Raw genomic sequence first — 144179 nt, 5'->3', positions numbered from 1 at the left:
AATTTGAACTTTGCATTAATATTCTTAAGAGTTAACATTAATTGAAACAAAATAAATTGTTCTTTCAAATAGAGAGCATAAACTCTTGGTGGTAGTCTACAAGCAAGGGCCTGATCAGCTAACTTGAGGGCATAATCCATTCATTGCTTTTGGCTTGCTAATTGTTCCTTTAAATCTGCAATTTCTTCACCTTGAGATGCTATGATTTTATTCATCTTTTTCTTCTCTTCTTTCCACAAAGCCTTAGCAAATAGATATCCATACAACCAAAAAAAGAGTTTCTACAATGTGATAGAACTAATGTCTTCTTCATGATTTATTTTCCTCTTTCTTTGCTCCTCCATAAATGTTCTACAAAACTAGTAATCCATGTTGATTTATGGGGAATGAGGGTAGTATTTGGATCAACATATTTAAGAATTGTTTAATCCCTATAGCTAGAAGTACCGGGTTGGTCTACTGGGGTATCATTTGGATTTTCTTTGATTTCATCCCTACATTCCTCAATAGGATTTTTGGGAATGCTTGTAATCTTAGGATGGGGAGGAGAGTGATTAGAGAAAATTTGCACAAGGGATTCCTTAGTAGATTTTTTGGACAAAGTAAAATCCATAGAAACTTGCCCTCTCATCCCAGGGCTTCTCCTTACGGGGGTTTCTTCTTGCATCACAACCTTTTGCCTACTTTCCCTTTGGGTGTCTTTGCTATAGGAGTAGTTATTGCAAGACTTTTCTTTGTTGTCTTTTGTCTCACAATTGTAGGGTTCAACTCTTCCTTTTTCTAAACAGAGATTTCTCCTTATAGTTAAATTTGTTTCCTCTTGGCTCTACTAGAAGTATATTTTAGGGTCTCTTACACAAGTGAAGGTACAATATCTTGAACATGAATGGTTTCTTGCACATTCCCTTGGGTATTTTCAGCTTCAACCTCTTGGGTATTTTGTTCAGTAGGCTCATTGGTGGGGACATTTTCCTCACTAGGTTGTTCACTAGGGGTAGCTTGGGGTTGCAGAGTTTTGGCTTGTACAAATTCATCCCATGTCATGGGGAAAACATCCCTAAGTGACCTCTCTATCAGTAACTTGATTAAGGCATGATGAGTAGTAGAATTATCTTTTCCTTTCTGAGTTTCTTCCACACTAATACATAGCATATTATACAAGAAATTTGGAATGTTTACTGCAAGATTATGCCTTACATAGCTAATTAATTTGAAATGATGTGCATGCAAGTATGTGAATCTTCCTTCACATGTAAAATACTTGATAATATGCAACAGCTTCTATGTCTAAGAGCAACAGAATATGTTCCACTAGTTCTCTCCTCTACAACTATCCACCCATTTTTCTTAATAGTTTCTCTGCTTTCTCTGTTTTCCCCCTTTTGAATTCAAGCTACTTTGTTGTTTTACAGACTCAACTCACATTTATTTTTTTTAATAGGCAATTAATTTCATAAAAAATTATTATGCCATTGGATATTAGTGACCTTCCCTGCCTCCTGCTAAATATGGACAAGTGTCCACACTTGTCAAACCTAGTATGGGGAAGGGACTGACATAACACTACCATCATATAAATTATGTAGTATTAAATATAATTAACAAAATTTATGAACTATAAGTGAATAATAATTTGAAAATTTTATACCTATCAATTTGATTATCGCATGTACCAAAAAGAAAGGTGGTGGAAGTGATATTAGCTGCAGCATCTGTTAGCATCTTGCAAAGTTTATTGAAAACATAAGAGATTGATGACATGGAAAGTGGTTGGATGGAAGATAAAGAAATGAGATGAGGTGGATGCGTGGAAGGTAAAGAGATGAGATGGAAGGAGAAAGTGAATAAAAAGTGAACTTTATGTGAACATAAAGTCTTTATTATGAACATGCACAAAGGAATTATTATTGAAGAGTGACAGTCAAAAGGTTGACACCTTTAGCTATAGGAAGAGTTACCTGATGTATATTTGAATTTGGCCACTAAAACTACTACAAGAAGTCCTCTTTGTTTTGGGGCCATTTATATAATTTGAGTCTATGACCATTGACTAATAATTTGGAAGGTATTAGATCAATGGTAGTTAATTGAACAACTCCATTATCAAAGACATGACTAATTTCATATGGTCCCAGCCATCTTGTCTATAGCTTTCCTGGCATTTCTTTAAATTTGGAATCATATAGTAGTGCCCAGTCAATAGCTTGATATTTTTTACTGATAATATGAGAGTTGTTCCATTCTTTCCTTTGTTTCTGTATCAGTTTAGTGTGCTCCAAAGCAGCTTTATACATTTCATCTAGAGAATTGAGATGTAGAAGACATTCTCTTTATGCTACAAGAAGTTCAATATCCAATGCCAATATTGTCCTTAGAGTTTTATGTTCAAATTGAATTGGAAGCATTGCTACCTTTCCATACAAGAGCTCAAATGGTGTAAATCCTGTAGTAGTCTTTTAGGTTGTTCTGTAAGCCCAAACAACTTCTTGTAATCTGCTGGTCCAATCCCTACAATGTAGATGAACTATTTTTGTTAGGATGTTCTCCAGTTCATGGTTTGTGACCTCTACTTGTCCATTAGCTTGAAGATGATAAGGACTAGATTTTTGGTGCTTGATGTTATACTATTTCATCAACTCTGAGATTAGATTAGAGGTAAATTGTATACTTTGGTTAGTGACTAGCTCTTTGAGCACACCATAGTAAGTAAAAACATCTTCATACATAAATTCAGCAACTTTTTCATCACGAGCATGCTTCATGGCCTTTACTTCAACCCATTTTGTCAAGTAATTAGTGCACACAAGAATATAGGATTTCCCATTAGATGGACAATCAATTGGACCAATGAATTCCATGCCCCATTTGTCAAATGGTGTTAATGCCATCTGAGGATTAAGAGGCATTTCATCTATTCTTGTTGGTCGGCCTATCCTTTGACACTTGTCACACTTTGTTGTATAGTTGGTTGCATCTTTGTGAAGTGTAGGCCAATAATACCAGTTGCCAAGATTTTCAAGGCTGTTCTTTTTGTTGCAAAGTGTCCTCTGCATGGTTTATTATGACATGCATGTAGAATATCATATGTCTCATCTTCTCTCACACACCTTCTCATAACTTGATCAAGTCCAGTGTAGAACAATAGATTATCCATCTAGGAGAAACAAAAACTTTTCTCTACAAGTAGCTTCTTTTCCTTGTAAGAAAAATGTTATGGTATTTTATTGGCAGCAATGTAGTTAACTATGTTTGCATACCATGGAGTTTGAATAGCAATATGAAATAAATGCTCATTCAGAAATGCATCACCTACCAAAGTAGTGTCAGTATCATCATGATAGATTCTTGATAAATAATTACCTACACCATTGGCTTTTCTAGGCTTATCAACAATAGTTATATCAAATTCTTGCAACAACAGTAACCATCTTGCTAATCTACCTATTATAGTAGGTTTACTCATGATATATTTAATTGCTACGTGATCAATATGAACAAATATGGAATAGCCAGTTATGTAATGTCGAAATCTATTTAGGGCATAAACTACTACTAGAAATTCTTTTTCTGCCACTATGTAGCTTAATTCTGGTCCATGAAGGCTCTTACTAATATAATAGATTGCATTTTCAAGATTTTTGGATTGTTGTGCTAGGACTACACCTATGGCATAATTAGAGGCATCTATATATATGTGAAAAGGTAAATTCCAATCAGGGCCTTGTAAAACTGGGGCTATAGTCAGAAGTTTCTTAGGCTGTACGAAAGCTTCATCACATTCAGAGGTCCAACTAAATTCAACTTCTTTTGTGAGTAACTTATACAAGGAACTAGCTATTTTGCTGAAATCTTTTATGAAATGTCTATAATATCTAGCATGGCCTAGAAAAGATCTTACATCTTTTTACTTTGTAGGTATGGACAATGTTTGAATTACCTCTATCTTAGTTGGATCCACTTGTATTCTTGCAGCTGATATGAAATGACCAAGTATCACGCCTTCCTACATGAGCATGAAACATTTTTCACTATTAAGTGCCAAATTATGTTCTTGAAATCTTACCAAAACCTTTTCAAGATTCACCATTGCTTCCTCAAAAGTGACTCCAAATGTTGTGAAGTCATCTATGTATATTTCCATACAATCATGTGATATATCAACAAAATACTAACAACTACTCATTAGAATGTTGTAGGAGCATCACATAGACCAAATGGTAAAATAGAGTATGCAAAAGTACCCCATGGACATATAAATGTGGTTTTTTCTTGATCTTTAGGAGCAATACTGATTTGGTTATAACCACTATACCCATCTAGAAAAGAGAAATACTTCTTTCTAGCTAGAGTGTCCAGAACTTGGCCTATGAATGGTAAAGGAAAGTGATCCTTTTTGGTGGCCTTGTTCAATTCTCTGTAATCTACACAACTTCTTCATTTTCCTCCTTTTTTAGGTAATATGATCAGGGGTAACACCCATCTACTATTAGATATAGGATAAATAAAACTAGCATCAAGTAATTTTTGCAATTTAGTTTTAACTATTTCTCTAAGGCTTGGATTTATCCTTCTCTAGGGTTGATGAAGTGGTAGATAGCCTTCATTGATGTATATCCTATGGGTGCACAGTGTAGGACTTTGTTGGCGCTAGAAATTGTGTGGTCAATTTTGAGCACCATTGAAAAATTGACCCCTATAAATGCTTTGTGAAGCCTATGTACCCCGTTGTTGAGTTAATGCATAAATGGTGTTTAATGTTTCTAACACCCTTCATTTAGCCCGTTCACATATTTTGTAATGATAAATTGATATTCTGAGCTATTTGGCGAAGTCTTATTTTTAGTTGCTGCCATTTCTACATTTTCACCTAAGTGTCAAAAAGCGACAGGAAGCCATGTTTGCAAGTGAATATCTCACGTCCAGAAATGTTTTGTGACTTGCCACTTTGAAAATTTCTAATGTCCATACCCAAGAACCTATGTTTTAGATTTCAAGATGTTTCAAGTTCATTTGACTAGGTTTTGAATCCCTCAAAGTTGGTCAGTTACCGTTTTCATGCTTTTGCAATTAAATCAAAATGTTGGGAAGTCCCATTTGACGTGCTATAATTTGGACCCAGTTGACCAAAATGCTAAAATTATTTTTGTGTTGCATTGTAGATGTTAGAGACTTGTTAAGTTTCAAGTTTCGGCTCACGAAAAATCTATTTGCTCAGTTTTCAAACGTGATTCAAAATGGATTTTTTAACTTTTTACTGGTGTCATAAAATGCAGATTGATTGGAACCCCTATTCGTGATGTTATAATTTGAGATCTGTGATTGGTGAGATCGAATGGATTGTACCCCTGTGTTGTCCTCTAAAAATACTCCAAGTCTGTTAGTTTTTAAGTCATGATGAATCCATATACACACTTTTCTAGGACCATTCCATTTGCAAAAATCACTTTTTTGCCATTATTTCCAGTCTACAAATCCAAGTAACCTACTTTGAACACTCGCCATTTGCGTCTTGTGATTATTCATGAGCCCAGATCACAGATTCATACTCTCCTCATGATAGAGATTTAACGCCCCAAGTTTCATCTGCCCAAGTGTCCATTTGCCTAGTTTTCCGAGCCAAATCCAAACCCAGTTTATGGTATTCTGATATGTTTTGGTGCAGGTAATTCTGAAGGGGCGACTTTGATGGTCAATATATTTTTACCTTGAATTCGTCATGAGATGAGATTCGAAAGGGTGGAAGACTGTGGAACAAAGAATCAGTGTGCCAAGTTTCAGGACCTGATCAGAGGTTTGAGTCAGTTTTCAAAGGTAGTCAATGGGCCTTCTGACATGAAAGTTAACAGTTTGCAAATTAGTGGTAAAGTAAGTTTTAATGATCAATCTGTGGTCAAAATTGTTTCAAATCAATTCGAATGTTCAATGTATCAATTTGAGGACTCAGTTGTCTAAAAACGAAAAAAAATTTAGCCAGACCCACTTCAGGCCCTACTAATTCGATCAGATTGATAAGGTTAAATGAGGGTTATCATGGAGGGAATTGGATTCAAGAGTGTTTTTTTGATAACAAAATGGCCTTATATTTCTAGCAATGAATACAAATTTTGATTCAATTAAATCCCTCCACCTGAAGTCACAATTGGGTATATGGTTCTAGTTGTGATCGAGATACCAAGTATTGAATATCTCAAATGAATGCATACTAGGCAATGTGGAGGTGAGCTTCCCAATACTGTTGTATTTCTCCTTTTATGGCCAGAGAATGTGAAAGGGGTGGGCAAGTTTGTCATATATTTTCTAAGGGAAGTGAAGTATATTTTTCACTGGGAGATAAGATATAACATAATTGATGCTATGGGATAAAATCTTGGGTAATGCTCCACATTACAAATTTATGTCAGATGCAACATAGATGGTCATAAGAAGTTTGAGTTCTTTTGAACAATCAAGATTGAGGATATAGCTAGATCGATATGCAAAGAACCTTGAACTCTTTGTTTCAAGTTAGAGAAAGTAGGACTCATTGATAATGCTCATGTCTTTGTTCAAAGAAAAACTTGAAATCCACTGGTGGGCTTAATGTTAAACAAAAAAAAAGAGGGTGAGAACGGATGAAAAGATTTTGGGTAAGGGAAAAGGCGATCATGAAGTTGTTTATGGTAAAACAAAAAAAGGATGAATTTGGTCAGGGGAATTCTTCCTCATGCAATCACATCTAGTAAGACCAGAAGCTCCATTTATCATGGTGTGACAAGGCACAAATGGACTTGATGCTTTGAAGCTCATCTCTAGGACAAGACCGCCTGGAGATCCACCCAGCAAACAAAAATGAAGCAATCACAAGCAAACAAAGGGAGTTTGACGAAGTCAGAGTTTCTAAAATTTGCAATGACCCACACCATCATTAAGGGAGACACACACATTGGAAATGAGATTTAAAGAAAGCCCAGCTACTGAGCAACAACATTCATCCAAATAAAAAGAACACTTACGCTTTGCTGCACTCCATGCATGATAAAAACAAATTTGTAGCAAAGAATAGTTCAAAGAAACCCATGGTTATGTATAACAGGCAATAGCTTGCAGAGTTGGTTTGAAGAAGGAGGATTCACATGTTTGAAGCATCAAACAAAGAAATAAGCAGCCGTAGGTCAAAGATAACACTAACAAATTGAAAGGGAACTCACTAGTCAATGAGAAGAAGCCGCTTAGCAGACCATAAAAGGAACTAGTAGGGGATGCATGGAAAATAGAGGTAATTTTCAACCATGAAGCTCCACACATAAAATGAGACACTGCAACCCACAATTTGACAAGGAAATCCATGTCCAGTCCATTGCAAGGAAGATCCAAGAATAGTCAATGCTGAGAAGGGTCCCACGTGAGTCAAAAGCATAAGCCGCAGGAAGAAGCCATTGAAACTCGAGCACTGAAAATGGCAGGCATGTCTCAGGTGCCAAAGTAAGGGAAGGAAACCTAAGCATTAGAGTGAGGGAAGTGGCAGATTAAAAGATAAGAGCATAGGCAGTGGAGAACAGTCAATGGTATATATCCCACATTGCCCGTGGGATGTCTTTCTAAAGTTTTTTAATGCAATTTTAAACAAATTACATTGTGTCTTAAGACAAAGAGCTTTTAAAAGCTCACGCGTACATGGGACCCCTAAATCCAATGATGTATGATGACCTCAGCATGATATCATTCATAATTTTAATCGAAGCTGCCCCTGTGATGATGTGGCACCCAAAATGGAGGTTGAAAGAGATCGTGCCACATGGCACATCAGACGATAGGCACATTCTCGCATTATCAAGTTGTGCAAAAGATAAATAATACGAGGAAGCAGGCAGTTGACAAGTGGCAAGCAGGGCCCAAATCGGTGGTGAAGTGGTGCTGACATGACGGGTGGATAAGCAATTAGGCGACCACTAGAATAGTGCTACGTGGTAGCTCATGTGGTGATGGATCCCAATTGGCAATCAGGGGCAAGTTGAGACAAGAGGTGCTCAGATCATGACACGTGTCACGATCTGACGAATGGTGCACACCCTCAAAAAGAAGATGCAAGTTGGTTAAAAAATGCAGGAAAGCAAAATTTCAACACGTGGCAGGGGTCCTAGTCGATGCTGATGTGGTAGTCCAGTGTTTCATGAGCAGTAATCCAACCAATAAATGAATGCCACATGGCATAAGTCAAACCTTGTTGACCGGATGGAAGCATCGGAGAAAAAATAAAATATTTTAGTGTTTTCCAAGTATATGGACATGCAAATCAAAAAATGGGTCAAAAAGGGGTTTTTCTAAAGTTTAAACTTTAGGATGTTTTGAATTTTTTTTAAAATTTAAAAATTTCAAAGTACAGATATGAGTTTCTACCAGAGAGGGATGTTTCTTCAAATTGACTTTGGAGGGGTTTTTGGTAGGCGAATATAGCCTTATCGTATATCCCTGAAATCATGAGAAACTGAGTTTTTCGATTCTAGAGTTAGTTTCTACATAGGAAGCAGTTAGTTCAAGCTACACAAGGTTTTCTATCAGGTACCTGAATTGTAATTGTATTCAGACCAGGAGGTTCAGATTTGATTTTTAAACATGGTGATGACCTGAATATGGCTAGAGGGTAGTAGAAATACAGTTTGGGTCAAAAAATTGAACACATTCGCTCAGTAAAACTCAAATTTTACCAAGCCTTTCAATGAAGTTTTCAAGATATCTTGGTGACTCAGAAGTTTTCATCATTCTAAAAAAAGATATTTTCAAATTTTTTTCAAAGAATGATGAAACCAAATCAAATCAAAGAGGTAGAAAAATGAAAGAGGTGATTCAATTGTGAGAGATGGAATTCTAAGTGGACACTTGTCATTTTCAGAATAGATCCGGGAATTCTTTCTTGTCTATATCTTTCTTTCTTTCTATCATTTGAGGGGTTCCAATTGTTGTTACTGAGAAACCAGTTGGTTCCAGTCTTTGGAGAAAAAACCACTCACTACTATGATAGCAAGTTTTGGATCCATTTTTGATGTGTTCCCATACTATGAAACCACATTCTTTCAAAAAAATTCTCTTTTTTAAACAACAGTAGGAAGGTTAATATAGTAAGTTCTAATAAGTTAGGTTTCTTTGTGTTTTCATTTCATGCATATGGTTGTATTGTTTTCAAAGAAATTAATACAAGGAATAGCAGGATTTCATTAGTTTCATCTTGAATCCTGTCTCCTTTCTTAGTAAGCTTCAATGTCTTACGATCTTTGAACAAATAGCCTAGGTTATAGTTGCGGTCCCTTAAGGCTGTATGATGTTTTATTGTTGCTTATAACTCAAGGGGTTGTGTAAATGCTTCAGTAAATCAATAGGGTTGCAAGTTTATGAAGGGGGATATCAGGTAAGAATGAGGTTTAGATTGAGCATAAATGTCTATTTAGAAGTTGAATAGATAGATCAGATATTTTAAGATATGCATATGTCTCTGATATTCATATGTATGTTTGTGATTCATGGATTTGCCCAATGGTTAAGGCACTGATCAATTACAGGATCATTAAGTCTTACTGCTGCATATCTCAAGGTTTGTTGAATTCAACATTATAAATCAAATATTCTTTCCCTTTCATGTTGAAGGACCTAAATAGAATGGCCTCACTCAACTTGTGAATATTCTAGATTTGCATTTAGCTACTGCAAATCTGTGTCATTTCATGAGTTACTAAGAGAAATAAGGGCTTGTATCTGCTTAATAGATTCAGGGATATGTTTTTTCACTGGTACGATATCATTGGAATCTAAGGTCTACCTGCCTAGGTTTAGCAGAGCCTAAAGTAGAAGAAGGGTCATGCCTTATAGTTGGCTTGTTATCAAAAATGGCATGTTGAAAATGAGAGTTAGCTACCCCTAGATGTGTCACTTTCTTAGTGGGATAATTGAAAACCCTCCAGCGTTTTCAAATACCAACAGACTTAACCCTTTCATATCACTATAGTCCCATGCAAAGGCCTTTCCATGCCTTTGAAGTATTTCTTTTAACTCTTCCATTTGTGTGGGTGTTAATTTGGGATTAACATGGAGATTATGACCTTTAGTCAGTTCAACAGTAGTGGTGGACTCTATCATAGCAACTTTAGAGATTGGACTTGCTTCTAATTCACATAGTAAGAGTGGATAAAGAATTTTAGGTTCTTTGAGAAAATTACAATTCTTATCACATTCTTCATATGTGATTAATTTCAACACAAAACTTTCAAATACATATTTTTCTACCACACAACTATTAGTGAGGATACTCTGAAGTACCTGAATCTTCCTCTTGTAGTTTTATAAAATATGATCTATGTAACATCATGAGTTGTACTATAGAGTTTAACTATTCTTCTTCATCCCCTAAATTTGGCCAAACAGATGTGCTCAAATCTAGTAATGGTTGAGCTAGAGGATATAAATCAAATTTCTTTGTTGCTTGGCCATTTGATATGGTCATATTCCCTAATTTGAAAATAATATTTGCATTAGCTATGGCTAACCATGGTCAACCTAGGATGACAAGGTAACCAGATAGATTAACTTTAGGGGATAAAATCATGAAGTCTATAGGATACTCTATAGAATCTAAGGTTACAACTATGTTTTCTATCATCCCATTAGGGGTGATAGTAGAACTATCTACAAGTTATAGAATTGTTGGTGTAGCCCTTCTATTTTCAACTTCTTCATAGTATCCCTTGTCATGATATTTATAGTAGCTCCAAGATCTATTAAAGCATTTTTAACAAACTAACCATTTATACTGACATTCACTACTAGACTTCATAGATCAAAACATTTTGGTGTGATCAATTTCCCTAACATGGACTATGGTGAGGTCCTTTTTCTTCCTTCCAAGCTTCTTCAAGTAGGCTTCTCTAATAGCTTTTCCATAAACTAGAACATCCTCAATGGCTTGAAATAGGAGTATTTGGACATGTATGTTTTTCAGTTGATCAACAATATTAAAAGGTTATTCCTCTGTTTGTTTAGGTTCTTTTGTATTAGCTTTTCTAGAAAAGGAGGTTCCACTGCCAGTTGAACTTGACATAGTAAAATTGGTTGAGTTAATTGTTTTAGCAACTAAGGGTTTTGATGCTATAGGAGGTTCTAGTATTTTAGTTATAAGAGGTGGTTTAGGCATTGGTAAAATCATACCAGATCTTAGATGTATATCTGCAACACCTAAAGCATAAGTAGGATACTGCTGAGCATCAACACTATACATGGGTTGTTGTGGCTATTGGCTATTTGGGTTTGGCTAAGGTCATGTAGGTAATTGTGTTTGCTTTTGAGGTCTAGGATTTGTAGGTGGTGGCATTAGAGTAGGTTTCTAAATTGGAGGTGGTAATTGTGGAGTACCAGTATTTTAGGCCATTGTTGAGATCCCCTCCATTAGATTGCCAATTCCCTTGAGGTGGTTGCCATTAGTTATGCTAGTTCTTCCAATATTTTTCTTGGTTCTACCATTGGTTACTCTATTGGTTAAGCTAGGGTGGTTGGGAATTGTGAGGCCATTGGGATTGTTGTGGGTTATTTTGCCTAGCATTGTTCCAATTAGGTTGATTTTGTGGAGAACCTTGGGGATTATGGTTTTGCCATTGATTACCATATGAATTTGAATTTTGCAAAGGGTCTTGAGGCATACCTTGATGTTGGGCCCATGGTCGGCATTAAGAAAAAAAGAATACTTGCTCATCATCTCTATCTATCTTGATGTACTCAGTTGGAAGATGTTGGTTCTCCATGCTTGCAACCAATTTACATTGGCAATCCTTCTTTTTCTTTCAGCCATGAGGATAATATTCAGCTAGTTGTAGCTCAGCTTCTACATACTTCTTCTTTGCAGTTATTGTGTCAAGATGTGTAGCGACATCATTGATGATGTCTTGTTTGAAATCTAAGAATAGGTTAGATATCTCAAGCTTTGAAATGCCTTGACTGATTCCTTTAGTCATTGTGGAATGAGGTCCTTGGCCTTTCTTCATGGTTGACCTTGAATAGTTTTGATAGATCTTCTTGAGGTCTTCCCAAGAAGCTTGATATACATCACCACTAGCCATTAGGTCTAGTTCTTCTAAACAGTCATCATTCACACCTCTTAGAAAGACTAGCTTTTGTGAATCCTCAAACAACACATGCTGAGGGTTCTTTTTTAGTGTATATAGAAAATGTGAAACATAGTCTTCGAATTTTTCTTCCTCCTTCTAGGATATCCTAAAGACATCATCTCCTCTTAAACTAGATGCTTTGCAATACTCTTTGTACTTATCCATAAGCAGAGTTTGCATTTTGTCCCAACTTTCTATTGTATTGGCTCCTAAGCCCATGAACCATCGTACACCTGATTCTTTCAATGTTGTTGGAAACAATTTAAGCTTATGAGCATTAGTGTTGTAGTCAAAACTACAATAAAGTATATCAAACTCAAACAAGAAAGTATCAAGGTCTTTGGTTGCAAGGCCATAGAACTTTGGAAGGGAAGTTGCAGGTATATTCTTGAGATTATCAATATTTACAAGGCTTGGGAGAGGACATGGGAAAGTAGTTTGTGCCATGACTGGAGGTATTAGATTATGAGGTTGCTACTAAACAGAGACATTGGATACTGGATGATTGACAACGGGTGGATTAAGAGTAGTGTTATCAAGAAAACTGGCCAATACTTTAGTCAAAGGTTGAAGACCACTTATATCAATTGGTGCAGATCTTGATGATGATGTTGTACGAAAAACAAGGCTCACATCTTCAAAAGGTAACTCAACTTCTTCTTCTTCAATTTTTTCATTCAAATTAATAGACTCTCGTGGAAGAAATCTGCCATATTCATCTCATTATCTTCCTCTTTGATGCATGCAATTAAACTTTTCACGCTGGTGAAAGAAACTTCAAACTAGAGATTTCTAAAAAAACTTTATCTAAGAACTATGACTCAAAAGTGATCCTAGCTTGACACCATCCCTGGTAACATCACCAAAAAATGATCTGCCTCACAATAGGTGTATCATAGTCATGCTCTAGGCCATGCTAGGAATAATATATTCAAACTAAGGACTATAATTCTCACTATGAGGTGCATTTAATCTTGTCAACCAAGGGACATATACTTGAAGTGGTTAGCATAGTATGTGCACTAGGTCTCTTAATGAGTCACTAAGCTTATGCTACAAGAAAGTAAAATGCAAGGAAAATAACTTACACTATTGCTACAAGAAACTAACACGCTTAACTCTATGAATACTAGAAATACAATGAAAGGATAACAAATATTCCAACTTGGTTCATCCACTATAACTAATCTCACATATGCTGCAGAAACATTCACAAAGTGCAATGCTACAAGAAGGAACTTACAACTTCTACTCACAATATTAAGAATGCTTGGAAATAAATATATTCCATCCTAATCTAATCCATCTTCCAAGTGGGCCCCCTTGGTTAGCTTCACTAAGCTACTAACACAAGATGGAAGCCAAAAACTATTTCATTAGATTTTAGAAATTCATTACGTAACACAGAACTGTAAAAACACAACTGTAAAAGTTAACATTCTATTCTCATAAACTCTTTCTTCTAACTGGCTAAACTAACACACTTGGGTCAATTCCTATGTATATGAGATCAACCCTTGTTCCATAACAGAAAAGTAAATATCCTAGCTTTAAATTTGTAGGAGAGAAAGAAGGAAAATAACAACTCAAGGCGGGAAGAAGAAATAATGGCTTAAGGCTAGAATAATAAAGTCTGAACATCCACTCACCATGGAATAAATGTAGAGAAGGCAATGGGTGACCGCAAGAAGTTGGGTCACAATTTCGCGGAAGTCAGATCCGCAAAATTATACTTCTCAAAAATGGGTACCCAATTTTTTAAAAATCAAGTACTTGTTTCTAAAATTAAGCTTCGGGCACCTGAGCCAAATTTTAAAAATCAGGTACTAGATATTGAAAACCGAATCGGGTGCTTGAGCTACTCAAATATCAGGCGCCTGCCCTTTTACAAATTGGGTACCCAAGTTTTAAAAAATTGGGTACCTGATTTCTTACAAATCGGGTACTTGATTTGTAAAAGTTTATATAAATGACCTCAAAAATGGGAGCTCGATGAGAGACGCATATGGGAGCTCAATTTTCAGCCCTACCGACTACCCCCTTGCTCCTAGTTTTTGATACACCAGGTATTTTAATATGTTTTATACTATTTTACTTTATTTTTTTTAATTTTCAATTTAATATCTATGTTAATTTATTGTTTTATCACTTTTAATATGTACATAAAATTGTAAATTTACATTGTTAATGAACTTAGATGTTTAAATTTTTGTATTTGTTAATTAAAATATATTTTTGTAAATGTTTATTTAAAAAATTATTATTTTAGATGTTTTGAAATGTATTTAATTTATGTATTTATTACAATGTTGAATGATTAGATTAGATGTAAATTCATTGTTTAAAAATGTAATTTTACAAATAAATATAACCTCGGCCTTGTTTTAACTATAACCTTGACCTAAATTCATTGTTTAAACTATAATCTCAACCTAACCATATAAATAAAACCCTAAACATATATAAAGTACTTAATCACATAATAGCCCACCAAGGGATCCAAACAAAAAACTTATAGTATTTAAAATGATTTTGCTTAAATTGTATTGTACTTTATTTCATGGATCGAAGATGGATGATGTAAACTATTTTATAAATGTATATTCTTTCAGCCTTTCATACCCTACGACATGTACAGTGGATGATTGTGCATTCTGAATTAATTTGTCAAGTGGCATTCAGAACAAATGTATATAAATTATTTAAATGGATTCAACTGAAGTAGTTAATATTCTTTCATGTGGATGTGTTATTTATTTTACTTTTAGTATTTCATAATTATTTTAAAATGAAATGCAAATGTGCTCATTAAGGAATGCAATCTCTTATGTTTTTCATAAATGTAAATTATTGTATGTATGTTATTGCTTGCTTAGTAAAACTTTTGATTAGTTCTTTGGATCCCTTGGCTAGGTGTCATTTAGGATTAACTATAATGTCAATTTGTATTGAATTTAACTCTAATCATAACCTTTACTATCATCTTAACCTTAATCTTAATTTTTTGAAACCTACACCAGGTAATGTATAAATAATTAAATAACTTTCTTATCTTACCTTGAGTACTAATTTTATAAATGTCAAACCCTAAGATTGAAAGGTAACCCTAACCCTTAACTAATTAATATTATACTTATAAACCAAATTGAATTAAACCATGATCATAAACCTAAATATATATCTCAACTTAAGAGTAGAAACCTTGAATTTAACCTTAAAAATCCTTTCCCCAACCATTAACCAAATTGAACCATTACCCTAGAAGATTGAACCAAGTTAAACATTGACCTTAAGACTAAACCAAATCACCCTAAACTAGAACTCAATAATATAATGAACACTTTAAAACAAAATTCAAACCTAACTTTTTTGAATTAATTTTGGTTTTTAATCTAAAAGCTCTAACTATAATCATATATCTAAAACCAAATTTAGCACTTTAAAACTTAATTCAATTTATTAACTCTTGTCCTAATTGAAACCTAAGCATGTAAACCTAATCAAACGATACAAACCAAATTGAACCCTAATCCTAAAACTAATTAAGCATTGATATCAAGGTCTCAATCTGATACATCATAAAAAAATTAGAAGAGACTTGAACGAATCAGGCATCTAATTAACCCTCCCTGACCATCAAGAGGTGGAGGTGTCCACATCAGTGCGAGTAGGAGCCCGGACTAGACCCTTGGATGCCTAAGAATATATCTAAAGAAGTGAAGAACTTGTCTTTCCACGGGATGCCTAAACCTTTATATCCTAAGTGAGTATTCATCATGTAATATCTAATTAGGAGGGTATTGAAGCACGCTAACACCCCAATCCCTAACTAGATAATTATGTTAGGGTGGAATAATTTCTATTTATCTTGGGTTGGATGTGCCTAAAATTTTTTTCAGAGATTGGAGATTCCCCTATTTGTTTCCTATTTTCTTGTATGGGTAGCCTAAATGTTTATTACCTTCACAGAATGGAAGGCCACATAACAAAATATTGCCTTATTCTATAAAAAGAAATACCCACCCCCTAGTGATATATATATATAGTAATATCTTTTTCCTAATTTTACTATCAATTTTTTTGGTTAGAAGATGATGATAGTTCAAAATTGTTTAGAAGATCGGGATAAAATGAGAACCATCATTCCTAGAATGAAGATGCATTATTCCAAGTGACAAACCCATTTCTATCATAAATCAACTCCTACGTCCAAAAAATTAGTAATGAGAAATCCCTACATCAAGTAATCAATGGAGGGGTCATAAAATTGATCAAGTGATCAATGAAGGGCTAATAAAATCCCTAGGTCAAGTAATCAATTGATCCCCAAGGGGAGATAAGAATCTCATTAAAAATCAGAGACAAGAAACTCCTAAATACATATCATACAAAAAAATTAATTCCAAGGTCTTAGCCTCTAGACTAGAAGAAATCCTACCCAAGATCATTAACCCTACACAAAAGTGTTTTCTTAAGGATATTTATGTATATTGGAAAACTTGATAACCTATTGGAAGACTTTGGATTGAGAAACATTTCTAGGATAGAGTGTAGGCATGCTCAAGTAATTGATTATGAAAATGTCTACAGAAGGGTGGAATGGAGTTTCACTATGATGATGTTGCAAGCCCTCCATCTAATATTAAATGTCAAATGGTGTCCTCTCTTATGATTGGTTTCAAGGTTTTGGTAAAGAAATTAATGGGGTTAGATCATAATTTTTAGGACTCTCTAGATCAATTATGAAAGGGTGTCCTCTTGCATCCTCTTTATTTTTTATTGTTGAACATTGACTCATTACATTATCTCCTTAGAGATAACCATTTTTCTCTAAAAGTTAGAGGATCTACTCTCCAAATAATTAATATGTATCTAACATACATAGTTTTTTGATAATATATTTGTATTCATTTTAAGCTAGAAGAGTGCAACACGAGTCATTTAATGATCAAATTGGACCTCTTTTCTTTGTATCGGGTAGTAAGATTTATGTCTCTACATCTATCTTATTGGGGCTAAATATTGAGTCCCCTACCCTGTGTAGTAAATATGGTATTGGATAGAGATTTCATAATTAAGTGTTTAGGTACCTAGGGATTCCATTTGTAGTAAACCCTAACATATAAATGAAATGTGTCTTTATATCAACAAGAAAATCTTTGGAAAACTCAACAACTAGAACTCTAATTATCTCACTTTGGTTGGTAGAATTCAAGTATGTTAAAAGATTCTTTCCTTGAATATTGGGTGTAAGTTTCTCTTCTTCCTTCTCATTTTATTTAAATTAATTTGGTCTTCTATATAAATCTATTAGGAACATTTTGTGGATAGCCAAGGGATTACTCTGGCAATAAAATGGATAGCCAAAGTTTCATAAGGTAATGAATTATGGATTATGATTAGAATTAGGATTATTATATGGTTAGGGATAAGGTTCACATGTATTATTTCATTACTTGACATGATCTACACTTATAGTTTGCTTTAAAAAGCGGATAATAGTTAGGATTCAAACTACAATCATAAATATTTTTTAATCAAATCATAATTCTATCTCTAAGCTTTCATTAGATAATTTAACCTTAACTCTCATCTTAACGCCATCTATTATATATCCTATAAACAATAGGACCATAATAAATATCTGAAACATGCAAATATAATTTTAACTAAAACCATAATCCTAGGTAAGTTCCCTAACATTAAAGGATCCCAATCATTATAATAATCTTAAGCTTAGCCATCATGAAAACTATTAACATAACAAAATTGTAAACCATAACCTTGTCATAATCTTAACTTTGTTTCATCCTGAGACATGAACATGTATAATCCATAATGAGTTCATAAAATCCCCTAGTGTCACAAAATAAGTGTACATGAAAGTAAAATTAGCTTGGTGGCTCCTATTTTAAGAAAAGAAACCTTGAACTAACCTAGACATATTTTTTTGGGCTATTATTTTATGATTAGACTTAAAAATTTAGTATTTAATGTTTAATTTGACTTAAGTGTTTAACTTTATTTATTTAATTGATGTGATTTTAATAAAGATATGCACATTTATATAGATCTAGTTGATAAATTTTAGATTTAAATTTTATTAATTAGCAATTTTGTCATGTATTATGTTGTGATGTATATTTGTCATGTTTTATGTTTTATGTTGTTTAAATATATATGTAGATTATATTTGATGGACCCACTGCCACCCCCTCCCCCTCCCATGCCCCCACCTCTGCCCCCTCCATCTCCACCTCCACCTCCACCTCCACCCACACCTCCACCACCCACCACAGATGAGCTCCGTGAGACCATGAGGCATAACCTCAATGACCTCATGAGTGATATAGAGGCTATCCAACATGAGAGGCACCCCCCCTCACCTACTATGTCTTGCAGATAGCATGCAAGGTGTGGTTGACTCCATCCATCATTTTGATTTAGACATCGATTCATTTAGATCATGGAGGGAAAGCATGCATGCTTTTTACTCTGATGGATTATCATACAGAGAGGTTTATAACCTGCATATAGGTAAAGGGAATTTTCAACATTATTTTGTAAACCCTAAGATGGGTGAACCAATTAGTGATAAGAAGCCTCACATTTCTATTAGGTGGTGTACACATCCGTGCATAGCAGCACATTTTTGGGAGCAGTGGTGGATGGTATTTGACCATCCACCACACACTAACCATGAGGTTCCCATGTACTTCCTTAGGAATTTATGAGCTGAGTTTGAGTTGGGTTTGAAACCCAACTATTTTGATATGAAAGAATTTTAGGGGGTTGGTAGAGGGATGCCTCAGGATAGGCCTGGGGCAAAGCTGAGTGACATAATGAGAAATTGCAGGCGAGTTGAGCCCCTTGTACCTCTTTTGCAATGCATCTATGATTGTCTCATGCTCGTCCATTGAAATTGTCCATAATACCTTATTGGAAGGTCTCCCTTTGTATCTTTCTAATTTGATAATTGTTGCCACAACCAAATGAGAATAGTGCAAAATCTTCTTTTCGGTTTGGTAATCTTCAAATGCTGGCAAACCATTTCTTCTTGTTAGGTATCTACGTAGCCAGGTGCCAGCTACAACAACAAACCTGATTGGATACTCAAAACCATCATCGTCTACTTGATGACATGTCAATTTTTTCTTAGGTTCCACACATCTAGCTAGCCAATACTCAATCTATTCATCATTATCACGAGGTGCAATAATAGCATAAACATGTCCTACAAGATAAGATAAAGTATAGAAACACTTTAATCACATGAGTGTACATATGCAAATTATATAAATTGAAGCATGAGATCGAAAAAAAATCTAATTAAATTGTGCATACCAAGTTCTATGAGGTCTAAAATATGATCATAGTCTTTTGATGCAAAAGTAACATTTTGGCCTTCATTTACTATATCATCTTCAAAATGCATGTCAGTAGGTGCTAATGATCTTTGTTGCCAATCTTCAACCCATTCTATATTCTCACATTCTTTCCATTCACCTACAAGAAAAAATTGACAAAAACAAGCAAGCTCCCTAATCCATATAGTCCAAGTGTTAGAATATGAACTCCTAAATGAATGCCATTTAGCTAAACCACTAATTGTATCACAATCATATCTTGAAGGGATATTATTTTCTTTAACTAGGTAGAAGAAACGTTTGATTGTAGAGTTTTCACTTGATCCCGTGTATAAATATTTGTTACACCATTCGACAATCTCCTGTGCATTTTTGAATTTATCTTTTTTCCTCAAATTTTAATTGCTCTCTACTAAGGGCTTTCTTCACACATGCACCAGCACCATCATGTTCTCCTTTACCATGTCCAGCCTCAAAAAAACTCCACACATATTAGATGTTAGTTTTCTTATGTGTCCTACTCAACCAATAGAACATTCTAGCATTCTTGAATTGTCCTGTACAATTATCTGACCATATCCAATGTTGTGTCATTTGAATTTGTCTCTCTTTTAAATTATCATAAAAGACCTTGAAACAATATTGGACAAACTCAAATGAATGGAGTTTATTATCACTTAAATAAAAATGGTACTCTCTTAATATTTTCCAATCCTCCTCTTTACTATCAGGTGCATGCCTATAAACTATATGAACATAAATTGTTACTTGCATTGAATTGTAATATTGTGGTTGTACCTCTTCTTGTGGTGCAAGCATGTAGTTCTCTACAAAGTCAACAACTGAAAGTATAGTACCACTTGGAAATGTATTCTTACATATGCAAAATTGTCCATCAAGCCATCTAGAATATTGAGAGTGTTTAACATATTTTGGTATGATCACACTCTTAAAATCATCCATAAATGCATGACAACCAACTTTATCTGTAACTAGATCACACCTTCTTCTAATCTTCCCATCATTCAATGGATATTCAATAGTTTTGAATCTTTTTACCTCAACTAATTGTTGTCCAAGAGTAGTCAAAGCATTTTCATGCAAACATTCATCTAACAAAGAAAGATTGCCACACATATCACATGTACTAGAAAGACATGCATTGAAAAGAAAGTATTGATCATTAGGTGGCTTACAAAACAAACCTAATATGAAATATTTTATAGTTTGAGGTGGTATTTTTATACCACATTCTTGCAACATTTCTTTACTATGCATGGTACCACGTATAGATTGAAATACATCATAATGGTAACGAAATTGAATATGAGTTTTACAACAACATGTGATTCTTTCCTTGTTAATCCTTACATACCATGGTTTACACTTTTCAAAAGATCTTTGAATAATGGTAATATTTAATACCTTACCATCTACAAATTTTTTAAACAATTTAGTTTGAGTCATGTCCAAAAGGTGTTTAGGATGTGGATCATGTATTTTTTACCCAATTCTCAATTTAAGAACATCTCTTGAATTAGGCAATACTCATGTATTATCATGCCAAAAATTTTCAATCAAACTTTTGATTTCACTAGTAAGTTTCATATCGCATCTCGGGAGTCTACCACTAGAAGTCCATAAAATATTTGTTGGATCACATTCAAAGTTAACCCTTCTCTTTACAGCTGTTTCTAAAATCTTATGATTCACATTAAGATATCCACTTATGTTGGTAATCAATCTTTTGTCAGATGGTTATTTGTTAACTAAAGTTGTTGTTATTGCTCATCGTGTTGCATTCTTATCTTTAGATCGACTTCTCTTTCTGATAACATCAAAAGCACTAGCAACAGTGGATACAACTTGTTTTAAAGACTCATTTTTATTCTTAGGTTTTGCATACATTCCCAACCTTCTCATTACTTTTTGCATTTTAGACATTTTAATTAGTTGCAAAATTAGCTGACATTGAAACCCAAATTTTTTATTGTAAAAAAAATGCCTATACAATCTATTAGCATGTGTCCTAATTTGTCTCCATGAAACCAATCCCTCAAGATTATCTAACACATCATTAGGAATATGAAAATTATGTTCAGACACTTTACTATCATCCTGACATGTTTTTTCAATAGTTGGTGTTTCTATGTCTACATTCATGCAATTTTTATTTTCAGACACTTTACTATTTTCACTGTTATTTGGGACTTGAATATCATTTTCAAATTTTCTTGGTATTTCTTTTGGGGCAGGCATTTCAATTGGAGTGTTTTGTGCATGATCGTTTGACAATTGCTTCTCATGAAGAAAATCTAAATTGTTTGAATCATAACCTGCTTCTAAAAAATCACCAATTTCATCACGAGAGAAAATTTGAGGGTTTGGAGACACACCTGTATTGAATGCATGATTAGAATGTGCACCTGAATTTTCTTGTATTGGGTTCTCTTCTTTGACCTCTTCATCCATCGTGGTATCCTCAATGTCTTTCTCCTTTGAAACATTGTTCAAGTTTCTAATTCTTTGTCTTCTCTCTTGTTGAAATTGTGCTTCATTCTCTTTATTTTCTGCAATCTCCTCATCTATCAGAACTCTTGCTTTCTTCTTTCTTCATTATTTTGATCCCATGCTTGCACCAATTTTAAATTTGAATCAGTAGCCTGAAAATTGTATAAGAGGACAAGAAAATAGAATAAGTGTGATGAAATTCAGTGTTGCAAGTTGAAACTATTGTTCAATCATTTCAATCATTGAAATTGGGTCAGTGGGGCAGCTTTTGGGGCCCAACGGGTACATTAGAAATGGGTACCTGATTTCTTAAAAATCGAGCACCCGATTCTTTAAAAATTGGCTACCTGTTTATAAATCAAGTACCCAATTTTTAAAAGAATCAGGTGCCCAAATTTTTAAGAAATCGGGTACAACAGTTCAAAGCAATCGGGCACCCAATTTTTGAATTACAAATCGGGTGCCTGGTTTGTGAGACGTGAGTGGGAATTTGGTATGGCTCCCAAATTTTGCATGGGTTTTTCCTTGGGGAAAGGCATGGCATAGGCTTGGTCCCACCAAGCCATGCCTTTGTGATCCTTTTTTTTTTCTAAGGCATTTAATCAACAATTTCTGGTATTGTCATAATTTTTTTATTAGGTCTTACTGTTCCAATTTCAAAAATGTAAATTTTATAGTGTTATTAGTTTATTTTCTATTTTTCCATTATTTATTAATCAAAACTATCTCCTAAATGTTAAAAAGTGACATTCACTAAAACTTTAATAACTTTTTTATTTTATAATTTTTCTTAAATTAATTTATATGTCATCAATCTACATACAATTCTTTTGATGTTAAAAAAAAATGAAAAAAGTGAGATTTTGATCAAATTATGTGGTTCGTACACGAGAGGTTTTAAAATTTACATTTATAGCCAATTAATAATTAATAATAAAAAAATTATTTCATAAAAAATTAAGGAAAAATATTGCCATCAATCTTAGGTGTATTAGGTAACTCCCTTTAAAAGGATTTGCAAAAATTCTTTTATTTGTGTCAAATTATGGTGTCCGTACACGAGCATGGTATGGTCCTGAGACAGGCATTTTGAAAAAGTAGTTTTTAAAGATCCATACCAAAAAAATAATATATCATATGGGTACACAAATAAATTACATATTCAAAAACTATATTCCGAACACTAAAAATTGTATTGTTGGAGTTTTTTAATATTCAATCTCTAAATACCTCAAATTTTGACATCAATTGACAAAAAAATTCAAAAACAGGAAAAACACTTCCACTTTTTGGCCAAAAGTGAGACCCAACTTCTTGCACTGACCCCAATAAGTCTTCATAGCTCCTCATTACTTGTTGTTGTGTCTTCTAGAACCATTACAACTTTGATCCACCGTGGCTGCTTAGCATTCTCTTCTCCTTGAATGTTGTTGGCGCTCATCATATTCTTCTAATCATCTTTCGGTCTTCATTAATAGGTTAGTTACAATATAGAGACATGTTTGTAAATAAACATTTATCAAATTAAATTCAAATATAAGAACAAAAATTTTGATAACTATATGAAATAGTGCATAATATATATAATACTAGCAAAAGATTTCATAGTTTCTACCATAGGTTTATCATAGGTTCAGTAAACATAGGTCCACAAATGTTTTGACAAAGATAATACAGAGTATCAACAAAGTGTCTTAAAATTATCATGAAATAAAGGCAATATTTGGCCTCATCATCAAATGTCATCCTTGTATAGTCGACATATCCTATTTAATTGTTTAAATTAAACCCACCAATGATTTATTAAATCGAGACTCATTTGCAATATGTGATTAGATTGGTTAGCATGTATGTGCATTTAGAGGCTCACATTTATCATGAAATTTATTAAAGTATTCTATGATTTTGGTTTCAGGGAATTTTGGGCTTTATTTTATTTTGTTTAGTTCTCAATAGCTTTGTCACAGTTGAATTCTAATTACTTGGAATAGCCTATTTTTGGTTGGGTCAATTTAGGGATCAACTAGGTGATCTTGTTAATAACCCTAATCCTTTATTCACTTGAAAAGTGAATATATATCCAAAAAGGAATTTTATTCCTCACTTCTCACTTTTTGAAATAAGAAATTTGAAAGAAAATTCCAAATCGTCTTCAAGAGAAAATATTTTTCTTTTCACTATAGGACCAATGGGCATGGGATCATCATGAGATTAGTCTCATTAAATCCAGCTCTGGGAGACCTTGGATTGTGTTGATTTTTAATAGTTTCTATGGCATTTTTATTTTACTATTCATATTCCCATATTTTCCCTTTTGGTTATTAGGTAGGGCTCTCTTGTTTTTTTGTTTCAGTTTTGTTTCTAGTTCTAGTTTTGGTAGCCATTTATTAGGAGGGTGAGAACTAGTGTTCCCCCTATTTTTGATTACTAGCTTTGTTTAGTTAGGTAGGTATGAGCATTTCCCTATTTTTTAGGATGGGGGTTTTGGGTTTTGCACTATTATGCCAGTCATTTTTGCATATGGCGTTCAAACCTATTTTTTATTTTATTTATATGGCTCATTTAGTTGAGGGTAGAATGGGTTTTATTTTTGTTGATTTTTGTCAATGTTGTGTTTTTGAGATTTTTTCCTCAGTTTGTATGCCACCCAGTTTTCTTGGGTTTTCTTGGCATGGTGTTGATCATGGATTTTGATTATTCATAGGATTTCAATCCAACCACTGTTGCATCATTTTGGTTGCATTAGGATGCATGCCACATCCATACTCTTGATCTTGTATTTGGTCAATTGTTGTTATGTTTGTGTTCTCATCCAACCCTTGTTTGTTATGATCTTTGTGTATTTGGTGTGCCACACACAAGAACGTGTGTGCACATTTTTCATTTCTTGTGAGACTTGAAATACTAGGTGATTCTAGTAGAGTTATGTTGATTGGTGTTGGGTTGGGAATATGCATTTCCTATGGGCACTCATCATTTGATGAGCATGGGTATGTAGGGTAGACAGTGGAGGGGTTTCTCTCATAACCTTGGTGTCCTTTTCCCAATGGGTTGGAATGAAGAATTTTCTAAGTAAGTGATAACAAAATAAATAAAATAAGTAATAAAATTAAGATAATTAAAATATGATAGCCTGTATGATTTATCCAAGGGCGAGTGTCTTGTGATTTGACTCTAAGGAGACTTAGTGATGGCCTCCAATGAAGTACCTTGAGAGTGCACTAGTGTGATGGCCTCCAAGGGTGTACCTTGAGAGAGTTTCCACACTAGGTTTAGCTTGGGAGTACCAAACATATTACTCTCCACTATAGTCCCTCCATAATCGACCCATAGAGTGTTTAACCAGGACCTATTGTATTGCATTGTCTCATGGTCTTAGTTTCAATCCTCTTTACTATTTGGGATGAGTGTTAGCCACGGATGCTTGTTTTATGTTTTTTTTTGGTTGGATCATTCTCTCCATCAATAAAATGGGAGTGAGCCTACAAGTTCCATGTGTTTGGGAGGTATAGCTACCTATACCACTATTAGGGACTAGTATATAGAGACAGTGTGTTTCTAGTTGAGACCAATGCTTGATGCTTCACTTGGTATATTCAAACTTTCAGAGTATGTTTCCTTTTTATTTATGCTTTAATTGAAATGTTAAGATATCATTTTTAGATGATGTTAGTTTTTAATTGATACATTTCTTTATTATGATGTTATAACATATGGTTAAATGATGTGATTCACTTCTAGTTGGAGTATCCATGCTTTGATGAATTAACATGATAGATCTTCTTTTTCTTATGATTCTATTATGTTGATAGTAGTAAAAACCTCATAAGACAGTTCTAACTATCTAGTTGGTAGGTTGTGATATTATGCTCAAGGGATGGCTAGGGCCCTTGAGGTTCCATGATGCAATTATAGTAGGGAGGTACCGAGCATGAGTTGTAGTTGTTTGATGCTTAGTTGTTTATGTTTTCCTTGATATGATGTTTGGTTTATGAAAAATTAGCATGCTTTGATGAATTAGCATGTTAGATCTTCTTTTTCTTATGAAGCTATTACATTGGTAGTAGTAAAACCCTCATAAGATAGCTCTAATTATCTAGTTCATAGTTTTTGATATTATGCTTGGGGGCTAGCTAGGTCCCTTGAGGTCCCATGATGCTATTATAGTAGGGAGGAACTTATCATGAGTTGTAGTTGTTTGGTGCTTAGTTTTTTATACTTTCCTTGATATGATGTTTGGTTTATGAACCACATATGTCTAGTGTGATGTTGCTTTCTGCATGTTCTATCATATGCTATTATGGATTAGATGGGTAGATTTTTCTCTTTACTATTGCATGGTGTCTTGCATTTCATGTGTTTGAGTGTCCAAGCCTCATTTTTTTTGATCCATTACTCCCTGATGTGGAGGTTTCATATTTTTTAATACTTTTTCTTTTACTTTTTGGTCATGTTGTTGGTTGTTTTTTTGCATGGGAAGGACAATTCCTCAGGCAAGAATGTATTGCCTTGTGTAGAGAAATGAAGTCTTGTGTGACGTGTGCACTTCCTCATGCAACATGCATACTTCCTTGTGTAGCATGTGTACTTCCTCACATGACATGGTATGAAGTCTTACATAGAGTAATACAATTCCTTGTGTAGACTAACACACTTCCTCATGTAGAGTTATCCACTTTCTCATGCATAATGATGCAAAGTCTCGTGTGAGACTATAAGGGCGAGTTTCCTCTCATAAGAAATATTTGGTATTTAGGCTTGGCCGAGGAAAGTTTGGAAGTTGGTTTTGGATAGCCTATTGTGTTCTACACCTTCCTAGTTGAAAATAGATTTTCTATGGGGTTTAAAATATAAAGTATAAGCTGACATATATGAGTGGTGGTTGTAATCACCCAAAATTGGCCCCACAATATCAAATTGCTAAAATCATTTCTTCTATTGATCAACTCAAGCAAAATCAAATAGTGATCAAATTTCATCTAGCTCATGCTCCTTAATCATTCATTCATTTCTATAAGATGGTAGACATTTGAATTTTTTCAAATTTTAAACATTCTTATTCAAATTTGAATTTGAACCCATTTTGAGAAAAACACATGATTATTCATTTCTAGAAATAAAAAATGGACCTTATTCTCAATCAATTTAATATTTAAAAGTGGAACAAGGGATCTTAATTTGAAATTTATTTCATCTTAAGTAGAATGAAGGATCTTTATTTGATATTCATTCTATCTTAAGTTGAATGAAGGATCTTTATTTGAAATTCATTCTATCTTGAATGGGATGAGGTGTTTTTATTTGATATTCATAATGGGTTATTAGGTGTAGCTCACCTACCTACTTTCTATTTAAGTGGAGCTCTTACCCCTCTTTTAATATCCTAAGTGAATTTTCCACTCAAATTAAATAATGTTCACTCATTCTAAGTCCATCTCCACCCTTTATTTGGATTTTCATGACTTTTGATCTACACCATTTGTTTTTCCTTAAAAGAGGAGGGTTTCTCTTCATTATAAAAGGCATTTTTTGGATATAGAGTTATGCTGAAAAATTGCAGAGTCTTCATCTTATCATATTAGTTATAATTTGCATACATTTAGTTCATATTCCTATGCATGTTTAATATAGTTTCTTTATATGCATTTTCTTAATCTCATATAGTTTGCATTTCATCTCAAGAATATTACATTTCATGATTTATTCACAAAGGATTCTATTAGTAAGACTTGACTGAGAGCTTTCATATATGTTTCCATCCTTTCCACTCCATGACTAGGGAGCTCTAGATCGACATTTGAGGCTTTTAATTCATGAGATGAGCTTGGATATAATGACTTAGAGAACTACACCTTTTTTAGTACACATTCATTGGTGCCCACTATGGGGCAACTCACAACCACAAGGTCAGCACCCACAAGCACCACCATTGGGCCACCTCAAACCTTCTCTTCCTCCTTCACTTGTGGCCCTACATCTCATTTCTCCTAGGACCATGGCCTGTACTCCCTAAAATCCCCTTGGCTACTCCCTACTACCACAACCTCCACCTCCACTACCTATGACCCTCAACAACCCTTCCTCCACCTAGCTACAACTCTCGCTGCCTCTACTCATATCCCTCCCACCGCAATGATCACCTTTGTCATTGTTGTCTTGCCTCCCGTGATCCTCCCTCTCCCACGCCCTTTCCCCTCAGTCTCTGTCACTACTTCCACTCCACCTCCCTGCTGCCTCTATTGTTGCCACCATTCCTCCACCCCTATAGCCTGTGCTCTGTCAAACCCTCCTCCCACTACCAAAACCCATCTACTACTCATGCTTCTCTGCCTCACCACTTGTGTCATGCCTCCTACATCTACACTCACTAGCACCTCTCTCCATTGATGCGACCTACTACCTCCATATCCATGCAATGGATCTTTTTCCCAACTCTAATCCCACCACCCATGGACCACCATAATGAGCTTCACCGCCTAAGTAGCCAGTCCCAACTCTCCACTAGTTAGATTTCTTCATTCTAGTAGAGGTAAATTTTTTATTTATTTATTTTTTTCTCTGCATTCTTACTAATTAATTGTTAAATTTAAATTTAAATGTTCAAAAAATAAAATTTACTTTTGATTGTTTCATAGGATTTGGCCTTTCCTAAGCTATTTTCTGTGTATAAAAAATAACAAAAATGTTAAATTTTATTTTCCTATAGTTAAGCTTCTATTTGGGGATTGCTAGATTTTTTTTCTTATACATCATAATTCATGTTTGGTATACGCTCTTAGTGGTCTAACTTGTAGGGAATGCATGTCAAAGCTTCAAATGCACAAGGGCTACTAACACTTGTTTACAGAGTCACCTAACACATAAATACCAAACTTTCTTATATTTCTTTTATTCCATCTATACCACTATACTAGTTGCTCTCATTTCCTAGGCATATTAAACTTGTGATTGAGGTTCTTTGGTGGTAGGAGAGAATGGTCTTCACCCTTGTGGTGAATTAGAAACCTTAACTCAACTTTGTATTTTCAAAAGCAAGGGGATAATTGAATATTTTTGGTACATTTGGGAGTAACCATTAAGATAGTAAAGTATGCTCTTCACCTTTGAGGTGAATCAAAAATATTGACCCTTGAAAGTGGATCCAATTTGTTGTAGTTAGAATCCTTTAGTGCACCTACTCTTGGGAAACCAAGAGGAATGACTGAAGTAGGGACAAGAAAACTTGACTATTCTAACCCACTAGAAACTCAAGGCTATTGAGGGCAAAAAACCTTGGTAGATGTAGCACTTGTTTGACCTAGTGTGATCACTTGTGGGATTGCAAGCCATGAGGAGATCACTAGTGAGGAATGCTTAAGGTACTCTTGTGGTTGTGAGACTATTTACTCACTACAAGGTGAGCTGCCCTATATCAAGGACAAGAGGAGTGGGATGAACATAAATTCTTTCTAAACACCCTAGGCTAGAAGCCAACTTATTTATCTATGCAACATCTTTGTGCAAGGATTGATCCAAGTGGATTTATACACTCACCATTTGTGTCCCTTGAGGGTACTTAGCATAGGCCAAGTTGTTGAGTAATGAACTGTGGCATTTAGGTAGATATGCTTGGAAAGTGTTTTTGACTGTGCTGAATTATGTAAACATTCTTTCACATCAAACATCCTGATAGCATGGTAGAAAGTTGTTCTAATATCGGAAATGTGTGTTGGCAAGGTTGTTTTTCCCTTATTCAACTGATTGAGACATGTAATTACCCCAACTATTTTCAAACCAAATGCTTGTTGAATTATTTCTTGGTGTTACTTTGTGTTTGAATACCAAAAATTGAACACTCAAACTAAAACATAGGTGTGTAGGATACTTTTTCTATCAGATCACTAGTCTCTTATCATATTTGTGCTGGTAATGTTGGCACTAAAAATTACTTGGTCAATTTTCAGCACTACTGAAAAAATCAAGCCCTTAAATGTTTTTAAAAATGAATATGTACTTGGTTGTACCCGACTGTTCCATTGAAGCCCCAGAGGTGTTCAATGTTTCTAACACCTTCCATTCAAACTATCTACTTGTTCCATAAGGTCAAATCATCATTCTGAGTCATTTGACGAAGTCCTATTTCAAGCATTTGTCAAATTTGCAATTCTGCCCTAGTGTCAAACAATGACAGGAGGCTGTGTTTGCCATTGAATATCTTGCACCCAGAAATGTATCATGACTTGCCATTTTGAGATTATCTAGTGTCCATATCCAAGAACCTACATTTTATATTTTGAGTCATTTCGAGTTCGTCTAACTAGGTTTTGAATCCCTCGAAGTTGGTCAGTTATTGTTTTCATGTTTTTGCAAAGTATTCAAATTTTTGGGAAGCCCTGTTTGATGTGTTGTAACTTTTGACCAGTTGACCCAAATGTTGAAATTCATTTTGCCTTTCATTGTAGACATCAGAGACTTGTCATGTTTCAAGTTTCAACTCTTGATGAATCCATTTGATTAGTTTTCAAATGCGATTCAAAATGGAATTTCTAAAGTTATACTGGTGTCAACATTTGCAAATTTATCAGGACCCCTGTTCGGGATGTTATAACTTGAGATCCGTGATTGGTGAGATCGAATGAATTGTACCCCTATATTTTCCTCTAAAAATACTACAAGTGTGCCAATTTTAAAGTTTTGATGAATCCGTTTGCACACTTTTCCAAGGTCATTCCGTTTGTAAAAATTGTTATGTTGTCGTTGTCCTTTGTCCTGCAAATCTAGGTAGCCTACTTTGAACCTTCGCCATTTGCGTCCAGTTATTCATCATGAGCCAAAATTGATAAGTCATACTCATCTCATGACAAATTTTTAACGCCCCAGTTTTCATTTCCCCATGTGCTCATTTGCCCAGTTTTCCAAGCCAAAATCGAACCCGATTTGTTGTTTTCTGACTTGTTTACTTGCAGGTGATTCTGAGAAGACAATTTTGATAGTGAGTATCTTTTGACTGGGAATTCATCATGAGATGAGATTTGATAGTTTAGAAGTGTGTCAAAGAAAGAATCAGCGTGCCAGTTTCTAGAGCCCGATCAGGTGATTCAGATCAATTTTTAAGGCCAGTCAAAAGACCCCCTGGCGCCAAATTCATAAGTTTGCAAAAAGTGGGTAAATGAGTTTTTAATGATCAAATTAATGCTTGAAATCAATTCTAGTTAATATTAGAAGGTTAATAGATCAGTTTCAAGGTTCAGTAGTTCGGAAACAAAATTTTTTTAGCCGGACCCACTTTGGGATCCGGCTAATTTTATCAGATTGATTGAACTCTCGAGAAGTGAAAATATTTTGAGGGGGACTGCACAAGTTGTGGACTACATATGTTTTCCAGACCATAGCCTAAAGCTTGGTTATCATCAGAAGGTTATCAATGATATCAATTTTTTGAAAGAACAACTCACCTACAAACGCTCTTGAAAATGGGAAATGTTTGCTTTTATATGGTGTTGCATTACATGGAGTTGGAATGAGAATTATGTTCCATGAACAAAGATTCCAAAGATACCCCCTGCTTTTAGTGATAATCTTAGGATAATTGTCTTTGTGGATGATCTGGATCGTTGCGAGGAAAATGTAATTCTACAGGTATTGTTAGCAGTTAATCTGGTTTTGGCCACTTGTCAGATCAATGTTATTTTGAGCATGGAAAATAGCATGATACAAAGGGAAATAATAAGAAAGTATGGGAGCAATTTTAGCAAAGCTACTTTCAAGTCTAATGAGCATTTGGCAGACAACTATTTAAGGAAGAATTGATGGGAAGTAGGGATCAACAAAGACCACCCAGCTCTTCACATACAACCCAACAAGATTTGGCAAGCGAGGAAGACCCTGATAGAGACACAATTGATAAACTGGAAGGCTCCAAAGAAGCAAAGACTAAGAAATAGAGACAATTCACACTGAACAACAATACCAATTTGAGAAACTAGAGAGGGCATCTTCGATCACACAAATATTCAGGTATGTTTGTGCACTACCCTGTTTGTGCAATGTACTACCACACTTTCAGAGCAGAAAGTCACGCCAAGTAGTAGGGAGCATGTCAAGCAGCAGGCAAGAGAGAAATTGCCCTCAGCAAGATGAGTGCAAGAATGCTAAGGAATCCCACTGCCAGCTGAAGTAAGCAACCCATGATTTTGAAATTGGAACAACAACCAAATAAAAAGATTGTGAAAGCAGCCCACAGTTTTGTGCAGGGGCAATGTAAGAAGAAGACACACCCTCCAAACAGGGACACATCAAAACATGTGATGTGGAATGAGCATAAAGGAGCTTGTGCAAACAAAATGGAGGTATTCATGTAGGGAACAGCTTGGACAATAATTGTTCAATGCAAGGCAAAGATGATATTTGAGAGGTTCACGCATTGAAGTGCATTCATGCCATTAAAAGAATAGAATCACATAAAGACACGGGCAAAATCTCCATATTAACCATGATCCATGAAGTCAAAGCATCCAAGCAGTGTTTAAAAGAAGCCGCCCACATTAAAAAAGGTCACACTAGCCATAAAAAGAGGCTCAAAGTTCTAAGCAGCCCACAACTGCAAAATAAAAAAGCCTCAAACATTAAAAGAATCATCAACACACATATAAAGCTCCACTCCATCACTCGCATCAATAAGAAAGATCAAAGGAGTCATTTTTAGAAGATGAATGCTGCTAGAATGTGGTTTGAAGCTGGATAAATGTGTAAAAATGTTATATCCCACATTGTTTGAGTATCAAATTTTATGATGTTTAAATTGCATTGGACTTGATAGACTTGCTGTCCAAAAGGCACAGGCTTTTGGAGCCGCACACTAAGGTTGTGTGGTCCATTCATCTGGCCAATTGGAAGATAAGTACAATTTTAAACAAATGCGCCAGTCAGAGTTGATGATGTCAGCAGAGATTGAAGGCACCAGAGAAGTCCATTTTTCGGCTACTCGCTATCTCAAATTTTGGCTAGCGAGGTAGCAACTAGCCGAAAAATTTGCAAAATTTAGTGAGAGTCAAAATGCTACGTTGATCCGTTTACAGTGCCATCAAAAAATCAACATGCAACACATGGCAATGATTTCTCAGGCAGATGATGATGTGGCAGGCAAATGTCAAGAGCGCACCAGATTGTGCCATGTGGTCGATCCAATGGCTATCGTTAACTCACCATGGAAGAGTTGCAAGGAAGTTAATATACCAAGGTAGAGATGATGACGTGGCGTGAGTGACTGGGTAATGACTATGCGTTGAAGGAGAAAATCAAAAAGTGACACGTGTCATCCAGTCAATAGAGGTTTGACCTCAGATTCAAAGGGTAGGGAAGCTGTGAAGGCAATTAAAAAATGACTCTTAAAATGTTTTATGCAAAATGGATGCCCGAGCAGATTCATTTTAAATTTCAAAGGGGTTTTAATATGAAGTTTGAACATTAGGGAATTTTAAATTTTCTAAAATTTAAAATTAGAGTTGCAGTCAGCCCTGAGTCCCTTACTAGAGGAGTGTTTTTCAAATCGAGATTCTGAGTGTTTTTGGAAGGCAAATTATGCCTTATCATATACTGTTGGAATCGTGGAAGTCTGATTTTTTTTATTTCAAGGTTAGTTTCTGCACGAGAATCCATCCGTTTGAGCAGTATGAGGTTTTCGATTAGGTTCCTTTTTTGCAACCATTTTCAGGTATGGAAGTTCAAAATTGATTCCTAGCATAATGATGACATGGGTATGGTTAGAAGACAATAAAAATGTAGTTGGGGTCGAATTGAAGTAATTTCAAATCAATTAAAGTTTGATTCCTTCAGCATTTCATGAAGATTTTAGATATTTTGGCAAGTAAAGGGATTTCATCATTAGGCAAGGATATTTTATAAGTTTGTTATAGATTAATGATGAAATCAAATTAGATTAGATAATAGAAGGAAGGAAGAAGTGTTCAGTTGCCAGAAGATTGAATTTCAAGTGGACACTTGTCAAGTAAAGAATAGATCTGGGAATTCTTTCTCTTCTATATCTTTCTTTCTTTTTTTTTCCATTGAAAGGGGGTTCTAGTTTTTTGTTACTGGTAGACCACTATTGGTAGAGAATTTGCAGTCATTCTGTGAGACCATTCCTTTGGATCCAGAACTGTGATTCCACCTCCATTCTTCAGCAATTTCTCTCATGTAAATAGCAGTAGTGCAGATAATACAGATAGTTTTGATACATTAGGTTGTTTCATGTTTTAATTTCATGCATCTAAATGTATATTTTCAAAGAAAATGACTACATATGAGCAGCATTTCTTTAGTTTCATTCTGGTTCTCGTCTCCTCTCTCAGTAATCTGTAGTCTTATGTGGTCTTGGAATGAAGAGCTGAGATCAATTTGCTTCCCCTTCAGGTTGTATGTCTGATATATTTTGCTATTGAAACAAAGTGCCAAGTAAATTCTTAATGTGTTTGACATGGTTATTGGTTATGCTGAGAAGGATATTTTGTGACAATGAGATCTGAGTGAACATTGATGTCTGAATCACAAGGTGATTAGATAGATCTGATGTCTGGGTACATAGAATATGTCCTGATGTCACAGATGTATGTTTTGGATTCATGAAATTGCCCAATGGATTAGGCACTGATCAGAGGTAGGATCATTATGTTTTGCTGCATGTTTGAGGATTTGTTGAACATCAACATCAATAATCAAACGCTTTTCCCTTTCATGTTGAAAAACTGTAATAGAATGCTCTCACTCAACTTATGAGATTCCTAGATCTACATTTAGCTACTGTAGATTGATGTTATTTCATGAGTTATAAGGAGAAATAAGGGTTATATCTACTTCATATTAGATTCAGTGTATGCTTTGACAACTGGTACCATATAAAGAATCTGTAGGTCCACCCGCCTAGGTTTTGCAGAGCCTAAAGAAGAAGAAGGGTCATGCCTTATAGTTGGCCTGGTGTCTGAATGGATGTGTTGATAATGGGAGTTAGCTACCCCTAGATGCATAAGTTTCTCATTGGGATAATTGAAAATGGGTAACGTTTTCAAACACCAACAAAATGGCGACTCTATTGGGGACATTGCATTCAGAAAGAACCAAAATCTCTACCATGAAACAAATTGGATATAGCAAATATGTTGCAAGATGTGTTCCTTTTCCTTGCTGAAGTTTCATGTTCCCCATTTAAGCTTTATTCATTATCAGCAGTATGTTGAAACTAGATGAAAATTGTGTTCTATGACTGTCATAGGTCTATCTTCAATTAGTCCAGTTTGCAAATACTGTTGAGAAATTTTCAGAGTCAAGAATTCGATTTATAAAGTATATTCTCTTTTCAAGGTGTTAGTGATCTGCAAGTTTCCTCCTACATTGAAGGTTTGGTTCAAATTTGTCAGGTGACAAATTATGTTTTATTTCTCACAAAGTGTGAGTGGTGACTCTCAAATCTCTATACCAATTTGTTCCTAGTTGATTTCATTGCAAAATTTTGAAGGACTTTTAGTTGTATGGGCAGATCTGAGACTATTGATAGATCTTGGAAAGGAAGTGTTAAATTCTTGATAAGTTTTAAAGTGTTGTTTAAAATCTGCTATTATAAAGAAATTGAAATGTAAAAGTGAATCACAACAGTGATTGTTATATTCCTCTTGCAAAGAGGTGGCGGCTCTACAAAGTTTTTCCCAGTGGTGTAAAGGATTTTCAGTCTTGCACCTATGCCAAATCAACAGATCGAAGTTTGCACCAACACTTAAGGTATTTTGGTTTTCATATTTTCTTTTCATGGAAGTCAAACGTTAAAAAAATGGTTGCCTCTATTCAGTGGTTTTTAGCACTAGGATAAAGAGGTAGAAATTTCATTCTCAAAATGAATTCAGATTGTAGATATGATAATACTCTGTCAAGCTATGAAGAGGTACATGAAAATTAGTTTATGTTGTTTGGAAAGCTTCATAGTCAAGTCATTTCTTCTATTCGAAAGAATGTGGGAAGTGCAGATAACTTTGATACAATTCAGATTTACATGCAATTCAAGTTGGAAATCTTAGAGCTTCCCATTTCAGCAAGACCCAGTGAATTATCATGGGCTTTTGTGTTTTTATTACTTTTCATGCCTGATTTAGTACATTGGACAGTGAGAGCAAGATTTGAAAAGATCAAATACTTTGAGAGAGTATTTAGAGAATGTGAAGGCTATTTAGAAAAGAATGGTTACTATATTGTTGAAATTGAAAATGTTGATAGTCATAGTGAAAGTGATGAGTCCTATGACAATATGTTTGAGAATGAAAAGAGTTATAATAGTAGTCTTGAAATATCTTCCTGCAATGAAGTTGAATGTAGCGACGCATCTAATGTCCAGATATGGTCTAGGGAAGAGGATATGTATTGTGAAAGTACTACTAGTTTTTCAGATTGTATGACTAATGATGTCACTGTTATAAGTTCTTCGGATTATCTGAGAAATAATTGCAATCAAGATGAAGAAGTTTGTGAAAAACATCTGCTGAATACAAATGACATCTCAGCCTTGTTGCAACATGAGTTTGAAAGGTATATGTCAATGTGTGATTCAACTTCGCCTTTATTAGTGTGTGCATCTCGTAAGGATGATGTAAGGTATGATGTATACCACTATGTTTGTTCTCCTGCCTATCAACATTGTTATTCTTTTGAAGACTTTTAGCATAAGAATGAAGATTTGTTTGAAGAAATGAAGACCAGTAGAGATGTATTTACTATTGTCATGAGTGATGTTAAATCAGATCTATGTTATAGAAATGATAATGAGAGGTTCTTGATATCTTTTGATTCTAATTTAACACTTAATGAAGAAATTCCTATGATTGATGTTACTAATGATGATGAGAGATCAGTTGGTTTTTTATCTGATCCAGATGAAGTATATGACAGTAATCTACAGTTACTTGAGATGAGATTTGATGATTCATGCAGTAAAGTGAATACCAACAATGGTACACATGAATCTATAGCTAAATCTTCTCTACAGTTTGATGAGTCTTATGCTAGTGAGTTTGACGCATTCACAAGTATCTCTAGCAATTCCTTTGATAAGAATATTGATGCGAGTAGAGTTCCTACTGATGAGAATTTTAATGAAGATTCTTTTCATATGTCTGATGAACCTTTGTTTGAAGACTATGGTGATAATTTTTCAATAAGTTTCAGATCTGATTTAGTATGTGATGACATGATACATGAAGTTGATTCAGATCCATTGTATTTTTTGAAGCCAGAGGCGCAAGGTGAGTTGCAAGCCTTTAATACATGCAGCTTGATGAATGATATAGAATATGAATCTTTGTGTTTCTGATCAGGGTGCATGAATCATTTTTGGATTTTGATTCTAAAACTAGTTTGTATAATTATGAGCATGCTGATTTGTCCTCTCATAATGAGCATGAAGTAAAGGGTAATTTTGATATATGTATGCATTGTGAGAATGAAAGTGTGAATTCAATTTTGCCGAGTGTTTTGTTTCAAAGTGCTAATCTGATTGGTGGAATTGATGGGAAAGAGAGTTATAATTTACCTCATGAAGACATGAATGAAAATCAAGTATATGATAGAGGTAAAAGTTTTTGCTAAGTTCGGGGGCACTGTTGTACATAGTAGAGTAGTTTCCTATTTTCAATAAAGTTGCTCAAGAAAGTTTTGCTATTCAAGAGAGTTTTGAAGTTTTGGAATGGTCTACTTCTTCCAGAGATCAGAAATCTTGCCATGCTCGCAAGGGGCATGCATCCCCAGATAGAGCCACTGTTGGTGCTAAAAATTGCATGGTCAATTTTCAGCACTAGTGAAAAAATCAAGCCCTTAAACGTTTTTTAAAATGCATATGTACCTAGTTGTACCCGACTATTCCATTGAAGCCCCAGAGGTTTTCAATGTTTCTAACACCTTCCATTCAGCCTGTCTAATTTTTCCATAAGGTCAAATCATCATTCTGAGTCATTTGACGAAGTCCTGTTTCAAGCATTTGTCAAATTTGCAATTTTGCCCTAGTGTCAAACAGCGACAAGAGGCTATGTTTGTAGTTGAATATCTCACACCCAGAAATGTATCATGACTTTCCATTTTGAGATTATCTAGTGTCCATACCCAAGAACCTACATTTTAGATTTTGAGTCATTTTGAGTTTGTCTAACTAGGTTTTGAATCCCTTGAAGTTGGTCGATTATTGTTTTCATGTTTTTGCAAAGTATTCAAATTTCTGGGAAGCCCTGTTTGATGTGTTGTAACTTTTGACCAATTGACCCAAATGTTGAAATTCCTTTTGCATTGCATTAAAAACATCAGAGACTTGTCATCTTTCAAGTTTTAGCTCTTGACAAATCCGTTTGATCAGTTTTCAAACGCGATTCAAAATGGAATTTTTGAAGTTATACTGCTGTCAGTATTTGCAGATTTATCAAGACCCCTGTTCGAGATGTTATAACTTAAGATCCGTGATTGGTGAGATCAAATGAATTGTACCCTTGTATTGTGCTCTAAAAATACTACAAGTGTGCCACTTTTCAAGTTTTGACAAATCCATTTGCACACTTTTCCAAGGTCATTCCATTTGTAAAAATTGTTATGTTGTCATTGTCCTTTGTCCTGCAAATCCAGGTAGCCTACTTTGAAACTCTCCCATTTGCATCTAGTTATTCATCATGAGCCAAAATTGCATAGTCATACTCACCTCATGAAAAAGTTTTAACGCCCTAGTTTTCATTTCCCCATGTGCTCATTTGCCTAATTTTCCAAGCCAAAATCGAACCCCATTTGTTGTTTTTTGACGTGTTTACTTGCAGGTGATTCTGAGAAGGCAATTTTGACAGCAAGTATCTTTTGACTGGGAATTTTTCATGAGATGAGATTCGACAATTTAAAAGTGTGCCGAAGAAAGAATCAGTGTGCTAGTTTCTAGAGCTCGATCAGGTGATTCGGGTCAGTTTTTAAGGCTAGTCAAAAGACCCCCTAGCGCCAAATTGATAAGTTCGCAAAAAGTGGGTAAATGAGTTTTTAATAATCAAATTAATGCTTGAAATCAATTCCAATCAATATTAAAAGGTTAATAGATCAGTTTCAAGGTTTAGTCATTTGGAAATGAAAATTTTTTAGCCGGACCAACTTTTGAATCTGGCTAATTTTATCAGATTGATTGAACTCCCAAGAAGTGAAAATATTTTGAGGGGGACTACATATGTTTTCCAGACCATAGCCTAAAGCTTGGTTATCATCAGAAGGTTATCAATGATATCAATTTTTTGAAAGAACAACTCAACTACAAATGCTCTTGAAAATGGGAAATGTTTGTTTTTATATGGTGCTGCATTACATGGAGTTGGAATGAGAATTATGTTCCATGAAAAAAGATTCCAAAGATGCCCCCTGCTTTTAGTGATAATCTTAGGATAATTGTCTTTGTGGATGATCTGGATCATTGCGAGGAAAATGTAATTCTACAGGTATTGTCAGTGGTTAATCTGATTTTGGCCACTTGTCAGATCAATGTTATTTTGAGCATGGAAAATAGCATGATACAAAGGGCAATAATAAGAAAGTATGGGAGAAATTGTAGCAAAGCTACTTGCAAGTCTAATGAGCATTTGGCAGACAACTATTTAAGGAAGAATTGATGGGAACTAGGGATCAACAAAGACCACCCGGTTCTTCAGATACAACCCAACAAGAATTGGCAAGCCAGGAAGACCTTGATAGAGACACAATTGATAAACTAGAAGGCCTCAAAGAAGCGAAGACTGAGATACAGAGAAAATTCACACTGAACAGCAATACCAATTTGAGAAACCAGAGAGGGCATCTTCGATCACACAAATATTCAGGTATGTTTGTGCACTACCCTGTTTGTGCAATGTACGACCACACTTTCAGAGCAGAAACTCACGCCAAGTAGTAGGGAGCACGTCAAGCAGTAGGCAGGAGAGAAATCGCCCTCAGCAACATGAGTGCAAGAATGCTGAGGAATCCCACTGTCGGCTGAAGTAAGCAACCCACGATTTGAAATTGAAATAGTAGCCAAATAAAAAGATTGTGAAAGCAACCCGCAGTTTTGTGCAAGGGTAATGTAAGAAGAAGACGCACCCTCCAAACAAGGACACATCAAAACATATGATGTGGAATGAGCATAAAGGAGCTCATGCAAAAAAAATGGAGGCATTCACGTAGGGAACAGCTACGACGATAATTGTTCAATGCAAGGCAAAGATGATATTTGAGAGGCTCAAGCATTGAAGCGCATTCATGTCGTTAAAAGAACAGAATCACATAAAGACAAGGTCAAAATCTACATATTAACCATGATCCACGAAGTCAAAGCATCCAAGTAGTGTTTAAAAGAAGTCACCCACATTAAAAAAGGCCGCACCAGCCGTAAAAAGAGGCTCAAAGTTCTAAGTAGCCCACGCCTGCAAGATAAAAAAGCTGCAAACATTAAAAGAATCATCAACACACATATAAAGCTCCACTCTATCACTCACATCAACAAGAAAGAGCAGAGGAGTCATTTTTAGAAGACGAATGCCGGTAGAATGTGGTTTGAAGCTAGAGAAATGTGTAAAAATGTTATATCTCACATTGTTTGAGTATCAAATTTTATGATGTTTAAATAGCATTGGACTTGATAGACTTGTTGTCCAAAAGGCATGAGCTTTTAGAGCCGCACGCTCAGGTTGTGGGGTCCGTTCATCCGGCCAATTGGAAGATAAGTACAATTTTAAACAAACACGCCAATCAAAGTTGATGATGTCAGCAGAGGTTGAAGGCACCAAAGAAGTCCATTTTTTGGCTACTCGCTATCTCGCCACCAGAAAGTGGTAAGAAATTCTAGCAAGCAAGGTAGCGACTAGCCAAAAAATTTGTGAAATCTGGTAAGAGTCAAAATTCTACGTTGATCTGTTTACAGTGCCATCAACGAATCAACATGCAACACATGGCAGCAATTTCCAAGGCAGATGATGATGTGGCAGGCAAATGTCAAGAGCGCACCAGATTGTGCCATGTGGCTGATCCAATGGCTATCGTTAACTCACCATGGAAGAGTTGCAAGGAAGTTAATATAGTGAGGTAGCGATGATGAGGTGGCGTGAGTGACTGGGTAATGACTGTGCATTGAAGGAGCGAATCAGAAAGTGACACGCGTCATCCAGTCAACAGAGGTTTGACCTCAGATTCAAAGGGTAGGGAAGCTGTAAAGGCAATTAAAAAATGACTCTTAAAATGTTTTATGCAAAATGGATGCCTGTGCAGATTCATTTTAAATTTAAAAGGGGTTTTAATATGAAGTTTGAACCTTAGGGAATTTTAAATTTTCTTAAATTTAAAATCAGAGTTCCAGTCAGCCCTAAGTCCCTTACTAGAGGAGCATTTTTCAAATTGAGATTCTGGGCATTTCTGGAAGGCAAAGTATGCCTTATCATATAACATCAGAATTGTGGAAGTCTATTTTTTTTGATTTCGAGGTTAGTTTCTGCATAGGAATCCGTCTATTTGAGTAGTATCAGGTTTTCTATCAGGTTCCTTTTCTACAACCGTTTTCAGGTATGGAAGTTCAAAATTGATTCCTAGCATAATGATGACATGGGTATGGTTAAAAGACAATAAAAATGTAGTTGGGGTCGAATTGAAGTAATTTCAAATCAGTTAAAGTTTGATTCCTTTAGCATTTCATGAAGATTTCAAATATTTTGGCAAGTAAAGGGATTTCATCATTAGGCAAGGATATTTTGCAAGTTTGTTACAAATTAATGATGAAATCAAATCAGATTAGATAGAAGGAAGGAAGAAGTGTTCAGTTGCCAGAAGATTGAATTTCAAGTGGACACTTGTCAAGTAAAGAACAGATCTGAGAATTCTTTCTCTGTTATATCTTTCTTTCTTTTTTATCCATTGAAAGGGGGTTCCAGTTTTTTGTTACTAGGAGACCACTATTGGTAGAGAATTTGTAGTCATTCTATGAGACCATTCCTTTGGATCCAGAACTGTGATTCCACCTCCATTCTTCAGTAATTTCTCTCATGTGAATAGCAATAGTGCAGATAATACAGATAGTTTTGATACATTAGGTTGTTTCATGTTTTAATTTCATGCATCTAAATCTATATTTTCAAAGAAAATGAATACATATGAGCAGCATTTGTTTAGTTTCATTCTAGTTCTCGTCTCCTGTCTCAGTAATTTGTAGTCTTATGTGGTCTTGGAATGAAGAGCTGAGATCAATTTGCTTCCCCTTCAAGTTGTATGTCTGATATATTTTACTATTGAAACAAAGTGTCAAGTAAATTCTTAATGTGTTTGACAGGGTTACTGGTTATGCTGAGAAGGATATTTTGTGACAATGAGATATGAGTGAACATTGATGTCTGAATCACAAGGTGATTAGATAGATCTAATGTCTGGGTACATAGAATATGTCCTGATGTCACAGATGTATGTTTTGGATTCATGAAATTTCCCAATGGATTAGGCACTGATCAAAGGTAGGATCATTATGTTTTGCTGCATGTTTGAGGATTTGTTGAACATCACCATCAATAATCAAACGCTTTTCCCTTTCATGTTGAAGAGGTGTAATAGAATGCCCTCACTCAGCTTATGAGATTCCTAGATCTACATTTAGCTACTGTAGATTGATGTTATTTCATGAGTTATCAAGAGAAATAAGGGTTATATCTGCTTCATATTAGATTCAGTGTATGCTTTGACAACTGGTACCATATAAAGAATTTGTAGGTCCACCTGCCTAGGTTTTGTAGAGCCTGAAGAAGAAGAAGGGTCATACCTTACAGTTGGCCTGGTGTCTGAATGGATGTGTTGATAATGGGAGTTAGCTTCCCCTAGATGCATTAGTTTCTCATTGGGATAATTGAAAATGGGTAACATTTTCAAACACCAATAGGTAATATACCACTTTCTTTGTTAGAAATTGTCGCATGATCTCATTTGTACTAGGGCTGAATCAAACTTATGCTCCAATGGATTTAGTGTGTCTCTACTCTGTCTTTCATAAGTGTAAGTTGAAAATATGTGTGTTAAGTTGCCATCCATGGTTGATAAGAGAGGTCTAGTCTTTTGATATAAGCTAGAAGTGTCACTAATAATCACATGTTACCATCCACATACTTTTTCATCCTAGCTTCTTGCTCATGTCTAGGCTTCAATCATTAATGTTGTAAATGCTTGAACACATTTGACAAGCCATCTATCTCTAATTCTCCATATCTTTGGACACATGATTATTGTGATCTTGTGAGCCTACCTTGTAAAACTTTATCTCATCTTAGTTAGCTAAGGATTATCCTTACATGTTGACAACAACTAGATTTCAAGTTGGTCAGGAAAGTTACCCCTCTTATACTTTTGAGCAATTAGTGACTCCCCCTAAGCATCCACACATGTAGACTATTGCTAAGAAACCTTTGCAAGAAATTAGTACCACTACATGGTAGAAACTTCTCTACAACCTTGAAAGTTTTTTTGAGACAAACATTGATAGTAATGATATGATATTCATCATTGCCCAAAAAGAGATGAAATATCATTTAGAAGAACAAGTGTGAGAAAATGAAAGACCTAAAGAAGCCACACACACTAGAGAAGAATCCTATCACCAAGATAAGCTTGATGCCTATGTGCACCATACGAAAAATAATAGAGGCTACTACATCCCCCTTGGTGGCAATTATGGGAAATACAAACCTCCTAGGACTCCAAAAGTCAATGTGGAAGCATGCCCATCACCACCTAGGAAATCACAACCACATCATGAAAGTGATGATGAAATCACTAGTGAGGATGTAATGAGATTCCAACAAGATGAAATTGCGTAGATTAATGGTTAAAGCCTTAGAGAAAAATGGCGACAAATATTTTCAATATATGGTAGCAAAGCGATGGAAACTCCATCAAGGTTTTGATGTACAAAGGATAATTAAAAAGTGAGAGCCCACCAAGATTAAAATCTTGAGGGAAGATTTGCAAGAGATTAAGCAATAATTTAAAGAATAACTGCAAACATCTAAAGAACAACATAAGGCTTCATTTTTTGAATCAAAATATACTCTCCCATTTGATAAGAATCTTTGCATGTTCCCATTTCTAAGGGATATAGAATTCCAAATTGTGATAAATACGATGGAAATAGTGAGCTTCATGATCATGTGAGGCATTTATATGCCATTAGCATGGATTTTATGCATGAAGATACTTATCTTATATGGTTATTTCCTTGGAGCCTAAGAGGTTAAGCCATGGAATGGATCACTAAGTTATCTCCTTCTCTCAAAACTTTTGATGAGTTGGCATAATGTTTTATACAAAAATACTCCTACAATGTCTTACATCTTGTTACCATGTTGGACCTATGCAATATTAGACAAAGACAAGGTGAAACTTTTGCTATTTACCTACAACGTTGGAGGGCATTACACTCTAGGTACCCAAGACAAATTACAAAACTTGAAAATATTGACATATTCATTAGCACATTAGTACCTGAGTTTTTTTATGATCTTAGAAAATAACTATTTAAATCTTTCCATGATATGCTCGAGAGTACTTACTACATTGAAGATGTGGTTGTTAGGAAAGGTGACATTATTCTCAATAAGGATAAAAATGGCAATGGAAAATATAGAAACAAACCTTGGAATAAAAAAAAACATGTTGTCAATGATGGGGTAGTTGATATTCCTAATGAGTTAGCATTCAATTTATCTAATGCTATAAATGCTACCAAGCAACAAAAGGCCTCATAATCTCAAACTATGGATAAGCCTAGGAAATATTTTAAAAAAAGATCCAACTATACTCCTTTGGCTAATTCATATGAGGTAGTCTTGAAAACATTGCTTGATAACAAGTTGATCATGCTGCCAGATAATTCCCATCCCTATGATCTACCTATCAAGCCTGATTGGTGGAGAGATGATCACTTTTGCAATTATCATAGGAACAAAGGACATAATACTAAAAACTTTTAATAAACTCAAAGGTGTTGTCCAAGCTCTCATTAATATTTGGAAACCTATCATATATGGCTTAACTAAAAATTTTGATCATCAAGCCTTCAAACAACCACTTCCTAATTATCAAAAGGTTGAATCTTCTCAAGCTCAAAAGAAAAATCATGATGCTAGGATCAATTACACCTATGCCTACATGGATAATGTTATCAACATGTTACAACCTATAGAAGATTTCTATGTGTTGAGCCCTAAGTTTGATGAAGGGCTCAACTACGATACTAATTATGAGAGACCTAAAGTGGTTCTTCAAACATTCCTTGCCTTCTCTCACAATAATGTTGGTAGACCTAGGCAATTCCCTCAAGGGGAAGATTTTTATTTCCCTCATTATGGGATACTTAATTTTGTTACTAGGGGGCAAGCTAAGGTTGTCCCCAAAGTTGTCTTTGATCCTAAACAAGTGTCATCCTCAAAACAAGTAGCTCACCTACTATTTCTACATATGATCTCGAAGGTCAATTGCAATGAACTCTTGCTCAAATTTCCATATTTGAATTGCTAGAATTATCTCCTTTGTACAAGGATATTCTTGAGAAAGCTTTGTGCATGGCTAATATTCCCTTTGACATCAACACCAATAAATTTCAAAATATGGTAAATCATATCTCCTCAACTCATTATCTCACTTTCTCTAAGGAGGATGAAAAATCTCTTAGTCACCCTCATAATCTTGCTCTTCACATTGAAGTACAAATCTACCATACCCAAGTTTGCCATGTCTTGATAGGAAATGGTGCTTGCCTTAATATTGTTTCCTTTAGTGTAGTTCAATAATTGGGCCTGTTACAGTTTGCTATTGAGCCTAGATGAAAGATTACTATAACAACATATGATGAAGTTGAGAGACCTTCTAAAGGTCTAATTGTGCTTCCTATCTGAGTGGATCCTATGGAAAAGAATGTTGTGTTTCAAGTGCTAGACATTCCACTTTCTTATAACATCTTCTTGGGTATACCATGGATTCATGGTATACAAGCAGTACCCTATGCATACTATTATTGCCTCAAATTGCCTTCAATGGTGCTGAAATTGTAATTCCAAGAGATAACTCTATGTCCATTGATACTCAACTGTTGCTAAAATTTTGGTACCTCACAACTGACCTTCTCATGATATTGAGTCATCTCTTGCAAATTGTGAAAATAAATTAAAAATCATGAGCATAGGAATGGGTGAATACACTTTGGACTCCATAGTTGCATTACCCACTTCTCCAAGGTCTTATGGAAAACCCTCTAATAAGATGAAATTTTCAATTTCCCCCATGACCATTTTTGGTACCTTTGTCCAATATTTTGTACCCTTAGAGGCAGAAAAGGAAGACCAAGCTATACATGATTTGATTTATAGGGACAAAGAAGAAGACCTCTGAGAAGTAATTATTACTACCCCCATTTCTCCAAAATGATATGGAATAGGTTATCAATTTTTGCAAAAATTGTGTTATAGTGGTCAAGGACCCTTGAATAACAACAAGAATTCCATTTTAGAGACTTTGAGTCATTGCAAATAGAGAAAACAAAGAGACACTATAGGTCTAAGCTATGGCAGTTATGATGATCTCCCATGTTTTGTCATAGAAAATCTTACTTTCAATCAATCTAAAGAAGAGACTCAATTTCCTACTTTCATGACAACACCAGAGGACTTTTTGCCCTCTACTTCCCTTCTTTGGGGAGAAGAGATAGTCTCTTCCATTTCTAATGTTGAAGCTTCTACATCTAAGACACATGAAAATGAAAAATTTTATTATGAGGACCCTAATTAGTAAAGAATCAAAGATAACATAGCTCGCCTCATACACAAGGATGATAGAATAGAATCAGTAGACTATGAGTGGGATTCTCTCTTAGATGCCTCTTGTGAAATAATTGTTGATGTGATTCATGTTTATTCTTCTCAACCTAGTGTATTTGACGAGTCTCATGTTGAGCCTAGTGTTTTAGATTTGTATTCTACCTTGGTGGATCATGATGATTCCTCTAGGGCTCACTTTGATTTAGATTCCTCGAAAGACATACTTATAAATTCTACCTCTCATCACCAAAGATGACTCCTTTTGCATTAACAATCTTGAAGCTTCCACCTCAATCTCCCTCACCCATCTTGATCTCTTTGATTGGTCTATGCAATACCGGAGACTAGAATTACCCATGTTTAACAATGACTATGAGATCATGTGTTATCTTAATACTCTTGAACCAGTGTTATCTTCCACTAGTGAACCAATGATAAACATTAATGAAACTAATATCAAGTACCTTAGTCATAAATATCAAAAGAAAAAGAAAAATAAGTGTTCAAATGGTGTAAACCACTTTGTGTCATTGTCTAAAACAAAAGATACTAAAAATAGAGATGTATGAAAAGGTGAAAACTTCCTCAAGGCACCTAAGGATGAGGCACTTGATAGTTTGCCAAGTTACTTTTAGTATCAGTCATCAACTAAAGAAAAGAAACAATTTACAAAATTCTTCAAGAAAAAGAAAATTAACTTTTCATGGACCTATGCCAATATGCTAGGCTTAGATACAAAGCTTATTATGCATCACCTCTCTATAACTCCCAGTGTCAAACTAGTAAAATAAAAGCTAAGCAAGATTGCTTCCTCATGTAACACTCTTTTTCATAAATGAGCTAGAAAAATTGTTAAGTGCTAAATTTATCTGAGATATTGATTATGCAAAGTGGATCTCAAATATTGTGCCAGTAACAAAACATGATAAGTCTATTCAAATCTGCATTGATTTTAGAGATCTTAAAAAATCTTTCCCAAAGGATGATTTTCCACTACCAAACATTGACATAATAGTGGACATGACTGTGGGTTATGAGATGTATTCCTTGACGGATGGATTCTATGGCTATAATCAAATTAAAATAGCTTCTGAAGATCAAGAGAAAACTTCCTTTTCATGTGCATGGGGTAGATTTTTCTAGAATGTCATGCCTTTTGGGCTAAAAAATGTTGGTGCTACTTATTAGAGAGTTGTACCTACTATCTTCCATGACATGATGCACAAGAATATGGAATATTATGCTGATGATACCTTAGCTAAATCTAAATGGAGAGATACTCATTTAGTTGACCTAAGTCTTATATTAGATCGTATGGAAAAATTTCAGCTAAGGTTGAATCCAAAGAACTGTGCATTTGGAGTGACTTTAGGAAAATTGCTAGCTTATATCATTTCAACCAAAGGAATAGAAGTTGTCCAAAAAAGGTGTAGGCCATTATGGAAATGTCTTCTTTTAGGAATATTCATTAGTTAAGGAGTCTAAAAGGTTGCCTTCAATCCATTAGGAGTTTTATCTCCCAACTTGTTGATAAGGCACAACCTTTCAAGAAAAAAATTGCATGAAGGTGCTAATAGTGTTTGGGACGAAGAATGTGACAAGAATTTTCTACAAATCAAGGAATATTTAGCCAAACCATCCATTTTTATGCCTCCAATTTTAGGTAAACCTTTGATACTCTACATTTCAGCTATAGAAAATTCCTTTTGGAGCATTGCTAGCCCAACAAGATAAAAGTGGAAAAGAATAGGCTATTTATTAAATCAGTCACACCTTGGTCTCCTATGAGCTTAACTACACAAATATTGAAAAGGCTTGTTTAGCAATAATTTTTACTTCTCAAAAACTCATACATTGTATGCTTTCTCACACCACATAGTTGGTTGCTAAGATAGATCCTCTAAAATATATTTTGAATAAGGCTTCCCTTACAAGAAGACTAGCTAAATGGATGATGATTTTGACTAAATTTGACATCTAGTATGTTAAAAGAAGGGCCATTAAAGGACAAGCTATTGCTAACCAACTAGCTAAATTTCATCTTGAAGATAATATTCCCATGCAAATTGAATTTCCTAATGCATCCATAATGTATGTCATAGATAGGACATGGAAAAAATTTTTTGATGTCTCCCATACACAAAATGGAGCTAGAGTTGGTACACTATTCATTACACCAAATGGTTGTACTATCTCTAAGTCTTATAAGTTGTTGTTTCCTTACAAAAACAAGAGCTAGAGATGGTACACTATTCATTACACCACATGGTTGTACTATCTCTAAGTCTTATAAGTTTTTGTTTCCTTATAAGTTGTTGTTTCCTTACACAAACAACATTGCTAAATATTAAGCTTTAACCAATGGAATGAAATTGTCTCTTGAATGGAGATTTATAGAATTGCATATCTATGGAGACTCTCAACATGTCATAAATCAAGTTAATAATGATTATCAAACCAAGGATGACAAGTTGGTTCCTTACAAGAAACTTATTGATTCTCTAAGGAATTATTTCACATTTGTTACTTTTCATCAAATTCTTAGATTAGAGAATAAGGTTGCAAATGCTATGGCAACCTTGGCATCTATTCTACAAATTCCAAATCATAAATCTTGTGTTGAGTTCTTGGTGGAAGAACTTTGGTATCCTGCTTATGATTCCCCTCACTATTCCACTATTTCTTCCTATTTGTGTGATCAAATTATTCCTAAAAAATATTACACAACCAAAAATGCCAACTTATCTGCAATGCATCCCATTATACCCTCATCTCTAGTGACTTGTATAGGAAAGGTTTTGATGATACAATTCTTAGGTTTCTAGAGGTAAATGAGTCTAAAAAGGCCTTTGCTAAAATCCATGAGGGCATTTGTGGGTCTCATTCCAATGGTCTAGCACTTGGTCAAAAACTACTTAGGGTAGGATATTACTAGCCAACAATGCAAGCAGATGTTGTTCATTATGCTCAAACATGGAGGAAATGAAAATTCCATGTTAATCTCATTAATGCTCCTGGACATGAGTTGATTCCTTGAATAACTTATTGGCCATTTCAACAATGGGAATTTGACTTAGTTGGCAAAATTTACCCAAATTCTTCAAGTGGGCACAAGTTTATTATCACTACTATAGAATATTTTACCAAATGGGTTGAAATTGTGCCTCTTTTTGTTGCTATAGGAAAACATGTTGCTTTTTTTATCCTAAATCATATTATATGTTGCTATGGTATTCCTTCCTCCATAATTACTAACAATGAAGGTTAGTTTAAAAATAAGGACCTTAAAAAGTTATGCACAAGATTTTAAATTAAGCAACATTGGTCCTCTATTTACTATCCTCAAGGAAATGGTCAAGCTGAAGCTTCAATCAAAATACTACTTTAAATTTTGCATAGAATAGTTCATAAGTGAAGAAGATATTGGCACTTGTAGATTAACCCAACATTATGGGCTTATAGGACCACTATCTGCACACCTACTAAAGCTACACCATTCTCTCTAGTTTATGGATCTGAGGTTGTTTTACCCTAGAAGTAGAAATACCATCTTTGAGGGTTTCTTCACATCGATTAATTATTAATGAAGAGAAGAGCTATGAGAATACATAAGTTAGAATCTCTAGATGAACTTCAAAAGGTCACCTTTGATCAGATGAGGGCTTATCAAAATAGGATGTCTACTTCTTATAATAAAAAAGTTCACCCCAGGGCATTTGAAATGGGTGAACTTCTGCTTAGAGAGAATCCTATGAACCCACAAAATAGAGAACAAAAAGGCAAGTTTGAGCCTAACTAGCTAGGTCCTTATATTATGATAGCATTTTATGGATCTGGTGCTTATTAAATTTCTACTCCTAAGGGGGAACAACTCCCTAAGCCTATTAATGTACTACATATAAAAAAATTCTATGCCTAAAGGCTCACAACTCAGCTATTTGTACACATCTAAAAGTCCTAAAAAAAATTCCTAAAAATTAGAGAAAGTCCTAAAAAAATCATAAAAATAATAAAAAGTCCTTAAAAAACATACAAAACCATATATGATTCTGAAAAAATCCTACAAATTATAAAATGTCCTAAAAAAATGAGCATCTTAGTCAAAGTATATTCTTGAATACTTTGACGTCTCACCAAAAACAAATAGCAAGGTTCCTTGCACTTATGTCTATCTGACTAGCAGCATGCCTATTGCTCATCTAGTTCACTATTCCATTTTTCTTTACCTAGCCTTGAATTAACTTTTGTCATAGTCTGGGAGGCATAGCTTGTTTAGCTTCTCAAGGAACTTCTTGTGTGAGGAGATATTTCTTTGAGAGTTTCTTCCAAACAATGTTTCTTATCACTTTTCTAAGTAGTCTAGAGTGGTGAGAGATTTCCCTCTTGCGGAACAAAATAGGAATAACCATGTGACTTTCACACACATTACACTACACATCACTGAGATTTGATTGAATTTATTTATTTATGTTCTATCCATGATGATTTCTTGCATGAGTATTCCCTCCCTAATAATCTCTCATTGATGTCATGGACTATAAGATCGGGGGCATGGGGCATATTCCCTTTGTTTTCTACTTGTGGATGTTCTTTGAAAATCTTATGTGTCTTGAGTATTTTGTTGGATCTACTTGACACTTAGGATTTTCTACATTAAATCCTTGTCTATTATGCAAGTGCATTCTTCTGGTCATCTTGACGTTCTATGTCTTGATGTGAGAATAGTCTTGCCATATTAAAACTAGGAAATCCAACTTCTTTACTCATCTTGACCTCTATTTCTTTTGTGTTTAAGCTAGATTCTGACATATTCAATAAAGATTCATTTTTGGGATCAAAATCAAAATTTGAGTTCATCTTTAAGGTCAAAATTGCATCATCAAATCTATTTCCCTTTATGCAGTTACTTTAGCCTATCTTTGATACACACTGGGGCATTTCTTCACTTCTTCCTTTTTACATTTCTTCCATTCTCTTCTCACTTATCATTTCAATTCATATCACGTTTCTTCTATTTCATCCTTTCTTGGGGCATACTTTCATTTCATTGATGATTGTTCTTGATCTTTATTGACATATCTATCTTAGATCTTTCTTTATTTGATCATGTCTTGTGAGTTTCTACACTCCCTCTATCATTTCAATTTGATCCTAAGGGGGTAGACATACTCTATCATTGCTATGCTTGGCAACATTTTCACTTTCAAGGGCATATGCTTGACCATTTCCATTTTCTCTTGATCTATTTTGTAGTGTTTAAGACTACTCCTACCAGTTTGATCACTCAATGCTTGCTACATCTATTGTTATTATAGTCTCTTTATTCTTTGACTACATGTGTTCCCATATCAATCACACATTAGTTAGAGAATGACTTCATTCTTTGAAGTTAGAGTCGTCTATCTATTTTCTATCATGGCTTCTTCATTTGATGTGTTCCCATATTGATCACACATTAGATGAAAAATTCCTACCTTCTTTCTATTCTTTGACTACATGTGTTCCAATATTGATAACAAATTAGTCAAAGAGGGGCAAATATAATCACCCAAAATTGGCTCCATAATCTCAAATTGCTAAAATCATTGATTCTATTGATCAACTCGAAACAAATCATATAATTATCAAATTTCATCTACCTCATGCTCCTTAATCATTCATTGATTTCTATAAGATGTTATACATTTGAATTTATTCAAATGTTAGACATTCTTGTTCAAATTTGAATTTGAACCCCTTTTGAGAAAAACACATGATTATTCATTTTTGGAAATAAAAAATGGACCTTATTATCAATCAATTTAATATTTCAAAGTGGAATTGGGGATCATAATTTGAAATTCATTTCATCTTAAGTGAAATGAAGGATCTTTATTTGATATTCATTCTATCTTAAGTGGAATGAAGGATCTTTATTTGAAATTCATTCTATCTTGAGTGCGATGAGGTGTTTTAATTTGGTATTCATAATGAGTTATTAGGTGGAGCTAACCTACCTATTTTCTATCTAAGTGGATCTCTTACCCCTCTAATATCCTAAGTGAATTTTCTACTCAAATTAAATAAAGTCCACTCATTCTAAGTCCATCTCCACCCTTGATTTGGATTTTCATCTCTTTTGTGTTGGAAATATTCAAGACTAGCTAGGTTATTGAGAGGGGAGGGATGAATCAGTACCCAATAAAACTTTAACAAATTTAGATCTTAATTGCCATAATCCAATTATCATTTAGTTCACTAAATTAGATCTAACTACATTCATTAGAAACTAAAAATATAAAACATTCATAACACATGAACACAATAATTTGGTGACCTAGAAACCTTCCAAATAGGAAGTAAAACTGGGGTGGGGATGATACCCACAAAACTTTAATACTATAGCATAAAGTTGGCCTATTAAGGCTTACAATAATCACTTCTAATGATCTACCCTATTATGAGCAATTAGGACTACTAGGTCCACCTTGTTAGAGGTTTTACAAACACATAATGAAGTATGCACTCGGTAAAGACATTTGAGAAAAGACCGTTAAGTCTACCTTGTTAAAGGATTTGGATTGGTTCACCTATTAGGATGAAATATCTAATCTCTAACTTACAACTAATTTGCTGATAGAGATTCTTTGAAGTAATGATCACCTTTATGTGATAGATATGACTATGTCACTCCTTTTCTAATATGGCCTTACAATACACTTTGTCTGCTGCTGATTCACATTCACATGCTTCAATTTCACATTGTTGTCACTATCACACTTTCACACTATCTTGGATATGGTACAATACATTACATATATATCAATCCAATTTACAAAATTACAAAGTCAGCCAATATACAAGTTAACATCAATATTACAAAGTTGGCCCATATGTAGATACTCGGGTTTCGAAGACTAACTTAGTGAAGTTCTAATACTTGATATCCACTATCATTACTCGGCATCATCATGCACTTAATAGAAGTAGAAGCTAGGTCCATGTTAATCACTTCAATGTATTCTTAAACTCAGTCTACACTAGTGACTCGGTAGATACTATGTAACTCGATATAAACTGAATTACATGTTTACCATGACTGCACTCAGTAAACACTAATCTTCATACAACTCAGTTAACATTGGTTTCACTTTACATGAACTACTAGCTCGGTAGAAAATGCAAAGCTTGGTAACCACTGAACTACTCGGGTTGAACTACTAGACTTCACACTACTTGAATTTTCTCAGTTTGAACTATTGCACTTCACACTAACTAAATTCACTTGGTAACCACTGGAATGCTTGGTAGGAACTGTAGTTCTCAGTGGCTACTGAATTACTTGGCAAAGACTATAGACTATTCAATGAGCTTAGTAGCCATATAGAATATGAATAAGTATTGTCACTAATACTGAACTTGATTGAATGTCAACAATCTCTCCCTTTGGCATTAGTGACAAATACACTTATCAGCCAAAACTTATATACATCACAGTGTGGTACTAGCTTAGTATGGTATACTATTTTTGAGATTTTTCAAAATTTATCTTTGTAAGTATATATAGTATACTATATCTGCAACTTCTATCCTATATACACTTTTCTCCCTTTACATGATTCTTCCACATACAATATACATAGCATGACAAGTATCTCACTATACATAATAAGAGTCTCTCCCCCTTTTTGACAATAATGTTGAAGAAAACTTATTTACATGTAGACACTGATATAAGAAAGAAAATTAGAATGTACCTTAAGTATAAGTGCTAGAGTCTTATCCTAGTTCTCTTGCAAAACTTTGCATGTATGTAGAGCAATATGAACTTCTGTAGATAGTTATATTATGTGATTTGCAATGGAGAAATTTTTGTCATGGATCAATGTATTTGAATAAGCAATATACTTCTACATTGTATCCATCATGGGAAGGATCATATTCTGAATATCTATAAGTGAAGACTAGATCCTTGCTTCTTCTCTCAATAACTCTGCCTACATATCTAACAAGAATATAATTTTCATATGATGTGTAGAGCTTCAACTAGGGTCAAGTTGCAACTGCTATGCACTAGCCTTCAGATCTTCATCAATCTTTGTTAGTTTTCTCTTTATGTCCTTTGTAAACTTGGTAACATTACACAACTTTCCAAAAAGTGATGTTACATTTGTGCAAGAGGTTTCAAGATTGGTCAAAATTGATGAGAGCTCTACTTTTTGGATAGCTATTTGCTAAAAAATATACTTAAGCACTTTATTATCAAATTTCTTTTCTACTTTTTCAATCAACTTATCTTGACTACTAGAGTCCTCATTAAACTTCTAGACTGCCTCTTCTAGTTGAAACAAAATGTGTTGAGAAGTATCAAATTCAACACCTATCACCTCAGTCAAAATATTTTTGGCATCATCAATGATTTTATATTCCCTGTCTCTCTCCTCTCTCAATTTCTTCTACGTTACCTTCTTTTGGAGGAGTTGACCAGCTATATGCATTTGATCCGCGATGATATTATCAAAATCCCATTTGGAAATCTCAATCTCCTCATTTGGGTCTATATTCTCCTCTATCTCCTTACCTCTACTCAAAAATCGTGTACTTGGTTGAGCCTTAGGTTCAACTGTCCTTGTACTTAATGCCTTTGAATATGGAATGGAAACAATAGTAGAGATAGTAGGACTAGCAATGAAAATTGATATAGTAACAATAGATGGAATACTAACTGGTATGCTTATTAAATCCAAAAATAAAGTACTTACAAAAGTATCCAAAACTATAGAAGAAAAAACTATAGAATCTAAAATTGTAGTACTCAAAATTGTACTTACTACAGAAGATCACAAAATTATAGAACATACTATACTCATGCCTGGTGATGTTGACTTAGGAGCTAAAGAAGAGGGAGGCTATAGCTTTGTAGATGAAGTGGTAGACACTTCTATCAATGATGTGTTGAGCTATGAGGGAGTGAAGAGTGATTGGACATTTGATGTATCTGGTATGGTCACAATCAAACTTGCTAAATCTATCTCTAAGCTTGATGTAGCTACTAGTTTGCTTGGAGAGTGAGGAAGTGAGGCAATGAATGTGGTTGCTATCTTCATAGGATTAGTCTCCTCATCATCTTCTTTATCTTCCTTGGTGGCTTCTTCCTCTTTATCTTCTTCAACTTGTTCATTGTCAAAATATGTTAGCTTGGTATAAGCTTCTTCTTCCTCATCATCACTATCATCATCCTTGACTTCTACTAGGAAGTCACTTTGTTTATGCAAGTGATAAACATTCTTCCACATACTTGTGGAATTCTTAACCACATGTTCTATATCCTTTATCAAAATTAAACAAGTATTAAATCTAAGAATCATCTTATCTTCATTTTTCTTTATGGACTCTTGTACCTCATCATCTATCATGCTAGGTAGCAACTACCTCAGGGTTTGTGCATAGATATCTTTTGCTATTTGCATAGAAAATTCCAATCTTACCTTTATTTTCTCTAATAATTCATTAGAGATTTGGGAGGATATCTAGTCAGGTAAATACTTCCATTTTCCCATCTTGATTAACACAAGATCTTCAACCTATTTCTTCTCAACCTCTATCCTAGTTTCATAATTCAATGATTTGAAGTTGGTTATTCCTACACCTTCTTCCAATTGTTTCAATTTTTCATGGAAGGTGGGAGGATGTTTGCTAAAGACAACTTCATTGCCTTTCTTCCTTGATCTTCTAGTGAACACTATAGTGGATTGCTTGGATGGCATGGTGATGATCGCCTTGCCTTTCTTTTTCATTGGTTCTTCTTCCTTTTCTAACTCCTCTTCATCCTCTACTTCTTCCACATCTTCTCCTTTACCCTCAGTTAACATAAGAGGTGTGCTTTTTTTCATTTTTGATATTGTCCTCCTACCTTTGTTAACTACCTATGGAAGCTTGATTTCAAGTTATATCCTTACCTTGGCCTCATCATATGTTCCAAAGTGTGGTGCCTTTGGATCAATAGGCTCATTAATCAAGGCTTCAATTATGTCCTTTAATTCATCAATGTTCACCTCATAGGGAAGAGGTTTTACCCATACAACTTTGGGTTTCACTGCCTAAATGTAGACTTTTTCATAGTCTACCATGAAGCAAACATCATCTTTATAATCTTCAACTAATTTCCTAGGTATCCTGAATCTGTTATTCACTTTCTCCTTGAAAACTTCAAAATAATTATCCATTATGCTAACAAATTTTTCTCCCATTTCTACAATATAATCATTAATCTAATATAGTATTGGCACATCCTTTCTCCATACTACCATGCCTTTTGAAGGGAAAAAAATTTGAACATGGAAAAATAAACAAGTCAACAAAGAATTGAATTTGCAAGGGTTGCTTTTGGAAGTCTTGATACTTTCCATGTTCTTGTTAAACTAATTCAACAACAAATCTACAAGGTCGTATGATAGATTGTTCTTCACAACCTTGTAAGCTAGGGCAACAACTTCACATGACACACTATTGAGACAACTAGAACTATAGATCTTGTGGGCGATTACATGTATGCCAAATTTTAGTTCTGCATCAATTACACTACTAATCTTCATACCTTTGTCATCCCACTCAGCTAGGGTTTTCTTTTCTAACTCCATCCAACCTAGGGTTTTAGTGGTTTTGGCCTTGGAGAGCATGGAAAGGCTGGTGATGCAATGCATCATCTTCTTAGTAATAAAAAATTGTTTCTCAAGCCATAACTAACTATTGTGAACTCAACTTAGGATGTATTTGATCCATTTGATTTGGAAACTTTGGGGCTAGTGCGGAATGTGGGTTAAACCCTTGTCTTCCAGATTCTTATGTTTAGGTTTAAGAACACCATTAATACACAATCCACCTAGGGCATCATCCATCTCTAGGGTTCTAATTTCTTGAATTGCACACTTAAAATGAGTTCAAATGTCATTAATGAGTAGTACCTTTGGAGGGATCTATGATTGCACTCTATTTGGGTCAAGGGTTTCAGCAATCATCAACAAAAGTTTGAAATTGGGTGCTTTCCATTCTACTCCTTAGACCAACATCTTTGACCCTTTTCTTGCTTTTCTGCTACTACTTGATGCTGCCATGGCTACTCGGTGAGCTATAAAAAACTTTGAAGAATTTTAGCTGCAATTTTTTCTCAAAGTCACTTGATTACTTTGTAATTTTCTTGATTGTAATAACAATTAGAATTCTTGATGAAAATGAATTCAATTTCTTTCTTTTTGTTAAAATTTTCCATTAATGCTTGATATGAAGGTAGTTGTGATGACATCATTATACATGATAGGCTATCATCCACTATCTATTCAAATCACTGAGTAAAGGCTTCATAACTCAATAATCAAAACATGTTCTTGTTACTCTCAACTTTTCTTGGTAGAGTCCATGACTCGACCTTACTTGGTAGAGAAGTCAACTTAGAGATAACTGATACCGATCTCACTTGATGATCCTTTTGTATCTTGAATATTGATTTGGAGTTTTGCTTCCTTTCAAGTGAAACTATTTGGATGTGATCTTGATAGCACAGTTCTAGTTCTTCCTTAAGAACTTCGTTGGAAATGGTGGAGTCACCCACTTCTTGAGTGACATGACCATCATTGCTTGAACTAGCTTCGTCAGTAGATTTAGGAATCCATTGCTGCCTCATTTGCTTTCGAATGTTATCTACTTTTGCTTTCTTCTCATCTTCAATTCTACCTATATTCATGCAATTCTTGGCTAGATGACCAAGTTTGGTACAAGTGAAACATCTTATGGTGGTATCTCTTTTCTTTGTGTGATGTTTAACATAGTTCATGCCAATGTGTCCATATTCTCCATAGTAATGACATCTACACCAGGTGTTTTAGTCCCAACTAAATATTTCTTTCACAACTTTCTCTACTAGATTGAATGACTTAGTTTTGCAATTTGATGCCTTATTACCTTTTTTCTTGCATTTGTGAGATTTTATCTTTGCATTTGTCAGCCTTGTGACCATGCTAAATGCAATTGTAGCATTTACCATTGAATTTTTCTTTACCATTACTCCAACATTTGTTTGATGTATGACCTACCTTACCACAGTAATTACAAGTAGGTCTTTGATTCCTTTGAGCACCTTGTTTAGAGGATTCACCTTCTTCTTTGTATCCAATTTCTACTTTACCTTTTTTTCTATAGAGATTCTACTCATTCAATTAATTCAATTGATTCATGTTTGCTTGGGATTTCATCACTCTTTCATCGATTTTCTTTTCAATGTTTAGGTCACTTTTCAATCTTTCACTAATTTTCTTCTTATATTTCAGCTTATTTCTTATTCTTTCATTGATTTTTCTTTCCAAATTTAGATCATTCCTCAATCTTTCATTGATATATCTTTGGCTCATGATTTCCTCATTTGCATTGGAGATTTGATCTATAAGATCTGCATGTTGAAGGGATTGGTTTAGAATTTCATTGTTTCTTCCATCCATTTCTCCTTTCATCTTATTCCCCTATTCCAATATTCCACATAGCCTTACTGACTGAATTTCTTGTTCTCTTTTGAGCTTTATTACTTCTTGTTGCAGGGAACCATTCTTCTCTAAGAGTTCTTTGATTGCATCATTTGCTTCATCTGAACTGCTTGAAGGGAAAAGTCTTCAATTATTTCTTCAATGTACTAATGATCATTCATTTTATTTGTAAGTTTCTTCCTTCTTTTCAAGGATTGGGAAATTTTCTCCTTAGCTTTCTTGAGTTGTGCAATGGCCATCTCTAGATCCAACTTTTCATTGTCAATTGCCTTATCAAGTTTGAATATCTCTATTGTCCTTGATCTTTGCTCAAGTTGTCAAACTTTATCCTAAGAACCACAAAGCTTTAATACCAATTGTTGGAAATATTCAAGACTAGCTAGGTTACTAAGAGGGGAGGGGTGAATTAGTAACCTCTAAAGCTTTACCAAATTCAGATCTTAATTGCAATAATCCAATTACCATTTAGTTCATTAAATTAGATCTAACTACATGCATGAGAAACTAAAAAATATAAAACATTCATAACACATGAACACAATAATTTGGTGACCCAAAAACCTTCCAAATAGAAAGTAAAATTGGGGTGGGGATGATACCCACAAAACTTCAATATTGTAGTATAAAGTTGGCCTATCAAGGCTTACAATGATCACTTCTGATGATCTACCCTATTAGGAGCAATTAGGATTGCTAGGTCCACCTTGTTAGACGTTTTACAGACACACAATGGAGTATGCACTCGGTAAAGAGATTTGAGAAAAGACTATTAAGTCTACCTTGTTAAAGGATTTGGATTGGTTCACTTGTTAGGATGAAACAGTTGATCTCCAACTTACAACTGATTTGCTGATAGAGATTTTTTGAAGTACTAATCGCCTTTATTTGATAGATATGACTATGCTACTCCTTTTTTGATATGGCCTTACAATACACTTTGTCTACTGTTGATTCACATTCACATGCTTCAATTTTACATTATTTTCACTATCATAGTTTCACACTTTCACACTATCTTGGATATGATACAATACATTACATATATATCAATCCAATTTACAAAATTAGAAAGTTGGCCAATATACAAGTTAACACCAATATTACAAATTTGGCCCATATGTAGGTACTCAAGTTTTGAAGAATGACTTGGTGAAGTTATGATACTTAGCATCCACTTTCATTACTTGGCATTGTCATGCATTCAATAGAAGTAGAAGCTCAGTCCATACTAATCACTTCAATGTAGTCTTGAACTTGATCTACATTGGTGACTTGGTAGATACTATGTAACTTGATATAAACTAAATTACATATTTACCATGACTGCACTCAATAAACACTAATCTTCATACAACTTGATTAACACTGGCTTCACTTACATGAACTGTTAGCTTGGTAGAAATTAGAAAGCTTGGTAACCATTGAAATGCTCAGGTTGAACTGTCAGACTTCACACTGCCTGAATCTACTTGGTTTGAACTATTGCACTTCACACTAACTAAATTCACTTGGTAACCACTGGAATGCTTGGTAGGACCTGTAGTGCTCAGTGGCTACTAAATTACATGGAAAACACTGCATACTATTCAATGAGCCTAGTAGCCATACTTAATCTGAATAAGTGTTGTCACTAATAAAAAAACTTGACTAAATGTCAATATTTTGATCTACACTATCTATTTTTCCTTAAAAGATGAGGGTTTCTCTTCATTGTAAGAGAAATTTTTGGATATAGAGTTATGCTACAAAATTGTAGAGTCTTCATCTTATCATATTAGTTATAATTTATATACATTTAGTTCATATTCCTATGTATGTTTAATATAGTTTCTTTTTATGCATTTGCTTAATCTCATATAGTTTACATTTCATCTCAAGAATCTTCCATTTTGTGGTTTATTCGTAAAGGGTTCTATTAGTAAGACTAGACTAAGAGCTTTCATATGCATTTTCATCCTTTACACTCCATAACTAGGGAGCTCTAGGTTTACATTCAAGGTTCTAAATTCAAGAGATGACATTTGATATAATGACCTAAAGAAGTTTACTTTTAGAGAAGTGCACTTTTCTAAAGGATTAAAAATATATCGTTTAAGTATAAGTTGACATAGATGAGTGGTGGTTACTTGGAGCCCTTGTCCTATGTATGACCATTGTTGGTCTCTGCTATTTTCTTCTTTATGTTATGGTTTTGTGCTTGGGGATCTTTGGAGATGTTTGTAAGACTTCTATTGGTGTAGGTGAACATGTGAGACTAGTTGTGTTTCCCTATTCTTTTTACTTTGTTCTAATGTTTCATTCTTGCACTTGGTTACCTTGTGTTGTTACAGAACTTTTTTATGAAAAAATAAATTATTTAGTACATGTTTTATCCTTGTTCCAAAGATCTCTAGGTGGGGCATTATATCTAGTATCAAAGCCCATATTACAAAAATTCGGGTCTCTATGTTATGCTTTCACTATGTTGTTGTTATGATTACATATTTTGGTATCCTTTTGTGGTTTATACTTTTTATACTTATGTTGTTATGTGTGACTCTAACTCTTATATTGTTTCTTCTTTAGGACCTAGCAGAGGTGCAATCATGTTAGAGCCCACCATGGGATATGCAGGGAGAACCCACCATCAGATATGCAAGTAGAACCCATCAAGGTTTTATGGTGATTGATAACCATCAAGCTAAGCATTAGGGTACCATAGTCAAGGCTATAGGTATACTGCATGGTATTTCAACTTCAATATTGTTTGATTCCCATGCTTCAGATTCTTTTATTTCACCATCTCTTGTTCAATGATGTGGGCTAGTGGCAACACAATAGGTCGATAGGTGGAAAGTTGAGTTAGCCATAGGATCCAAAGTGGTTGTCAACTCCTTGGCTAGTGATTGTCAATTGGGCTTAGGTACCTTCACCACCACCATGGATCTTCACATCCTACCTCTAGGATTATATGACATTATGTTGGGCATGGATTGGTTAGTCAACCATAAGGGTAGTATAGATTTTCAGTGTAAATCAATATAGTGTTTTGATGACATAGGTGGGTAGGTGGAGCTTGTAGGTGTCTAGAGGTCAATCTCACTTTAGAGGATCTCATCTAATCTGCTAAAGTAGAGTGTGTGAAAGGGATGTCAGATATATGTAGTTTTTATTAGTGACCTTAAGGAGTCTAAGAGATGAGTAATGACACTTGATGATCACCCACTCCTTCGTGAGTATGTAGACATATTCCTTGGTGAGATACCAAATATGCCACCTTAGTGTGACATTGATTTTTGGATCAATCTCATTCTAGGAGTGGAGTTGATATCAAAAGCTCCCTACTACATGACTTCTCAAAAGTTAAGTGAGCATAGATTGCACTTGGAGGAATTGTTGGCCAAGGGCCATATTCATCCTAGTGTATTCCTATGGGGCACACTAGTCATCTTTGTAAAGAAGAAAGATGGATCATTGTGTTTATTTATTAACTATTGGTAATTGAATAAGGTGATGGTGAAGAACTGATATCCTTTTCTAAGTATAGATAACTTGTTTTATCACATGAAGGTAGTGAAAGTGTTCTCAAAGATTGATCTTAAGCTGGGATACCATCATAATTGTATTCACAAGGCCAAAATTCATAGAACAACCTTTCATACACATTATGGCCATTATGAGTTCACAGTCATACTATTTGGGTTGAGCAATGTGCCATTAGTGTTTATGAGTCTAATGAATGGATTATTTAGTGTGTACCTTAATTGGTGCATCATTGTACTCTTGGGTGACATATTGATCTATTCTAAGACTGGAAAGGAACATGAGGTCCTTCTATGCCATTTTTGCAATGCTTGCGAGATCACCAATTGTATGGAAACTTGGGTAAATATAGATTCTTCTAGTCAAAGGTGAAGTATTTAGGGCACATCATCACAAGTAATGGTATTGTAGTAGATCTGGAGAAAATATGAGCTATCATGGATTGGCTAGTACCACTAGTGTTCCTAAGGTTCGTAGTTTCATGGCATTGGCAGGTTACTACCATCAATTTGTGAGAGATTTTTCACATGTGGATCATCCTATCACTTCTCTTTAGTAGAAAGAGAAGAAGTATGTCTAGTTAGACCAGTGTGAGGCCACCTTTAATGCTCTTAAGGAGTGTTTGACCAGTGTACTAGTCCTTGTAGTGTCTAATCCTATAGGTGATTTTGTGGTTTACATAGATGCTTCATTGGAAGGTTTTGGTGTGGTGTTGATCCAAGATGGTCATGTGATTGCATATGAGTCTAGAAAACTCAAAGACCATGAGCTCAACTACCCCACTCATGATTTGGAACTTGTAGTCGTAGTGTATGCCCTTGTGCATTGGAGAGATTTCCTTTTGGGACACATGTTTGAGTTGTATAGAGATCATAGATGCTTGCAGTATATCTTTACTTAGCCAAAATTCAATGCACAAAAATATCGCTTGATGGAGTTCCCATATGAGTATGACTTTGATGTTTACTACATTAAAGGGAAAGATAATGTTATCATAGATGCATTGAGTAGGAGGTGACATGAGAAATTAGTTTTATCATTGGGATTTGATTTGTGAGGTTGTATCTTGGAGGCTTTTCCTAGTGACACATGGTATCAAGAGGTGAGGGCAAAGATTGATTCTAGACATACCCCTAAGGGGAGTTTTTCAAGTTATTCACTAGAGTCCAATGAACTGCTATGACACTTGAGGTGCATTTATGTGCCAGTGTTGAGTGATCTTTGTACCTTGATTTTATTAGAAGAACATTATGCACCATATTATGTATGTCCTGACATCAAGAAGATGCATGTTGATCTTAGGAAGTTGTACTTTTGGGAAGGGATGAAGCACAATATTTCTAATTTTTTTGCCAATTTCTTGAATGCTAGAGAGTGAAGGCATAGCATCAACATTCAGTAGGCCATTTACAACCACATACCATTCAAGAGTGGAAATGTGATAGCATATCTATTGATTTTATCACAAGCTTTCATTTGTCATCATGATGACATGATTATATCATAGTGGTAGTGGACAAGTTGTCCAAGGTAGCACATTTTTCACCCATGAGAACATCCTACACAAATTCTTCTATAGCACATGTTTTCTTGGAAGATGTTAGCTTGATTTTTTACCTAGCCAAAAAATTTATAATATCCTATGAAAATCAGGAATAAACTATGTTTTAGTTGTTTAGGGTTCTAAGAATGTGTCATTCCTTGTGGAAAAACCCTAGAAAATAAATATGATTCATGTTTTGTTAAATTGCTCATAATTTGACATGAAAAGTATAATATAGGGATACATCAAAAACTTTGTTTATATGTTTGTTTTTATATCCCTAAGTCTATTGATCATTTTTCATATATTATAAGTCATGTCTCTAAATTGCTTTTAAGTTTCCATGTAATGATATTGCTTTGATTGCAACATCACTCCATTATGATCTCTAACTATTTTAGAAGTCATGAAGTGGTAAAGAGGTCATCAACATGGTTATCACAACATCATATAGTTATTGTTGACTTTAAAGTTTGGCCTGTGAAGAGGCAAATTATATTGGCTTCAAATTTTTCAAGCTATGATAATGTGAAGGGTAAACACAATAGTCAAGGTCTAGGGGATCACAACATCACTAGCAGTTAAGAGTTACTTGAGGTTACAATTGTGAAGTAACTGAGACTCATGATTGCAGTTTCATAGGGTTAAAGGATGAGTTAAAGTCTTAAGTTGTGAGGTTGTGAACAAGGTGACGGTTAACTAAAAAATAGTTACTGCAACATCGTGAGTGGAAAAATAGATAAAAAAATTTCAAGTTGTGAAAGTGCAAAAAGTAATCAGGATAGTTAAAGTTTGAAAGCCATCGCATCATTGCATGTGGTTAATCTTGACTTGAGGTCAAGTTGTAGTGAACTAGAAAAAGATCATTATCATAGGTTCATAGGATTTAGTCATGAGTTAGATTTTCAAGTTTCGAAGCTAATTTAACAATTAATGAAATAGTTATCACACCATACAAAAAGTTTGTGTTATAGTTAAGCTCTTTGGTTGCAAAGCCACAAAGAAAAATAAAAGTCAATCAAGATAGTCATTGCAACCTCAAAAAGTTTAAAGGAACCATATATCTAGTAGTTACAAAGAGGTGAAAAGGTCAAGGTTTGAGTCATCATCACATCAGGGCATGTGCAGGATCACGGTGTACCAAACTATGGCCTTAAGTGGTAGTGAAAAATTAGAAAATCAAGGTTATGTCAACTTGACACATAATTTTGAAGTGGTTATGGACTTTATATCAAAAAGTTGTAAGAAAATAATCTGTAGGAAATTGAATGTAGTTTCTAAACTACTAGGCCTTATCAGGAGAAAAATAATAATTGATTGGTCAAAAGTTTGAATTTTAATGCAGTCCTACAAAAATTTCAAGGCAAAAATAAAAAGTAGGTGTATGTCTGACCACCTTAATCAAACTCAAATGATAATATTTTTTTAATATAATTATAGATATGAAAAGTAGACTCATGCCTAGATGTGACACATATTTTTTGGTATTTTTATTCCAAATAAATAATTAAATATAAATTTTCTACCAAACTTTTTTTAGAAAAAAAGTCCCGTGTCTGACCACCTTAACTAATAGAAAATTTTACTAAATTTAATTTAATTTTTTTTCTTATACTAGGCGAAGCATAGAATGTGACGCAACTTTTAGATTTAAAAAATGTTATACCGTTTGAAAGTTATAGCTATTTTTCAATCAGCACTTTACAATAATCTTCATTGATAATTAACTAATAAATCCTTATTGAACTTAGAATTTGACAGAAATTATATCGATGGATTCTCGAGAGCGATATTAAAAATCCTTTTCCGTTTCATTACTTTCAATCAAAATAACATTGTTAGACGACTACCCAAAGTTTGAGTATCACTAAAACCCTATTCAAACACGTCTTTTGGGTTGACCGGGTAGGCTTGGTAAATACCAAGCCTAATTAGATATCAGATTTCAAACCAGATATCGAATTTGAAATCGGATATCAGATTTTAAATTAGATATCCGATTTGAAATCCGATATCCGATATGGTCCGGTGAATTTTGGTGAGAAATTTGAAATCCCAACCCATTTTGGAGGGAAAACCGGATTTAAGAGTTATAGCTTATGATTTATAAATTATTTTTGTTATATTACTCTGTAAATATGTATTATAATATATTATATATATAATAATATATTATGTTATTCTCATTATAACCTATAAATATAATTTATATTATTATTACTTTTACTAAATATAATAACGTAATATATATATATATATATATATAATTATGTTATTAATATATATAATAACGTACTATTTTTATTAAATATAATAACATTATATATAATATATATATATATATAAGTATGTTATTAATATATATAATAACATAATATTTTTATTAAATACAATAAAGTAATATATATATATATATATATATATATATATATATATTATAACGTAATATTTTATAGCTTATGATTTATAAATTATTTTTGATATATTACTATGTGAATATGTATTATAATATATATTATATATATAATAACATAATGTAAAGATATAACAGATAATATATTAATATATAATAATATATTATGTCATTCTCATTATAATCTATAAATATAATTTATATTATTATTATTTTTACTAAATATAATAACGTAATATATATATATATATAAATGTTATTAATATATATTATTATATTAATATGTATGTTATTAATATATATGTATATTATTAATATATATGAGTCAAAGGGGGTCATAGGTTTACCTATGACCCCGTTCAACCCATTACATAATGACTTATGTCCCTAGGGTCTAGGACCCGTAGGGACATATTAGAATCATTCTTATGGGTCAAAGGGGGTCATAGGTTGAACTATGACCCCCTTTGACCCATTAAATGATGACATATGTCCCTAGGGGTCCTAGGACCCCTAGCAACATATTAGAATCGTTCATATGGGTGAAAGGGTGTCATAGGTTGACCTATGACCCCCTTCAATCCATTACATGACGACATATGTCCCTAGGGGTCTTAGCACCCCTAGGGACATATTAGAATCATTCATATAGGTCGAAGGGGGTCATAGGTTGACTTATGATCCCCTTCGACCCATTAGATAATGACATATGTTACTAGAGGTCTAAGGATCCCTAAGGACATATTAGAATCATTCTTATGGGTAGAAGGGGGTCATAGGTTGACCTATGACCCCTTTTGACATATTACATGACAACATATGTCCCTAGGGCTCCTAGGACCCCTAGGGACATATTAGAATCATTCATATGGGTCAAAGGGGGTCATAGGTTGACCTATGACCCCCTTTGACTCATTACATGAAGACATTTGTCCCTAGGGGTACTAGGACCCCTAGGGACATATTAGAATTGTTCATATGGGTCAAAGGGGGTCATAGGGTGACCTAGGACCCCCTTCAATCCATTAAATGATGACATATGTCCCTAGGGGTCCTAGGACTCATAGGGACATATTAGAATTGTTTATATGGGTCAAAGAGATCATAGGTTGACATATGACCCCCTTCAACCCATTAAATGACGACATGTGTCCCTAGGAGTCCTAGGACCCCAAAAGACATATTAGAATTGTTCATATGGATCAAAGAGGATCATAGGTTGATCTATGACCCCCTTCGACCCATTAAATGAAGACATGTCCCTAGGGGTCCTAAGATGCCTAGGGACTTATTAGAATTGTTCATATGGGTCAAAAGAGGTCATAGTTTGACCTATGACCCCCTTTGACCCATTACAAGATGACATATGTCCCGAGGATCCTTAGGGACATATGAGAATCATTCTTATGCATCAAAGGGGGTCATAGGTTGACCTACGACCCCCTTCAACACATGACATGATGGCATACGTCCCTAGGGGTCCTAGGTCTCCTAGGGACATATTAGAATCATTCATATGGGTCGAAGGGGGTCATAGGTTAACCTATGATCTCCTTCAACCCATTAAATGATGACATATGTCCCTAGGGGTCCTACTACCCATAGGGACATATTAGAATTGTTCATATGGGTCAAAGGGGGTCATAGGTTGACCTATGACCCCTTTTGACCTATTACATGATGACATATATCCCTACAACCCCTAGGGATATATGAGAATCATTTTTATGGGTCAAAGGGGGTCATGACCTATGACCCCCTTCAATGCATTACATGATGACATATGTCCCTAGGGGACTAGGAAAATATTGGAATCATTCTTATGGGTCAAAGGTGGTCATAGGTTGACCTATGACTCACTTCAACACATTACATGATGAAATATGTCCCTAGAGATCTTCGAAACTCTAGGGACATATTAGAATCATTCTTATAGATCTAAGTAGGTCATAGGTTGACCTTTGACCCCTTTCGACCCATTACATGATGACATATGTCCTTAGGGGTACTAAGACCCCTAAGGACATATTAGAATGCTTCTTATGGGTCAAAGGGGGTCATAAGTTGACCTATGACCCCTTTCGACAAATTCCATGATGACATATGTCCAAAAAAATCTTAGAAACCCTAGGGACATATTAGAATCATTCTTATGGGTCAAAGGTCCTTTACATGATGACATATGTCCCTAGGGGTCTTAGGACCCCTAAGGACATATTCTAATCATTCTTATGGGTCAAAGGGGGTCAGAGGGTGACATATGACACCCATCAACCCATTACATGATGACATATATCCCTAGGGGTCTTAGGACCCCTAGGGACATATTAGAATCATTCTTATTCGTCAAATAGGGTCACAGGTCAACCTATAACCTTCTTTGACCCATTACATGATGACATATATTCCTACAGGTCATAGGATAGCTAGGGACATATTAAAATTGTTCATATGGGTCAAAGGGGGTCATAGGTTGACCTATGACCCCATTCAACCCATTAAATGATGACATATGTCCCTAGAGATCTTAGGACCCCTAGAGACATATTAGAATTGTTCATATGGGTCAAAAGAAGTCATAGGTTGACCTATGACCCCCTTCGACCCATTAAATGATGACATATGTCCCTAGGGGTCTCAGGACCCCTAGGGACATATTAGAATTCTTCATATGGGTCAAAGGAGCTCATAGGTTGACCTATGACTCCCTTTGACCCATTACATGATGACATATAGAGACATATGAGAATCATTCTTATCGGTCAAAGGGTGTCATAGTTTGATCTATGACCCCCTTCGATACATTACATGATGACATATGTCTCTATGGGTCCTAAGACCCCTAAGGACATATTAGAATTGTTCATATGGGTTGATGGGGGTCATAGGTTGACCTATGATCTTGTTCGGCCTATTAAATGACAACATTTGTACCTAGAGGTCTTAGGACCCTTAGGGACATATTAGAATTGTTCATATGGGTCAAAGGGGATCATAAGTTCACTTATGACCCCCCTTTCACCTGTTACATGATGACATATGTCCCTAGGACCCCTAGGGACATATAAGAATCATTCTTATAGGTCAAAAGGGGTCATAGGGTGACCTATGACACCTTTCGACCCATTACATGATGACATATGTCCCTAGGGGTCCTAGGACCCCTAGGGACATATTAGAATCATTCTTATAGGTCAAAAGAGATCATAGGTCAACCTATGACCCCCTTCGACCCATTACATGATGTCATGTCCCTAGAGGTTATTGGACACCTAAGGACATATTAAAATTTTTCTTATGGGTCAAAGGGGGTCATAGGTTGTTCTCTATCCTCCTTGGACCCATTACATGATGACATATGTTTCTAGGGGTCCTAAGACCCGTAGGGACATTATAGAATCGTTCTTATGGGTCAAAGTGGCTCATAGGGTGACCAATGACCCCCTTCAACCCATTACATGATGCCATATGTCCCTAGGGGTCCTAAGACCCCTAAGGATATATTAGAATTGTTCTTATGGGTCAAAGGGGCTCATAGGTTGACAATTGACCCACTTCGACATATTTCATGATGACATATGTCCCCAGGGGTCCTAGGACCCCTAGGGATATAAAAGAATGCATCATATAGATAAAAAAGTGTTAGAGGTTTACCTATGACCCCCTTTGACCCATTAAATGACTACATATGTACCTAGGGGTCCTAGGACACCTAGGGACATATTGCAATCATTCTTATAGGTCAAAGGGGGTCATAAGTTGACCTATGATCTCTTTTGACCCATTAAATGATGACATATGCCCCTAGGGGTCCTAGGACCCCTAGGGACATATTAGAATCATTCTTATTGGTCAAAGGGGGTCATAGGTTGACCTATGACCCCCTTCGACCAATTACATGACCACATATGTCCCTAAGGGTCCTAAGGAAATATTAAAATCATTCTTATGGGTCAAAGGGGGTTATAGGGTGACCTATGACCCCATTTGACCCATTGAATGATGATATATGTCCCTAGGGGTCCTAGGACCCCTAGGGACATATTAGAATCATTCTTATGGGTCAAAGGGGGTCATAAGTTGACCTATGATCTCTTTTGACCTTTTACATGATGAAATATGTCCCTTGGGGTCCTATGACTGCTAGGAACATATTAGAATGCTTCATATGGGTTAGACCTAGGAACATATTAGAATCATTCATATGAGTCAAAGTGGGTCATAGGTTGACCTATCACCCCTTCGACCAATTACATGATGACATATGTCTTTAGGGTTTCTAGGACCCCTAAGGACATATAAGAATTGTTCTTATGGATCAAAAGTGGTCATAGGTTGACCTATGACTCGCTTTGATCCATTACATGATGACATATGTCTCTAGTGATCTTAGGAACCCTAGGGACATATCAGAATCATTCTTATGAGTCTAAGGGGGTCATAGGTTGACCTATGACCCCCTTCAACTCATTACATGATGACATATATCCCTAAGGTGTCCTAGGAACCCTAAGGACATATTAGAATCATTCTTATGGGTCAAAGGGGGCTATAGGGTGACCTATGATCCACTTCAAAATATTAAATGATGACATATATTCTTAGGGGTCATAGGATCCTTAGATAGATATTAGAATCATTCTTATGGGTTGAAGGGGGTCATAAGTCAACTCATGAGCCACTTTGAACTATATGAATGATTCTAATATGTCCGTAGGGATCCTAGGACGCCTAGGGACATATGTCATCATGTAATGGGTTGAAAGGTGTCATAGGTCAAACTATGACCTCCTTAACCCATATGACAAATTCTAATATGTCCCTAGGGGTCTTAGGACTCTTAGGGACATATGTCATCATGTAATCAGTCGAAGGAGTTCATAGGTTGACCTATGACCCCCTTTGACCCATAAGAATGATTCTAATATTTTTTTAAGACCTCTAAGGACATATGTCATCATGTAACGTGTCGAATGGGTTCATAAGTTGACCTATGACCCCCTTTGACCCATAAGAATGATTCTAATATGTCCCTAGGGGTCCTAGGACCCCTAGGGACATATGTCATAATGTAATGGGTAGAAGGGTGTCATAGCTCAACCTATGATCCCCTTTGACCCATATGAACAATTTTAATATGTCCCTAGGCATCCTAGGACCCTTGGGGACATATGTCATCATGTAATGGGTCAAACAGCATTATAGGTGAACCTATGGCCCCCTTTGACCCATATGAATAATTCTAATATGTCCTTAGGGATCTTATGAGCTTTAGGGACATATGTCATCATGTAATGGGTTGAAGAGGGTCATAGGTCAACCTATGACCCATTTTGACCCATAAGAACAATTCTAATATGTTCTTAGGGGTCCTAGGACCCCTAGGGACATATGTCATCATGCAATGGCTTGAAATGGGGTTATATGTCAACATATGACCCCCTGTGACCCATCAGAATGATTCTAATATGTCACTAGGGGTCCTAGGACCCCTAGAGTCATATGTCATCATATAATGGGTGGAAGGGGTTCATAAGTCAACCTATAACCCACCTTGACCCATAAGAATGATTCTAATATGTCCCTAGAGTTCTTAGGACCCCTAGTGACATACGTCATCATGTAAAGGGTCGAAGGGGGTCATATGTCAGCCTATGTCCCCCTTTGACCCATAAGAATGACTCTAATATGTCCCTAGGGGTCCTAAGATCCCTAGGGACATATGTCATCATGTAATGGGTCGAAGGGGGTCATAGCTCAAATTATGACCCTCTTAGACCCATAAAAATGAATCTAATATGATTCTAGGGGTCCCAAGACCCCTAAAGACATATGTAATCATGTAATATGTCTAAGAGTCCTAGGACCCCTGGGGAGATATGTCATCATTTAATGGGTCGAAAGAGGTCATAGATCAACCTATGACCTCTTTTGACCCATATGAAGCATTCTAATATGTCCCTAGGGATCTTAGGACCCCTATGGACATATGTCATTACATAATGGGTCGAACGGGGTCATAGGTCACCCTATAAACCCCTTTGAGCCATTACAAGGATTCTAATATGTGCCATCATGTAATGGGTCGAAGGGGATCATAGGTCAACCTATGACCCCCTTTGACCCATAAGAATGATTCTAATATGTCCCTAGGGGTCCTAGGACCCCTAGGGACATATGTCATCATTTAATGGGTTAAATGGGGTCATACATCACCCTATAATGCCCTTTGACCCATAAGAAAGATTCTAATATGTCCTTAGGGGTCCTGGGACCTCTAGGGACATATGCCATCATGTAATAAGTCGAAGGGGTTCATAGGTCAAACTATGACCTCCTTTGACTCATAAGAATGATTCTAATATATCCTTATGGGTCCTAGGACCCCTAGGGACATATGTCATCATGTAATTATTCGAAAGTGGTCATAGGTCAACCTATGACTCTGTTTGACACATACGAACGATTCTCATATGTCCCTAGGGGTCCTAGGACCCCTAAGAACATATGTCATCATTTAATGGGTTAAAGGGGATCATAGGTCAACCTATGAACCTCTTTGATCCATATGAACGATTCTAATATGTTCCTACGGGTCTTGACCTATGACCCTCTTTGATCCATATGAATGATTCTAATATGTTCCTATGGGTCCTAGGACCCCTAGGGACATATATCATCATATAATGGGTCAAAGGGGGTCATAGGTCAACCTATGACCCCCTTTGATCGATATGAAAGATTCTAATTTGTCCCTAGGAGTCCTAGGACACCTAGGGACATATGTCATCATTTAATGGGTCATGAACAATTTTAAGATGTACCTAGGGGTCCTAGGACCCCTAGGGACATATGTCATCATGTAATGGGTTGAAGGGGGTCATAGGTCAACCTATGATCCCCTTTGACCCATAAGAATGATTCTAATAAATCTCTAGGGGTCCTAGGACACTTAGGGACATATGTTGTCATTTAATAGGTCAAAGGTGGTCATAGGTCAACCTATGATGCCCTTTGACCCATATGAATGAATCTAATATGTTCCTACAGGTCCTAGGACCCTAGGGAGATATGTCATCATCTAATATGTCAAAGGGGGTCATAGGTTAACTTGTGACCCCCTTTGAGCCATAAAAATGATTCTAATATGTCCCTAGGGGTCCTAGGGCCCCTAGGGAGATATGCCATCATTTAATGGGCTAAGGGGGTCATATGTCAACCTATGACCCCCTTTGACCCATATGAAGCATTCTAATATGTGGACCCCTATGGACATATGTTGTCAGGTAATGGGTCGAAGGGGGTCATAGGTCACCCTATGACCCCTTTTGACCCATTAGAATGATTCTAATATGTCCCTAGGGGTCTTAGGACCCCTAGGATCATATGTCATCATGTAATGGATTGAAGGGGTTCATAGGTCAACCTACGACCCCCTTTAACCCATAAGAATGATTCTAATATGTCCTTAGGGGTCCTAGCACCCCTCGAGACAAATGTCATTATTTAATGGGTTGAAGGGGGCATAGGTCAACCTATGACCCCTGTTGATCCATAAGAATGATTCTAATATGTTCCTAGGGGTCCTAGGACTTGTAGGGACATATATCATCATTTAATGGTTCAAAGGGGGTCATTGGTAAACCTATGACCCCCTTTAACCCATATGAACGATTCTAATATGTCCCTAGGGATGCTAAGACCCCTAGGGACATATGTTATCATGTAATGGATCAAACAGGGTCATAGGTCAACCTATGACCCTCTTTAACCCGTATGAACGATTCTAATATGTCCCTAAAGATCCTAGGACCCCTGGAGACATATGTCATCATGTAATGGGTCAAAGATTCTAATATGTCCGTAGGGGTCCTAGAACCCCTAGGGATATATGTTATCATTTAATGGGTTGAAGGGGGTTATAGGTTAACCTATGACCCCCCTTGACTCATATAAAGAATTCTAATATGTCCCTAGGGGTCCTAGGACCCCTAGGGACATATGTCATCATGTAATGGGTCAAAGGGGGTTATAGGTCAACCTATGACCCCTTTTGACCCATAAGAACGATTGTAATATGTCCCTAGGGGTCCTAGGACCCCTAGCTATATATGTCATCATTTAATAGGTCAAAGGGGGTCATAGGTCAACCTATGACACCCTTTGACCCATATGAAGCATTCTAATATGTCCCTAGCTGTCCTAGGACCTCTAGGTACATATGTCATCATGTAATTTTTTGAAGTGGGTCATAAGTCAACGTATGACCCCCTTTGACCCATAAGAACAATTCTAATATGTCCCTAGGGGTCCTATGACCCCTAACAACATATGTCATCATGTAATGGGTCAAAGAGGGTCATAGGTCACCCTATGAGCCCCTTTGACCTATATGAATGATTCTAATATGTCCCTAGGGGTCGTAGGACCCCTAGAGACATATGTCATTTAATGGGTCAAAGAGGGTCATAGGTTGACCTATGACCCCCTTTGACCCATATGAAGCATTCTAATATGTCCCTAGGGGTCCTAGGACCCCTAGGGACATATGTCGTTATGTAATGTGTCGAATGGGGTCATAGTTCACCCTATGACCCCCTTCAAACCATATAAAAGATTCTAATATGTCCCTAGGGGTCTTAGGACCCGTAGGGACATATGTCATCATGGAATGTGTCGAAGGGGGTCATATGTCACCCTATGATCCCCTTTGACCCATATGAATGATTCTAATATTTCCCTAGGGGTGTTAGGAACCCTAAGGATATATGTCATCGTGGAATGTGTCGAAAGTGGTCATAGGTCACCCTATGACCCCCTTTGACCCATATGAATGATTCTAATATGTCCCTAAGGGTCCTAGGACCCCTAGGGACAAATGTTGTCTTGTAATATTTTGAAAGGGTTCATAAGTCATCTTGTGACCCCCTTCGACCTATATAAACTATTCTAATGTCCCTAAGGGTCCTAGGATCCCTTAGGGACATATGTGATCATGGAATGTGTCGAAAGGGGTCATAGGTCATCCTGTGAGCCCTTTCGACCCATATAAATGACTCCACTAGAAATAATATAGTAAAAATAATAATAATATAGTATAACAATCATATATATATATATATATATATATATATATATAATTTATAGATTATAATAATAGTAACATAATATATTATTATATATTAATAGATTATATATTATATCTTTACATTACGTTATTATATATATATATATATATATAAAATATAATATTATAATATAATATATAGATAATATATTATTTTATATATAATAGTTATGTTATTATATTATATATTTATAGATTATATATTATATCTTTACATATTTCATAACTCAAATTAGTTATATCACTTACAAATTTGTTTTTCCCTCTAATTTTTGTGCCTTTTCCCTCCAATTTTTATGTTGCCGATATCGGATATCGGATCTCATATCAGATATCCGATATGAGATCTGATATCTGATATGAGATCCGATATCCGATCTCATATCGGATATCTGATCTCATATGAAATATCCGATAAGGCTTGGGCCTCACTTTTTAGGTTTGGTACCTGGATAGGTGAAAAAAAGTCAAAGCAAATTTTGAAGCACTTTTAGACATGTTCAAACTTTATTTTTTTCACATTGCTACTTTTTGGCACACCATGATCCTGCACATACCCATCACAAGTGATAGAAATGCTGAGCCCTAAACTATGGTAAAGTTGCAAAAAGTTCAATTTAAACAGTTTCACCAACTCGTAGGTTAAAAAGATAATAAAAATGTGAGAGGTGATGTTGTGATGAGTGGTTTTGCACCTTCACAAGTGTTAAGATGTGGTCTATTTCTAAAGAAGTGATGCAATGGTGAATTTTCATGTAGTTGTTTCACTAGATCACTATAGTCAATGAAGTAAATAGTTAATAAGTTGTGATGTTGCAAGAGAGTCAAGTTTATATTTTTTTCTACTTCACTATGGTTAATAAAATATAAGAACAAATAGTTGTGATGAAGCCATTAAGGCTTGAATGAAGAGTTCATAGTCTCATTGGTCAAAATGGTCAATAAAGAAATAGAGTTGTGAAGTGTCAAATAAAAGGAAGTGCAACATCAAAAGCTTAAGATGGCAGTTAAACTTTAGGGTCGAGAAGTTGCCAAGTAGTAAAGATAACCATATTTACATGGTCGTAGACAGAAATAAAGAAAGATAAAAAATCATTGTGAAGAAGAGATAAAAGGGGATCTCTACTACACAACATTCAATTTTAAAAGGATAAAACAAATTGAAATGATCATATCTAAACTAGAAAAAGAAATGTGAGCTGTAAGGTTGAATAGTAAAAAATTGAAGACATCACTAACTTTTCAAGGACTGAAAGGATTTTAAGCATGCTAGGTTTAATGTAATTAATGTCATGCTCTCATATATAGAAATATATAAATTCTAAGAAGAACAGGAATTCTTACTACCAATTACATGGAGCTTGAAGTCTTAGAGACATTTCGAAGTTGCAGAGAAAATTTTCAGCATATAGAATTCAAGATTATTGAGGAATTTTGAAAGCAATGACATAGAATGAAGGGTAATTGATCACACATGCATAGATTGAATAATATATGTTGAAAGAAAAAATCCCTAGCCCATTAATAGATGAATTTCTAAAAAATTTACTAAGGTCTTCTAATCTTCAATCTGCGAATGATCATGCATTTAGAAATCCCTACATATTTTGTAGAGATGCAGAGGTTCCTGATAAGAATGTGAGTGAATTGTTTTGGTTTTTCTACAAGAATAGGATAGAGAAGGTTCCAATTTCAAACCCTTGGACTAGAAACTTGGGAAAACTAATCATGTCTAAGGTCTTCATGGATGTTGACCTAGTCAAGGTATTAATTAGATCATATAATCTAGTTAACAAGTCCTTTCATAGAAAAATAGAAGCATATTCTTGGCACTGGATAAGGAGACATTCATAGAAGCCTTTAAATTGGGATGCCCAATGTTGTGAGTAATTGACATGGACAAGTTGAATAAACATTTCAAAAATTAGAAGAGCTTCTATATGGGTAGAACTATGATAAGGCACATCCCAATGTCAAGGAAAGAGAGAGGAGAGATACCAAAGAAGGAGGTGTAAGATCTCATGCCTCTAGATTTCTTTCTGAGATTTATGTAGAACACTATCTTTGGTCTAAAAAAAGCCCTAGGTTCAGATGGAACCATGAATGCTCTTGGTGGGCATTGCATCATGGCTTTGAATATTCACGACCCACCTACAAATATGGGGTATGATTTTGTTACATATATCATGACCAAAATCCAAGGTGAGATTTTTAATGTACAAGATGGAAGACTAGAGAATTTCAAGTTCCATCATTACTCCTTGATCATGCATCTGCTTCTATTAAAAAATGTGCAATTCTTTGATCAAAGTTTCTTTGAGAGTATAAAGGAATAGGGAGAGAAACTACCTAAACAATGTTGGAAAAGGGTATGACAAAGGTTCTACCCATATTCTAATGCAATTTATTTTTATAATGACTTTGTACAACATGTTTTGAATATGATAGGATTTCTCATTGAAAGGTAGTTAAGCCCAACTTGTGCTTTGATGAGGTAAAATAGATAGGACATGATTGGGGAAGTGTTTTTCTATTTGAGGATTATAATGTGATCAAGGTTTATGGATGCCCTTCACCACCTCACCTTCTACCAAAGTATGTTCTAGAGAGACTAGGATTTGTAGAGGTCTTTTGGCAGTTTATTTGACTCAAGAGAGAATACTTAGGTAGGACTGTCAAGAAGGGCACATTTTTATGTAGATATACCAAAGTAGGGGATTTTGATATAGGGAAGAATGCAATTGAAGAAATTAATTCTTTCCTAAGGAATTATAAATTTCCAATTTCCTTGCTGGAACATATGACCCTTGCAATGTAGTTAGGAGTATTGCAAAGCAGATGAGGGGATATAATTTGCCTCCAACAAAAGGTCTATGGGAGGAGGATGTCATTGCTGATTTTTTGGATAAGAATATCTATAGGGAAAGAATGATTAAATTTAGAGATGTTCTAAGGTTTTAATAGGAAATGAAAAAGGTAGATCCATCCTTTAAGGGATTCTATCCTAAAGTAGACTAGTAGTCTATAGATTTTATAAGTGCATTCAGAAATTTGATGAAATTTCAACTCAAATGCCAAAAGAGATTAGAAAGAGAGTAGATCCTAACTCTTCTAAGTAGGATATTATTGTTGAGGTTAGTGATGATGATTATGAATACCAAGAATTATTTTTAGATGGGGCTCAATAGAGGAGTAAGAAGCAAAAAATGGTCGAAAATCCATAGAAAGAAGCTATAAAAGACATGCAAATTATGCCAAGAAACAATCAATATTTTAACATTGTAAGAAGAACTTATTTGATGGATCAAGCCAGTGAGGATGAGAAAAGGGCCAAAATTCTAGAGGTTCAAGCTCAAATAATTGATGATAGAATTATTGAGGCAAATGAATTCATGAGTGATGAAATTTTTATCAAAATGGAGGAATTCAAGAGTTGTGTTTAAGTTGAAGTAGAATTTTTTGTCTCTACAAATGAAGCCAAGTGACTCAAATGAGGTAGTTATTGAAATGGTTAAAAGGCTACAAAAGTATGACACTACTAGTGAAACCCTCACTATAGAAGAGGCTAGGACACTGATGTAGAGGAGTGGCGTGACTGTGATTCTAGATTTGGATATCAGTTCATCATTCCTCTTAGATGGGATGAGAAGGCAACACAAAACTATCTTATTTGAAGATGAGAATTGACTAGTCAAGTTGACAGGATCTTGGTATAACATTGATGCCCAAACAATGCCAATATGGATTTTAGCTCCAGAAAACTAGAAACCTACTCTCATGGAGATTAAGGAGTCCCCTAGGGGAAATGTAATATTTTTGAATGTGTACTCTACTTCTAGAAATCAAATTTATGGATTGTTAAATACAACATCATTTCTAGGAAAGAATAGGATAGATGTGCTTCAAGAGTAGCTAGAAGGATCCTATGAGTGGTACACTAAAACTAGGAGGCATTATGAAAAAGAAATGAATAAGTCCTATGTGCTAGAGTAAAGAAATCTCAAATTAGAGAATGAGATAGTAGTCTTGAAAAATAATGCTAGGTCCACCACTAAAATTGAAGATAAGGTCATGTAGATAGAGGATATAATAGGTCAAGCCATATAAATGGATGAAGAGGAGTTTAAGTCTAGCAAGGAGATAGAAATCAAAACAATCAACTAATTTTTTATTCACAAGGTAAACTCCTTGAAATTGGTTTCTCGGAATGTGATAGCAACTTTCTTGCTTTACAAGGGGAAGAATATAAATGTGTTGAGGAAATTGTCTAATTATCTCCCTTTTTTACTACAACGGGCCCCTACACCCAATTATTTGATAACCATGTACCCATGCTTGCATAGAAGGACTTACCAAAGGGGAAATTTATTGTTGTTAGAAAGATAATTCACAAGGTAAAAGAGTTGAATGGTTTCTTTGTGGGAAAGTTACAATTAATTCAAAATAAGGTGAAAATAATTGCCACAAGAATACTTGATTTTGTACCCAAAATTTTGGATAATGTTGGAGGAGTCAAGGAATGGCTAGAGTGGTCATCCTCCTTTGATGACATCCTTAATCACTATAGGTCTATGGCCTACTACAATGGTGAAGCTGGTATAGTGGTAGTCAATTATTTAATTGATATGTTATATAAACTATTAGAAACAATAGTCCACCAAGATAACTAAGAGGGGGGGTGGCGAATCAGTTATCCAACAATTAAAACATTTATCTTCTTTAAAAAAACTTAACCATTCAACCAATGTAAATAGAAACCATAATAAAATGCACATAGACAATTACACTAGATATGTTGGCTAGGGAAACCCTTGATCAGAGGTAAAGCCCTTGTGGGAATGATGCCCACAAGATGATGTACTAATATAAATATTTCTTTTTAGAGGATGGAACTTGTTAGGAGTCTATTACAACATTTAGTATAATGAGTCTCTATTAGGAAGCTTTGAATCCCTATTAGGAGATTCCAACCCTATTAAGAGTTGTGATGCAATGTATGTAAGAAGAGCCCACTACCCAAACATGCAATTTCAACTACAAGAAGAGCTCACTAGTCAAAAAAGTAGTTTACTATTATGTCCTCCTTTAATTGTACCAATAACTATTAGACCTTTTAGAATAGGTCACAAAACTTGGATCCAAATATCAAACCTTTAATCACTCAATAAAACCTCGATAATGAAGTTTCCTTCACCTCTGCATTGCTCTACTCAACTTTACATTCTGCACTTTTTGCTTCTTATAATTGATCATAAAACATACTATTCCATTTCATGATAAAGGAAAATGTCCTTCCTTTATCTTGACTCCTCAAAATGATTCACCAAGTTGGATTTTAGATCATCTCAATTAATTATTATAGAACCACATTAAGAACACATGACACTTAGTGATAACATAAATCTTCTACCTTGTAACTTGAATAACTCTTCATACATGAAATATTGTGATGAGAGAGCTTAGCCACATCATCAAAAACATGTTTTCTTTATTTTCTCAACCTCAATTCTTAGAATAAAAACTTTGCTAAGAGATATACCAAGTTTACCACAACATGCCTCTGTAAACTCTATCTCAAAATAGACATCACCAAAACTTACATAACTTCTTCTATACTTATCCTTTCTTCTTCCAACATTAACTACATATACTAGATACTTAGAAGTATCTCCCATAACCTTGGATAGTGTAAATACTCAACTAGCCATTCATACCAACTTTATCTTTCTATTGTTCTTCTGTCAAATACCATAGAAAACTACTATGTTGACATCAATGACAAAATCAGTCATGAATGAAACATATCATAATAGAAAAATATCTACAATAATTCCCAATAGGAATATCATCAGCATTCATGCTTTTAACCAATCTTCTAGCAATTTCTCCCTTTGGCATTGATGGCAACATAGATGAAAAACATCTAGTTCCAAGAATACCAGCAAAAGACTATTAATCTACTTTTTAAAATCCTCTTGATCAATCATTCTCCCCCATTGATATATCTCAATGTGCTTTCTATCAAATTTTTATTCCATGCTATTTTTCATGCAATACTTCTCACTCAAAATAATATTTTTCTTGCAATATTCTCCCCCATTGACAACAATGTCAAAGGTTTCAACAACCAACATCTCTACATCAAACTCTGCAACAACTAATACTTACTAGCTCAAGTGTCAAAAGACATTGTTAGAAACAACATCCAACAAGAGTCCTATATGACTCTATCCATCACAAATACTCTCCTATATAGGAAGCATCAGCATTCAATCCAAAAAAACAATGGTGCTCTATTATCCTAGACTAATGCATCTTGCATCTTCTACTATGATGTAGGAAGGGGCATAACCCCAAGCATTCCTCACAAATACTCAAAAGTCTCTTTGGGAAGAGACTTAGTGAAAGTATCTACAATCTTCTCTTTGGTGCTTATATATTCCAATCTAATTTCCTTATCTACAACTTTCTCTCTCAACATGTGATACTTGATAGAAATGTCCTCAGTCTTTGAATGCAACATTGGATTCTTAGACATATTTACTGTGCTTGTGTTGTCACAATTTATGAAAACAAGTTCAATAATTTCTATCCTTATATCCTTTAGCATATGCTTCATCCAAATGACTTGATTGCATTTATTTGTTTCTACAACATACTCTACTTGCAGTATACTTTGTATTGTACAATCCTATTTCTTGCTTAACCAAGAAACCAATCTTCCTCCAAGAAATAAGGCTCCATCATTGGTTCTTTTTCTGTCATCCATATTGCTTACCGAATTTGCATCAGTATAAGCAATTAGAGTGAAATCATTAGATTTGTAATACCATAATCTAAACTCTGATGTTCCCTTTATATATCTAAATATTGTTTTTACTACTACATAATGTGCTTCTCTGGGATCAGCCTAGAATCTTGCAACAATTCCAACAAGATTTTTTATATTTGGCCTTGTGTGAGTCAAATATTGCAATCCTCCAATCATAGATCTATACTTTTTCTATTCAACAATAGATGTTTCATCCCCTGTAGATAACTTGTGTCTAGTTTCCATAAGTTTTCTAATGGGTTTACATGATTCCAAACCAAACCTTTTTAGTAAATCCTTCAAGTACTTAGTCTAAGAAATAAAGGTTCCTTCTTTATTCTATACAATCTACAATCCTAGGAAATATTTCATCTCTCCTATCATACTCATCTTGAATTTTTTCATCTCTTCAAAAAGCTTTTTTCTTTCCTCATCATTTCTTCCAAATATGATATGATAAAAAATTATTACCAAAATCATCAAACCATCATCAATTTCTTTCTGTTGGCATAAATAAGTATTTACTTATTACACTTACTTAAGTTTACTTAGGTTAATGCATTAGTTTATTTAATTTGCATTATTTTATTTGTGAGACACTTAGGAGTTTGTGCACTCTTGTGAGTTGTCTTGATAACATCATAGGGGTCCACACCTCTTTTACGCACATGTTGTCTACAACACAAGAATCTTCTATGCACATGACACTTTGTCATTCTTATCCATTCATCTAGAATGTTAGATAAGGTGCTTAGTTGTCTTATCTTTTGGTTGTTTCTAGAGACATTCTAGGTTCTTCCTAAGAGGCCTTTATATATAGGCACTCCTACTGTACTCTGAATCATGGCATATTGAATACATCATCATTCTGATCATACTCTCTCTCTCTTTGGTCTATTGTGTGCTTGTGTTTGAGTTCTTAGTTCCTGGGTGAATTTTTTCCTTAGGCAAATTCTTACATGGTATCAGAACTCTTGGAGATTTTCTCATCACATAGTCATTTTGAGACCATTGTTGCTTTAGCACCACAACCCAACTCTAGAGTATCGTAAAAATTAGGAGTGTTTGGAGCAAGATCTAACCTTGCCATTGCATCCAGAATGTTGAACCGATGTAAATCAACTATAAACTCAGCTACCTTGGCCCAAAGTTGACCATGAGGAAAAATTCTCTACACATAGCCATTCAAGACCGTTCATGCTTTAGCACCTTGACACAAATCTGGAGGATCCACAAAAATTGGGAGCATCTAGAGCCAGATCTGACCTCACCATTGCATCTAGAGCATCGATTCAGTGAAGATCAATTATAAATTTTCCTATGATGGGTGAAAGTTGATCGTGAGGCAAATTTTTTTTGCAAATCGAAACTCGGAGGCCTCGATTTGTAATTCAAGTATGATCTTTTTTTAATCTAATTAATTTGATTTTTGGATCTAAATTTCTTTGTTATTTTCAGAATTATTTTTTCCATCAGTTCTACAAATAGAGAAAAAAAAATTCGGATTTGAATTTCTCTGTTATATTTGGAATTATTTTTTCCATCAGTTCTACAGATAGAGAAATTTTTTTTGCCAACTCGGGTAGTGACACCCTAGCTCAGCTTTATAATTTTGGTGGCATATAGTCTATTATTTATTTCACAAGGTCTATCATTTATTTGGTGGGCATCTCATATTAGTCCATAGACAACACAGAGTACTATTTCTATGACAGTCTGTACCAGTATTGTGCAACATCTGCTCATAGGAAAGCATATTTTCTAGCATTATCAAAATTTGGCATACATATCCACCAACTGACAGCCTAATCACAACATCCAACAACCAAAATATCCCACCAGAACTTGGCATGGCAACCCACTACACATCCCAGCCCCGTCATCCATTTTCGGCGAGATCCTTTTCATTAAGTCTCTAAGAAAGGTTCAATTTAAAAAGTGTCTATTACACAAACCCCATGAATGTGTGACTATTCATAACCAAAGTTTGACATCCTCAAATGTTATTCCAGCATATTTCAATCATCGACAAACAATCAATATCCCTCTCGGCACATGACCTTACCTTTCAATATCTGTCAAGCTCATTATTCTTGATATTGTGTGATCAGACTTTTATAAATTGCACATTCTCATTATCCCACACATGTGGGACTATCCCTCAAAATCCTAGTAGGTGTAATATAATCTGGCATTGCAGAAAAAACACTCCGATGAAACTCAATTTCTAGGCCCCGTGCTGTACAAGACCCTGTGACATGTGGCACATTCACTATCACTGAGTTAGCTACCATGTACCCTGCCTAGTCAAATTTTTCGTATAGACTATAGGATTCTGTATAGCACAAAAATTCCATGCCAGCTGCTGCATCATCATAGGGAAATTTTGTTGATGTCATCATTTTTTGCATTAAATTTGATGCCTATTTGGATGTCATTCTAGGGAAAATTACATTAATGTGACAGTCATATGACCGTCAAATTTAACCTCCTTATTCACTGATGCAACCCTCTCTAGATTGATTTTAGTTTTTGCAGTCCGATTTTAGGAGGCCATAACTTGCACATCTGGACTCCAAACCAGGTGCATTTTTTTTTGAAATTGGGTAAAATTTTCTAAATTTTTTTTGGGTGTAGCTATTTTCTAGTTTTGGTGCATAGATTGTTTAGAAATTGCATTTTTTGGTGATTGTACCTGGATAATCCTACATTTTACAACTTCAAATGCTCCATATGGGCACATCTAGAGTCAAAATTAGGTTCTATTTTTTTTTAAAGTGCATAATTTTTTATCTACTTTCTAGATCTACTATTAGATTGTAGGGTTGTGTGGATAAAAGTGTCACTTTCAGCAATAGGGCCTTTCTTTACATTGTAATGCTTCAGAATTGTAGCAGATTGTAAAGTTTTAGATTTGTACTCCATTAAAAGGTTGTAACAAGAAAAATCAAAAGTCCATGAAGGTCAAAATTGGTAGGTGGCCCATTATAATCGCACTATTGATAAGGTGCCCAAAGCATCTATTTTGGGGGGGTTTCTTGATTTAGTGAAAAAGGGGGGTGTTCTTGGTGTTGTGTTCTCTCTTTTCTACACTTTTCTTTCATTTTTTGCATTATGGGAAACTTTAAGTTTCCTAAATTAACTCCTCATAACTATGCTATGTGGTCAATCAAAATGTGGTATCACTTAATGCATAATGGAGTTTCACAATATGTAGATGGTACTCTTCCATTTATTTTGACAAGAAGCTTGCTATAAATTGAATAGTTGTATGGTAAGGTGGATGAAGAAAAGGGATTTTAGATTGAGGATGATCTAATTCTTTTGGATCCTAAGAATTATGACACAATTCAAGATCACATCATCAAAGTCAATGAGTATAGGGCACTTCTTAAAGATTTTGGAAATCCCATGAAGGATGACAGGTTGATTCATCACATCCTGAAGAGGCTACCTTTAGAGTATGCTAAAATTTTTTTGAGTTTTAATACTCACAAGTTGACCATGGGATTTTCTTACCTCAAGCCTTCCTCTATGCATTTTCAAACATGTTGATTGTTGAAAAATCTCACTTGCTGGATTTTGGACTTCACAAGTCATCAAAGACCAAAGCCTTGGTGGCTAGTGATGATCACAAATCAAGTCAAGGGGGGAAAGCAATAACAAAAAGAAGTAGTGGAAGCAGAAAACACAATCTAAGACACAACAATCCTCCTCTCAACAAGGCGGTTCTTCTTCAAACAAAAAGGGAAGTAATGAAAAGAAGGACAAACTTTTTTGTGCATACTACAAAAAGCCAAATCATGATGAGCTTCATTGCAAGACAAAAAGAATTTATGAGTTAGAAAATCTACTCAAGAGGAACAAGATTCAGGTGCCAGGTACTTCCAAGGATTCAACTCCAACCTCTTCAAAGGGTAAAGGTCAAGCACTTATGGAAAACTAAAATTCTTCTTCGAAATGGATACTTGACTCAAGTGCCTCTTACCACATGGGTTCTTCAAAGGAAGACTTTTCTTCATTGAAGCAGTCAAAGGTACAACACATCTTCATGGGAGATGATACTAAGATGGAAGTTGAAGGGAAAGGACATGTAGAAATGGAAAATGAGGAATTCAAAGATGTTCTCTATGTTCCAAACCTTAGCTCTAATCTCCTACCAGTTTACCAAATCACTCACCTTGGAGATGGTCACAAGGTTGAGTTCCTTCCAGATTCAGTGATGGTGCAAAGTCTTAGAGATGATTCATTGGTTGCAATGGGGAAAGTCAATGATGATAAGAGACTTTATTCCTTCTCCCACTATATGCCTAAGAGTCCTTCCCAAGCCTTGTTGACTCACTCTACTTCAAACATCAACCTATGGCATGAGTGGTTTGGTCACTTTGAATTTTGCTCTCTTTGGAAACTTTGCTCTAAACATATAGTCAAAGGTCTACCTAATATAAACTTTTCTAAGGGAGAGTGTTCATCTTGTTCAGTGGATATGAATCTCAAGGAGAAGTATGATAAAGGGAAGTCTTCTCAAGCGCTAATTGTTCTTTAGCTAGTTCACATGGTGTTAGCAGGACCCTTTGCAGTGACTTCAGTTAGCCAAGGCTGCGACATACTTACATTTGTTGATGACTTTTCAAGATTCACTTGGGTCTACTTCCTTCATCACAAGAATGAAGTGGTTCATAATCTTCAAGACTTCAAGACTCATGTTGAACACAAGTCAAGGAAAGCCATCAAGGTATTACGAGTTCATAATGAGAACAAATATTTAGACAAAAGAATTAATAACTTTTGTAGAATTGAGGGGATTGATCTTTAGAACTCATTAGCATTTAGCTAGCACAAGAGAGGTGTTGTAGCTATAAGGATTAGGACTCTCAATACAATGGCAAGTTGCATGCTAAAGGCAAAGTCTTTCAATCCTACACTTTAAGTCAAAGCCATTAATAGTGCTACTCACATCCTTAATAGGTCTCCTCTTCCAACCTTAGATGGAAAGACTCCTTTTGAGGCATGGTGCAGTAGAAAACTGATTGTGAGTCACCTTAGACTCTTCAGTTCTCTAGCTTGGGAAAACCTATCTTCCAAGAATTTCAAGGCATTGGCACCTAGGCCTTGTACCTACATCAGCTATGAAGACAATGTGAAGGCTTATAGACTGATGGCTCTAGAGACTCATGAGATTTTTGTGGAGAAGGATGTTGACTTTGAGGAAAGTTCTCCCAACTTGTCCTCTACTCCTCTCCACACATCATACATAGTGGAAACATATAGTGACACTAGCGAGAGTGCTTCAATAGGTTCAAACACGTGGGCTTCTATCAATAGTTGTAGTGAGAGGTCACATTAGTCTAGTCCACATGCTTACATTGCCACAATGAAAGTTCCATCACATCATAATACATCTCATCTTCTAGTTCCAACTTCAGTTGACTTGACAGACTTGAGAACTTACATCTTCTCATTGATGAAGGTGATCCTTCTATAGTTGTTGCCAGGGCTCACTCTAACCCTTATGTCCATTCTCTACATGATCAATCTTTATAGGTTGGCATGATTGTTTATCCTTTTAAACAACAATTAGTGGAGGTCTCTTTATTAGTTGAGGAGACAGATGGTTTCATGGAACAGGTTCAACAGACATCCTTGAACAATTTGCATTTGTTCTTTTCAGCACAATTGGAAGGGGTGAACTTCAACATCAGCACAGGGATACTTGAGTAGGTTTTAGGGCCACCATACATCTTCAGGAGTATACCTTTGGCATTGTTTCTTCCTAAGGGGAGGAACATCATTCTACATTCTTGGACTAGCTTCTTTATTAGAGTAGCTTTCACTTGTCAACATTCTTCTTTTGGAGGGGGGAGCCTATTCTATCTCTCTTTCTTCTCTCATTCTCTTATGTATATACTAGATGTATGTCATAATGGGGGGATCTTGATTAATCCATCCATCGATGCATCCCTATTTATCTCTCTTTTTGGGGGAGGGCTTTTCCCATGAGGTTTTCCCTCTTTCCCCGCTTTATGAGAGATTGCATTTTCATTATGTACATGGGTACCTAAAATGGCCTAGTAGTTGAGATCTATTATGCATCTTCATCCTAGTTTCATAAGCTTAAGGGCATTCCCCTAAGTTTTACTTAAGTAGGGGTTTTGGTGTAAATAAGTATTTACTTATTACACTTACTTAAGTTTACTTAGGTTAATGCATTAGTTTATTTAATTTGCATTATTTTATTTGTGAGACACTTAGGAGTTTGTGCACTCTTGTGAGTTGTCTTGATGATACCATAGGGGTCTACACCTCTTTTAAGCACATGTTGTCTACAACAGAGGAATCTTCTACACACATATGACACTTTATCATTCTTATCCATTCATCTAGAACGTTGGATAAGGTGCTTAGTTGTCTTATCTTCTAGTTGTTTCTAGAGACATTCTATGTGCTTCCTAAGAGGCCTTTATATATAGGTACTCCTAGTGTACTCTAAATCATGGCATATTGAATACATCATCATTCTTATCATACTCTCTCTCTCTCTCTTTGGTCTATTGTGTACTTGTGTTTGAGTTCTTAGTTCCTGGGTGAATTTTGCCTTTAGGAAAATTCTTACACTTTTCAATACATATTACTATCTACCATAACTTTTCTATATCCAAGTTTTGTCAAATATTTGTCTAGCCTTGCATACTAGGTTTTGGATGCTTGCTTCAATCCATATAATTCTTTATTTAGTCTACATACTATGTCCTTGTCATCTATTAAAGGACATCCTTCAAGTTGTTTAATGTATACCTCTTTTTCAAGTTCTCCATTTAGAAATGTTGACTTGACATCCATCTAATATACTTTGAATTTCTTCTATGCTGCATAGGCTAGGAATAATCTTACTACTTCTATTATATCCACTAGAGTGTAGGTCTCATCATAATCTATTCCTTCTTGCTACAAGTAACCTTTACATACCAATCTTGCTATGTTTCTTACAATTTTGAATTGTTCATTCATCTTGTTTCTGATTACTATTTTCCATACCTTTTCTATATCCAAGATTTGTCAAATGCTTGTCCAACCTTGCATACTAGGTTATGGGTCCTTGCTTCAAGCCAAATAATGCTTTCCTTAGTTTTCATACTATGTCCTTGTCATCTATCAAAGGACAACCTTCAAGCTACTCAATGTACACTTCTTCAAGTTCTCCATTCACAAATGTTGACTTGACATCCATTTGATACACTTTGAATTTCTTTTGTACTACATAGGCTAAGAATAATCTTGCTACTTCTATTCTAGCTACTGGAGCATAGGTCTCCTCATAATCTATTCCTTCTTGCTATGAGTAACCTTTACATAGAAAGCTTGCTTTATTCCTTACAACTTCGCCTTGCTCATTCATCTTATTTCTAAATACCCACTTAGTTCCTATCAAATTCTTGTTTGCTAGTCTATGGACCAATTTCCATGTCTCATTCTTTACTATCTGATCCAATTCCTCTTTCATGGCTTTTTTCCAATAATCATCTTTACATGATTCATCTGTATTCTTAGGCTTAACTTGCGATATCAAGCATATTTCTTCATTTACTCTACTTCTTTTCATCACACCTTTATTTTCTCTTCCAATGATCTATTTGGATAGGTGATTCTTTATCATATTATTTCCTAAAGTAGGAATTGCTATCTCAACTCTTGGTTCTGCTAAAGGTTTCAACCTTTGTTCCTACATTGGCTCTCCTTCATTCTGCAATCCATTGTTAATGATAACTTCCACATTTTTATGGTTAGCCTTTGGATCAACAATAGTTACCAAATCTATCTCTTCTAGTACTTCCTCTTTCTTAACCAAATTATCCTTATCATAATCATTCAAGAATCTTTTCGTACTTCTTTTAACTCTTCATATTCATTAGAAATAAAACTTTTTTGAGATTTCATTATTCTCTTAGGGTATGTAGACAAAAAATCACCAAAATCATTACATGTCCAATAATAAAAAATTTCCATACCTACTTTCTCTCTTTTCATAAGTAGATCAATACCTTCTTTGATCTCCATATCTCCAGATATTGATCTATCTTTACGTGTGCCTCTATCCAAAAAATTAATGCTCAATTTTGTACACAATTATGATCTTTCACCAAGAAGCTCCATCTTCTAGGTGTTTAAATTTCCTCCATTAGATTTAGGACTATCTTTTCTAAAATAACTATCCACTGATCTCCCAATTTTGTTCAACCTTATCTTCAAGGACCTGAGACATTGATCCCAATTGTTAGAAATAATAGTCCACCAAGATAACTAAGTGGGGATGGGGTATCCAAAAATTAAAACATTTATCTTCTTTAAACAAAGTTAAAAATTTAACCAAAGTAAACAACAACCATAATAAAATGCACATAGACAATTACACTAGATATGTTGACTAGGGAAACCCTTGGTCTGGGGGAAAACCTTGGTGGGAATGATGCCCACAAGATGATGTAATAATATAAATATTTCTTGTTAGAGGATGGACCTTATTAGGAGTCTATTACAACATTTAGTACAATGAGTCCCTATTAGGAGATTCCAACCCTATAAGGAGTTGTGGTACAATGTATACAAGAAGAGCCCACAGCCCAAACATGCAATTTCAACTACAAGAAGAGCTCACTGCTCAAATAAGAAATTTACTATTATGTCCTCCTCCCCTTTGTTCTATCAACTAGACCAATCACTATTATACCTTGTAGACTAGGTTACAAACCTTAGATCCAAATATCAAACCTTGGATCACTCAATAAAACCTTAGCAATGAAGTTTCCTTCACTTCTGTACTACTCTACTTAGCTTCACATTCCACACTCTCTGCTGCTTATAATCAATCATAAAACATATCATTCCATACCATGATAAAGGAAAATTTCCTTCCTTTATACCAACTCCTCAAAAAAATTCCCTAAGTCAGTTGTTAGACCTTCTCATTTAGTTAGTATAGGACCACATTAAGAACACGTTACACTTAGTGAGAACATAAATATTATGCATTTAAACTTGAATAACTCTCTATAAATGCAATATCAGGATGAGTAAGATTAGCCATGTCCTCAACCTTTATTCTTAGAATAACTACTTTTCTAAAAGATATGACAAGTTTACTAGAACATGCCTCTATAAACTCTATCTTAGAACAGACATCATCGAAACTTACATAACTTCTTCTATACTTATCCTTTCTTCTTCTAACATTAACTACATATACTAGATACTTAGAAGTATCTCCCATAACCTCATATATTGTAAATACTCAACTAGTCATCCATACCAACATGATCTTTCTGTTGTTCTTCTGTTAGATACCACAGAAAACTACTATGTTGACATCAATGACAAACTCAATCATGAATTTAACATATCATCATAGTAACATATCTATAATACTCCCCCATAGGAATATCATCAGCATTCATGCTTTTAACCAATCTTATAACATAAACTAGAGGTAGAGATGGGTAAGATAACTATAGAGGTAAAAGCTATAACAAATGTTAAGTAGAAGAAGTGCCTCAAGGAACTAAATGTTATCAAAGATGCCACCTAGCTTGATGTGGAAACTAATATAGCTATCTAAGAAGTTATAGTAGGGACAAAGGCCCTACCATTCAAGGACAATGATTAGGCAATTTAAAGATACAATTAAAGAAAAAAGAGATAAAGTAAAGAAAAGAAAAAGAAAGTGATAGGTTGTTAAAGTACAAACATTTTTATGCTAAAGACACCTAAGGAAAGTGTTACCTTCCAATTTTGCAACTATTTCTTCAATTTTGATCGAATACAAAGAATGTTTGAAAAGTAGCAATGTAAAATATCTTTGTATTTTCTTTCAAGTAAAAAACTTGACATGTGTCCTCCCATCTAAAACTTGTTGCAATCCTTTCTATAAAAGGATTTCCAAGATGTGGAGTGATGTCTAGAGTCCTATAGAATTTTTAGTGTTTATGCTAATTATAGTTGGACATCCAATATTTTGTGTCAATTGTATGTTGTTTCATATTTACAAATTTGACAATATAGTGAGTATTGAATGGCAAAGTTTGTCATATTTTGTGTTATGTCTTGAGATTTATACTAGTATTGTATTAAATGAAAGGAAATTTAATACATAAAGAGAGTTCTTCATATTTGTGTCTTTGATTATTTTCTCCATTTTCATGTATCTATTATTTAGAGATTGAAATGAGCAAAGTTTTTTTCAATTTAATGTCACTTGGATGAGTTCTATATCTTTTCATTGTTTCTTTTAGTTCAAGGAATTAAGTAAATGCTTGCATGAATTGATAGGGTTTCTAGGTATATGGGAGGGATATCATAAGAATGGAATTTAGGGTTAGCAACTAATAAATTTAATTTCAAGTCACTTAAATAGGTCAAGGGTTATTGGTTTGACTCTATATAATAATGGATAATGTAGTGGTAATTAATTTAGATGCAAATTGATAATGTCATATTGGTTGCATAATGCACATTTTAAAATCAATTGTTTAATTTCTATAATAAAGAGCAATATTTCTTATCACTCACTTAGTTGTAATATTTTTCCTTTGAATCATAGCTAGCTACTATAAACCAAGTTAATTACAAGTCCAAGAAGATTGTTGACCACTTTTTCTTCTATAAGGGTAAATATGAGAAGAATAATATTAGTGAATAAGTATTAAAGAATAAAATCAAAGAATAAGTCATATAGATCCCTAGGTTCACCCACCTTGGCCCTATAGATCTTAAAGAGTAGAAAGCCCTTGTGTGCTTCATTGAAGTTGGTCCAAATACAAGATAATTTCTATTAAATATGGGAACTAGATAATCCTTAGGCTTTTATTTATCTTCTATATTCTAGTGCTGGTTGTTGGAACCTATAGTTTTAAAACACCAACAAAATGGTGACTGTTGGGGAGTTGTTAGAAGAAAACCTATCTAAACATCTAAGATCTCTAATGAAGAGCTATACATCTATTGTCACATGTCCAGATGTCTTTTATTATGCCCATGATGGTATTGGTTCATTTTTAGTGACAAACCTTGATAATTTACAAAATTCCCAATACCACAAGAGCTATGTGACATATGATATGCTTACAAGTGCCTTATTGCTGAATAGAGTTCATATTTCTTGAAATACACAATATTAAAGTCATTTGGGTTGGGTCCCTATGTCAAATCTTTTTGTAGAAATGCTTTTCCCATGAAAGTCTCTTGTCTTTTAACCATTATAAAAAGGTTCTTCCCCTTGTGTGTGGCAACTCGGACATAGATTTTGCTAACTAGTACTCATATTAAAGTAAAGAATGGTTGATAGGAGAAAAAATATGAGAGAATATGTAAGGAAAAACCTAGATATTCCTTTATACATAGACTTACCAAAGAGTGTAAGAATAATTTTCCTAAGAAGAAGGGAGAATCTACTCGTGCATGGAAAGCCTGAGATAATCTTTAGTTCTAGCCTATAGTTAAGAAAGAAGGCTTGTCATAGCTTTGAAACTTAGAGTACTAGGCTTTGAGGAGGTCTTTTTAGTACACCTTTTCATGAAGATCATCCTTACCAAGACAAAATGGTGTCATCCATAGGGGATACTTCTTTTAGATCTAGTGATTTAGGAGGAATAAATTAGCATCTTAGACCTAGATGTGTTCAATCAAGTAGATCCGAACCTTTTTATGTTCCTTTCATTGAGAGAAATCTCATTGATCTTAGTGAACCTATAGAATTAGGAACAAAAACCATAGATCCTAATGATTTTCTTACTAAAATAAAGATTCTTAAAAAAAGGTTATTTAGGAAGATTCCAAATGTATACATTTGGAGAAAGAGAAGGAACAAATTACCATGAATGCTATCATTGTGAGAGAGAATTTTCTTAGGAGAACAATTGCCTTATAGGAACAAAATAAGAAGTTAGAAGATAAGTTTATTTCCTTACATCAAGATCTAGTTGGGGATATTGGAGAGATGAGATCCAAAATTCATGAATGTGAATGGGTTTTGCAAGAAAAGGATAATATAGTAGTTGTGCAGATCCAACCATATAAGCCTATTGGAAAGGAAAGTGAAACCCAAGTGATTGATCTTACCACTAAGATTATTGATAAGGGCAAATAGAAAGTGACTAGTATCAAAATAAGTGAACTAGTAGCTACATCCAAAGTGTCCCTACCATATCAAAAATAGATCTAGAATTGGAGAAAGCTAGGAAATAATGAGAGGATCTAGCCAAGGAGCTTGAGAAGGTAGAAAATGAAGCCCAATTAGTGGAAATGAGGAAGAAAATGTAGTTCCTAACATCTACCTCTAGTGTAAATACCAAACGGAGTCAACCCTCATTAGGAGTGGCTTCTACTATACCTTGTGTTCTCATAATAAGTAATAGCACTACTTCCCAACCTATCCCTTATTCTTCTTCCATTATAATAATATAACCAATTGATACTCAACCAAGAAAAACAAATGCTTAGAATCAAGTTGCAGGATCAAGTTCTATTGGTGTTGTAGGTTTGAAAAAAGACCTATTTATTGGAAAAGTATAAGTAGATGTCATTCACAGGAATTATTGGTTTTCTTGATCTCATTTCTAATGATCTAAGAGACAAGGTCATCAAGTTTCTAGATAACAATGCTATAACTGATGAAGCACACTTTAGGAAATTTATTGAAATGTTAAATGGCTATGAGGTAGAGCATGAGGATGTATTAATGAAATTAATTATGCATTATCTCATAGAAGATGCTAGGGACTAGTTTAGAAGACTACCTGATGACAATATTGGTTAATGTAATGATTCAGAGAAGATTTTCAATGAGCAATATGGGGAAAACACCAATGCAAGTTTCATGTTGAATGAGTTTAACAATATAAAGAAGATTCCAAATGAAACGACATTTGATTTTGATGTGAGATTCCAAAAGGAGATGTATAAATTGCTTCAACTGATGAGATTGGGGGAAGATGCTTACCTTAAAACATATTTCAATGTTTTTGACAGTAAAATAACTTATACTCTAAGGGATAAGGGTCCTAGAACATTGAGGGATGCCTATAAGATGGTTGTAAACATTAAGAATAATAGAAAAACATTTGGTAATTTAGGAAGAAGGTTTGATCCAAAGCTATTTAATCCAAAGTGAAATAAGAGAGAGGGTAATAAGTCTATTGTAACCAAGAAAATTGAGGATGATACAATGGATAAAGTCTTGAATCTTCTTAAGAATTTAAATCCACGAGCATACCATGCTAATAAGCCAAATACTAGTGAGAAGACCCAATTCAACAATAATTATAATAAGAAGACTAGGATGCAAAATTATCCTTACACCACATAGTGGAAATATGGTTGACCCATCCCTAATCTTATCCAAAACACCAAAGATAAAGGTACACTAGATCCACTACAAAGAAATTATATAAACATGATTGAAATATGCTCTAGTGTATTGTGTGCCAATCCCCTCATTCTCCTGATTATTGTTTAGTTGCTCAATATTTTTCAAAAAGTCAACAATCACATAAGGAGGAAGAGGAAGAACAAAAAATCCATGAAGAAGTAGGATGTAACATGATAAATGTATGTGACAATGGTGAAGAATTTGATCTGGAGGATTCTAAGAATGATATTACAAATCAAAGGAATGTGTATCAATTGCATCATCAAAAATTATTTTTAGATGATGAAGATCAAGATGAAGATAGGATGTTGAATATGATATTAGATATAGAGTTCATGAATTTGAGAAAACCATAAAATGAAGAAATTGATAGGATAACTGCAGAGATGGTGGCTCAAGTGCATAGTACTTACAATCTCAAAAATAGCAATGTGAACAATATTGCTAGTAATTCATATGGTATTTTTATCAAGGATATTACTCACAAAATGGATGATAAAAATTAAAAAGACAATCCAATGATTGTAAAGATCAAAGACAACAAGAATAAAAAGTGGCAACCAAAAAAGAAAGTGCAATTTTAGGTTGCAAAAATAATCAAGGTCAACGTACAAGAGAAGAAGTTAGGTCTTGACATCACCAAGATAATGAAAAATCCTACTATTCAAGTAAAAGTAGCTAGATGTAATATTTCTAAATATTTTACATGTGATCCTATAGATACAATCTCTATGTTGTCTCAAATTACTATTAATGTTCCCTTATCTAAGATGTTTAGGATAGAAGAGCACAAAAATAAGGCCCTCTCTTGGTTAGGTGGAATAGGAAGTAGTAATATTGTTGAACAAGAACCATCAATAATGCAATAGGTACTACTTGTAATGAAAGACAAGGAAGACAATGGAGTTATGTCCCAAATACCTCAAATGTATTAGGATAATTCATATGTAGCTTACATAAAAACATTGACCCATTCTTTTTGAGTTTGATCATAAATGGAAAAACCTTAAAAAATTGTATGATAGATTAAGGGGCTTCTAATACTATCATGCCTTTTAGAATTATGGAAGCCCTAGGTCTAAAAGTTCATACCAAGTAGGGTAGATGTAGGGCCATGGATGCAAGAGAAGTTCCTATTATAGGTACAATTAATGCTTTTCCTTTTAAGTTAGCTACATAACCTAATGTTGACCTAACCATGACTATCCTATTATTTGATATTCCTCCACAATATGGGATGTTTCTCTCAAGAAAATGAAGTGCTGCAATGGGAGGTAGCCTATAATGTGATCTATCCTATGCTACATTTCACAAAGGGGACAAGGCCATCAAAGTTGGCAGAGACCCAAGAGTTACCCATATCTTTGATGACAACATTGATGCAGATGCCATTTGCTCCTTGGATATAGAATTCAATGCCTTCAAATCTTAACTCACTATTTAAGAAATTGAAAAGCCAATTCCATTAATTAAACAAGAGGTAAAAAACTATGTAGATTCTCACAACCTTTGGATTATGTATTTTCATGGGGATAATTATAAAGATGTGTCAAGGGCTAGCGTTATTTTCATATCCCCAAACAAGAATACTTTTAGGTATTCATTTACTTTTAATTTCACATGTACTAATAATATTTAGAATGTGAAGTACTTTTACTTTCTTTAAAAGTTGCAAAAAATCATGGTATTAGGAAATTGCATGTTAGTAGTGATTTAGAATTAACCGCGTCTTAGATTAAGGAGAGATATGCTTCCAAGAATATGAGGATAAAATGGTATAGAAATGTTGTTTAGGACTAGATTAAAGAATTTGATGCTTTTTGCATATCTTGGATGGACAAAAGCAACAATAAGATGGCTGACTTGTTGGCTAATGTGGCAATCAAACTTGATGATATCCCTTTTTTTGATGTGTATAAGATTGAGATGAAGAATACGCCTTCTATCCATAATAATATAGAAAATTAGTAAGTATTTGAAGATGATAAATATATCTTGAATTTTCTTCTCAATGAGGACAAGTACCATGGCCAAGAAATGGACTGTAGTGCTTTGGTTGAAACAAAAACTAGAAAGGAAACCAATTTTGGTCAAGAGATCTTGTAACTAAAAACAAATATGGTACCTAAAGGCTTGGTGGTTTTAGAAAATTTCTTTGAGAATCAAGATAGAGTGCATTCAAACATAAAAAATTAGAAACCACAAGAGCTTGAAGAAATCAACCTTGGCACATTTGAATCATCTAAAAGAGTATATATAAGTAATACTTTATCCCCTACAATTAGGAAGTCATTGATTGATTTACTAAGAAAATTTAGGCATATTTTTGCATGGTCTTATGATGACCATAAGTCTTGTAGGGAGGATTTTTTTCAGCATACATTACCCATTGAAGAAAATGTTAAGGCATTTAGACAAAAATAGAGGCCTTTCAATCCTACATTAGGTCCTAAAATGCAAGAAGAGCTTACGAAACTAAGGGATGGGGGGATAATTAAACCTATTAGACATTCTAAATCATTGGTGTCAAACCTATAACTAGTTAGAAAGAAGAATGGTGATAAAAGGTTGTATGTTGACTTTAGGAACCTAAACATTACATCCTTGAAAGCCAATTATGGACTAACCAATATGCAAGCTATGTTACAAAAAGTCATTGGGTCAAAGTTAATGTCAATGATGGATAGTTTCTTAGGATATAACCAGGTCATTGTTGATGAGAAAGAGAAGTTCAAAATAGATTTCACAACTCCTTGGGAACTTATGTATATGTCAAGATGCCTTTTGGTCTAATAAATCTAGGTGAAACATTTTAGAGAGCCATGAATTTTGCATTTAAGGAATATATTAAAAAATTTATGGTTGTTTATCAAGATGATCTAACAAAATACTCAAAAAAGGTTGAGGATCATTGTAAGCATTTAGAAAATATTTTTATGAAAACATTAGAGTATGGAGTTTCACTAAATCCAAAGAAATATGCTTTCAAAGTGACAAAAGGGAAATTGTTGAGCCATATAGTATCCAAGGATTGAGTTAAGATTGATCCTAAAAGAGTGGTAGGAATAGATAAAAATCCCAAACCTAAGAGTGTCAAATGTATATAGTCTTTCTTTGGACATGTTAATTTTTTGAGGAGATTTGTAACAAATTTTGTTGAGATTAGTAGACCAATTTCAAATATGGTCCAGAAAGGAGCAACAATTAATTGGTAAGGTAAGCGTGCTATTGCTTTTCAAGAAATTAAAGATGCTATCAAGAATGCACCAATCCTTAGGACACCAAAATATACAAAACCCATGCATATATATTTTCTTTTACATCTTTCCACACTATTGCTATTTTTTTACTTCACAAAAATGAGGATGGCTTTGAGCAACATATTGCATTTTTTAGAAAATCACTCCAACCTACTAAATTGAACTATGAGATAAATGAAAATTAGGCATATGCTCTTGTCAAAGTTTTCAAAGCCTTTAGGTGCTATTTATTTGGTGTTACTACCATTGCATTTGTGTTATCTAGAAGAAAGTACAGATGGATAAATAGGATTCAAGAGTTTAACATTGAGATCCAAATCACAAAATTAGTAAGAGGTCAATGGTTAGAAAAACTCATGACCCAATCTAATCAAGATGCTAAGCAGATAAATATGGTATTTGAAGACTCAAATCAGAAACATGTGATATGGATCAATATGATTGGTAAAAAAAATGTGATACATTATTTACAATATATGGAAGCCCCACCTCATTTGACAAGCAATGAAAGGAGAATTATTAAGTTGTGTGCTATTATATATGTTATTATTAATGGAAGTTTGTGGTGGAGGAATTTTGAAGAGTGCTCTTGAAATGCATTGATCAAAATGAATTAGAAAAAGTATTAAATGATATGCATTCAAGAGTATGTGGAGGTCACTACATGGAAAATAATACTACTCACAAGGTAGTGAGAGTTGGTTTTTGGTGGCCTAGTTTATTCAGAGACGCTCAAATTTTGGTTAGAAAAATGTGATTCTTGCTAGACATTTCTTGGAAAACTAAAATTTTCTAGGAACACTCCTTTGAAATTAGTGGAAGTACAAGCTCCATTTTAGCAGTGGGGAATGGATTTCATAGGTTAAATCTCAACTAATTCTAGTACAAGATATTCATGGATATTGGTGTCAATAGATTACTTCACAAAGTGGGTGGTTATTCCAACCAAAAAGGTTACTAGTAAAGTGGTGAATAATTTTTTTAAAAAATAACATAATAACTAGATTTGGGTGTCTTGAAATAATTGTTATTAATAATGCCATGTGCTTTATGTCAGAAAATTTATCAAATTTTGTGAGAACTATGGTATTACCAGATCAACATCATCTCCTTATCATCCACAAGAAGATGGACAAGTTGAATCTACAAATAAAAGTCTATTGAAAGTCATCAAGAGAACTTTGGATGCTAACAAGAAGGCATGGGATTCCAAGTTGCATTTAGTAGTTTGGGCTAATAGAGTAATTATTAGGAAGGAAATAGGTGTCCCACCTTTTGAATTAGTATATGGAATCCAAGCTAGAATGCCTTAAAACAATTTAATAGGCCTATGTAATTATATCCAGATGTATGATGATGATATCATTGATGATATGCAAGAAAGATGGATGAATTGATAGGATTAGCTAAAACAAGGAAAGAAGCCTTTGCTAGAAATATAAAATTGTAGTTACAAGCAAAGCACTTATATGATAGAAAAGAAGTGGCAAGAAAATTTGAGCCAGAAGAATTGGTCTTAATGTGAAATACAAGAATTGAAGACAAAGAATCATGGAAAGTTTGATCCTATCTGGCTTGGCACATATCTAATTGATTCTTCATGGGTTGAAGATTGTTATATTTTAAAGGAACTATCTGGTGATATTCTTGAATTACTAGTTCATGGAAAATTCTTGAAGAAATACTTAATTTGAAGGTATTTTTCTTTCCATAAATAGTAGCTAGGTTTGTACATTTTTGTAAATATGTGTTGTACCTATGTATATATTTGTGGTGTTACCTATTCATAGTGTTTTTCTCTAAATGTTGTCATTTTGCTATCATGTATGTGGTATGATTTAAATTGAGATTCTAAGTTCTTGAATGGATACAAGTTATCCATCATCCCTAGACATAGCCATTGTTATCGTAATTTTTCACCTAGCCAAAAAGTTTGTAATATCCTATAAAAATTAGGAAGAAATTATGTTTCAATATCTTAGGGTTTTGAGAATGTGTCATTCCTTGTGAAAAATCCTAGAAAATAATTGTGTTTCATGTTTTGTTGAATTACTCATAATTTGACATGCAAAGTATAAGATAGGGATACATCAAAATGTTTGGTTGTATGTTGGTTTTTATATCCCTAAGTCTATTGACCATTTTTCATATCTTATAAGTCATGTCTCTAAAGTACCATTAATTTTCAATGTCGCAATATTTCTTTGATTACAACATTGCTTCATTAGGATCTCTAACTATTTTAGTAGCCATGAAGTGGTCATCAACAAGATCATTGCAACATCACATAATTATTGTTGGCTTTCAAGTTTAGGTTGTGAAGAGGCACATTATATAAGATCACAAGTTCGCAGCTAGTATTGAATTCAAAATTTTCAAGCTACAATGATGCAAAGGGTAACCACAATAGTCAAGGTCTAGGCTATCATAACATCACTAGCATTTAAAAGTAACCTAAGGTTATAGTTATGAAGAGGAGAAGATTCATGATCATGACTTCACAAGGTTAAGGGATGAGTTAAAGTCTTATGTTGTGAGATTGTGAAAAAGGTGACAATTAACTTCAAAATGGTTACTACAACATCATAGGTGGTAAAGTGGATAAGACTTTTCAAGTTGTGAAAGTGTGAAAAATAATCAAGACTGTTAAATTTTAAAAGCTATCACATCATTGTATGTGGTTAAACTTGACTTGAGGTCAAGGTAGTGAAGTGGTGAAAGCTCATTATAGAAACTCTGCAGGTTTTAGTCTTGACTAAAACCTAAGGAATAGCCAATTCCTATTAGTAATTATATGTGTAAGCCATTTAGACCCAACTACAACAAAACCAAGGGTGGTTTCTACTCTTTAGGCTCTACAAAACTAGGGTGGGTATACCCAAGGATGACTCAAGACTAGAAGATATTGTATGAGAATTATTTTAGTTTCATTTTGATTCTCATCTCAAATCCTCAAATACATGCATGATTCTGACATTTTTAATAAACACATCCCATGGAAGATACTGTATGAGAATTATTTTAATTTCATTATGATTCTCATCTCAAATCCTCAAATACATGAATGATTCTGACATTTTTAATAAACACATACCATAAAATAGATATGGCCAAATTTCTTCTATAGATTTGCATGTATTCCCAGCAACAGTGGCTAACTAAGGCTAAAACATTCCATGCAAACAAGTACTGACTATCATTTATAATCTTCAAGAAATGTAAGTTAAAACTTATTGTGATTTTAGAATTGATGCTTCTTCATAGTGTATTTGTTCTGCATACTAAGTAAATTTTGATCAGTGCCTATTCCATTGGGATTTAGAGTCTACTTTAATTTATGGATCTAATTTGTTGCTTTACAACAAGGCTTATCAAAATTTCATACTAAATTTCATTCTTACAGACATCCTTTCTATTACCATGACAACCCTATCAAATTCATCAAAAGCATTTACTTAATTCATTGAATTAATAGCAGTAATGAATTGACATACAACCTAAATGAATTGCATTCAATTGAGCAAGCTTTACTCACAAAAGCTCAAAATAACCAGGTAATAGCTAAGGAGACAAGATTCAATAAAAATTGATATGGGGATAGCTCATAACTTGTATTAATTTTCTTTGAAAATTGTATACAATTTTTGTAAACTCAAATGACCTTAAGAAAAGACACAGAGATCATTCTATATTGACATATTTTCATAAAACATGCAAAGAAAATACATCATAATGTTTTAATTAAAGACTGGACCGAAAATATCCTAAGTATAATACTAAAAATGCAATAGAAATTGAGCCATCACATTGCCTTGAAAACTCATTTATATAGGCATGAGTTGCTATAAGAAAAGGGAAAATGTGATTGACAGGTGTCCTTTACAAAAAGATATTTACATACACCTATCACAAAAAGACAAAAACTATGAATAATAGAAAGACTGATACATAAAACATTCTTTTATGGGTCCCTTTCTATTACATCACTTGGAAAGACAAGGGTACTCTAATCTGGTACATTATTTTGATTCCTCAGAGTAAGTGGCCATTAAGCTTGAAAGCAATGAGTCATCTTTAATTGCTTGTAAACTTACTTTGACCTGAGGATTTTTGTTGTCTTCATTATTAACTATAAGAGTGACAGTTACTTTTGCACCTTCTTCTTCCTCATCATCTTCTACCTCGTCACCTTCTATCATCTACTCTAGAGTCATAAATTTATCTTTCCACTCATTATAAGTAGTGTCATCTGCCCAATCAAAATTTAGGACCTCTTTTTGTACAGTTATTAATGAATTTGCAACAACCTTGATATCAACAAGATCTTTTTTGATGGTATTATAGAACAACAGTACCTTTACTAGCTCCTCATTTGTCATTGCCCATAATAGGTGACTAGTTTCATTAATAACTTTATTCATCCTTTCACAAAAAAATTCATCCAGCTCCTTCTTCCATTCTTCCTTTTCCTTCATTTTATCAATAGTCTTTAAAGCACAAGGAAATACATCAAGTTTTTCTACAATATACTTGGAAAAAAAATAGTTAATCTTCTTTGAAAGGAATCTTGTTTATCATCAAAACCTTGTAATTTATTCAACAAATGAAATATCTTTTTTATTTGATGATAGGTCAATAGGATAATAGATAAACACATAGCAATGATATCCTAATTTCTTTCTATCCACTTCTGTACAAGGGATCTTAATACAGCTTCATCTCTCTTTAATTCATCCCTAATAGATGCAATCCTTGCTAATTGATCAAAAAATGTTGGCCATTCTATCCTATCAACTAAATAGAATAAACCTTGCCTCAATTTCTCTTCAAATTGATTATTTAGTTCTACATGCAATGCATACAACTTATTCTTCTCTTCTTCAAAATCCTCTATAGTGTAGAACTGATGCCTTTCTAGGGTATCTAGTATTTCAATGATTGGTGTTGACTTAAAAGGTTCAACAGGTAACCATGGGGGGTATACAATCCGAGGTCTACTAGACTCTCCTATTTTTCTTTTCCCAAGAATCTTTTCTATTTGAGTCACTTTGTTCTCTAATGATTGTATTTGCACACCCCTCTCCTCATATGCTTTTAAGACTTCTTCAAATCTAGCATTAAGTTTTGAAAACTTATCTTCTTCCTATCTAGACACCACACTACCAAGTTTTAACATTTTTGAGGCCATACCAATTATTTGCTTGCTACCAACCTCACTAGCCCTGAACACTATTAATGTACTAGTATGCTCTGCAATAGAAATTTCTTGCATTATGGTCTTATCCCTTTTCTCAATAGACCAAATAACTAAGGCTTGGTGGTCATCACTAAACTTGACTCCCCTATGAGCTTGTAATACCTCTTCTTCAATCTTAAATTGGACATCCTTTTATTTCCTTATTGAATCAAAGACCATAGCATTCACTATATCTCATTCTGGTAAGATGAGGACTCTTGACTGTCTAATTATTTACCTTCTGGCCTTAGGTGTACATTGAGAAAAATCATTCAAAAATTTAGACTTTACCTCTTCCTTAATAGTGGAGTCTGATTTATTAGGTTGTTCTGCCTTTATCTTCTCACATGTCTTTTCAAAATTGCCTATGTTCAACCTCCACAAAAATTGTGCACATGCTCTAGACTTCACAAAATTTTCATCATTAATAAACCTCTTGAAGGCTTGGGCAACTATAGGATCTATTTCCTTACCTTGGTAATTGGCAACAGTGAGATCCAAGGAAGGTACAGGAGGTTCTTGGGGTTCTCTAATCTTCAAATCTTTTGAAGTGACAATTACATCCCCCTCTCCACCAATTTGTGTAAGTTGTTCTCTTAAAGATGTTTCATCATCTATCTAGATTGGGGACTAGCTTGGGGAGTACTATTCCATTTGAGAAGAAGAAGACCCTTGCTCTAACTTTTGTCTTTTTGGAGCACTAGCTACAGAAGGACTTTCTAGCCTTGGTCTTTGTTGAAGGGGATCCTATTGCACATTCTGACTCATCACATAACCTACCCTTCTTTGCAAGGTATACTGGCCAAGAGCTACTATGTTTCTACTATTTATCCTCCTCTACACCTTTGTAGCCCTATCTGGATATGTCTCAACATATGTAGCTTTCTTTTCATTCATATTTTGTATTATCATAGCAAAATTATTCATTAATGCTTGCATCTTGGCTCCCCAATACTTTTTATCTTTTAGTGGATCATAATTGGATTCAAAAGAATTAATGAATTCTATAGTCTTCCTAAATACTATCCATTTCTCTTTCCTCAATTCCTACTCTTGTAAAGAAAAAACATTTCTAATAACATCTTTAGGATAGTATACCTAGTGCACCATGTGGGCAGCCTTTGTCCTTTCTCTTAAGAGGTCATAGAATCCCTTTGGGTCAATAAATTGGGCATGAGATTTTGCCATTTTGTATCTATCCAGGAAAAAATTAAGATGTTTCCACCCTTTCCTCATAAAAAAAAATTCATGTGCTATAGTAACAACTAGAAAGAAGGTACCCTTCTTTGGAAAATCTTTTTCATCAATAGTGCCTATCTACCACAACAACTCTGCTATCCCTATCTTTAGAGGCACACGAAATGGTAACACATGAGGCTTTCCCAAAAAGCCATATACTCTTATTATTGTTGAAACATTATAAGGGATTATATCCCCCCAATTATGACTAACCAATAGCCCCTATACAGGGTCCTTAGGTCTGACCAACTCTAATAGTGCTTGTGGAATTCTAGGGCTATCGACTCTCAAAAGAAATCTAAGCTTTGATGCAAAATATCTGTCAAACCTCACAAAACTGGCATCTCTAGCCTCTAAGGTCATATCCACACTCCATAATTGAACTGGGTGCCTCTCTCCATCCTTGGTTATTTCTAGTTCCATTCCCTTAGAAAAGAAAGTATATCCCTTGTACAAGCATATATACATAAGCAATGAATACTAGAAGAATGGTTTGTTTACTTTCCCTCAAGCTATCCCCACTAAACCATTTTGAATTTCCTATGCTAGGAAAGTACCAAAGTCAAGAATAGTGCTCATCCCAAATTGAAGAGTCTAAGCCATAATGAAAACAATAGAGCCTGGGACATGCTCTACTTCATCCATTCCAAAAATCTTGCATAGAGAAAAATATAATGCTTGAGCCCTTAGATTAAAATGTCTTCTCATTAATGGCTCCGGTGTGCTAGTAGTGATTACAGGTAGTGTAATAACCTTGGCAGCATGTTCTTGCAATGGCCTTATTCTCAAGTATATCCTTTGGGCATCATACCTTGCTTGAAGGTCATCCATGTCAATTTTTCCATGTAAAGCATGGTTAGGGTTTAGGTTGAAAAGCTCTCTGATTAGTTTAGGAAAAACCCTAAAAAGATTTACTCTAGTATGGTTCTTAACCCAATTTGTAATAGGGTCATACTTTTTAGCCAAGTCAACCAATAGATCACTATCAAAGAAAACTATAGGTACTATTAATTTTCCAATGTCAAATTCCCATACATTGCTCATGGGGGTATCTAAATTCCTTTCCAATAACCATTTTCTGAACAATTCTAGGCCTCCTATAGATACTCAAGCATCTCTAACCCAATTTGCCTTGTCATAGAAACCCTCTGCTACAATTTCCCTAGAGTCTTTTGGAATGAGTTCCCTCCCCTTAATTATTTCATGTATGGATAAAGGGAATTGTTCCAAAAAATCATCATGTACAGAACATTTCAGGTAATCCATCTGTCTTGTGAATTCTTTTTGAGGAGGAATTTTGAATATACCCTAGAAATTGTATCATAGCAGACACTTGATTTTGAGGAGTCATAGAGTACTTACCTGCTAAAATTTGCACTTCTTCTCTATGTAATCCTCACCATAACTCATTGAATCGCTAAATAAAACTTTTGTGCCCTAGCTCCAAAAATTCTTTATCCTCTAACACTCTTTCTACACTTTGGTGGTTCAATCATGGTGGAATAATGAGTTTTATTCATGCATTGAGATCACATGAATGGACTCTATGCAAAATTAATTTCATTTAGCCATTATTTGCATGTTGGATACAAATTTGAATATCATCTATCGATTTCCTTCAATTGGACAATCTTTATTCAAAAATTAGATTTGATTTACCACTTTAAAGCTTTGCCATGCATCGATTAGGCACTTCTCCACATTACTTAAGTTTCTTGCATCTTGAAAATGCATGGATACACTAGCTGTTAATCTTCCTCTAGATCAACAATCAAGGGAAACCATACCTTTTATGGCAGCAAGTGAAATACAACTAGCTCATTAAATGCTCCAACCTGGCATACAATATCCACTTTGGTAACAATTGGACCCACCTGTGCCACGTGTTGCATTGGTGCATGCCCGCATTGCTTAAATTTCTTGCACCTTGGAATTGCAAGTATGTGAAAACCCTCAATCTTGATTGAATCAATGCACATGGATTATCCTACCTTGATTAAAATGAGTCAACTATACTAACCAATAGAAAATTTCCATGTGGATTACCTTCTGAAAAATGTCCACGTAAGCAGGTCCCATATCATATTCTAAGCAAGTGAGTGCTTGATGTCATTCCTTCTACATGTCAAACTGGCACATCCTTGCTTTCCTTATCCAATGAGCATCTTCATAAAGTGGGCTTGCACTAGTCATCAATCTTGGGAAGACCAATAGTGACACAACTTGTTTCCTTTAAACCTTTTGAGATAGGGAGAATGACATCACCATAGACACATGTCTGCATGGTGCATACCTACATTATTTAAACTTCCTTCATCTTTATAATGTGGGCAAGTGCCCTTCATTAATCTGATCATGATCAACAGTAGGAGATACTCTACCTTTTATGGTCACCTCATCCCCTTGGACCAATGAAATAACTCTTCTCACCCTCGTGCTCTAAGAAATCTACAATTGCATTAATGGTTGGAATTGTTGTGCCCATAAGATAAGTTCTTTCACCTAGGCACATGTGTCATACAATCATGGCATGACTCAGTGTTCTTCCCTAAAAATTGGCCCCACTATGACACATGGCACAAAGACACATACTGGCATTTCTTATTTCTTAATTAGTTTCTTAATGCAGGCTTGTGCCAGCACTTAATCTTTAAAGGATCTATGGTTGATAAAATCATGCATCTGAGGAACACCATGTCAACCAAACTAATGAATAGAATATTGCCACCTAGCACAACTCACCTAATAACTACCAAGGAAGATACTTTAATGTCACCCTATGAAAAAGGTGGGGTCATGATGTTAGGTTCTACTACGTGTCCAATTTGTGCTTCCCTGTATTATGTAATTTTCCTGCACCTACAGATTGCAGGAAAGCAATGACCCTTGATCTGAACAAGATCAATGGTCAATGAATCTTTTCCAATAAAGAAATACCTTTGTTAATAAATCAACCAATGACATTGCATGAAATTCATAACATGCATGAAAAATACTAGCAAGTTTGAAAAGAGTCCTGACAAATTATGATAGATCACAAGATTTGTGGAAAACTAAGATTTTAAGGACTAGGGCTACGTGTCATCAAGGTGCATGCCCACATTATTTAAAAACCTTGCATCTCAAAAATATGGGAATTCAATACCCATTGATTTGACCAAGATCAACGGTCACAAAAATCTACATTACAAAGGATACTTCTCGATAAAATAATTGAGCAAAATGCAAACAAAGCATGGTTAAATAAGGTTTAAGCAAGATTTTATTGAAGTCATGCTTGCATAGGCCAAATGTTTAGGTAAAGTGATATGCCCTAAAGTTATTTTTGAAATATTATTCTCGAAGCTTTTCAAAACTAAGGTAAAATAAAATAAGGCATTAGGTTTTTTACACAATTAGGGTTCTTCATTGATTGCTCTGATGACAAACCTTGAGAATTTGATAGAGTTTCAATAGCACAAAGACCAGGACATGAACTAGGGCAACCTAAGAATTTGAAAAATAAAAGGAACAAACCCTAGTCTACATGATACAATTGTAAGGAAACTTGGCAACAAAGAATATAACCATTTCCACATAACCCATAATAAGTTTCAAATAATCACGAAATTAAAATCCACATGCAAGAGAATAGACAACATACCCACAAAATTGTGACACAAGATATACCCTGGGAAACCCTCATTGAGGAAAAAACTTAGCCTCCAAAAGCATCCATCACCATGTATTATTTAGCAAAAAATACCATTTCCATACAACTATGGAAGCCTTCATGGCCATAGCCACAACTAAGCAAACTATGTGAACAAGCATGAATCCACACATCCCATGCCATGCTTTCAACCTTCACAAATGCTCCCTTGGCTAACTTTTCAAGCCTTGTCCCACTTGACTCTTGCCTTTTGTCTTCTCCTTGTCACTCTCTCTTACTCTACAACAACTAGCCTTGTGGCTGCTTATATAGTAGCAAGTCCCACAAAACCACTAAGTGGTATTACATAAACCATGTGCTACCTAACCCACTGACCCCACATTTAATATTGGGCATTTAATTCTTTTTTCCCCAATATTAAATAATTACATGAAATATTTTCACAATGTTACAATACAACTCATCAAGAATATTCCATGGGAATCTTTACATGTTGCAAGTCCATCTAGGCACAACATTACATAATAAAATAAAATAATAAAATAACAATATTATGCAATGTATGCAACACCCATTATCTCAACAATCTCCCACTTGTTGTATACATTGCATAGGGTCAATTCATAGCCACATAAATAAACAAGGGAACAATCCCTCCCAGCATATCCACCATCATGGATCAAAATACACCAAGTGCTCCATCCTGGTACCCGCAACAAAATCAAAGTATCTAGCATCTCGAATATGAATGATCTCACCTCCTATTATGCCACTCCCACTGGACATACATAGAAGCCATCCAAAGAGAAAACCACCCAACCTGTCGCATTAAAAGATCATAAAATCATGTACCAACTGAAATTCCAACCACAAAAATCTGATCCAAAGGTAATCACATGTATTCGTAGTTGTCAAAATATCCATAGCTGAAATAGCACCCATAGCAAGTGCCAAACCCATCCAACTATCCATACCTCCAAAAAAGGTATAACAAGTGAATCTCATATCACCGACATATCCAATCTGTAGCCTGCAATCACAAGCCTCAAGAGCAATACCTGCCACATATATACTAAGAAGCTCCCACTGCAAAAGATAATGTCAAATCTATAACCAATCCACTCAACACATTTCAAAGAAGTGAATCCATATAGCATCAAGGACATCCACAATACATAAACTGATATCTTGCAAGAACAACTCTCATAACAAGTCTCTAGTGCTCTCCCAAATTCTCCACAACCAATAGAGAAAAGAGAAAGAAATAACCATGTCATCTCTCACATGACATACATGAGCACAAACCAGTGATCACAATCTCCAATCAATCTCAAATCCAATGTAAGAAAAATTGAACATCCAAGAAGATAACCAAGACTAGAGAAACCATGCAAATCATAACCTGTATCATGTCCTTCTACACACACCTCTAGATGTAAACTGTACAAGAATGATCTCCTCCATAAAACCCCAACAAGAAGCCTCAACAACACTCAAACCATACCATATAACTAATCATGGATGTAAGCCTCTCGCAAGAAGATCAAACTCAATAAAACCGTTCCTAATCCAAGGAAAATGCCCAGTATAAAACCATCTCCCAAATTCAACCAGCATTACAACATATGCACATGGAGATAACCAATGCTAAACCATCTCTCAAATGAACCCTCCAGAACTAACTCATGTACCATAGCTCAAGATCCATATCCATGAAAGACAAGCATAAATATAATTCAACTGAGAGAAAATAATGGGCTATACCTCTCAAATAGATAACCATCGAGTAGACCAAGAGTGAGGAATGCGAATGCTCATCAAGATACCCAAGTCTTCAACCAAGACTCATCTAAGAACAATCTCCTCTCAAGTCCATATCAGGTGACTACCCCTCGGACTTCCTGTTGAAACCATCAACCATCCCAACAAATACTTCTCTAATCCAAGAGAAATCAACATCACCACCATCTCTAAGTATCCACGAGCACCTATAACCAATCAATCCATGCCAACTCCAAATGCAACATAGCAATATCATGAAGTATCCAGCTTATGATCAGTGTACTCAATACCAAGAAACTAAACCAAGATCAATGTCAAAGTTCCAACCGTGGCCTCAGGAACATAAACATGACAACATGATCTTACCATCTCAACTAAAGAGATAACATGCTCCATATGAACACACCATAACTTGTCACAACTCTAAACGCGTATCAAGAGTATAACATGACATAATAATGAAACCATCCTCATACCAAGGATAACATGCCAAATAAAAACATAAACCACACCTTTGTCAAGAACACTGTGAGTCCTCAAGATGCAACCATCTCCATACACCATGAAGAAAAACCATCTCCACATACCAGGAAGAACCATCTCCACACACCATGAAGATAACCAAGAACTCCATGAGTCCTCAAGATCTAACCATCTTCACACACCATGAAGATAACAAGTGCACCATGCAAATGTCAAAGATGCTTCTATAGCAACAGGATCTAAGACAAACCTCCAACATCTGCAAACACTCAATAAATATATCAATGCCAACAACTCCCACTCAACTGTGGTACCAAGTCACCTATGGCATCATAAAATCCATCTCCTATATGATGATCCAAACTAAACCAGGAACTAATCCTCCACTATCACTTCATCACTATCACAAGCTCCCACTAAACCGTGTATCCAAGCTATCCATGACATAATGATGAAAAACCATCTTCTAACCATGAGAATCAACCAAGGCACCAAACCATCAAAGAACCCAAAAAATGCACATCATGAGCTCCTCAAAAGAAACCAAATAACCATGATCCTCAACCAAGAAGATATACCACCATAACTGAATCAAAAAATCCAAGCTAATGAACATCAAGGATGTACCTGTATATCCAATCATGTCATGCCAAAATCCATGGCACCATGATCACATCCATGAACCGAGCATCTAATTCTCAATATGTCCAACCTATCAGCATAAAATAGTCAACAACAATCCTCCACCATGATTGTACTTGGTAACAACATCTCATCCCTTCTACATGAAGAAAATTGTAAATTATGTGACTTAGGGCATAGACAACCCAAATCCAAGCCACCAATTTAAATATGCATCAATAATGAAAGATCAATGGGCAAAGACAACCCATAACCAAGCTATAAATGCAACCTATAAGTATAGACAGCTTACAACACTGCACAACTTGTAGACCCAACAAGTCATCATGCATATCCAAACCAAACACTAATAACCATATCATCATGAGACCAATCTAAAATATGAACTGAGTATACAATGACATCAAATCTTAAATCCCCAATGTCATAAAATCACAATGTTACCATAGTCAAAATATATCTATAAACTATTCAGATCAATATATCAACAAATAAATCATGCCAAACTTACACCAAATCTGAACCAATGCGTAGAGCTCTCCAAGAGCTTTCTGTTGACTACTCGAAGTCCAAAATCTGACTCCATATGCCCAAGTTATGCCCCAATTCATGCTCAAAATAAATAACATCTGACTTTAGGGCTCTTAAAACCTAAAAAAATTTCAAAATCATAGAACCAAACCTACACCATCTTGTAGTGCTCTGAATTATCTTTTCAACGCCTATAAGAACTTTGAAATCTGATATTCTAAGAGAAAGTTATGGCTATTTTACTAAGATAGTCTTTTTACCATTTTCAGTACAATTTTTCATTTTTAATTTTTTTCAGTGACGCAAATTTTGATGGGATTAAATTTGACGGCCATCATTGGCTAAAACCAAAAAAGCTCTTTCATTTCCTCTTAACATGGCCAAACTAGGGCATATTATATATCAATTTTTATGGAAATGTCGACTTGGATCCAATGGTGAGGTCTATTTTTACCTAGGAGGTCATTTATGCAAGCTACCCTCCAAAACCCTCATTTAAATGAAACATCCGAAAAAATCTTTTTGTCCAACAATTTCACATGCCCAAATCTTTTAACATCCCATCATAACAGCAAATCCAAAACCCTTAGATCTGCAATAAATCATTCATATATCTTGCCCTTTTAAAAAAAAAAAATTGTCTCATGCATTCCCATGGATTCAATCTAGGGTTACAATAATAAAACCATAGCTCTGATACCACTTGTAAGGAAACTTGGCAACAAAGAATATAACCGTTTCCACATAACCCATAATAAATCTAAAATAATCACGGAATTAAAATCCACATGCAAGAGAATAGACAACATACCCACAAAATTGTGACACAAGATATACCCTGGGAAACCCTCATTGAGGAAAAAACCTAGCCTCCAAAAGCATCCATCACCATGTATTATTTAGTAAAAAATACCATTGCCATACAACCATGGAAGCCTTCATGGCCATAGCCACAACTGAGAAAACTATGTGAACAAGCATGAATCCACACATCCCATGCCATGCTTTCAACTTTCACAAATGCTCCCTTGGCTAACCTGTCAAGCCTTGTCTTGCTTGACTCTTGCCTTTTTTCTTCTCCTTGTCACTCTCTCTTACTCTACAACAACTACCCTTGTGGCTGCTTATATAGTAGCAAGTCCCACAAAACCACTAAGTGGTATTACATAAACCATGTGCTACCTATCCCACTAACCCCACATTTAATATTGGGCATTTAATTCTTTTTTTACCAATATTAAATAATTACATGAAATATTTTCACAATGTTACAATACAACTCATCAAGAATATTTTATGGGAATCTTTACATGTTGCACATCCATCTAGGCAAAACATTACATAATAAAATAAAATAATAAAATAACAATATTATGCAATGTGTGCAACACCCATTATCTCAACAATAATAACCATAAATGATTTTTCACTAAAATTTCAAAATTTCTCTGTACTTGTGAAAAATCAAACCAACAAAGCTAATTTAATAGTTAATGAAATAGCTATTGTACCATCACAAATTTTGAGTTTTAGTTAAGTTCTTTAGTTGCAAAGCTATGAAGAAAAATAAAAGTCAATCAAGACAACCATCGCATGCTTGCACAGTTTAAAGGAAATATATATTTGGTGGTTGTGAAGAGGCAAAAATGTCAAGGTTTGTGTCATCTCCACATTGCAAGTGATAGAAATGTTAAGCTCTAAACTACATAGAAGTTGCAAAAAGATCAGTTTAAAAGGTTTTGCTACTTTACAGGTTAAGAAGATAATGAAAAATGTGAGTAGCGATCTTGTGAGGAGTGGTTTCACACCTTCACAAGTGGTAACATCCCATCATTTTCTAAAGTATTGATGCTGTGATGAGTTGTCATGTAGTCATTCTTTCTAGATCACTACACTTAATGAAGTAAATAGTTAATAAGTAGCGAAGCTATGAGAGAATCAAGTTTTATATGTTTCTCTACTTCGCTGCAATCAATAGAATATAAGAAGAAGTAGTTGTGATGAAGCAATTAAGGCTTGAATGAAGAGTTTGCAGTCTCATGGATCAACATGGTCAATAAAGAAATAAAGTTACAAAGTGGTGAATAAAAGGAAGTACAACATCACAAGCCTAACATGATAGTTGAACTTTAGGGTTGAGAAGTTGTGAAGTAGTAAAGATAACCATCTTTGCATGGTCACAACTAAAATAAAGAAAGATAAGAAACTATAGTGAAGAAGTGATAAAAGAGGATTGCTACTCCACAAAATTCAATTATAAAACTATAAAAAAAATTAAAATGGTCATGTCTAAGTTGGAAAAAGAAATGTGACCTCGAAGTATAAATAGTAAAAAGGTAAAGGCATCGACATCTTTTCAAGGAATGAAAGAATTTTAAGCATGCCAATTTTAGTACCGTTAATGTAATGCTCTCATTTATAGAAATGGATAAATCCTAAGAAGAAGAAGCATTCTCATTAAAAGTTACATAGAGCTTGAAGTGTTAGAGAGATTTCAAAGTTGTAGAGCAAATTTTCAGCATATAAAATTTAATATTATTGAGGTATTTTGAAAGCAATGGCACAAAAGGAAGGAGAATTGATCACATAAGCACAAATTAAAGAATCTACATTGAAAGAATAAAACCCTAGTCCATTCATAGATGAATGGCTCCAACTTTTATGAAGAGCTTCTAATCTTGAATCTATGAATGATCATGCATTTAGAAATCTCTAGGTATTTTGCAGAGATGCAAAGGTTCTTGATAAGAATGGGAGTGAATTATTTTAGTTTTTCTACAAGAATAGGATAGAGAAGGTTCCAATTTCAAACTTTTGGACTAGGAACTTGGGAAAACTAATCATGCCTAAGGTTTTCATGGATATTGACCTAGTCAAGGAGTGAACTAGATTATACAATCTAATCAACAAGTTCTTTCACAGAAAAGGTAGAAACATATTATTGGCATTGGATAAGGAGACATTCATAAAAGGTTTTGACTTGGGAGGTCCAATGTTGTTAGCAATTGATATGGACAAATTGAATGAAAATCTTAAAAATCAAAAGAGCTTCTACATGGGTAGAACTATGAAAAGGCACATCACAATGTCAAGGAAAGAGAAAGGAGAAATACCAAAGAAGAAGGAGGTGGAAGACCTCATGCCTCTAGATTTCTTTTAGAGATTATGCAGAATACTATCTTTGGTCCAAACAAAGCCTGAGGTTTAGATGGAACCATGAATTCTCTTGGTGGGCATTACATCACGGCTTTGAATATTCAAGACCCACACACAAATTTTTGGTATGATTTGTTTACATATAACATCACCATAATCCATGATTAGATTCTTGCTGCACAAGAGGGAATACTAGAGAAATTCAAGTCCCATCATTTCAGAAATGTGCAATTCTTTTATTAGAGTTTGTTTGAGAGTACAGAGGAATGGTGTGAGACACTACCTATACAATGTTGGACAAGGGTATGGTAAAGGTTCCAACCATATTCTAATGTAATTTATTTTAATAATTTCTTTGTACACCCTATTTTTTATATGATAGGAGTTGTCATTCAAAGGATACCTAGGAATGTCAAAAAGGTAGCTAAGCCCAACTTGTGCTTTGATGAGAGAAAATAGATAGGGTATGACTGGGGAAGTGTTTTTATATTTGAAGGTTATATTGTTATCAGAATTTACGGATGCCCTCATCCACCTCACCTTCTACCAAAGTATGTTCTAGAGAGACTAGGTTTTTTAGAGGTCTTTTGGTAGTTAATTTTACTAAAGAGAGAATACTTAGGCAAAATTGTCAAGAAGGGCACATTTTTTGTGTAGATTTACCAAAGTAGGGGATATTGATATAGGGAAGAATGAAATTGATGAAACTAATACTTTCCTAAGGAATTAAAATGTCCAATTTCCCTTGATAGAACCTATGACCCTTGCAATGTTGTTAGAAATTCTTTAAAATAGATGAGGGGATATAATTTGCATCCAACAAAGGGACTATGGGAGGAGGATGTCATTGCTGAATTTTTGGATGAGAATGTTTGTAGGGAAAGACTAATTAAATACAAAGATGATCTATGTTTTGAATAGGAGATGAAAAGGTAGATCCATCCTTTAAGGGAATCTATCTTGAAGTGAACTATTGGTCTAGATTATATAATTGCATTTATAACTTTGATGAAATTTCATCTCAAGTGCTGGAAGAGATTAGAAAGAGAGTAGATCCTAAGTCTTCTAAGTAGGATATGTTTGTGGAGGTTAGTGATGATGATAATGAAGACCAATAAGAAACCTTAGAATGGGCTCAGAAGAGGAGAAGGAAACAAAAAGTGGTAGAAATTCCATAGAAAGCAATGGAAAAAGCCTTGTAGATTATGCCAACAAAGAATCAATATTTTGACACTACAAGAAGAAATTATCTAATGCGTCAAGCCACTAAGGATGAGCAAAGGGCCAAAAGGCAGGTGCTTCAATCTCAAATTCTTGATGATGGAATTATTGTGGTAAATGAATTCATGAGTGATGAAAATTTCATCAAAATAAAGGAATTCAATATTTTTTGTTTAAGTTGAAGCAGAACAAGTTGTCTTTGCAAATGAATCTAGGTGACTTAGATGAGGTAGTTGCTAAGATGGTTAAAAAGCTATAGGAGTATGACCCTTCTAGTGAAACCAAAACTATGGAAGAAGCTAGGGAGCTGATATAGAGGAGTGGTATGATTATATTCCTAGGTTGGGATATTAGTTTATCATTCCTATTAGATCATATGAGAAGGTAGGACAAAACTATCTCATTTGAAGATGAGAATTGGCTAGGCTAGTTGAGAGGATCTAGGAATAACTTGATGCCCACATAATGGAAATATGGAGTTTAGCTCCATAAAAATAGAAGCCCACACTCATGGATATTAAGGAGTTCCCTAGGTGAAATGTAATAATTTTTGGAATGTGCATTATACTTCTAGCTATCAAATTTATGGATTGTTAAATACAATATCATTTCTAGACAAGAATAGGATATATATTCTTGAGGAGTAGTTGGAAGGAGTCTATGAGAAGTACAATAAAACTAGGAGGCATTATGAAGAAGAAATGAATAAGTCCTATGTGTTGGAGTAAAGAGATATCAAATTAGAGAATGATATAGTGGTCTTGAAAAATACTGCTAGGTCCACCACTACAATTAAAGACATGGGAATATAGATAGAGGGTCATGCACTCGAGGCAGAGGATATGATAGGTCAAGCCATGGCAATGGATGAAGAGGAGTTAGAGTCCAGCAAGGAGATATAAATTAGAAAAATCAATAACTTGTTGATTCACAAGGTTAAATCCTTGAAACTAGTTTCTCAGAATGTGCATAGCAACTTTCTTATTTTGCAAGGGGTAGAATATAAATGTTTTGAGGAAATTGCATTGTTATCTCCCTTATTTACTACATAGGGATGCTATACCCAATTATGTTAGAGCCTAGTGCTCCTACTCACCTAGAAGAAGGACTTACCAAAGGGGCAAGTTATTGTTGTCATAAAGGTAATCCATAAGGTAAAAGATTTAAATGGTTTATTTGTGGGCAAGTTATTATTAATTCAAAATAAGATGAAAACAATTTCCATACTAACACCCAATTTTGTACCTAGCATTTTAGATAACAATGGAGGAGTCAAGGAATGGATAGAGTGATCATCCTCCTTTGATGACATCCTAAATTAATCTATGTTTATAGCCTACTGCAATGGTGAAGCTAATATAGTGGTAGTCCATTATTTGATTGATATGTTGTATAAACTAGAGGTAGAGATGGGTAAGACAACTATAGAGGTAAAAACTATAGAAAATGCTAAGTGGAACAAGTGCCTCAAGGAAATAAATGGTATTAGAGATGTCACTTGTCTTGATGTGGAATCTAATATAGCTATTTGGGAAGTTATAACAAGGATAAAGGCCCTACTATCCAAGGATAGTAACTAGGCAGCTTAAGGATACAATTAAAAGCATAAGAGACAAAGTGAAAAAAAGGCATTAAAGGTGATAGGTTGTTAAAGCACAAATAGTTTTATGCTTAAGACACCTAATGAAAGTGCTACCTACCAATTTTATAACTATTTCTCCAATTTTGATCAAATACAAAGAATGTTTGTAAAGTAACAATGTAAAACATCTTTATATTTTCTTTCAAGTAAAATTTTGTACTAGTTTGACTCTGTCTAACAATGGATAAGGCATTGGTAATTAATTCAAATACAAATTGGTAATGTCATATTGAATTCATAATACACATTTTAAAATCAACTATTTAATTTATGTAATAAAGAGCAATATTGTTGGTCATTCAATTAGTTGTAATAGTTTTCCTTTGAATTATATCTAGCTACTGTAAACCAAGGAGTTAATTACAAGTCGAAGAGGATTATTGACCATTTTTCTACTATAATGGATAAATATAAGAACAAGAATATTAGTGAATAAATATTGAAGAAGAAAAATCAAAGAATAAGTCATATAAATTCCTAGGCTCACCTGCCATGCTCTACAAAGCCTAAAGAGTAGAAATCCCTTGTGTGCTTTGTCAAAATTGGTCCAGATCTAAGATAATTTCTAATAAATATGGGAACTAGATAATCCTTACAATTTTATTTATCTTCTACATCCTATTACTAGTTATTGGAACCTATAGTTTTAAAACACCAATAGAAGACATTATTCAATTGAATGGAATCCCTTATTAGATTATATTAGATAAAGATCTAATGTTTACTTCATCGCTATGGACATCTCTCCAACATGCTTTGGGCACACAACTCAATTTGAGTTTGAATTCCTACCTAGAGAATGATGATCAGATAGAGAAAGTGAACCAGAATTTGGAAGACATTCTTTTCATGTATGTGATGGATAGGTAGGTAAAGTAGGAGGATTATTTATACCTTGTCGAGTTTTCATATAAAAATGGTTATCATAGTTCTCTTGGCATGTCACCTTTTCAAGCCTTGTATGGTAGACCATGTTGTAGCCCTTTGATTTTGGATTGTTTGGAGGACCGAGTACTTTTAGGTCCAGAGATGCTTTAGGATATGGAGTAGCATGTTGTTCATATTAGAGAGCATTTGGTTACTGCTCAAGACATACATAAGATGTATGTAGATGCTCATAGGTTGGATCATCACTTTTTAGTTGGTGATAGGGTGATTTTGAGAGTGTGTCCATGGAAGAGCCCCATCTATTATGGGAAATGCTCTAAGTTGGAGCCATGTTTTGTTGGACCATTTGAGATCCTTAAGAGAATTAGTCCTATTGCTTATCAACTAGTGTTGCCACCTAGCCTATCACACATCCATGATGTTTTCCATGTTTCTATTTTGAGACAGTATATTCCCAATATGACCAATGTTTTTTATTTGGATGCTTTGTAGGTAGAGGACAAGAAGCTTTCTTTGGAGCCCATCTATATCCTTTAGCATTAGAGGTTGGCCTTGAGAGGTTGGTGCATTGAGTTGGTAAGGGTCTAGTAGGACTCAGGTGATGAGATTTTTGCTACTTGGGAGGATGCTATACAATTGAGAGATTCATACCCCTATCTTTTTGTAGGCTTCTAGGAGTAAGCCTATGCCTAGTGGGGGAGAATGTAGTGCCTCTCATGTTTGTAGCTTGTACCTTGTTATATTTTAATCTAAGAGACACTTTATTACTCATGTTATTTTAAATTTGAGATGACCTGATGATTATATGTTATATTGTGAGTACCAGTATCATAGATGTTAGATTACTATTTTTTTTAGTTGATCATATATGCATGATGATGCCTATTTGATATAATAGGATGTTTTATGATGATATCTGGTTATTTTGTATTAGGACATATGCTCTATTTATGTTTATATGTTGGAATTGTTGGATATTTACTTCATTCTTTCTTTGTGATGTTTTATGTGAAAGTGAGTGATGTAAATGGACCGTTTTAGTGTAATTAAATAAATAGTTAAATTAGGTGATTCAATTCATTTATCACTTCGAGTATATTATTATATACAATTGCACTTGTTCATGTTATTTATAGTGTAGGATTTATATCCTTGATAGTGGCACATGGATTTAGGGATTCAACTATTCATATTTAGCCCATGTCATCCATGTATGGTCGATGTATCCTATTTAATTATTTAAATTAAACCATCTAGTGATTTAATAAATCTAGACCCATTTGCATTATGTGATTAGACCTCTAAGCATGTCTATGCATTTAGAGGTTCATATTTGTCATAAAATATATTAAAGTATTCTATGATTTTGGTTTATGGGAATTTTGGGCTTTATTTAATTTAATTTAATTCTCGACAACTTTTTCATAGTTGAATTCCAAATACTTGGAATAGATTATTTTCATTTGGGTCAATTTAGGGATTAACTAGGTGATCTAGTTAATAACTCTAATCCTTTATTCACTTGAAAAGTGAATATATATCCCAAAAGGAATTTTATTTCTCTCTTCTCACTTTTTGAAATAAGAAATTTGAGAGAAAATTCTAAATCCTCTTCAAGAGAAAATACTATTCTATTCATTGTAGGAGCTATGGGCATTGGATCATCACAAGATTGGTCTCATCAGATCTAGCTTAGGGAGACCTTATATTTCTATGATTTTATATAGTTTGCATGAGGTTTTTATTTTATTGTTCAAATTCCTATATTCTCCCTTTTGGTTTCTAGGTAGAGCTCTCCTATTGTTTTATTTCAGCTCCATTTGTACTTCTATTTTTGGTAGCCATTTATTAGGAGGTTGAGAACTAGTACTCCCCTATGTTTTTGATTGTTATCTTTATGTGGGTGGGTAGGCATGAGAATTTGTCAATTTTTAGGGATGGGGGTTTGGGGTTTTGCATCATTGTGCTAGCTGATTTTAGATACGAGTTCAAACCTAATTTTTATTTGATTTTTGTGGCTCATTTACCTGAGGGTAGAACGGGTTTTATTTTTGTGTATTTTCATCAACATTTGGTTTTTGAGGTTTTTTCCTTGGTTTGTGTACTGCCCCATTTTCTTATGTTTTCTTGGCATGGTGTTGGATGTGGTTTTGATTATCTATAGGATTTCAATCCAACCTTTTTTGCATCTTTTTGGTTGCATTGGGATGCATTCCACATTTATACTGTCAATGTTGTATTCAGTCAAGTGTTGTTATGCTTTTGTTCTCATCTAGCCCTTGTTTGTTATGATCTTTGTGTAGTTGGGTGGCCACACATGATCATCAGTGTGTGCATTTGTTGGTTGAATGCAATACCCAAACTCTTGGGTGATTTTGGTAGACTTATGTTCATTAGGGTTGGGTTGGGAATATGCATTACCTATGGGCACTCATCATGTGATGAGCATGGGTATGTAGGGTAGATAGTGGAGGGTCTTCTCTCATAACCTTGGTGTCCTTTTCCCAATGGGTTGGTGTAAAGAAGTTTCTAAGTAAGTGATAACTAAAGAAATAAACTAGGTAATAAAAATAGTATAATTAAAATGTGATAGCGTATACAATTTATCTGAGGATGAATGTCTTGTAGTTTGATTCTAATGACACTTAGTGATGGCTTCAAAGGGAGTACCTTGAGAGAATTTCCACACTAGGTTTAGATTGGGAGTACCAAGCATATTACTCTCCACTATAGTCCCCACATAGTTGACCTATAGAGCATCTGACTAGGACATATTATATTGCATTATCTCATGATCTTGGTTTTACTCCTCCTTACTGTTTAGCATGAGTGTTAGCCATGGATGTTTGTTTTATGTTTGTTTTTGGTTAGATCATTCTCTCCATCAACATGATGAGTATTGGCCTATAGGTTCTATAGAACAATAGATTAGTGTACAAAGAACATAAACATAAATGAAAACATTCCCAAACTAAAACCATATTCACATATGAGATTAGACAAAGAGGGTGTATGAGAGTGCAAACCAAATCATCCAACAAGGCTCCTTGATTGTGTAGATGTGTCCTTTGATGGATATGTGTGCGTAAATGTACTTCAAACTTTAAATGGATTTTTCCATTATAATGGTACTTTGGTAGTTTTTAGGCTCTCAAAATAGCATGATAACTTTGTAGGAAAGTGGATTCTTTTTGTGAAGAATGGGGGTTCAATTTATAGGATAAGGGAGGGTCTGATGGAAAGTTGAGATGCAAAGTTGATGGTTGGCCAGGATGTAAGGAGAGGAGGCACATGGGTTGAGGGGAGACATGAAAAAGTGGAGGAAAAAAGTATGGAATGAGTGAGAGACATGGAGGAATGGAGGAGTAATCAATGGGATGAGTGGGAGACATGGAGGAGTGGAGGAGTAAAGAATGAAAGGAGTGAGAGACATGTCAAGGAAATGAATTAAAAATTCATTAACCGAGGAATAAGTGATTTTAGGAAATCATTTATTAAATTTGATGGAGGATGGGTTAGGATTAAGATTAGATTATTCTTAATTGAGGTTTAGGAAAGGTTAAGCATTTGGAGGATTTTTAAATAAATGAGATTTATTTAAAAGGAGAATAAGGATTTAATTGATAATTAGACTATTGGTTGTCATTTAAATATATCAATTAGACTATAGCTATTAAAATTAACTAATTAACTAGGGGATGAAGATAAATTAACTAAATATTAAATAATTAATCAATAATGTCTTAGGAGATGTCTAAATAGGATTACATAAATGATGTAATCAAATTTAGGTGTCTATAGGTTCCATGTGGTTGGGAGGTGTAGCTACCTATACCATTACTGGGGACCAGTGTACAAAGATGGTCTATTTATAGTTGAAACAGATGCTTGATTTTTCACTTAGTATATTTGAGCTTCTAGAGTATGTTTCCTTTTGATTTATGCTTTAATTGGAATTCTTGGATATCATGTTTAGATTATGTTAGTTTTCAATTGACATATTCCTTTATTATGATGTTATAGTATATGGCTCAATGATGTGATTCATTACTAGTTGGAGTATCTATTACTTGATGGATTAATATGTTAGATCTTCTTGTTCTTATGATGTTATTACATTGATAGTAGTAGTAGCACCCTCATAAGAAAACTCTGATTATCTAGTTGGTAGTTGGGGATGTTATTCTTAGGGTATGTCTAGGGCCCTTGAGATCTCATAATTCCATTATAGTTGGGAGGAACTAAGCATGGGTTGTAGTTGTTTGGTGCTTAGTTGTTCATGTTTTCCTTCATATGATGTTTGGTTTATGAACCATGTATGCATATTGCAATATTTCTTCCTATATGTTCTTTCATATGCTATTATAGATTAGATGGATAATTTTTTCTCTTTCCTATTGCACAATGTCTTGTGTTTGATGTGTTTGAGTGTCCAAGCCCTGATTTTGTGGATCTAGTACTCCTTGGTGTGGAGGTTTTGTATTTTTTTATACTTTTTCCTATACTTTTTGTTGATATTGTCAATTTTTTTCTTGCATGGGAAGGACAATTCCTCACAAGAGAATGTACTTCCTTGTTTAGAGAAACCAAGTCTCACACAACACGTTCACTTCCTTGCACAATTTTCATACTTCCTCATGCGATGTGATGCAAAGTCTCATGAGGATTATTGCACTTCCTTGCAGAGAGTTTTGATGCATATTTAATTCCTTATACTTAAGTTATATTTTAATATATGTGACGATTCATTTGAGATAGGTTCTAGACCTCTTTGAGTTAAGATAAAGATTCTAGGAAATTTTAGGGATTCATAAATTCAGATAGCCAAATTTCAAGACTTCAAGGTTTAAGACTTAGCCAATTTTCTAGAGTTAGTATTTGTCTTTCAACATGGTGTCTAGTAGATGAGTGGTGGTTAATTTAAGCCTTCATCCTATATATGACCATTTTTAGTCTTTGTTTTTTTCTTGTCTATGTTATGGTTTTGTGCTTGGGGATCTTCGGAAGTGTTTTTAAGACTTCCATTGGTGTAGGTGAACATGTGAGTGTAGCTCTATTTCGCTATTCTTTTCACTTTGTTCTAATGTTTCATTCTTGCACTTGGTTACCTTATGTTATTGTTAAGGAACCTTTTTAAGAAAGAAAAATTATTGAGTACATGTTTTATTCTTGTTCCAAGGATGCTTGGGTAGGGCATTGCATCAAGTTTTGAGGTCGACATAGTTGAATTGGTCCAAACACATAAATGATAAGGATTGATGAGCTAGCATATTTAATGTAGGAATTTGGTTTTTTGAGTGATATAGGGTGAGGATTTATGAAGAAGTTTCCAAAAGTTTCAAGAAAGGATAAAGAGGAAAAAATCATGTACAAATTTTGTGAATTTGATCAAACCCTAATATCTATGGTGATGTTTAATCAATAAACTATCAAAGTTACCTATTTAAGGAGGTACAAGAGATATTTTATTGATTTTGATTGACACATTTATAGAAAACCTATGAAGATCAGAGTAGTAGAGTAAAATTTAGAAAGATTGGTGAAGTGTGATTTCTTCAAGGGTTTCCAAGAAGATTAGAGATGGAGTATATGATGAAGTCCTATCAATGAACTAGGAATGAGCCAAATGGAGATCTCAATTTACAAACTGAGTTGTATTTTATCAAATTATACCTAGATGTTACATTCTAACCATTATGGTAGTAAAATCCTTTAATCAATCTTGACCTAACATTCATACTAGAAATCATTTAATCAAGGTGACATTCTAATAGAATGATCTAAATACCTCTAACTAGGCCACTCTCAGAAGACTGATTTAAATCCTTTAACAAGGTCACACCTAATAGTGTGTTTTGTAACCTTTAATAGGGTTGTCTCTTAACTGAGCTCACTTTAAAATAGTGAAAATTGGTAGCATGTTAGTGGTTTTTTCTCAAATTACATTTCCAAATTAAATAATGGTGTTATATGTGTGTAAATGTTGTTTGAATGATGCATTCTATTTACTATTGTTTATTTATATTATTTGGAATATACTAAATAGAGAGATAGTGATGAGATGAATAAGTTAAGTTATTGATGAGTTTCCATACTGGCCAAGTGGATCAGTGAGCTTGAATAAGTTTCTTGAAGTTGTTTAAAGTTAAATTGGTACATTTGGACTTGAGGATAACTGATTCCCCTGCCACCATGTCTGAGTTATTCTATCATTATAACAATTGATACATGAGATTTGGTGCTTGTAAGGAAATTTTGAATGAACTCAAGGTAAAGATCAAGATATACAAAATAGAGGTACCTAAGTTGAACAAAGAGAACCTTCTAGAATGGAAATGTTGGATGAGATTGTGTATATGTAGAGTTGGAGATTCTATACTAAACTACTTGGATAATGAACACACTAAAGTACCTAGACCTTGAGTTGTGTTGAGATAATGTGGTAGATTCTACTATTACAAAGAAAATATGGGATAAGTTGGCACAGATTCATTGAGGAGATAAAAATGTATTGAGTGATAACAAAGAGGGTTTGAGAGGAAATTTTGATGACATGAGAATAAAAGAAGTAAAGATTGTGAATGCAATTATAGGAGCTATAGAAAACATGTCAGATGAGGCTGCGATAAGAAAGATATTGAGGACATTACTTCCTATCTATGCAATTAGAGTATCTATAATTCAAAAACTTAGGTGTACACCTATTAATGATCTAATGTTGGATAGTCTAAATGGTAGACTCAATGCATTTAAATTGCCAAAATTTGATAACTATACACCTTTTAGTGTAGAATGTTCTTTTAAGTCTCAATTTACCCTTTATGGACCTAAAATAAAGAAAAGTTAAAAGAGTAATCCTTTTGATTAATGATAGTGAATCAAATGATGATCTTGATGATCTAGGAGCATTATTCACAAGAAGGATACCAAGAGGAAAAGTTAAACTTCCTATAATCCATTTTGCATGTTACAAATTTTGTCATATTGTTGCAAAGTGTCCTAATGGAGATGAGGAGGAAGAAAGGAAAGACAACAAATAACAAGGAATGAGGAAAAAAAAAGATAACCAAGGTAATAGAGACTATAAAGGGAAAGGTAAGAAATCTTGTTTCATTGTTGAAGAAGTTGTTTATGTTTCAATTAAAGATGAATCTAATGAAGATGAAAAACTTGAACTAATTTTACTTGTGATTAAGAATGATAAATGGAATTAAGTCTCACATAATATGACTAGCAATACAAATAAGTTTGAAAAGATAAAACATTGTAATGGTAGTTTTGTTAAGTCTGGAAATGATGCACCATGTCATGTGAAAGGTAAAGGATCAATTATATTGAATGACAAGATTAGACATGCCAATTCATATTGGGTTGATGGATTGAAATATAATATGTTGACTATGGCATAGTTGAATAGTTCAAGCTATCAAGTTGAATTCCAAAACAAAAGGGAAAATATCTATGATGCTACTGGTGAATTAATTGGAAGCGGAGAGAAAATATGTCTATTTTCACAACTTGAAAATGTTTGGTTATGGCATAAAAGGTTATGTCATGTTAATTTTGATGATTCAATAAACATTAGTAAGATGGTAATAGTTAGAGGATTGCCAAGACTAAGAAAACCTAATAAGGTGATGTCTGGACAATGTCAAATGGGAAAAATGACAAAGTCTATGATGCTACTAGTGAACTAATTGGAAGTGGAGAGAAATAAAAAGGTATCAGAGCATTAGGTCCTTAAAGGAAAATCTTAACAACTTAAGGAGATTAATACTAGGTCACTTCAAAAAAGAAAATTCTAAATTCAATGGAGTTAACTATGGTAGCTAGAAAGAGAAGATGAAGACTCATTTTCTATGTATGCATCTAGGGTATTGGCTAATGACAAAAAATGGAAAGAAGATTAAGGAAGAAAGAAAACTTGAAGATTGTAGTGAAGCCAAAAGGGATTTATTTATGTGCAATATTCTTTCTAGAGAAGCATTATTACTATCTCTTCCTGAGAATGAATACAATCAAGTAAAATCTTTAGAGAAATCTCATGAAATTTGGAAAGCTTTAGAATCTACATTTGAAGGTAATAAAATTGGATATGTTTATTTCAAGATGCTAAAATAATGGAAGATGAATCTGTAAAAAGCTATATTGGTAGAATATCAAAAATTATTGTAGGAATTAAGTGTTGTAGTGGATCTAAAAATGAAGATGAGATTATATGGAAGATCTTGAAAACTTTGACTCCACCATTCAGACAGATAGTAGAGATGGTTGAGTAAGTGATACTTTGTACTAAGAAGTTTACCAAAGAAAAATTCTACTTGGAAGATTAGAAGTAGAAGAAGTGAACTTGAAGTAATTTGGAGAATTCTCAGTAGTGGAAATAGCTTTTAGTGCATTGAGTGTTAACCCTTCTTGGTCAAGAAGTGCAAGCACTAGTGGAGACTATGCTAGCAACAAAAAATCCATATATGAGGGGGATAGAAGGATTGAAGAAGGAATTATCCTACTTGTAAGGAGAGAACCAAACGATAAGATAATCTTTAAATTTTGGACATGCAATGAATTTGGTCTTTATGCTCCTAATTATACTAAAAAAGAAAATAAAAATTATAAGAAGAATTTCAAGTCTAGAAGGCCTAGAGATTGATTGTATGCAAATGAAGATGATGAGTTTGATGATAGAGTTAAGAGTGAAAGTGATAATGAGTTAGAATTTTTAGCTATTAAAGAAGTCAAATAAGAGAAAGCCCTTATTTCATAGGTTGAAAAGAAAGTTGATTGGATAATCGATAGTGGTTGCTTGCATCATATGACTAGTGACATGAATAAATTTATTAAGTTCAGTAGTCATGATGGAGGTATTGTCAAAGTTGGTAATGGTGCAACTCGTCATATCAAGGGAATATGATCTATTACTCTTGATGGATTAAACCATAACCTATTGAGTGCTGCAAATTTTGATGATAAAGGATATTAGTTCCAATTCACAGAGAAGATATGCATTATCAAGGATAAAAATGGTAAGTTGATAAGCACTGGTACAAGATCCGAAGGTAATGTTTTTCAATTGAACCCTGTAAAGATGACATGTTTGGTTACAAAGGTGGATAATACATGGTTATGGAATAGAAGATTTTTTAATTTAAACTTTGATAATATTGTGAAGGACAATAGTACATTTGTTGTCAAATATTTACCTAAAATAATAAATCCTACTAATTTTGTGTGCAAAGAATTTTTCATGGCTAAACAAAACAAAGTTTCCTTCCCTAGTAAGAAGTTCACTACCACAATGAAATTGGAGATTGTTCATACATATTTGAGTGCTCCTACTAGAATGAGAGGATTCTATGGTGAAAGGTACTTCATGATTATTTTTGATGATTTTACTAGGATGATGTGGGTAGCATTTCATAAACAAAAGTTTGAGGCATTTAAAAAAGTTTAATTTGTTTAAGAATATAATTGAGAATGACTTTAGAGTAAAGATAAAATGTTTAAGATCATATAGAGGTAGAGAGTTTACCTCAAATAAGTTTAACACCTTTTGTGAAATGAATGGCATAAAGAGACAACTATCAATACGTAAGATCCCTGGGAAAAATAGGATTGTTGAAAGAAGAAATAGGTATGTAATAGAAATAGTGAGAGCCATGATGTTTGACAATGATGTATCAAAGATATTTTAGAAAGAATTAGTCAATACAAAAGTATACACAATGAATAGAGTGTAGATTAGAAAAGATACAAACAAAACTCCCTATGAATTATGATTTGGACATGCACCCTTAGAAAGTATTTCAAAATTTTTGGAAGTGTTACATAAAGATAGATGATGACATTGGCAAGTGTTATGAAAGAATGGATGAATGCATGCTCCTTGGTTATTCATTGAAAAGAAAAAATTATAGATGTTTTAATTAAAGAATTAAGACTATTATTGAGTGTGCAAATATAAAAGTGGATGAAAAGTTTGTATTTATGACAAAGAATTTTATAAAGAGTCACCCTGCTAATCAAATTATTGGAAGGAAAGAAAAATGAGTTATAAAAGAAACATAGTACATGAATAATTGTGTTTAATTTCTAAAGTTGAACCTAAAAGTGTAGATGAGGCATGCAAGGATGGTCATTGGATTCAAGAAATAAAGGAAGAACTAAATTAGATTGTGAAGAATGAGACATGGGAATTGGTTCCTAGACCTAAAGACAATAATTTTATAGGAACTAAATGGGTTTTAAAAAATAAGATGAATGAATAGGGTGAGGTTTTGAGAATTAAAGAAAGATTGGTATGCAAGGGATATTCACAGCAAGAAGGTATAGATTATGAAGAGACATTTTCCCCTATTGCAAGAATTGAAGTAGTGAGAATGTTCTTGGCTTATGAAAGAAGTAATAAGTTCAAACTATATCAGATGGATGTAAATTCAATGATAGTAAGTTGGGATTTTGAAAAGGTATGTGAGATTGGAGAAGTATTTGGCAAGTTGGGATTTTCTAAAGGTACAATAGATAGTAATTTGTATTTGAAAGAAATGTAGAGTGGATTGTTGATTATTGTGATATTTGTGGATGACATAATATTTGGAGGTAATGATGAAGCAAGTGAAAAATTTGTTGATAAAATGAAGAATGAATTTTGAGATGAGTATGATTGGTGAGACGAAATATTTCTTAGGTCAACAGATTGTGTAGAATAGTGATGATAGTTTCCTATCATGGACTTTGTATTTGAAAGACTTGTTGGAAATATTTGGCTTCAAAAGTTGGAAGCTTGTTGGTACACCCATGATAATTGGTCACAAGTTATATATTAAATATGAGACACCTATAGTTTAGAAGTATAGATCCATGATTGAAAGTTTGCAATATCTGACTCACACCAAACCAAATATAGAAAATGTAGTTGGTATGGTAGCAAGATTTCAAGAAGATCCTAGAGAACCACATTATATGTTAGTAAAGAGAATATTTAGATATTTGAAGGTTACACATAATTTTAGTTTGTAGTAAGATAGATGTAGTGTCTTTACTTTATGTACATATATTGATGTGGAATGGGCAGGAAGTATGGATGAAAAAAATAGCACCAGCGATGGAGCATTTTTCTTTGAAGTAAGATTGGTTTCTTGGCTAAGCAAGAAACATGATTGTATCTCATAGAGTACATTAGAAGCAAAGTATGTAGCAACAAAAAGGAATTATAATTAGATCATGTAGATGAAGTAGATGATGAAGGAAATTGGGATAGAATTTTTTAGAACCTGTTATCATACATTGTGATAACACAAATATAGTAAGTATATCTAAGAATCTTGTGTTACATTCCAAGACTAAGAATATATCCATTAGGTATCATGCCTTGAGAGAGAAATTTGTAGAGAAAGAAATTAGATTAGAGTATGTGAATACAAAATACAAGATTACAAATATTTTTATGAAGCCTTTTCCTGTAGATACATTTCAATATTTGTGAGGTATGCTTAGGGTCAGGCCCCTGCCTACTTTTGAGTAGATGATGCAAAACATGAATAAGTCTAGTGGTATAGAGAACTATTGTTTATATGGATTGAATGCTAATGCTTCTAGTATGGAGGAGTGTCTTTGATGAGAAGAATTATCTAGGACTCTTGGTAGTTGATATAGAATAGTGTCTTTGGACAGTTGAGTTGGTTGAAGACTTGGAGTAGATGATTGACATAATGAAGCCTTTGTCATTGCTGTCAATGGGGGAGAATTGCACATGAAAAAAAAAATTGGATAGTATGTGGGAGGTGTATGTATGAAGGGTAATTGTTCATGAGTAGATTGATGTCAATAGGGGAGAAGTGTGAACTATTGATTTTCATGTATGTGGAAACAATCACATCTCCTAACTAGGGAATTTGTATCCTTAAATAATCTTGGCCACCAAAAGTCAACTCTCATTACCTTATGGGCAATAGTCTTTTCCATATAATGACCTCCACATACACCTAAATGCATCTCAGTGAGTACCCTTTCTAGATCCTTATGATCAATAAATTTTAAAAGTATTCCTTCAAAATTTCTCCACCATAGACTCCCATTAACAATAATATATCTAATTTCATGTAATTTCACATACCTTCTCTCATTATTAGTCAAATGAGATGGAGCTTCCATATGTTGTAAATAATATATAATATTTCGATACTACTCACAATTATCCATATCAATCTTCATATGCAACATTTATATGATTAGCATCCAAGTTTGACTGAGCCATCAAATTTACAAACCCCTAGCCTCTCAACAGTAATATATCTTTGACTACTACACTAGGCACATATGCAATAACAATGGCACCAACTAGATAACACCTAAAATCTTTCACAACTTTGACAAGAGAATATGCCTACTTCTCATTAATTCCATATTTTAATTTTGCAGGCTATAATGATTTAATGAAAAATGCAATGGCTTGTTCATACCCTTCTTCATTCTTTTGAAGGAAGACTACAACAATAGTACCAAAAGATGCAAATGAAAAAATATGCATCAGTTTGCATAATTTGGTTTCCTCACCACTAGTGCATTTTTTTTGGCCTCTTTTATCTCTTGGAAAGAAGTACATGGTTCTCCATCCTAGTTAATTACTACCCCTTTCTTAAGTATTTTTGAGATAGGTCTACTAATCTCAGTAGAATTTGTTACAAACTTTGTCAAAAAATTCACTTGACCAAAAAAAGATTGTATAACTTTGATATTTTTAGGCATAGGGACCTTATCTATTGTTGATACTATGTGGCCAAGAAATTTACCTCTTTTTACTCCAAAAGTGCATTTCTTTGGGTTTAATAAAACCTCATACTCCAAAGCTTATACAAAAATCTTCTCTATATGCTTATAGTGGTCTCCAACCTTCTTTAAATAAGATGTCAAATCATCTTGATAACAACCATGAAGTTATCAATGTATTCTTTAAACATGACATCCATGGCTCTCTAGAATGTAGCTTTTGCATTGATCAAACCAAAAAGCATCCAAACATATACATATGTTCCCTAAGGAGTGGTAAAATTCATCTTGAACTACTCCTTCTCATCAACTATCACTTGGTTGTATCTAGAGAAGCCATCCACCATGGACATCAATTTAGACCCAATAATCTATTGTAACATGGCTTTCAAGTTTGGCAAGCCATAGTTATCTTTCAAGGAAGATATATTTAAATTACTGAAGTCAACACACAACCTTATGTCACCATTTTCTTCCTAACTGGCACTAGGTTGGACACCCATGAAGAATGTATGATGGGTTTTATAATTCCCCTATCCCTCAGCTTCATAAGCGCTTCTCACATCTTGGGGGATATTTGAGAATTAACGGGTGTTTTCTTCTTTCTAAAGGGCTTAACATTCTCTTTTAGTGGTATGACATGTTGTAACAAATCTTCCCTATAAGTCTTAAGGTCATCATATGACCATGCAAAGAAATTCTTAAACTTACTTAGAAAATCAATCAAGGATTTTCTAATGGAAGGAGAGAGTTTTACCTATGTACACCTTCCTAGGTGACTTATTGGTTCCAAGGTTCACTTCCTCAAGCTCTTGTGGTTTATTGTCCTTATCTTCTAAATGAACTCTATCCCAATTGTGAGAAACACTCTCTAACACCACTAATCCTTTGGTCTTTTTTTTTTAGTTGCAAAAATTATTGGCCAAAAATGGTCTCCTTGCCATCTATTTTATCAACCAAAGTGCTAAAGTCTAGTTCCTAGCCATGGTATTTATCTTCATTTAGAATAAATTTTAAAATGTCTTTATCATCCTCAAATACCTACCACTTTTCTATGTTGACAAGAATGGATGGTCTATTCTATAACTTAATCTTGGAAACCCCTATTAGATACAATTGGTTAATTGTGTGTTGTCTTTGATGTTACATAAATGTCATAATAATTATCAATCAATATATGCCAAGCTCACTTGGGAAGTGAAGATAATTCTTAGTGTCTACTGAGCATTCCTATGTTTGACTAGCTCAAAAGGCAATGTCTACCGAGTTCACTTGAGTGTCAAAGGAAAAGTTGCAGAAAGTGAGTGTTAACCTAGCTCACTTGGGTAATGAAGGAAAGTTGGATGGAACCAGTGCTAACTGAGCTCACTCAGTTGCCAAAGGATTTTCATAAGTTTTCAATGTTAGCCAAGCTTCTATTGGTTAAAAAAGGTAATCATTTTAGAGTTAGTTTCTACCATATAGGGTCAACTAATGGAAGATTTTATTATTTTGTTTTATTAAGCTTAATTGATTTATCTATTGATTCTAGCCAAGTAAGTTGTATTTGAGCTGACTTGACAAAGTGGAAGGTATAAGTGTAAGGTCAAGTTGTGATTTCAAAGTGTGTGAGTGTGAAAATTGTGATGATGTGATTGAAAATCTATTGATGAGTAGAGGAAGTGAATTTAAAGGATAAGAAGAATATCCTTGTGGTGTAACAAAGCCATATTCGATCAAGAAGGATCAAGTACAAGCTAGAATAGAGATATGAAATTAGAAAATTAGTTGCAGTCAAATTAGGTCACCTCATTGTTACTCTCTAACCATTATAGTAGTGATCTAAATCTCCTAATAGAGCTGGCTTAATAGCTATTTGCAAATCCTCTAACAAGGTGGCAATTCCATTGAATTTTTTTCAAGGCCTATAACTAGGCCACTCCTAATAGGGTGATTAAATCCTTTAATATGGTCACACCTAATAGTGTTTTTTGTAACCTTTAATAGGGTTGGCTCCTAACAAGGCTTACTTTAGAAGAGTGAAAATTAGTAACTAGTTGTTATTGGTGGTTTTTACCAAATTGGGTTTCCATGTTAAATCCTAGTGTCAAATGTATTCATGCTATTTTCTTTATGTGTTTGTAACTAAGATAAAGTAATGGTAATCATAAATAACATCTAAAGGTTTATATGTTAATATTTTATCAAGCTAATCCAGTTACTATCAAGTTACAACATTCTGTGTGTTTACCCAGCTTCAGTAGTATTTAGTTATATGTTTACATTTTGTACTAACATCTAAGGGATTTGGGATTTATTTTTGTAGTAATTGATTCACCCCTTCCCTCTCAGTTACTCCTCTTATATTTCCAAAAATTGGTATTAGAGATTTTGGGTGCTTGCAGAGAAGGTTTCAAGGACCTAAGCTAAATATAATGATGTCTTACAAAAGAGAGATTCCCAAGTTGAACAAAGACAATTTTATAGCATGGCAAGGACTTATGAGATTACATCTAGCTGCCATCAGTGATTCAGGTTGCAAGTATCTTGATGCTAAATATAAGACTCCCACTAGAACATTATCAGTTGAAGACATTACTAAAAAGAAGAATCATAATATCATGATGATTGATATTGCATCTGCTCTCAATTATGCTAAATTTGAGGAGGTAAAAGATTGTAAAACTACTTTTGTGATGTATAAAAAATTGAAAGATATCTATGGAAGATATAAAAATGTAAAAAGAGATAAAGCAGAAAGCCTTAGAGGAAAATTTGATCAAATGAAAATGAGAGAAGATGAAAATATTGTAAAATATGTGGAAGGATCAAGGCTACTGTAAGTGCAATCAAAGCATCTAGAGGAGACATCAAGGAGGAAATTGTTGGAAGTAAAGCATTCAAAACTCTTTCCTATTTATGCTATTAGAGATCTGATATTCAATAAATGAGATGTGATCCAAATAATAAAATAGGGTTGGATGCTCTAGTTGGAAGATTAACAACTTTTGAGTTAGACAATTATGATAACTATGTTCCTTCTTCAAAGAATATTGAATCTACATTTAAAGCTAAACTTTCATTGAAAGAAAAGGGTAAAACATCAAATTCTAGTCAATTAGGCAGTGAAGAAAAGGGATCATTAGAAAAAAGTTCAAACAATGATCTTGAAGTTGTTGAAGTCCTACTTGCAAGGAAGTATTCCAAAGGAAGAGGAAAGTACAAAGGTAAAATTCCTTTTATTTGTTTTTCTTGTGAAGAAATTGGTCACATTGCTACTAGGCATCCAAACAAAGAAATTAAGGATGAGAAGAAAAGAAATAAGAATAAAGGAAAGAAGGAATCCAAGAACTACAAGAGCTTCAAGGACAAGGATAAGAAATCTTGTTTCATAGCTAAATATTCTGATAACAATGAAGATAAAATGGTATATATTGTTGTGAAAGATGAATCTAATGATGAAGGAGATAAGATGGCACTTATCTATCATGTTAGGAAAAATGGTATATAGATTATTGACAGTGACTGCTCACATCATATTATTAGCATGAATGCTAATGTTATGGGGGAGCATTGTAGATTAGTGTTATGTTTGTCATTGATGACAACATAGTAATGAGTTTGTAAAAGAGTGACAAAGTAGCAGACTAAGATTTGTGTATTAATGACATCACATTGTATATCTTCTTATGCATAGTTATCGGCATATACTACAACATGTATTTGAGATGTGGGCAAGTGTGTAGAACCTAAATCGATAGCATACAAAATATATTGATGATTTACATATAACCACAAGGAAATAGAGCATTGGGAAAATAGTTTCTATTGTATGATCAATATAGCACATTGTATTTGGAATGAAGGGTTGTGTAGTTAATTGGAGGAAATATACTGACCACTGATGATGTTAGCAAGTGTGCAGGTACAAAAGTTGTATGTGTAAAATTTTGTGTATAACTATGACCCGACAATATTAATTAAATGCATATTTAATTTAATTAACTTATAATAAAGTATGGAGCCAACTCAAGGAATTAATATTGAGTGTGGTAAAAAGGAAAGATTTTTCCAAGTTTTAGATATCATCGTTGAAATCAACAAGTAGAGAAGACTTGTGATTTATGAAGTAGAGGAGCAAAGTAATCTACTAATGTGTGACCTCAAGGGTTATTGTTGATGGGTTCAAAGTTCCAGATCTAATTGCATGATTTGAAGGTGAAGAAGTCTGACGTACTTGATAGAGGAAGAAGTAAAAGATTGTCTCAGATCTATTACTTTAGAGGGAATAGTATTGAGATCAATTGGATAGTGGGTTCAACTACCTTCTACAACTCCTAATAGGGATTCAAAGTCTCCTAATAGGGACTCTTTATACTAAGTGTTGTAATAGACTTCTAATAGGGGCCATCCTCTAACAAGGACTATTCAAATTAGTACATTATTTTTTGGGCATCATTCCCACTTAGGTTTCCCCTCTGATCAAGGGTTTTCCTAGTCAACATATCTGGTGTAATTGTGTATGCATGTTTCTTTATGATTGCTATTTACTTTGGTTGAATAATTAAGAATTGTTTAAGATTAATATATAGCTGATTTACCCCCCCTCTCAGTTATATTGGTGGTATACTATTTCTAACAATTGGTATCAGAGCATTAGGTCCTTAAAGAGAAGATGAACAACTTTGGGGGATCTATGGAAAATTTATTCAAGAAGGAAAGTCCTAGATTTGATGGCACTAACTACAACAGTTGGAAGGATAAAATGAATATTCATCTCATGTGCATGGGTCTAGGATATTGGCTTGTAACCAAGGCATCTAAAAATATTGCATAAGAAGATAATCTTGAAAGTTGTACTAAGGAACAAAGAGAAGTATTCATGTGCAACATAAGGGAAAGAGAAGCAATAATGTCTACACTACCTAAAAGTGAGTATAGCTAGGTAAAACACCTCAAAACATCTCATGAAATTTGGAAAAGGTTAGAAGCTAATTATGAGGGTGATACACATGCAAAAAGGGTTAGATTAGAACATTTGTATTTTGCATTCCAAGATGCTAAGATGATGGAAGATGAATCTATGAGAACCTATATTGGAAAAATATCTAAGATTGTTTCAAGAATCATATCTCTTGGTGGAAAGAAGTTTGATGATGAAGTTATATGGAAGGTCTTGAAAAGTCTGACACCACCTTTCAAGACAATAATAGAAATGATTTGGCTAATGTTACCTTGTACCACTAATTTCACCAAAGAAATGTTACTTAGTAGATTTGAAGCTAAAGAATTTGATCTAAAATAATCCAAAGAATTTGCAAAGGTTGAGATAGCATTTAGTGCACTAAATATCAAAATTGGTTTAGAAAAGAACACAAAAGCATAAGGAGATATTGCTAGCAGCAATAAATCTATTGAGGAAAATATCCAAGAAGGAGTGGCTCTTCTTATGGACAGAGAAAAAGATGGTAAGAATATCTTTAATTGTTGGACATGTAATGAATATGGTCATTATGCATCTAAGTGTCCTAGGAGAGAAATAAAATATAAGGCAAAATTCAAACCTAGAAGATTTAGAAATTGTTTATATGCCAATGAAGAAGAAGAAGAAGAATCTAGTCAAAGTAATAGTGAAGATGACTTAGGATATATAGCTATAAAGGAGGATGATCTTGATAGAGAAATTAGAGAAGAAAGTGTGCTAATCTCACAAGTTGAAAAGAAAGATTAGATCATTGATAGTGGTTGTTCACATCACATGATTGGTGATATGAGCAAGTTTGTCAAGTTCAGAAGCTATGATGGAGGAATCATCAGAGTAGGGAATAATGTAGCTTATCATATTATAGGAATTGTATCTATCACAGTAGATGGTAAAACATACACTGATGGTGTTTACTTTGTTGATGGATTGAAGCATAACTTGTTGAGTGTTGGATGACTTATGGAAAAAGGTTACCAATTGCAGTTTGGTAATAACACATGCATTAGTAAAAGCAAGGAATACTACTTGGTACTGGAACAAGAACCAAAGGTAATGTATTTTAATTAAACTCAATTGAAATAACATGTTTGGTAGCTAAGATTGACAAGAGTTGGTTATGGCACAAAAGATTTTGTCAAATTAACTTTGATAACATTGTGAAAGCTAGTAATACACTTACTGTAAGAGATTTACCTAGGATCACTAAGCCCACTGACACTATTTGTAAGGAATGTATTTTGGCTAAGTAGAAGAGGGTCTCATTTCCTAGCAAGTAGTTTTGTACTACACAAAAGATAGAACTGATTCATACAGATCCAAGTGGTCCTGCAAGAACAAGAGGACACTATGGAGAAAGGTACATTATGATTTTTGTTGATTATTTCACTAGAATGATATGGGTAGCTTTTCTTAAAGAATAATTAGAAGCATTTGAGAAATTCAAGATATTTAAGAATAAAGTTGAGACTGAATCTATAGTTAAAATCAAGATCTTAAGATCAAATATAGGAGGAGAATTCACCTCTAGAGAATTCAATATCTATTGTGAAGAGCATGGTATCATGAGACAACTATCTTCAGCCCATACACCTGAGTGGATTGGGATTGCTAAAAGAAGAAACAAATCAATTGCTGAAGCAAAAAGGGCTATGTTATTTGAGAATGATGTAACAAAGACTTTTTGGAGAGAAGTAGTCAATACAATAGTATACACACTGAATAGAGTGCAGATTAGGAAACGTATGGAAAAAACACCTTATGAGCTATGATTTGGTCATTCACCATCAGTCAAGTACTTTAGGATATTTGGAAGAAAATGTTACATAAAAAGAGATGATGATATCAATAAGTTTGATCCAAGGAGTGATGAAGGTATGTTTCTTGGCTATTCATTAAAAAGTAAAGCTTACAGTTGTTTCAACTATAGAACAAAAACCATACTAGAGTACGCAAATGTTAAAATTGATGAAAATTTTGGCACCAAGGAAAAGATGATGGATTATAACTCTAATGGAGATAATTACTTAGGAATGACTAACAGAAGTAATGAGTTATTTCTTAAGACTAACAATGACTTGCAGAATAATGTGTAAATAGAAGATGTAAGAGAAGAATAGAGCACAATGCCTGAAATAAGAGTTGAAGCAACAACTCCTACCCCAAATAGGAACATGATAAGAAATCATCCTACTAACTAGATAATAGGAAGTAAAGAGAAGGGAGTAATGACAAGGAGCAAAATTAATGAAGAACTATCTCTGATATCTCAAGTAAAACCAAGAAGCGAAGATGAAGCAATCAAAGATTATCATTGGATAAGAGTAATGGAGGAAGAATTCTAGTAGATAATTAAAAATGACACATGGGAATTAGTTCCTAGACCTAAGGACAAAATTATGATTGGCACAAAATGGGTATTCAGAAATAAAATGAATGAACAAGGAGAAGTAATAAGAAACAAAGCAAGAGTTGTATGCAAAGGTTACTCTCATCAAGAAGGAATTGACAATGAGGAGACATATGCAGCTGTAGCTAGAATGGAAGTAGTCAAAATGTTCCTAGCATATATTACATAAAATAAGAATTTTAAGGTATATCAAATGGATGTTAAGTCAACATTTTTGAACGGAGAACTTGAAGAAGAGGTTTACATTGAAAACCAAATGGTTTTCAATTAACAAAAGAGAAGGATATGGTTTATAGACTAAAGAAAGCATTGTATGGATTAAAGCAAGCACCAAGAACTTGGTATGCAAGGTTGGAAAAATACTTAGCAAGGCTTGGATTTGCTAAAGGAACAACATACAGTAACTTGTACTTTAAGAAAATAGAAGATGGTTTGCTAATAATCATTGTATTTTTTGATGACATCATTTCTGGTGGAAATGATGAAGCCGGTAACAAATTCTTAGAAGACATGAAGAATGTGTTTGAGATGAGAATGATAGCAGAAATTAAATTTTTCTTAGGATTGTAGATTATTTAGAACAAGGTATATTTATCTCTCATACCAAGTACTTCAAAGATTTTCTAAAAATATTTGGTCTATAAAATTGTAAACCTATTGGAACTCTTATAGTAACTAGTCATAAGTTATCAAGCAAAGATGAGACACGTACTATTGAATAAAATAAGCATAGATCTATGATTGGAGGATTCTAATATCTAACTCATAGTAGACCATATATAACTAATATAGTTGGAATTGTGGCAAGATTTCAAGCTAATCCTAAAGAATATCACTATGCAATAGTAAAAATGATATTCAGATATCTGAACGAAATATTAGATTACGATATTTGGTATGACATAAGTTGTTGGCACTAAAATTGCATGGTCAATTTTGAGAACCTTTGAAAAAAATCAAGCCCTTAAATAATTTTAAATGAGATTGTACTTGGTTGTCAATCTGAGGCCTAAGAGGTGTTTAATGCTTTTAACACCTTTCATTTAGTGCATCTATGTGTTCTATGAAGTTAAACTTACATTTCAAACCATTCTGCGAAGTCCCATTTTGAGCTAGTGTCAAAATTTGCAATTCTGCCCGTGTCAAATAGCGATCAGAGGCCCAGTTTGCATTTCAATATCTTTTACCCTAGAATGTGTCATGAATAGCCACTTTGGGGAAGTTTAGTATGCATAACAAAGAACTTATGTTTCAGTTTTCAAGTCATTTAAAATTTGTTTGACTAGGTCTCGAACCTCTCAAAGTTGGTCAATTGCCTTTATTGTAAATTTGCAAATTGTGCATATTTTCGGGTAGCCCTTTTTGACATATCATAAATTTTGACCAGTCTACCCAAATGAGAAAATTCCTATTGCATCATATTCCAGGGGTCAGAGACTAGCTACGCTCCATATTTGAAGTAATCAGAGACTGGTAATCAGAGATGCAGATTATTCAGGTGCCCTATTCGTGATGTTGTATCTTTTGATTCGGGATTGGTAGGACCAAATGGTTTGTTCTCCTTCATTCTACTCTAAAAATACTCCAAGTGTGACAGTTTATAAACCCTGACGAATCCGTCTGCATACTTTACTAGGGTCATTCCATTTGCCAAAAACATCTTTCTGCTATTGTCCCCTGTCCTGCAATTCTGAGTAGCCAACTTTGTGTCTTCGCCAAACGTGTCCCATGATTCATCATGAACCTAAATCATATAATCATATTATCCTCATGACACAGTACCAATGCCCCAGTTTCTAGATCCTTAAACATCCTTTTGCCCAATTTTCAAAGATCAAACCAAACGCACTTTGTGGTTTTCTGACATGTTATTTTGCAGGCAGTTTCAAGTGGGCAACTTTGGGGGTCAATATATTTTGACCCTAACATCATCATGCAATGAGATCTGGTAGGCCTGTTGAACATGTCAGATAGAAAAGAGATCCCAAGTTTCAGAGCTTGGTCAACTGTTCGGGTCAATTTTCAAAGGCAGTCAACGGGCCTCCTGACATCAAATTTGACAGTCAACAGAAAGTGATAAAATGGGTTTTATTTGATTGTTCAGTGATTGAAATTGATTCAAATCAGTTCAAGATGGTTGATGGATCAATTCACCATATCAGTTGTTTAGAAACAAAATTTCTTTTAGCCAGACCCACTTTGGGGCCCGACTGAATCCAGCAAGACGGATAGAGCTCGAGGGAATTTAAAGATGTTTTTGAAGAAAGAATGATAATAGCCTTAATAATAAATGTGTATTATATATCTATCATTATGTTTCAAAAGGATGAATGTAGAACAACATCCATAGCAAGAGCTTTAATTGCAATGAGTAAGCGCTTTTCTTTCAAAACTTACGCCCAAGACAACATGCTATACATGTTTTCTAGGAATGTCACCAGTCAAAGAGCTTACCACACTGTAGAGGCAATACAATTGAAGAACTCGTGCTGATAAAGTGGAAATTAACTATGCTAAATTAAGAGGAAAGCACCCATGTAAATATGGAGAAGCTTGAGTTGCCTTGCTTCCTTAGAGTTCAGTCCAAGGGTCTGTTGAGTGCAACATGAGCAATAAAAGGCCAGAAAGGCAAACATGAATCTCACTGAAAGCAGTAGGTGAAAGTCAGCATTCAGGGGCAGAGCCAACTAACATAAAGGGATATTTCTTTTTAAGGAAAAGAGACCCACGTAACCAAAACAAAAGACGTCCATCAAGTAAGAAAACCACCCACACCATTAAAGAATACCCTCAGCAAATTAAAAAAAAGCTGCAGGCTTGCAAGAAAAAGACAAACCTACATATTTGAAAACAAGGGCAGATTTTTACATGAAGGAGGAAACATTTTATGGAGCTACCACCAAATAGCAGACTACGCCATTCACACTAAAAAGCCGTAGAGATAGCAACTTAAAGCCGCCCAAGTAAAGAAGACGCCTCATACAACATTAAAGAAGATGTCCAAAGAATTTGTCTCATGCCAAAAGGTCATCAACCCACATGAGGAGAAGAATATGTGTTTGAATGGTAGGCAAAAGACCATCAAATGAAGTAGTAGGAAAAGAGCACGTTAAAGGAGAAGTTTGCATGCAAGTAAGAAAACAACCCACGCTGATAAAAAAAAAACTAGTCAACAACAAATAGACCATTACCTATGGGCAAGGAATGCCTATATCAAAGCTCAACATGTAGTCGAAAGGGGGAGATGCCATTGTATAAGGGAGCATGAAATGAAGTCATAGTCCACATCATCAAAGGAAGAGCCTGTAGGTTCTTAAGAAAATACAGAGACAACAAAAAGCCGTGGTGTAAGAAAGAATTGCCCACACAACATATGTAAGAGGAACCCACACAGAAGCAATACCAAATAAAAAAAGATGCCATAGGAAAAAGGCTCACCCACGGTTTGATCTGCAGTCCACGAGTTTGTAGGGAGATAGATGGCTCACGTAATTGGAAAGGCAGAGGAGGGAAAATGTATAAAAGGAGCTTGATCCAACATTCATAGTGTGGATATTAATTTCAGTATATAAATAGAAAAGCGCTCATCACATGAAATGTCTTGAAGACATGGAGTCTTTTGTGGACATATAAGGCCATTTGAGGGTCCCAGTCGATAGTAATGCTCGGGTGATGTCAGTGATACAAGTGCAAAATTTTACACGAAAATCTAAGTATGCTGATGTGGCTCCCAGAAACCCAGATTGAAGGAGATGACGACACGTGGCGAGATCTGATGGTCCACGCATCCCCCCAAAATGGAGTTGTAGGAATTTAAGCAATGCGGGGAAGCAGATTTTTGACACATGGCGAGGGTCCTGGTGGCGCTGACATGGCATCTCATGCAGAGGTGGGCCAATTAAACAGTGCCACGTGGCACGGTCAAACTGAGGGTGTCCCATGAGAAGGGAAGAATTGGAAGAGTTAAAAAATAATTTATAATTATTAGAGTTTGTAAGTCAGGTTTTAAAAGAGGTCATTTTATATAGTTTTGACTTTATGAAATTTTAAATTTTTCAAGAAATTTAAAAAATCAAATGTGCAGACATGAGTTTCTAGCAGAGGAGTCATTTTCAAAATGCTTTT

The sequence above is a fragment of the Cupressus sempervirens genome, chromosome 5, assembly GCF_028749045.1.
Source record: "Cupressus sempervirens isolate cs-2001-9-10 chromosome 5, ASM2874904v1, whole genome shotgun sequence".
NCBI lineage: Eukaryota > Viridiplantae > Streptophyta > Pinopsida > Cupressales > Cupressaceae > Cupressus > Cupressus sempervirens.
Note: the sequence above shows the minus strand (reverse complement) of the source record.